Source organism: Gopherus flavomarginatus, chromosome 12 (genome assembly GCF_025201925.1).
Source record: "Gopherus flavomarginatus isolate rGopFla2 chromosome 12, rGopFla2.mat.asm, whole genome shotgun sequence".
Lineage (NCBI taxonomy): Eukaryota > Metazoa > Chordata > Testudines > Testudinidae > Gopherus > Gopherus flavomarginatus.
The window spans coordinates 19208166-19345342 of record NC_066628.1 but is presented as its reverse complement, the minus strand read 5'-3'; the positions used below and the strand labels follow the sequence as shown (position 1 = coordinate 19345342).

The window sequence follows — 137177 nt, the reverse complement described above, 5'->3', positions numbered from 1 at the left end:
CACTGAATGAAAATCTGCCTGAACCCTATCCGTACATTTGGCACACCTAGCTCATGCCAACATATGCCACGTCCTGTACTACAGCAGCTACATTACTATTTTGAGTCAGCTACCTCAAAGAGAGCTACCATAAATACGTCTTGGTGAGCTGGGAATCACACCACTAGCTGACTGTGTAGACACACACAAAATGTAAAGTATTAGGCAAGTATTGGAAAGAGCCTCTTCCCCTACAGCCCAGACAGACCTCTTTGGAGTGAAATATTCTTTCCATTATATGGTACTAAAAGCATCACAGTAGTAGAGAGAGAAAAAATATTACTGAAAAACTACTAGAGTGACCAAAGAATGGTACCACTATGTTTATAGAATTTACACCTGGGGTTGACTTACTGCATCAATCAGTGCTGTGGATACGGCTTCACCAGTGTGCTACATAGAGGAATAGTACCATGGTACATTGATTTATGTAAGGGTCAACGGTTGTATTGCAGACTGGCATTCTGTAAAATCAGAGGTGCGACAGTTATGCTTTCAGGTATGCTTTAAGGTATGCTTTAGAGTATTTAATGTTAGAATAGACTATTGGATGATGTGACGGGGTGCAACCTGAGACTGTGGAACAGCTGTGCCCCCTCAATTCACCAGCCTGGGATGTGTCTCAAAATGCTCTGCTACGAGCAGCAAACCTCTCTCCAGGGGCTGTTATCACTCAGTCCAGAAGCATGTGAAGTCCCACATCCAGCTAGATTGCAAGAATGCTCTCAGAGCCACTCATGAAATCTCAGAGAGAAAGGCACCAACCAGATCCTCCCAGCCTTGTGCCTCAGGGATATACTGTCTTGCACTGCTCAATATCATGTCTCGAACAATGCAAATGTATTAATTGATCTCACACTCCTTTAAGGAGAGTGGACATGGACAGCCTTTGCAAACTGAGTAGATTTACCAAACATTTCAGACAAACTCGCTAGTAAGAATAAACATAAAAATTAAGTTTACTGACTGCAAAAGATAGATTTTAAGTAATTACAAGTAGTAAGAGTATAGATCAAAGTTAGTTTAAGAAATACAATAAAATTGCAGTCTGGGTTCTCATAACTGAACAAGATTTGAATCAAGCAATGTCTCACCCTGATAGATCATACAAATAGTTCTTTAGTATGCAGGCTAGAAATCCTTTCAGTTTGGGACCCCCTCTCCAGTTCAGAGTCTTTGTTTTCCAGATGTTCCTTGAGGTGTTGAGTTGTGGTGGGAGAAAGAACAAGTCATGATGTCACTCTCCTTCTTTTATAGCTTCCTCCGCCAGGTGGAGTTTTACAGTTTCAAACACAGCCCCCAGCCGAGTTTGTGAAAAAATACACTTTACAAGATGGAGTCAGGGTTACATGAGCGAGTCACATTCCTTTACATACTTAGCACAATAGCAGCCATCACCCATACTTCAGCTAGAAATTTTACAGGAAGGCCCCTGAGGTGGGGACAGGTTTCTTCTATGGTCCATTGTGAGAGTTAAGTGTTCACTAATGGGCCATTAACTTGAATAGTCCATTCACAATGTGTTGGCCAGACAAGATGTAAATACTTGGTAAGTGTCACCCCTAGTAGCAAACATCTGAAATACTGGTACCTACTTAATATTCATAACTTAATATTCATAACTGTAGATACAAAGATAATACATGAATACACAAAGAATGATCATACTTGATAGATTGTTACTTTTCCATTACTACTTTACATGATCTAATTTGTACAAAATATATCATAAGTGTATGGCACTGTGACTATTCGAGGGCAGGGTCCTTCTTTAAGACACAGAGTGTCACAGACTGATTGAGGCCCAGGTAGGAGATGTATTATTTAGAGATTCATCTTGAGTAGATCTTGAATATGAAGTTGGTATTGCCTTACTTGGACTGATTTCTGACCAGCAGTTGAGAAAAATAACAAAATCTATAATGATAAAACCAAAGCCATGAATGCCTCCTATAAAATGGAAAGGAATGGCCTGGTACTGTGAGTGTACATGTCAATGGCTTTGAATGGGTGAATAGTTGTATCTATATGGGTAGTGGGTTGACAGTAGGAGGTTCTATAGCTGAAGGAGTCACACATATGATCAATCTTGCATTGGTGGCATTTCAGCATCTTCAAATGCCTCAGTGTGAGTGGCAGAATATCTATGTAACAGCTAAGAGATGAGTGTTCAATGTGGTAGCCATGGCAACTCTGTTATATGGAGCAGAAATATATCCATTAACAATAGCTGAGGAGGAAACTAGACAGTTTTCAGTGTCAAAAATACAGCAGATTTTTAAAATCTGTTCGTTTGTGGGACGGGATCTCTGGGCTGCAACCTGGGACTGTGGGACTGCAGTGCCCCCTGAATTCACTAGCCTGGGTTGTATCTTACAGTGCTCTGCTAATGAAAGGCGTCAAACACCTCTAGGTGCTGTTTTCATTCAGTCCAGCAGCATGTGGAGCCCCATGCCCAGCTAGATTGCATAAATGCTCCCATAGCCACTTACAAAACACACAGAGAAAGGCACCAGGCAAATCCTGCCTTGCTCCCAGCCTTGTACCTCAGAAATATACTGTCTTGCATTGGTCAAAAACCTTTCTTGAGAAATGCAAGTTTATTAATTAGTTTGTCACTTCTTCAGGGGAAAGTGGCCATACACCAGCCTTTGTAACCTGAGTAGATTTACCAAACATTTCACACAAACTCACTGGTAAGAATAAACGTAAAAATAAGTTTGACTGCAAAAGGTAGAATATAAGTGATAGACAAGAATTCAGAGAAGTTACCAAAAGAAAATGAAAGATAAGCACACTGTCTAAATTCTCAAGCTCATTAGACTTGGGCAAAATCTAGTTCAAGCAGATTTTCTCACCCCACTGGATATTGCAGGTTGGTTACAGTCTTTGATACACGGGCCTTCCCTATTAGGCCTGGGACCAGTCTTCTCAGCTCCAGCATTCTTGTTGCTTTCAGCACAGGTGTGGGGAGAGAAAAAGGGGGCATCGTGCTTCGTCCTATGTTCTACTTTGTACTCTTAGTCCATGCACTTGGGAAAAAAAAAAGTTCAGGCATGGCTGGGGCATTGCTGAGTCACAGGTGTGGTTTTGTGCAGATAAGTCATTGAACTGTACCTCTCTTGCTGGACAATAGTGGCTGATGGCCAATTTCACACACCCCTGGGCACTTGGTCACCTCCCTTATTGTGATTCCCAAACGCACAGCATATTTCAATGACAACCATAGAGCACAATCTCATAACTTCATATGCACTCAAGATATACCTATTTAGGTAGAACAATGGGTTTCAGCAGGTCATAACCTTTTCATGATACTTTACATGGCAAACCTTATATGAAATATCACAAGTATACACAAATGATAAACATGGGGATTACAGGGTGCTTCCTCAAAATACAGAGTGTCACACTTTGATTTTTTCACAAGTGAGGACATACTTAGATGATCCCAGCTAGTTGCAGTCTTGCATCAGTTGAGAAGAAGATGCCTGCAATGGTGGGCTCACTTTTTTACTGAAGATTATTAATCTGAGGTCAAAGGAAGAAGAGCATAAAAGCGAACATGAATAAGATTGGAATATGCAATTTTGAGGAATTTAAGAAATCGAAATTCTCCCATAATAACTCTTGTGGAAGAAAGAAAACTTGTGTAAGGGAACATAACACCCTTCCCCCTCACGTCTCATTGGATAGAGTTTTGCAACTGTTTATATGGGAACTTGTATTGCCACTATAGCCTTTTGGAGGTTGCTGTCACTGGTCGGATATTGTACCAGGGCCTTGATTGAAATAGTAAACTGTCAGTCCCTTCTGCAGAGCCCTGCCATTGATATAAGCATCTGTGATTTTAACATATAATATTGCAACAATTATATGCTTTTAGCTTTATTAGTTTACAGGCCCATGCAAGCTAAATAAATGCAAAATAAAAGCCATGGTTTTAGTTCTCAAAGAAACTTGTATTACTGTGGCACTGAGTGTGCACTGGGTGAGGAGAAAATAGATATGAGGAAAGCGGGGTATGGAACACTAACAAAAGAGGAACTAAGAGGGGACAAGGGGTCCCTTGGAGGCCAGTTCAGCTACAGGCAAACATAGTAGCTTTGCTTGCATAAGGTAGATCACAAGGAGGGGTCACAAGTTAACCAGCTCAACCCTGCCCAAGACACAGGATATCTGTTAAAATAGCTTGCTAATTTGCAATATTCTATATGGTAATGCTTTTGCAATATGTAATTGCAACCAAGGGGTCATAGAACAATCAGCATAATTAACAATAACTGGAAATACCCCAAGCTAAACTTACAGTAAATAACCTGCTGATTTGCAATATTAATTACCAGAAAAAAGGCAAATTACTTGTGTAATCAATATGATGTTTTATGGTTTTAACCTTTATAAGCTTGGTAAAAATTGTGAAGGGCAGAGCAGCCTACCCTTGCATGGGATTTCGCTCTCTCTCCCTGTATGCATACTTGTAATCTTGTAGTTTTGTTTTATCAATAAAGGTTGCCTCAGGCTGTCTGAACCAAAATCAACTGGGTGGTGGTCTTTTCCACAACAATGAGGAGCAACTCCACTGAACACCGTGAGCTTTGATTCTCCTCAACACAACAGTGTGAATTAGGAGTAACTAATGAAATCAGTGGACCCAAATTTATTGTCACTTATGCTGGTGCAAAATCAAGAGGAAATCAAGTGAAGGAACTTCAGTTACATTAAACAAGAATAAGACGTTAACCCCCTTCTGCCCCAGCCCACCTCCCCAAAAATAACTGATCTGTGAACTTCAAAGAATTTCTGCATTCTGGGATCAAAATGTTACATTTCAATTTGTTGACCCAAAACTGAATGTTTTGTGTAGATTTGGGCTGGGTTGACATTGATTGCTGTATCTGTCAGAGTGGCCACGGTATCCCGTGGAACTGCAATTCCAAGTCCCACGTTTTCTTTCTGCTTCATGGGCCTTCCTCTCTGGACAGACTACATCTCCCATGGTGCACAGTGGTCTCTCCCTGTGGCTGAGCTGCTGCAGTGGATCATGGGGCATGTGTGGAGAGGGAGGTCCATAACTTTACCCTTTGTTCAATGCTCGATAGATGTGGCTTGGTTCTCTGCTCACTCACACCTTTGTAAATCAGGAGTAACTCCCCTGAAGTCAATGGGGATGATTCTCCTCTTATTCACCGCAGGGAAAATCAGGAATAATTTCACTGGCATCACTGGGGATGATTCTCCTCTCACTCAGCTGATTGTAATTCAGGCATAACTCCTCCAGAGTCATAAGAATGACCACAGTGGGTCAGACCAATGGTTCATCTAGACCAATATCCTGTCTTCCAAAAGTAGCCAATGTCAAGTGCTCAGAGGGAATGAACAGAAGAGGACAATCATTGAGTGATCCACTCTCAGCTTCTGGCAGTCAGAGGTTTAGGGACACACAGAGCATGAGGTTGTGTCCCTGACCATCTTTGTTAATAGCCATTGGCAGACCTACCCTCTATGACCTTATCTAATTACTTTTTGAATCCAGTTATATTTTGGTCTTCACAACATCCGCTAGTAATGAGTTCCACAGGTTGACTGTGGAGTTGTGTGAAATACTTCCTTATGTTTGTTTTAAATCTGTTGTCTATTAATTTCATTGTGTGACCCTTGGTTCTTTATTATGTGAAGGAGTAAATAACACTTCACTCTTCACTTTCTCCATATCATTCATGATTTTATAGACCTCTATCATATCTCTACTTAGTCATCTCTTTTCTAAGCTAAACAATCCGAGTCTTTTTAATTGTTTCTCATATGGAAGCTGTTCCCTAATCATTTTTGTTGCTCTTCTCTGCACACTTTCCTATTATATATATTTCAGATGAGGCAACACAGACTGCACATAGTATTCAAGGTTTGGGCATACCATGGATTTATATACTGGCTTTATGATATTTTCTGTTTTATTATCTATCCCTTTCTTAATGATTCCCAACATTCTGTTAGCTTTTCTGACTGCTGCTGCACATTGAGTAGATGTTTTCAGAAATTTTTCCTCAATGACTCCAAGATCTCTTTTTGAAGTGGTAGCAGCTAATTTAGACTCCACCATGTTTTATGTACAGCTGAGATTATTTTTTTCAAAGTGTATTACTTTTCACTTATCAACATTGAATTTCATCTGCTATAGTATTGGCCATTCACCCAGTTTTTTGAGATCCCTTTGTAACTCTTCACAGTCAGCTTTCAACTTAACTATGTTGCATAATTTTGAATTGTCTGTAATCTTTGTCTCCTCACTGCTCACCACTTTTTTAAGATCTTTTATAAATATATTGAACAGTGCTGGTCCCAGTACAGATCCTCGGGTACCGCGCTATCTACCTCTCTCCACTGTGAAAATTGACCATTTATTCCTTCTCTTTATTTCCTGTCTTTTAACCAGTTACTAATCCATGAGAAGACCTTCCCTCTTATCCCATGAAAGTTTATTTTGCTTAAGAGCCTTGGCTGAGGAACATTGCCAAAGGTTTTCTGGCAGTAGAAGTACACTATGTCCAGTGGATCACCCTTGTTCACATGCTTGTTGACCCCTCAGAGAAGTCTAATCGGTTAGTGAGGCATGATTTCCCTTTACAAAAGCCGTGTTGTCTTCTCCAACATATTGTGCTCATCTATGTGTCTGATGATTCTGTAATCTGTGTGTGAGATGTTGGTCCAATAAAAGATATTACCTAATTCACCTTTTTTTCTCTAATATCCTGGGACCGACATGGCTACAACAACATTGCTTACATGTGATATTTCTGTTTTTTTCTATAATTTCAACCAATTTGCCTGGTACTGACATTAGGCTTACTGCCTGTAAATGCCAGGATCACCGCTGGAGACTTTTATAAAAGTTGGCATTACATTTGCTACTCTCCAGTCATCTGGTGCAGAGGCTAATTTAAGGGATAGGTTACATACCATAGATAGAAGTTCTGAAATTTCATATCTGAGTTCCATCAGAACTCTTGGATGAATACCATCCTGTCCGGTTAATGTATTGATTTGTTCCAAAACCTCCTCTCTTAACACCTCAATCTGGAACAGTTCCTCAGATTTGTAATTAAAATGAATGGCTCAAGTGTAGGAATCTCCCTCACATCCTCTTCAGTGAAGACAGATGTAAAGAATTCATTTAGCTTCTCTGTAATTCTCTTGTCTTCCTTGAATGCTTCTTTATCATGTTGATTGCCCCAGTCATTGTTTGGCAGGCTTCTTGTTTCTGTTGTAATTAAAAAAAAATCTGTTGGTTTTTGTGTCTTTAACTAGTTGCTCTTCATATTTTTTCTTGGCCTGCTTTATTATACTTTTGCATATGACTTGCCAGAGTTTATGCTCCTTTCTATCTTCCTCAGTAAGTTTTGACTTCCAATTTTTAAAGGATTCCTTTTTGCCTCTAATCACTTCTTTTACTCTGCTGTTTTAGCCATGGTGTTGGTTTTGTGTGTGTGTATACACTTAGTTTGAGCCTCTGTTATGTTTTTGACTAATCTCCATTCACTTTGCAGGGATTTTACCTTTGTGACTGTTCCTTTTAATTTCCATTTAACTAGCTTCCTCTTTTTTTCGTGTAGTTGCCCTTTGTGAAATTAATTCTACTGTGGTGGAATTCGTTGGCTTTTTCCCCCCTACAAGGATATGAAATTTAATTATATTATGTTCACTGTTTCCAAGGGCTGATTCTCTTCTCACTCACCCATTAACATAACAGATCTGCTATTGGTAATTGGTACTAAATTTCTCTTGTCTACCCACTTCTCTTTGACCTTGAGCTTTCTAACTCTTCCAAAACACTCCTAGACAATATTCACTTCAAACTTCCTATCTGTTCATTCGAACACATATAATCTGTTTCACAGTGGCACCCTTTGGGAGTAAGCCACTGAAATCAGCAAAAACAACGAGGAGTCCTTATGGCACTGTAGCGAGGCGGTGGGATACTCCACAGCCCTGCCTAGGGATGGACCTCCCCTAACACCCATGTGGACAGAGTCACTGGGTCCTGCGTCTACCCCTTGCACGTTACCCCAAGGAGGACTGGTCGAGACTACCCCGCTCCAGCTACCCCGAGGAGGAGCCGAGCCTACCATCCGCTACTTACCCAGAGGAACCAATGGTGTTCGAGACTTCTGGCGACGCTACCACGACTCTGGTACCCTGCGAGGGGGAGTATGGAAGTAGCCTGGGGGCAGCCGACTCCACTCTGGCTGCAACACTGCCAGAGCCTATGTCAGTGTGTTGGGGCCAGGATCCCCACTGACAGCAGTGAGTTTCTGCTGCTGCTAGGGCCCCGGGCTGGGACGCAGTGGAGAGGGAGGGCCTGCGTCCCCCTTGCCACCCACTTCTTGGGTGGCAGACTCCCCCTTTTCCCTGGCCTGGAGAGGCTAGGACCTCTTGCTATGTGAACTATTGACTCAGCCTCTGTTTAAAGGCCTGAATCCTTGACTATTTGCATGCTGCCCCGCCCTGACCTAGGGCCTGGGCTGCTATTTGAACTACTGACTCAGGTAGGCTGCTGAAAGGCCTGAGTCCCTGACTGTTTGCTTGCTGCCCTGCCCTGACCTATGGCCTGGATCAGTTTTGAACTGCTGACTCAGCCCCTGCCTAAGTGCCTGAGTTGCTGATTGATTGTTTGCTGCCCCACCCTGACCTAGGGCCTGGGAAACCATTTGACTATTGACTCAGCCCCCGCTCCAAGGGCCTGAGCCCCTAACCGAGCATACGTTACTCCCCATGACTGCAGAGATGACAGCTGGTGAACTAGAGTGATGCGGTAGGATACCCCACGGCCCAGCTGAGGGACAAACCTCGGCAAAGCCGCACTACACGTGGTACCAGAAGTGGGGACTCTGCCCAGAATGTGGGCACGAGACCTTGACCCCTGTGAGAAAGGGTCTGGGGGAGAGTGATCCCCCACAGGAGACATGGATTTCACCAAGCTCTTCACATGCCTGACGGAGAGCCAGGAGCGACAGCAGGTGGCCCAGCTGCAGCAGCAGGCTGCCCAGCTCCAACAGCAACAACAGCTTGTCAAGCGGCTGGGAGCCCAGCAGCAGCAGCTGATCCAGAACCTGATGGTACAGAACCAACAGTTCCAGAGACAATGTGTGCAGCAGCTAGCGACGGTGCTGCCGCGGCCTACAGAGCTCCAGCCGGGAGGCACGGATGGGGCTCCTCGACTAACCTCACCAGTAAGACTGACCAAGATGGGCCTTCTGGATGACCCTGAAGCCTTTTTGGTGACTTTCAAAAGGGTGGCACATGTTGCTGGGTGGGCCCCCGACCAGTGGGCCACCTTCCTGGCCCCATACTTGACAGGGACAGCCCAAACTGTGTACCAGGGGTTATCCACAGAGGATGCACAGGACTATACTTGGGTGGAGGCTGCGATCTTAGACGCCTTAGATGTCAGTCCGGAAACCTTCTAGCAGCGGTTCCTGGGACTCTCCTACAACGCAGGCTCCTGACCCCGATTGGTGGCTCAGGAGCTGAGAGACCTGTGTAAGAGGTGGCTACAGCCAGACAGGCTGAACCCTGAAGAGCTCACTGAGCAAATCATCTTGGAGCAGTTCCTCCACATCCTCCCGTCAGGGGAAGGGCGTGGGTCCTCAATCACCGGCCCCCAACGATAGCGGCCGCCATCACCCTCATGAAGAACCTCCTTGCAGCGGAAACCCTGGTTGGGCTGGTTACGTGCAGTCACCCTCCAGGGCTCAAGCGCCCCAGCCCCGAAAGACAGGTGAGCACCTGAGTCAAACCCTAGCATCTCCCACTGAGTCTGGAGCCCTGGTATAGACGTCTCGAGGGTCCCTCTCAGCAAAACCTTCGGACCGTGAGACCGGGACTGGCCGTGCCCCACGGAATCCCCTACGAGCCAGAAGGGCAGTTTGGCCTGGCCCAGACGATCCGAAATCAGGTCCAGTTTCTCCTGTGGAAAGCCGGGCACCTCCAAAAGGACTGCACTGAGATGGACTGCAGCTTTGGGCATGTCTGCATGGGAGAAAATCGTGCCTGACCGCCACAGGCTGCCAAAGTCACCATGCTCATAGTTGTCGGGGACTGCCAGACGCAGACCCTGATTGACTCTGGCTGTGGTCAGACACTAGGCCCCCAAAGCCTAGGCTTTCAGAAGACCCTCGGCTGGGAACCATCCAGTTGCAATGTATACATGGTGATGTTTGACCTTACGCCAGTGTCCGAATCCCACTTACTGTAGATAGAGTCACCTGAACCATGGTGGTCGGCCTGGCCCCCGGACGCGCCTACCCCGTGATCTTGGGGCGGGACTGGCCGGAGTTCCTGGGAGTCCTGGGGTCGCATGTGCAGGAAAGCCCCGAAGTCACCCCGGCCTTGGAAGGGGACTGCCACGAGGGCCCCGCAGAGGAGGCTGAAGAGGAGACCTGGGAGCCAGGAAGATGCTTTGGAAGTCCCCCCGCTAACGTCTACGGATGTCCCCGGAATAGACACGGACTTCTGCTGGGACCAGAGGGGGGACCCCACCCTGGGTCAGGTGTATTAGCAGCTGGCGGTGGTAGACGGCGCTCTGATTGATCCGGCCCGGGCCAAGGCATGGCTACGACGTGACCACCTCTATCGAGTGGATCGTGATTCCCGCACCAGGGAGGTCCAGACACAACTGCTGGTGCCTCAGTGCCACCGACGAGTTGTGATGAGGCTTGCTCACGATGTCTCAGGGGCCGGGCACTTGGGCCAGGAAAAGACCCTAGCAGAATTCTGTCTCAGTTTTTCTGTCCTGGGGTGCCCCAGGAGGTGCGAAGCTATTGTAGCTTCTTTCCGGAGTGCCAGCTGGCTGTTCCCTCATGGATGGCCCCGGCCTCCCTAATACCCATGCCCATTGTGGAGACACCGTTGAGCGGGTGGCGATGGATTTGGTGGGACCCCTCCTGAGAAGTCGGGCTGGGTTTCTATACATCTTGGTCATCGTGGACTATGCTACCCGCTGTCCCGTTCCGGAGCATCACTGCCAGGACCATTTCAGATGAACTGGTCAAGGTCTTTGCCAGCGTGGGCCTGCCCCGGGAGATCCTTACCGACCAGGGTACCAATTTTACCTCCCGGCTGCTGCAGCAGGTGTGCAAACTCCTTGGGATTAAGCAGCTGCACACCTCCATGTATCACCTGCAGACTGACGGCCTGGTGGAGCGGTTCAACTGCACCCTGAAAGACATGCTGCGCAAGTTCTCCCCCAAAGACCTGCGTCGATGGGACCAGTTGATCCCACCATTGCTCCTGGCTGTCCGTGAAGTGCCCAAGCCTCCACCAAATTCTCCCCCTTTGAACTATTATGTGGCCGGAGTCCGAGTGGACTCCTGGACCTTATGAGGGAGACCTGGGAGCAGACCACATCACCAACTCAGGGCCTTCTGCAGTATGTCCTCCAGATTCAGGGGCTTCTCACACAAGCCGGAATTCTAGCTAGAGAGAATTTGAAAGCGGCACAGGAAGCTCAGGCCCAGACATATAACCGGGAGGCCCGAGTTCGCAAGTTCCAACCTGACGACCGGGTGCTGCTTCTCTTGCCGTCCAAAGAATCAGAACTACTGGCCTAGTGGCAGAGGCCATATGAGGTGATTCAGAAGGTTGGGCTGGTCACCTATGAGATTAACCAGCCCGACCGCCAGAGGAAAACCCAGTGGTACCATATCAATCTCCTGAAACCCTGGCAAGAATGCGAAGGCCTCCTAATTAATCCCTGTCCACCAGAGCCCGAGTTAGGGCCCCAGGTTATCCTGACCAAAGATCCCACGACACCTCAGCTAGGAGAATCATTAATTGAGGAGCAATGAAAACAGACCGGATGCCTCCTGCAGGCATTCCATAGGATGTTCATCACCGAGCTGGGCTACATGACCCTCGAGTACCATACCATTCAGATGGAGCCAGGGGTGGTGATCCAAGAGTCAACTAGACCCTTACCATATCGGATGCGGCAGGTCGTCAAGGAGGAAGTCATTGAGATGCTAGAGCTGGGCGTTATTGAACCATCGCAAAGTGAATAGTGCAGCCCCATAGTCCTGGTTCCCAAACAGGACGGCACCCAGCACTTCTGCATCGATTTCTGCTGTGTCAGTTCTATTGCGTACCCGATGCCATGGGTAGATGAGCTGCTGGATCGTTTAGGCAAGGCCCACTTCCTCACGACCCTCAACCTAAGCAAAGGATACTGGCAAATCCCCCTCGACCCCACGTCGCAGGAAAAGACCACATTTGCCACAGCCTCGGGCCTCTACCAGTTCACTCGGATGCCCTTCAGTCTCCATGGTGCCCCTGCAACGTTCCAGCAACTCATGGATTGTCTCCTTTGTCCTCATCAAGAGTACACAGCCGCCTACTTGAACGATGTCACCATTTAAAACGACTGTTGGGAGAACCACTTGGAGTGGGTAGCGGCAGTCTTGCGGTCCCTACGAGCTGCAGGATTAACCGCCAATCCAAAGAAGTGCCGTATCGGGTGGCAGGAGACCACCTACCTGGGATAAATTATTGGAAGAGGACAAGTGAGATTGATTGTGAGAAAGGTCCAAGCCCTAGTGGCATGCCCACCCTTCCCTATGAAGCTTCAGGTACATCAATTCCTTGGATTTGCAGGCTACTACCAGAGATTCATCCTCAATTTCGCCTCCATCGCAGCCCTTTTAATGTGACTCTTGACTGAAACCAGTCCCTAACGGGTGGAGTGGACCCCAGAGTGTGACCGTGCCTTCAGGGCCCTCAAAGACTGCCTCTGCAGTGAACTCTTCCTGTACAGTCCCGACTTTTCCCGAGGGTTCGTCCTCCAAACGAATGCTTCAGAGGTGGGACTAGGAGCGGTCCTGTCCCAGGAGGTGAATGGAGAGAAACACCCAGTTATATACCTAAGTGGGAAATTATTTCCACGAGAACAGCACTACGTCATAATAGAGAAGGAGTTCTTGGCGGTAAAGTGGGCCTGTGATGCCCTGAGGTATTACGTCCTGGGGACTCCCTTCACACTAGTCACCGACCACGCCGTGCTTCGGTGCACTAGGGGGCAGCAGAGGCTGGGGGTAGAGAAGGGGCAGCTATACTGTATAATGGACACTAGGGGCAGCAGAGGGTGGGGGCAGGGAAGAGGTGTCTATACTGTATAATGGGCACTAGGGGGCAGCAGAGGGTGAGGATGGGGTGACTATACTGTACAATGGGCACTAGGGGGCAGCATAGGGACATGATTTGGGGAAATGAGATAATTTATTCTAGTTTACACCAGCTCAAGTTCTGGTGATATTTAAACCAAGTGTCGTTATTCTCCTTGGCTTGAATCAGGAGAGACTCTCTTGCTATGAATACACTAACAATGCTGTGAACTAAGCTGAATAAAGAATTAAATCCTAGTATGTGTGATTAATTCCAAGGGAGGTGTGGGAACACGTGTAATGTCACATCTTTGAGTGAAACGCTACATGGCTTGAGATCACTGTGCCTGAGAGTGACTGATTTATTTCATTATGTATGTGTTAGTGGGATTTTGCATGTATTTTCTTATGCCTAACATGGTTGCCTGTGTGTTCATTGTGTGTGGGGGGGGGTGGGTGACCTCCCATGTTTGTGTGTCTTCATATGTGGGCTATTGTTTTAGGCCTTTGAAGTTTTAAGTGGGCTTTGAGGTAAGAGCCTTAAACCCTCGTACAAGCGCCGCTTTCAGAGGGCGGTGCTAAAGGGAGAGATTCTGCTGTGGAGTGGAGTGGTTGGCTTCTCCTTGTTTAAGTGAAAAAGACTAATGCAGTCCTAGGATGCATCAGGTGAAGTATTGCCAGTAGAGAGAGGGAAGTGGTAGTACAAGGCACTTGAGTAACCTCATCAGGAATACTGTATGAAGTTCTGGTCTCCCATGTTTAAGAAAGATGAATTCAAACCGAAAGAGGTGCAGAGAAGGGCTACTAGGATGCTCCGAGGAATGGAAAACCTGCCTTATGAAAGGAGACTCGAACAGTTTGGCTTGTTTGGCCTAACCAAAAGAAGGCTGAGGGGAGACATGATTGCTCTCTACAAATACACCAGAGGGATAAACACCAGAGGGAGTTATTTACGTTAAGTGCCAATGTTGGCACCAGGACAAATGGATATATGTTTGAAATTAGAAAAAGGTTTCTAACCATCAGAGGAGTGAAATTCCGGAACAGCCTTTCAACAGGAGCAGTGGGGGCAAAAAACCTAACTGGCTTCAAGACTGAGCTTGATACTTTTATGGAGGGCAGGGTGTGATGGGACTGCTTATGATGGCATGGAGCCAATCTGCAACTGCTAGCAGCAAATATCTCCAAGAGCTGGAGATGAGGCACAAGATGAGGAGTGCTCTGAGTTACTACAGAGAATTCTTTCCCAGGTGTCTTGCTGACGGGTCTTGCCCACGTGCTCAGGGTTTAACTAATCACCATATTTGGGGCTGGGAAGGAATTTCTCCCTGGGTCAGATTGGCAGAGACCCTGGGTTTTTTTTTGCCTTCTTCTGCAGCATGGGGCTTGGGTCACTTGCAGATTTAAACTAGTGTAAATGGTGAATTCTCTGTATGTCTTTAAATCATGATTTGAGGATGTCAGTAACTCAGCCAGAGGTTAGGGGTCTGTTACAGGAGTGGCTGAGTGATGTTCTGTGGCCTGCAATGGGTAGCAGGTCAGACTAGAGGACCATGATAGTCCCTTCTGGCCTTCAAGTCTGTGAGTCTAAGTGATCTCATTGAGGGGGGAAACTGAGGCAGCGCACAGCAGAGCCACACTTCGCTGCAAGGGGGAGTTATAGGAGGCGATGATGCCCTTCTGCACAACCTGGATTGATTTCATTTGAAACATGTTCTTTCACTAACACCCTGCTTAGGACAAAAATAATCTTTCAAAAGAAAAAAAGCCTGCTTCATTATATGCTTGTTAAAACCATTCCCATTAGCAAAGCTCCTTCTAAAAAGAACTCTCTCCACTTAGCCTTGCAGCACCCGTTAGCTCAGAGACCTACAGGAGGACACACAGGTCATTACAACTTTGCATGCCTTAATGAGCGCTCTGAGAACGGCTCAGCCCAGCACAGGGCCGAGCCTGGCCTGGAGAGCTGACAACCCTCTCGAGGAATTACAGGCCAGTAGCAGAAACAAAGTTACTTGTTTTAATGGGTCCCACCGAGGGCCATTAGAATGGCAATGCTGCTGGGAAATGCCGGTCTCTGTGGCAGTCTCTTGGGGCTGATTAGAACAGAAAGTCAGAGGCATTGATTAAAGTGAGACAAAGGAAAGGACAGGTCTGTTCCTATGGCAGATAGCCCTGATGGGAAAGCCAAAGGGGTCGTGCTGTTCATTCCCAGCACCTGTGGCAGGTGATCCCTCCCTTCGTAAATTCCATTAGACCCCCCCAGGCAGTGAGGGAATGTGATGGGGTTGGGGGGTGTGGTTGCAGTGAAACAGACACATAAACAAACCTGTTTCCCATGAGGTTAGCAAAGGCAGCAAGGCCCAGGGGCAGTGAGCAAAAGGCAATTCCGGGTTTCTAGGCCTCAGTGACTGACGGTCATTGCTGTCCTGCCCATAACCCCCAGCTCTGCGAATGTGCTCGGTCCTAACCCACAGCCCCCTTCTCCCCCACCCCATCCCATCTCTGGGCTCACACACACACACAGCTGTCCTAGTGCCCCTCAGTCCTGACCCGCAGCCCCCTGCTGTCCCAGCCCTGACTCCCTTACAGCTCTGCTGACAGATCTCAGCCCTGACTTACAATACCCCCGTTGTGCCTCTGCTAACGCTGCCCATACATCAGAGACATGAGCTATCACTGCTGCCTGCCCCAAACACACAGAGCTGACAATTCCCCTCCATCCTGACCCTTTGCGATCCAAGTTCACCGTCCCCCTCTCCACAACACACACACATACAGAGCTCTGTCAATGCACCACTGTTGTGAGCTGCCGCTTTCCTCCTGCAGTGCTCCCATCACCTGGCACTGGCCCTGGCCCTGCATCCTCAGAGCTCAGCCTCTGGTATTTCTGCTGAGTTCTGAGCTGCAGCAGCCCCTGGCAAGCCAGTCCCAGGCCAGAACTGATCTGTCTCCATGCATCACAAAGCAGCTTGCACTTCTCTCCCCCCCGCCACCCCGACACACACACTCACAGAGAACAGGTGTCCTTCCTTCCAAGAGGGCGCAGAAGGAAAATACGCACACAGACCCACAAACCAAGCGAGAGAAGAGGACAGCAAGGATGCATGCACCTGCACCCACACACTGAGCAGGGGACAATAACAAAAAACACAAACGCAAATACACAGCAGATCCCAGAGCCTCCGGCAGGGGGAACAATCTCACACACATACTGTCCCAGATATATAGGATCGATGCTGCGCCCCTAGCTTTGGACCAGTCCCTTGCGGAATCTCCTTCGATGGGCCAGACCCCAAAAGAGTCTCACTTTCCCTTCTGGGAAGGTCACATAGACTCATCGCCTCCTGGACTGAACCTCTGGTGATCCAGCCCCCCTGCTTCATCCCATGTGCTCTGTCCAGATAGTTTAGAGCTTGCTGACTAGGCCACCTTTAACAATAAGTCATAGTGGTTTCAAGCACTTTACTGGTTTGCCAAAGTCTCCCCATACAACTGCACAGACCCCAACTGAGATCAGGCCCCCATTGTGCTGGGTGCTGCACAGATACACAATCTGGGATGGTCCCTGCTCTGGAGAGTTTTTCATCTTAATAAGACAAAGGAAAGATTATTTTACAGATGGGGAATCTGAGTCACAGAGAGATTAAGTCTGATAGTTTCAAAGGAGCCCAAGGGAGCTAGATATCCCAAAGCCAATGAGATCTGGAAACCTAACTCCTTTAGTCTTCTTTTAAAATCCCAGCATAATGGACTTGCCCAATGTCACACAGCAAGTCTGTGGCAGAGCTAGGACTGGAGCCCAGAGCTCCTTAGCCCAGACCACAAGTTGCTGACCCTTACACCTCAATACTGTAATAAATCTCTCCCCTGGCAGGATGCCACTCTAGCTGAGCATGCTTCATTCCAGAACCTGCCAGAAAGCTGTGGGCTAGTAGCCAAATCAGATGGATGCAAAAATAATCAGACTCAGCCACTTCAACCTGTGCACTGTAGGGCCCATGATACATGGAGTAGTACTTCTCACCCCAGCCAGTAGGGACTCTCCACTCTAGAGCAGTGTGTCTCAGCCTTTTCAGACTACTGTACACCTTTTAGGAGTCTGATCTGTCTTGCATACTCCAAGTTTCACCTCACTTAAAAACTACTTGCTTACGAAATCAGACATAAAAATACAAAAGTGTTATTGCACACTATTACTGAAAAATTGCTGACTTTCTCATTTTTACCATATATTTATAAAATAAATCAATTGGAGTATAAATATTGTACTTACATTTCAGTGTATAGTATATAGAGCAGGATAAACAACTCATTCTCTATGAAATTTTAGTTTGTACTGACTTCACCAGTACTTTTTATGTAGACTGTTGTAAAACTAGGCAAATATCTAGATGAGTTGATGTAACCCCTGGAAGACCTCTGTGTACCCCCCAGGGGTATGCGTACCCCTGCTTGAGAACCACTGCTCTAGAAGTTCTCTGACATAGGCTGATGTAATTTCAATTTCAACCAGTAGGGTGCACCACCTGCATCTCCACTGTACAGAGCCAATAGCATACAAAGAAGCCCCAGTTCCGTTCAGGAGGGTGAAAACTTGGATCAGCTCCAGTCTCAAAATCCAGCCTCTCCCCCCGTCCCTCTGGCACCTTTGTTACAATTTTGACTTTCCTTGGAGACAGATCCTGTCCCATCTACTAGGGGCAGCACTGGAACTGCTGTGGGACAAGTTGGAGACGTTCTGTTCCCTTCCTGTAGGAGCAGCACTTGGGCTCCTATTCCAAGTGTATTTCCACATGCACACAGGGGGATGGGGGAAGGTGTGATGGAAAATCCCATCCCTTTCCTGCTGTCCAAACCCAGGTGTCACAAATGTAACTTCCTGAGCTTCCTAACAGCCAGCTGCACGTCCTTGTTCCTCAGAGTATAGATGACAGGGTTCAGCACTGGGGTGACAACTGTATAAAGAACAGAAACAGCCTTATCCATGGGGAAGGAGCGGAAGGGCCGGGCATAGATGTATATGCAAGGCCCAAAGGTCAGGGTCACCACGGTGAGGTGAGAGGCGCAGGTGGAGAGTGCCTTAGCCCGCCCTTCACTGGAGCGTGTGCTCAGCTTGGCCAGGAGAACAGAGTAGGATACGAGCAGCACCAGAAAGCCCAGGAGAGTCATCAGGCCACTGTTGGACACCATCAGCAGCTCAACAGCAAAGGTGTCAACACAGGCCAGCTTGATTACCTGGGGCACGTCACAGTAGAAGTTGTCCAGTTCATGGGGGCCGCAGAAGGGCAGCTGGATGATAATGGAGACCTGGATGATGGAATGGATGAAGCCGCAGGCCCAGGACACTCCCACCAGCCCCCCCACACACAGCCTGGTTCATGATGGCCCTGTAGCGCAGTGGATGGAATATAGCCGCGTAGCGATCATAGGCCATGATGGTGAGCAGGAAGATCTTGATGCCCCCGATGAAGTGGAAGAAGAAGATCTGGGCCACGCAGCCCCCATAGGAGATGATCTGAGCTTGAAGGAAGAAGCCTGCCAGCAAATTGGGGGCAGTGATGGAGGAGTAGCAGAAATCCAGGAAGGAGAGGTTCCCCAGCAGCATATACATGGGGGTGTGCAGCTGCGGCTCACAGGCCACCAGCACCACAATGAGGAGGTTGCCCAGCACTGTTGTGCCATATACAGCCAGGAAGATAACAAAGAGGAGCAGCTGGAGCTCCGAGGACTTGGTCAGTCCCAGGAGTACGAACTCGCTCACAGTGCTGCGGTTCCCCTCTTCCATGGATGCAGCTCGTGCCTTACAGACAGACCCTGGGGATAATGACAGGGATATTAATGGGAAGGGATAAAGAAACAAGTGCTGAGACCCTGACTCACTGATTACTGAGGGCCAGAAACCCAGGTGCCTCAGTGCCTTTAAAACCTAGCCCTCAGCTCTTACTCAGGTACTCCCAGTGGAAAGAACAAGCCACCTCCAGAGGTTCCCTAGTCAACGGAGTGATACCAGTTAACCCCAGCTATGGAGCTGCTCCCTAGATTCAGGAGACTTGGGCTCAGCTTTGCTATAGCCCAGTTTTGTGACCTGAGGCATGGCACGTCGGGCCCAGTTCCCCAAGGAGCTGAGGTGTGGCCAGGCTGAGCGTCACTGCAGCTAACTCCCAGGCTCCCCGGCAATCACTGGGATTCACATGGCTGAGCTCGGCGCAAAGGCTCCCTATACAATTAATGGAGAGAGAGGCACCTTCGAATGGGATTCCCAAAAGCAGCACGCTAGGCGGGGAGGCACCTGAGCTAGCCAATGGGAGATGCCAAGGCAAGGCTGTATCCTAAGCCCTGCCCCACGCAGGCAGTTCGGTGCCTCCCTCTTCTTGGAGGTCACAGCTGCAAACCCTCCCTTGGGACTAGGCAGCAATGCCATTTCTGAAAGGAGCTAGGGTGAGGAACTCCCCCATAGCATTCAGCCCCGCAGTTACTACCAGCGGGGACACGTCCTGTTCAAGCCGCCCTTTGCCGGAGCGGGAGACAGGGTTTGAACGTGGATCTGCACATGCTGTAACCCCTGGGCTGTTAAGATACTTTCATGGGGGGATGGGGGAGTTGGGCACTCCCACAGTCTGTCGCATCAGAACTGGGCCACTCTGCCTAAAGAATGGGTGAGAGGCAGAGAGCGAGAACGCACAGCCCTGAGAATGACTCTGGAGCCTGGTGGGCAGAGCACCTGCCTCAGAGATGGCAGGCTCTGAATCGTGTCCCCCTGCTCCCAGGCCGTTTGGTGTAATCTTACCTACAGGGGCCTGATCCGATAGATGAGCTCAGAGCCCACCCACTGGACCAGGCCCCACAGGCGAGCTGGGCGCATCTGTCCTTCCCCAGGTTGGGCTTTGCTCTAGGGCTGAGGCATGTGGATGTCCAGTGTGAGGCTGCAGTGTGCATGTGCACAGCCAGAAGCACGTTCCTAAGGAACTTTTACTGCAGAAATATAGGCACCAAACCAAAGTAGGCGCTCACAGATCTTGGCAGCTGCTCAGCAGGGGTTTGGGGATCCCAATGGGGCCCAATTCTGGGATGCAGTTGCTGAAAGTGGCAGTTAGGCACCTAAGTCCTTTTGTGACTCTAGCCCTGCATTGCTCTGTGCCTCAGTTTCCCAATCTGTGAAATGGGGAATAAAATCCTTCCCTCCTTCACAGGTGTATTACAAAGGCAAACTCCTAATGCCTGTGAGGTTACTGTGATGAGAAGCAAATAAGGGCCTCGATACAGAGAAAATACCCTCAGCCACGAGGTTAAACCATCATGGTCATCCAGATAGAAGGAAGATCCAAGGATTTTTAAATGTTAATGTTCACATAGTAACACAAAGTACATTTGAAACAATTACAGTATAGTTGCCTTGCTAAATACTGACCTAATTCAGATTATTGACACTATACTGAAGACCCAATTTCATCATATTTAGGAGATATGGGTCAGAGATCTCTATCTATGATATGACCAATCTATATCTTCATCATAGATATAGACAAATATTCTTCTACGATCTCCTTTTCTTGATTTGTATCAAATAAACAGGTCATGAATAGGTTGATTTTGTCACGTAAATACTTGATATCCTGATTTTATCAGATGAAACATCTCTGTGAATAATCAAGTATTTTATGAAAAAGTTAATTTAATCAAATGTCTCCTAAATATGATGATTTTATCAAATAAATACAGCAAGATTAGATTGCTGTTATCAAATAATTATTCACAGTAATATATTGATTTTCCAAGAAAATTGTCTGGAAAATACATTTTCATTAGATCATCTTGTCTGACCTCCTGTATATCAGAGGCCAGAGAATTTCATCTGGTTACCCCGGTACTGAGGCAGATACTTTGTGTTTGAGTAATGTAGACCTTGCATTTGGCTAAAAAAAGGAAGCCAGTCTTGATTTTAAGATGTCATAATATATATCTGTATATATTATGAATGTATTGATTTTATCAGATAAATATCTCAGGAATGCATTGATTTTATCAAACAAATATTAAATAAACATTTATCAAATAAGTATCTCATAGATCAGTTGACTTTATCAGATAAAAATTCACACATTTGTGGTAATATCAAATGATTATAGCAAAATATGTTGATTGTATCAAATATCTTACAAATATGTTGATTTCTATTTAACTATCTGCATACAAATCACTCTCTCTCCCCCCATACACACCTATTTATCCATCTATCCATCCCCATACACACATATCTATCTAAATCCATAAACACCCCCTATTCTGTCTATCTATCCATAAGGCTGTCACCAGAAACACCTATCAATCCCACTATCCTTCATTCTATTCCCACACACCACTCTACTTTCTCCATCCATTCCCATAAACATCTTCCATTGGTCCATCTTTCTATCCATCCATCCCCATACACACCGTTCTCTCTCTCCATCTATCCATCCTCATGTACACCCCGTTTATCTAATCTATTTATTCCCATACACACTCTGCTATCTATTCTCATACCCACCCCATATCCATCCATCTATCCATCACCATACAGACCTTCTATCTCTTGCTCTTTCTCTATTCCTATACACACTGATCTATCTCCATGCATACCCCACTCTCTACCTTCTTTGCCTTTTGAAACTCCTATTACTGTAATCCCCTCTCACCCACCACCCACCTCCTCCTCATGCTGCACCATCTCTGAATATCTCTGAATCATCCAATGGCCCTCAGAGATTCCCAGCTCAGTTTCCTGCACTCCCATTTACCTGCACATCAGCCACCCATGGGTCAGTCCCCTCTGGCCCTTGGTGCCTCTCCTCCGATGTCCATGGAGTTCCTCCACTGATGGACTTGTCACCACACAGCCCAGCAGTTCCAGGGTCTTCTCACTCACCAGCCAACACTACTGGAGAGGGTCTGAGGAATTCAGCTCTGGTGACATTGAGCAATCTCCACCACAGAGCATCTCATACGTGCATCTCCTGCTGTCAAAGACAAGAGTGCTGATATATCAGCTCCAGAGCTGGGCCAGGGAGAGACTCAGCTGGTGATTGCAAATTGCCTTGGGAGGAGGGCTGGGACCATGGGTGCTGTGCTCAGAGGTGCAGCTGCAAAAGTCACCAGCCTCTGTGGTAATTAAAACCAACTTTTCTAAGGCTACATCTGCACTATGAGCTCAGGGTGTGGTTCCCAGCTCACACACTCGTACTTGCGTGACCTCTCACCACGCCAGCACTCTAAAAATAGCAGTGGACCATGATAGCATGGGCAGTGGCAGCACTGTGCTGGCCGCCCAATGTACAAACCCGCCAGAACCCTGTGGGTACATACATGGCACGGCTAACTCGCAATTTTTAACATGCTAACTCAGCTGAGAGCTAGCATGAGTATGTCTGTGCCAACTGGGAATCACATCTCTGGCTCGTAGCATGGACGTAGTGTAAGTGATTTAAAATCTGTGCAGTTAGATTGTCTTGACGTTTGGCATGCCTCAGCGTGCTTAGGATAGGTCTAGGGATCCAGATTTGGGGTCCTTTCAAACAAGGGGTTCCTGAGATACAGCCTTCTCCCCCATCAAAATGCCTTTCTCCTAATTGGGGGCTTCTATCTTTTTTCTTTTCCCCCCAGACTTGGGGCTCGAACCATGGCTTTGATCCGGGCACAGGACTGCAGCTGGACATGTGCCCCAGATAGTGCATGGAACCCAATGCTCCTCTGTGGGGGAGCACAACTGAAAATGAGTTTGGCACAAGAGTTACGCTCTCACATTATGCACGTGCCCGACACTCACGACTCAGACAGATTATACCGAGCATACGTGGCCAGAACAGCCAAGAGGCAGTCTCATCTGCCTTTTTCCCCCCACAGCAGCTAGCTGGTTCAAGGGGCTCTGCGGTAGCCATTGATCCTGACCAACACCCAGCCAGCATCAGCTAGGGCTCATCATAGGGCCGGGACCTGAAAACGGACTTCAGGTGTGCTGCTAAAACCCATCTCGGTTGGCAGGGCGGGGTTACTCTGGGAAACGGACCCATCCTCCGTCTGAAAATAACCTAACTCAAACCTGTGAATGTTTAGGGGTTTGGGGCTGCAGCGAGAAGAGGGGGAGACATGGAGATGGGAGGGGAGAGGGGTTTGGGGGCACAGGTATGTGAGCGGGGGTGAGGATATGGGGAGTGGTAGGGGAGGGGTGGGACACTAGATAGGCAGACATGGGAGTGGGTGGCAGGGAGAAAGGAGAAGAAATAGGGGCAGGATTTCCTGTCAACTCCATATTCTTCCCTCACATGTGTGCTAGGATCTGGGGTCCTCTGACCCTCTAGGGGGGTGATCCCCCTCCTTGTACCTCCTCATGTGAGCCACGATTGGGGGGGGCTTGCCCCTCTGGGGCTGTTTACACACCTCTCCCTGCTCCTTGTGTGTGTGCCATCTACGGGAAGGTCTGTGAAACCCTCGCTCTGGACAGCCATGTGACACAACAAGGCATGGGAACTACCTTTTCCATAGGCAAAGCCGTCTCTCCTAGCCCTCTCTGCGTCACACCGATTAGTTCTCTGACATTGATGCTTTCCCTTTGGCAGCCAGAAGAGCGTCATTACACCAAATCTGCCGTCCTCTGTTAACGCTTGGCCTCCAGGCCTTAAGGCAGAACAGAGACCAGGCCCGATGTCTCCCCTTTCTAGACAGTAGCTGAGTTTTTTCCTTAGGTAGAAATCACTGGATCATTAGCCCGTGAGACAGGTCAGGAATGCAGAAGACTCGTGAGCACCAGTTTCTTCCTAAGAGTGTGAGAACCTGGCCTCCAGTTTTTGCAAGCCAGGACAATAAAAACATTGCACAAGGTCTATGACGGGTGCTCTTGCAGACTGTATAAACCCCACAGTCGTTCCATCGCCCCTCAAGTCCATGTCCCCTCTGCTCCTCCTGCCTCTGACCCCAACCCTCTCTCGGTTCCTGCCTCTGAACCCCCTCTACTCCTCGTTCCTTTGCATTTAGGTCTGGCTGCTTCCTTCTTGTCAGCCCACCCTGCAGGAGCACTGAGAGGGGAGCTGCTGAGAAATTTTCCACAGAACCCCACAGTGGTAATTACGGGACCTGTATGTTATTGCTTTTGTAAACTGACCATCACAAAATTAGCACAATACTGTGATCCTCTGGTAATTCATTTCTATAGGCAATTGCTATAAACTGAAGTGTTCTTTCAGTTTCTCTCTTTTGACTAACAGATCTTTTATAAACTCATGGTGGGGAGTGAACTGAACTCAATGGAGAGATGCTGGTTTATCCTGCCTGAGGATCTGTTCCTAGATGAATAGGGGTGGCATATTATCGACTGACTGAGCATCAGCCACGTTGTCAGAAAGTTGATGAATTGAACAGAACAAAGGCCTAAAGAGGAAACAAACCATTTATCAGGCTCATGCTTTTACCCTTTAATGCTTTCTAAGCAATGACAAACATCACCAGGGCTGATCGGGGGGGGGGCAAGTGGGGCAATTTGCCCCAGGCTCTGGGCCCCACAGTGGCCCCCAAGAGAATGTCGGCGGCTCCTCCCCCCCCCGCCTTCCCCAATCCCCCAGCGCCTCAGCGCACCGCGTCCAGGAGTGGCCCTGGACAGCGCTGCAGCAGAGTGGCTTGGATGGGGCTTGACCTCCTCCCCCTCGGTGCCATGTGGTAAGAGGACGGGGCTGCAAACTCAGGTCCCGTCCGAGCCCCACTCCCTTACCCTGTGGTTCTGAGCGGGAAGAGCTCAGGTCCCGCCACGGCAGTGCTGTCCAGGGCCACTCTTGGAGGTAGTGCGCTGAGGCTCCAGGAGAGGTGGGAGTAAGCAGCATGGTAAGCCCCTCTGAGCTGGACACACACACCTCGACCTCATCCCCTCACAGCCCTGACTCCTAGCTCTGAGCCCAGCCCCTCTGAGCCAGGCATCCCCCAACTTCCCTCCAGCCCTGACCCCTAGCTCCAAGCCCAGCCCCTCTGAGCAGGACACCCCCCAACCCAGAGCCCAATTCCCCACCCAGCCCTGGGCAACAGCAGCACCAGCCCCAGGCAGCAACAGCCCATTGGCACCAACTATCACCATCACCCAGCGACAGCCCATTATGTAATTGAAAATGTATTAAAGCATTTAATGTTTTTAAATAATGTATTTTGTGTATTTTCAAATGATTAAAAATTGATTTTTGAATGTATTTCACTGGCTATTTTTTACATTTTCTAATACGTTACTATAGTATTGCAACTTTTTTTTATGGAACAGGCCCCTGAAATTGCTTTGCCCCAGGCCTCCTGAATCCTATGGGCCACCCCAAACATCACAGGCACAACTGCAGGACTTTCCCCAAAAGAATGCTGTCATATTAATTCAGCGTTGATCCACATTACCCACAGATCACTGTGGTTTAAAGTAGTTGATAGACATGGAAACCTTCCGCCTGGTGGAGCAACAAGGGCTGGGTTCAATATCTAAGGGGTTGAATGGGGGAAGGGGTCCCGGGGCGGCAGTCAGGAAGGAGAGGGAGGGGTTGGATGGGGCGGAAGGGAGTAATCGGGGCAGTGGTTCTGGGGGCGGTCAGGGAGAAGGGACAGTCAGAGGGAAGGGAACAGGGGGTTGAATGAGGGCAGGGGTCCAGGAGGTGGCAATCAGAAATGAGAGGGGGTTGGATGGTGCGGCGGGGGGCAGTCAGGACCGGAAGGTCCAGGGATGATCAGGGGACAGGGAGGGATGGATGGGTAGGGGTCCAGGGTGGGCCATCGGGGACAAGAAGCAGGGGGGGTCGGATGGGGGCAGGGTCCAGGCCAAGCCTGGCTGTCTGCCCGCCATACAATTTTGGAAACCCAATGTCTGTCTGCTGCCCCTGCTGGAGGGAATGAGACTTTGCCTGCCATGTGTCTGTCTGTCTGCTGCCCCTGCTGGAGGGAATGAGATATTGCCTGCCATGTGTCTGTCTGTCTGCTGCCTCTGCTGGAGGGAATGAGACTTTGCCTGCCATGTGTCTGTCTGTCTGCTGCCCCTGCTGGAGGGAATGAGATATTGCCTGCCATGTGTCTGTCTGTCTGCTGCCTCTGCTGGAGGGAATGAGACTTTGCCTGCCATGTGTCTGTCTGTCTGCTGCCCCTGCTGGAGGGAATGAGACTTTGCCTGCCATGAGTCTGTCTGTCTGCTGCCCCTGCTGGAGGGAATGAGGCATGCTCAGAGTGGGTGTATGACTTCCAGTTGCTCAGACAGGGATGGGATTTTTTATGGGGGGTGAATGTGTATGATTCTCTGTGTGCATGCTAAATCCCCACCCAGAGGTGTATACATCTTAGTGCTAGGTGAGAGATTTCTCTACAAACAGCCCCTATGCCCTACCTCACAGAGGCTGCATCTCAGCACTGGGTGAAGGACCTCAATAAAAACAGCCCCTGCACCCAGTTCCAGAAATGGGTGTATCTCAGCACCGGGCAAGACTCCTGTATAAACAGTCCCTGTGCCCGCCCCCATAAGTGGTTGTATCTCAGTGTCCAGTGAGCAATCCCTGGATAAGCAGTTACCTCACCCTAGAGGTGGCTGCATCTCAGCACGAGGTGAGGGATCCTTGTATAAGTAGCCACTATGCTCCACTCCAGGATCAGCTGCATCTTTTCTTATGACATAGCAGACTTTACCCATAATCCCTCATATTCTTTCCCATGTCCCTCTCATTCCAAATGGAGTCTTAGAATCGCTCTATAGAACAGGATTTCATCCTGGCTGCTTTCCCTGGGAGCCGGTGTGGTCACCTCCTCCTCTCTGCCTTCTTCTCGCTGCACTCTTCCTGGCTGGGAACCTCATCAGGCACCAGGACCCCATCTTGCCCAGCTCCCCGTGTACACCCTGCTGTGGAACGTCTCCTGGGCAGATCATATCCACATCATGTCCTGTCACATCATATCCATGGTGCCACAGATGCTCTCCAACCTAGTGTGCCCCATGACACTAGTAATAGATTCTAAGGCCAGAAGGGACCAGCGTGACCATCTCATCAGACGTCCTGCATAACACAGGCCATGGGATTTCCCCAAAATAATTCATAGAGCAGATCTCCCTCCATGCCTGCTTCCTCCAGTTCTACTTCTTCTTCTCACTGGGCATTGGATAGATACCTAGCCATCTTCTACCTCCCAGCATTACCCCATCCTCAGGCGCCACTGACTCTGCTGAGTCCTGGTGGCCTCCTGCTGGGTCTCTGGCTTCCTGTGGTACCTCCTGCCTGTGGCCTTGGTCTCCAGGTCATCCTGCTCGGAGTCAAAGATAATCAGTCACTTTCTGTGTGACCCAGAGCTGCTGCTCGCTTGGCCTGCTCTCTGGTGGGACATGCCCAGATCCTGGGCTTCGATCTCATTTTTGCCGTGGCCCTCGGCATCTTCCTTTTCTCTATGTCCTCCTACAGGCTGGGGGTGGCTGCTCTGCTGAGGACACATGGCCAAGAGGGGTGGCTCAAGGGGTTCTCCCTCCATGTTTCCCCGTTATCACCATCTTCACCAAAAGAGCATTGGGTGGTATTTGCTGACAACTAAGAACTCACTGGCTGTCATGGCTGCTGTGGAAAATATATTAAGAGTTGTGTAGCATGTAGAACATTGTTTTCAAAAGCTGGTGGAAGTGAAACCAGTCACCTGGGGTGGGGGAATTCTCTGAGCTAACTCAACCATGAATGAGAACAATGGACAGCTTTCCACCCAGCCCAGCCAAGTGGTTACAGTCTAGACAAGGTGAAAGATTAGGCCTTTACAAAGCACAAAAGAGTCCAAGTAAAAGACCTTGAATATGGGGACTATTGGGCCGAACTAAAGTTAACGAAGCACCCTGGTGATGAAAAGAGAGTCTGGAACTATATAGCAGAAGATGGGCAGAAGATGCGATCTGTTAGGTAGGTGACGCTCTGCCAGAGTGAGCATCTTATGGCAAATGGATCCCAGCTCTCTCAGCTGGACAAGTGCTGCACGGACCGGCCACGAAAGGAGAAATGAGACAGGAGAGGAACTCGTTAGTGAGTAGGGTCCCTAGATGGAGTTTTATATTTGTGTTTTATCTGTAACCATGATTCCAATCCTTATACTGACTTCTGTTTGAGTCTTTATCTTAAGCTTTGTCCAACAAACATCTCTTTGGTTTTACTATAGACACAACTAAGCTGTGTGCTAAGGAAAATGTTGAAGTGAAGCTAGTAAATGGGGGTCACTGCATCAGGGAGGCAGTGGATCTGTATGGACTGCGGATGTGCAGAGGTTGAGGGACTGGGCACTCGAGTATAGCCCAGTGAGGTGTGCAAAGAGATTGGATGAACCAGTGCCCCGTGGCAGAGCAGGACTCTGGGGGTAACAATCTCCAGAGATATAGACCCAGGTTCTCTCTGCCCTGCCCCACTTAGAGAGCCAAAGGAATAGAGGTGAAAATTGCCAGTCTGCAAAGGGGAAGCGCAGGGTTCCCAGAGCGGGGCCCTTGTATTGCCAGCAGCTGGTAGGGTGGGGCGAATTTCCCTGTCTGGGCACAGACAAAGCTCCCTGGTGCTGTAAGCAGTCTGTAGCTATTCACCCTGTGTCCCTTAGGTAACCCCCGACAGGGTCACAGCATCTGATTTAGGTGAAAATGGGAAATCTGGAAAATCACCATTTGGTTGCTCTGGTTATGGGGGTGAGGCAGTGAGTTCAGAATTAGGGTTAGGGTAAGGGTTGGACTTCAAGATAGTGGGCCTTCATCCCACTCTGTCTAGTCCCTCCAGCCAGCCCCCTCACTTCTCGCCTCCAACCAGCCAGGTCTCTCACCCTCACTCCATCCAGCCCACCAGCTCAGCCCTTACCCCCACTCCATCCAGCCCCCAGCCAGGCCCTCACTCACCAACTGGGTCCCTCACTCCAACTTCATCCAGCCCTCCCAGCCAGGCATCTCATCCCCCAGCCAGGCCTCTCACTCTACCTCCATCCAGCCCCCACAAAGCCAGCCCCCTCAGCCCCATTCAAGTCAAAACCCCGTTGATTTTGGCAAAAACTGGAAAAGCCTGATTTTAGTGGTGAGTTTTTCCAGTTTTCCCATTTTGACCCTGTCATGCTGGTATGGGATGCAGCTAAGAAAGCCAACCTCAGGCCAGAATACAGGGCATGTACCCTAGACTGGTGGTAAATTCTATTTGATTTCACCAAGTCAGCAATAAAAGTGTACTCTTGGTTCACTACATTAGATTTACCATAGAGTCACAAGTAATTCCCCTAGGGTCTCTAGCCTCTGTTTATCACCAAGGCAAACTGGACTTTGTGATAAAAGGTTATTAAAACCAAAAATCACATACACTAGGTTCTTCCAATCCCAAAGGATCGGCCACTTACCCACAGGTCATAAGATGCTCAGGCTCTCACCAAAAAACAACTCTGAGACCCAAACTTTAGTAAACTAACCAAAGATTTATTAATTAAGAAAAAGAAATGAGGGTTATTAAATGTTAAAGCAGATAAGATACATTACTGATGAATCAGAATACATGAGTCGAGTTGTTAGTAGAGGTATAATGTCTGCTGATCCTCTACCACTCTTTTACAGTCCTTTTATGAATCTTTCAGGACATCTCATGGCAGTTTCTTGAGAATCTCAGTCCTATGGCTAACACTCTTCCTGTTTAGAGTTTCAGCAGATCAGAGATGGCAGGATTGCACGCAAGGTCCAGTTCTCTGGCAAGCTAATAGGCCTCTTCACAGAAGCTCTCCCAGCAGGGGCTTTCCTCTGAGGCAATGCAAATAGTTTGTGAACCTCAATTGTAAAACCAAGGACCTTTGTTTTGAAGTTAACCTTCTATCCCCATGCATACGCAAATAATCCAGTTACCTTCATTTGCTTGAGGTAATTGCTGGACATTCATTATAACAGGGATAAATAATTGAAGACAATATAGTTAATATAATTAGTTTCATGCAGTATACACATCTTTGATCTTAAGGTTGACTGAGCACAGGATACATGCATAATATAAAGAGGCATGAAAAAGATTTAGCAACTACAAGCTAATTTGGTTACACTGGTACATCAAACACCTTTGATATAGAAGACAAATACAATTAGCATCTATTCTTTGATTATCAACACACATGAATGGGCCTATGTCTGTTATCCCCATTTAACATTCCTTTGTTACTTCCACACAGTAAATTTACACTCCTCGAGGTCCTGCCCATGCTGGCCAGCTGTCAGCTCCACACCCTCGTCCATTGGGTTCCGACCAGAGCTGGTGCCAGGGGCCATCCATAGTGGAGGCAGGGCCTAGCTGGGTGAACAGCTTGGACTAGAGAAGCAGGGAAGTGTGCGACCTTCTAGTTGATTAATAATAATGATTAATGAGGTGTTGGGTGAGTACAGGGCCCACACAATGGGGACTCCACACATAAGGGTTTTGCTCTTCCTATGGCTTGGAAAAGAAGAAATACATCATCCCCCCACAGAGCGAGGTCTACGCTTGGCCCATGTTCGTAAAGTATCTTTGCCCTTCAACTCCATGTATGCAGCATAGGTGAGATGCAGCCACTTCTTGGGTGGAAAAGGTCAGGAACAACCACACAGTGGCACTGCATGGGGAAAGCTCACCTGGTGCTGAGATGCAGCCAGCTCTGGGGTGGGGCTGCTGGATGATAGACTCACAGCGACAGTGCTCAGGGAAGACTCGCCCCATGCTGAGGACCTGTGTGTGTCCCTGCTGCCGTCTGATGGAGGGAATGAACCCCTCTCAGTGGTTGGATATTGTGTGAGAACCCAGCACCTGCTAGAACACAGAGCACTGCCTTAGTGCTGACAGCCCCTGCCTGGGATTTGCCACGTGTCCAACGGGCTGGTGCGGGGACTTTTAATGTGACCTCCTCTTAACACCCTTAAGCTTTGTTTGTCAGGGTTTGGGGGCTATGTGTGTGGTAGAGAGATCTGTGTGTGTGTATGTGTGTGTGTGCTGTGGGAGGGCTGCGGGATGGGCACAACTCCGTGGAAGGCTGTGTGTATGTGTGTGGGGAAATATGTGGGGTGTGTGTGTGTTGGGGCTGTGTGAAAGGCTGGGGGATGGGCTCTCCCTGGGTGTCCACAGATCATTCAGGGATCAAATCCATACCAACTGCTCCCACCCACTCCAGAGACCACGTCCCAGGTACCCAGTGGCTCAGAGAGCAGATATCAGCTCCCTCTCACCCTATCCCTTCATAGCAGAGGTGGGAGGAGGAGGCTGAGATCTCACAGCCAGGTGGGTTTTCACACATAGCTTTATTCTTGCTTTGCTTCTTCCATGTCTGCTGCACTGTTCTACTGTCCACCCCACACTGCTCCAACCACTAAACTGGCCATGCACAAACTCAGGCTGGAAATTGGTGTCTAACCAGCAGAGGAGGGAGGTTCTGCAATAGCCTCACAACAGGAGTTGTTGGTGGAGCAACTTCATTAGGTTTGAGGGAGAGACAGAGAAATGTACGAGTGTGATTGCATGATGGGGCTTCCCTTTTTTTGGTTCTGTGTCTTATCAACAGAGGGGAGAGGTTCTGCAACAGCCCACAAGAGATGTCATTGCCAGTTACTGAGTTCAGCTAAAAACCAGTTTGAAACAGTTTACCCTTATTTCCAGTCTTAATCCAGATAAGATTTCCAACCTCCTTTCTCCTCAAGGCCTTTCCTCCCTAACTCTTCCTCTCCTTCTTGCTGACCAACAATTTTTCCTTTGCACTTGGGCTCACATAGGCCCTGCTTTTTGAGATAATACTGGTACCTGGGGTGGGAAGGGTTTTTAGCTGAAGTCAGTAATTGGCAATGACATCACTTATTTATTGAAGGGTATAAAATAAATTCTTAAAAGCTTAATTCCTAATACCAGCTGACCACATTGGAGCATACCAATATGGATCTAAGTACCCTGGGTTTAGCCCATTTGTAAATATCTTGATCAAATGTTTATAAATGCTTTGCTACTGTTTGGATATAGTAAATTGCTTATTTTTAGGCTTTTTAAGCATGTTTTTGAGCACTGTAAAAATATCATTTGGCCTTTGGATGTAATACAGTAATTTATGGTTAAATTAGTGTTGTAATATTATTGTGCATAAATAATAATAATTCTAACATCCATTCAATTCCAATGACTAATTAACATGGTGGGAAAAGGCACTCTGTTTTAAAATTCAACCCCTGTCATCTCTTTGATTCAGGTGTTAGTGCTCGCAATAAACATCCTCCAGTTCTCCCAGTAATTATCCAGTAAAACCATCTCATTGCCCCAGTATAATGCAAGCTGTGAATTTAAACCAATATAGTTAAAAGTGCAAATGGCTGTGTGGATGTTCTTAATTCAGTTTAAACCAGATTACTCTGGTTTAGTTTAAATTGATTAGGAATAGGTGTATGCTGACTTGAAATCAGCTAAGGTTGCATTAAGTTATAGCAGTTGCTAAGGCCTAAATTGTTAAGCATGCCTATTAAACTTCCTTACGCTGCCCAGTAATTCTCCACTGAAGAGCAGATTTACATTTTAAACAGACAGGCAGATAGATAAATAGAAAAGTAAGTGTAAGAATAGATAGATACATATGGCTTGGTTAAAAACAAATAGAAAAAATGCTTTAAAACATTTTTGGGTGGGCTCTTTTTCTCTTTCATAAAGAAGCAAGAAAAGAAAAAAATATTTTACAGTTCCTTTATAGATGAGATTCTGATCTGTTACGTATTCTCTGCACTCAGATGATCAGAGCAGATACTTGGATTTGACTGGAACCTGGAATTTATATAGGACTATTTTAATCAAATCTGAAAATACATGGAAAATATATGTATTTGATTTAACATTTCCAATCTCTATATTTGAATTGTACCAATCTGATCTATACATTAATATCATATACAGTTACTGCTAGAGGGTTTGAATTTAACCTGGAAATTAGTGTAATATATCATTCTTAACCCAATATTTCAACTGATTCTAGAAATATATCCTATATAGAAACAATAACTCAATATTTTAGTCAGCTCTAGAGTTTAAAATAAAACTACAATATAATATTTTAACTAAATCTAAAAATATATTTATTTTTTAATTTAACATTTTAATAAAATATATAAATTTGTATACATTAGCTTAATATTTTAAGCATTTCTAGGAAATATATCACTATTAAGTTAATATTTTAATAAAATCAGGAAATTAGTACAAAATGTACTTGTGAAGATGCGGTTCTGGCGGGACCTAACTGAGTGTGCCAATTCAGGACCAATTGCTCAAACAGGGCGGTCACAGCCCAAGGCTGGGGTTTTTTCACCTCTAAGGCAAACCAAACCAGCCAGACAAAAAGGACTTCGGTTTTACCCCACTGGCTAACCACAAGTCACACAAGCAATTTCCTTAGACACTCCAGTCTCCCAGTATCACCACCAGTGCCACCCATCCTGGGGAAGAATGGTTATGAAAACCAACACCCCAGTAAAAGAAAAAGGTTCTCTCAATCCCAAAAGACCAAGCCCCAGACCCAGGTCAATATACACCTCAGATCTTACCCACAAATCACACTGTTGCCAATCCTTTAGAATCTAAAATCTAAAGGTTTATTCATAAAAGGAAAAAGATAGAGATGAGAGCTAGAATTGGTTAAATGGAATCAATTACACACAGTAATGGCAAAGTTTTTAATTCAGGCTTGTAGCAGTGATGGAGTAAACTGCAGGTTTAAGTCAAGTCTCTGGAGAACATCTCCAGCTGGGATGGGTCATCAGTCACTTCTGTAAAGTTTCAGTTTGTAGCAAAGTCCCTCCAGAGGTAGGAAGCAGGATTGAAGACAAGATGGAGATGAGGCATCAGCCTTATATAGGCACTTCCAGGTGTAAGAACACTTCTTTGTTCTTATTGTGGAAAATTACAGCAAAATGGAGTTTGGAGTCACATAGGCCAGCCCCTGCACACCCTGCTGAGTCACAAGGCGCATCTGCCTCCTCTCAATGGGTCAATTGTGTAGCTTATGGTCCTTAATGGGCCATCAAGCAGGCTAAGCAGAGCTAACACCAACTTGTCTGGGGTGTTTCCCAGAACTGCAGCACCAATTTGAAATACAGACAGTATACAACCAATACTTATAACTTCAACTACAAAATGATACAGACATACAGACAGCATAATCATAACCAGTAACTCATAACTTGGTCTTAAACACCTTATATGACCCCCTTTACATAAGATCTGGTGCCACTACAGGACCTTGGTTGCAACCCATGTTCTGTATGGTCCCAGTTTATATCAATAACGTCACAGTACTTATTAATTTAATATTTTAATACAATGTAGACAAAAGTATTATATAATTCTTAATTTATTATTTTAATGAAAAATAAGAATATATCATTATTCATTTATTTTAGTCAAAACAGGCATTCATATTGTATATAAATATTAGAGTAGCATGTTTAACAAATCTGGAAAATATCACAATATGTACTTATTAATTTAATATTTAATTAAATCTAGAAATTAACATGATATATAAATATTAATTTAATATGTAAAGTGAATCCAGGAATCAACATATTATGGATTTAATGAGTTAATATTTTAATTGAATATAGGAATCAATGATATATAATTCTTAATTAATAATTTTAATCAAAATTCAATTTAACATCATATATAATTATTTATTTATTTAAATTTAAAGTAGAAATTGATAACATACATAATTCTTAATTTATTATTTTAATCAAAAATAGGAAATGATATATAATTATTAATTTTACATGTTAATCAAATTTAAAAATTAATATATCATGTGATTATTTATTATACATTCTGAATCTTGTAATTAATATAATCTATTGCTCGTAATCCATTATTTTAATCTAATCTGGAAAATATAATGTGTAAACTGTTTAGGGCAGGGACTGCCTTTTTCCACGGTGTTTGTGCAACACCTGGCACAATGAGATCCTGGTCCGTGACTGGGGTTCCTAGGTGCTACCATAATAATAACAACTAATACAATATACAATAATCAATAAATCATATAATTAGCAATTGACTCTCAACATTTCACATGTAATGACTGATTACAAAATTTAATCATATTGATATTAATAGAGTTTTTTTTTTTAATATCAGATCTAGATTTCCCTTCTGCAGAGCTGTTAGGGCCAATCCATGATTGATGTCATCTTTGTATCTGTCCAGACTCAAGGTAAGGAATTTTAAAAAATCCTCTTGATTCAATTCTGTGTCATCATTAGTTAGAGCAAGGGAAAGATAGGGGGTAAAATTTTCCAAGGTACTTAAATTGTTTAGGAGTCTAATCCCATTTCCAAAAGGGATTTAGGGCCAGACTTTCAAAGGTATTTAGGTGCCTAAAGATGCAGCCCTAGCCCAGTCAATTTCACTTTAGCCTTGAAGCGCAGCATTAAATCATCTCACCCTGCTTCTCTGAGCATCACTTGCTGTGATCCTAGACTGGTTCATAGAAGCGTTTCCAGCTATGGAAGGATGAGCAAGAGTTTGTTGCCCAAACAAGACAGCTGGACGAATTCCTCAATGCAGGATCTTCATCCAGTCCTGAGGGTTACAAACACAGAATAAACCCAGCTTGCGTGTCAGATTCCAGAAGGAGTTTGAAATGTGATACGTTGAAATAGAGAGCAGGACTCTGAATGTGTGTGTCACTGCTGCCCTGTGTTCGAGAGAATGAGCCCTGTTCTGTGTGTGCATGAGAAAGACATAGACAAAGGTTACTGCCTGCTACTGGAAGGGAGGAGACTCGCCTTACATGTATGTGTAGGGGTGAGCGTGCACATACTATTCCATAGTACTGTAACCACTAGACCCCTCTCCCCTCACAGACCCCTGGGTAGAACCTTGGTGTCCTGTTGATTGTTTCCTTTCAGCTCCAGGGACCCCTGATAAATCCTCCCAATGGCACCACCCCGATGTCCGAGTTCATCCTGCTGGGTTTCCCCTCCCTGGGCCAGCTGAGCCACACTCTCCTCTGTGCCCTTCTCTCCATCGCCTATACCGGGACACTAGCAAGCAATCTGTGCATTTTGTGGGATGTGCTGCAGGACCCCCACCTCCAACATCTGCCTATGTACATACTGCTGGGAAACTTCTCCTGGCTGGAGATCTGCTATGTCACAGCCACGGTGCCATGGATGCTCTCAGATCTGGTGTCCCCTGGCATCCCCGTCTCCTTCCAGGCCTGCTTCATGCAGTTCTACTTCACCTTCTCCATGGGAGCCACCGAATGCTTTTTCCTTCTGGCCATGGCCTTCGATAGGTACCTGGCCATCTGCCACCCCCTGCACTATCGCGTCCTCATGTGCCCCAAACGTTGCTGGGCCCTAGTAGCCTCCTGCTGGCTCTCTGGCTTCCTGTGGTTCATAGTGCCTGTTGCCCTCATCTCCCAGCTACTAGTAACTTTCACAGTCCCCCCTCAGGGCCTGACAAGCCCAGATTGTCAGGCCCGTTACGTAATTTATGATCAATCTGAAGAGACAGGTACTGGGTTTTCTTATGGACAGCAGAGCCTTTGGTTACAGTATTACACAGACATTTTTCATATTGCATTACTACCCAAACAATACAGAGGATGAACAGGAAGAAAATAATCCATTTGACAATTGTATGGAAGAGGCCAATAAACCATGACCCAAGGTCTACGAAGAGGTCCTCAAAATTAAGGGTATGATCAAGAGATACAGTGTGGAAAACAACAGCTGCATTTTGTTTATACACATGTCATCCTGATATCTTGTTTTTCTCACTTCTGAGAGAAGCCAGTCTATCTACACATTATCTACACAAGGTCAAAACAACTTCTCACACAGCTCTTTTCTGCTCACCTCACACAATCCTCGCTTCTGCAAATCTCGCATTATTAGGACTCCCTATTCTTATCCAAAATGTCAGGTGTTATTCTAGGGGCACTGACTATAAATCAGTTAGGTATACCAGGTGGTCTAATTTCCCAGATGTCTTGGTGAATAATTCAGTCTAACATGCATCCTCCCCATGGATCCATCAGGATTCGGTATGTGGGAGTCCATACACCCCTAACCGGTCCATATGCTTGGGAGGAGCACTGTGAATGTTCACACTTCCACCCAGAAAGTGTCCAAGTATGTCTCCATGACCACAGATCAGATGGTACTCCTGATGTGTCTGTAAGGAAAGTGGGCCAAGTCTAGCACTTAAGATCATTCCGAATGGCCATCAGCTGGTCATTCAGGAAATCCTGAATTTCTAACCCACTGCAATGCCTACCCAGCCTCAGTGATATTCAATACCATCTCTCCTTGGTGTAGTACTATATCACATCTGTTATTTAACTATTCTCAGGTACTTTCAATAGGCATTAACATTAATAGCACAGGAGGGGATGTATTACAGGGGTAATAGTGTAATGGAGGACATGGCAGGGGCAACAAGGTGCCTTTGGTACTTGTCATTTAAAATCCAATTAGGGAGAGCAATACATGCTGAAGGATTTATCCAGAACACAGGGCACAGCCTGTAGAATAAACCTCAAAATCCAATCAATACCACATTCCCAACCATGGGTCCCACAAATTTCTTCCTACCAGTGTATAATTATTTGTTTCTTCACCAGGGTCAGTTCTTAATGTCCTTTCTAGTCAGGAATTCCTGAACTTTGGCAGTGTCAGTGGAGTGTTCCTTCTTCTTTCCCAAAACAGTCGTAGTTCAGCATCCTACAGGGGAGAGGTTACCAGCACATCACCCTGTAATGGTTTTGCTTCTTCTAGAAAAATTCAAAGGCACAGTAGATCTGTCAGTGGACAAGGGAGAGGTTACTAGCACTTCACCTTGTACTTTTTCCCTGCTGTCCAGAAGGCACAGCAGAGCTAGAAGGAGAAATAGGCTAATCATCAGTAGGAGAATCTTCTCGAGGTGGAGGGGTTTTTTTGCAGTGAGAATCATGGGTCCAAACAGTCAGTCTTTGGCACTTCACAGTGGTGTTGGTAGTCAACAGGACTTAATAAGGGCCTTTTCAGCATGGAGCCAAAGCAGTCTTTCATTGGTGGACCTTTACATAGTTCTCCTAGTTCCAAGGAGTGGCAGGGCTGCTAGGGTCTTTGGGTAGCGCTTCTTTACCTGTGAGAAAAGAAACCTAACACATTTCATTAGTGCCTGGCAGTGTTTTGCAGATCTCAAAGCTGTTTGGGCACATTCAAGCCCCCCCCTCCTTTTCTTGGTTGTCAGCCAAGTCTTAGCTGTGAGCAGTGTCCTTGAATGGGGCCAGTGTCTTATCTTTAGCCTGAGCTTGGTAGCTATTTTTTTTCCAGTTAATTCATTCTGTTCTTTTTCCTTCTTCCCTTCTTGGCTTCTTTTAACTTACAAAGGAAACTTCCACTCTTCACTTATACACCTTTTCCCAACAATGAACACATAAACATTGCCATTATACAGTACATTAGCCTTATTATTCAATGTATGCCACATATTCCCTTCCACTAGAATAACTTTATTACAGAGCTTTGGAGCAAAAAGCCAGGACAAGCACACCCACTTTGAGGAGTTCACTCAATACAACCTCTGGTGTCCAATAGCTTCCCACCATTCCCAGCCCTCTGGCTAGAAATCTGAGGTAGCCAGAAGGATCCCATGTACAATATGGGGAGTGGGTTAACTTTTCATGTCCTTGCTTACAAAGACTGTTGGTATGCAAATTTTAAAAACAATTTTTTTAATTAACAATCTGGCCAATGAAGTTTCTTTTTCTTACTTAAGCAAATGTGTTAGACTTTAGTATATCACATTGTCCTGATTTATCCAAACACTTTGTATTCCAAGTTGAATAAAACAAGTATCTACATTTTAATGCATCCTTTCTGTTTGATTTTAAACTAGACTATCTTATGACAATATGAAACACAACAATTCTGGCCACAAGATAAACACCACAAGACAGGACATAGAACACAAAACATAATTCCTATTGTGCCAGTAAATGCATGGTACGTTGAATGCTGTTCAGCTGGCATCAGTTTTCTCTGATTATCTGAAAGATAAAAAACAGAGGTCTGCCCTTCTTCGGCTTGATAGTAACAGTGAAGAGGGCAGCTCCAGAGTCCAGAAGACAAGAATAAATGGTTCCTCTTTGACATTCCTTTTTGAACACCGGATAGGGGCCATTTACTTAACATATAATCCAACGGGCTATCTTTAGAGGGTTTACCCAGAGACCCACCCATCTGTCTTTTGACACTCAAACAGAGAATTACGCAGAGAGCAGAGGAAATTATGGTCTAATCCAGAATTTTCTACCTCTATTACACTGACCGCTACAGGGGACGGGACAGAAGGATCTCAATTCGACCTCAGAGCTTCATCGCATGCAATGGCTTCAACCCTGCGGAATTACAAACAAGAGGCTCAGTTCCGCCCACACACCTAACGTCCAAATGAACAGAGTAGAAAAACAGTAACCAGTTAATTAAACAGAACAGAACCAGAACCAGATAGTGAACCAGAACCAGACAGCGTTTCCTTATTCTATTAGGACTCACCTTATCGGAGCACAAACCCCAGGGGCCGTGAAGTGAGGAAGAAAGGTTAAACACCCCACTGGCACCGCTCCTAGTTCTCCACAGCCGTCCGGAGTCCGATGTCCAAGCTAGGAGAGTCCTGTCTGGGGTCGCCAGAAACTGTTACCGAAATATCGGATCTGCCTAGCTGAGAGCCAATAACAGCCTGACAGGAATAAGGAAAAAATGCTTTATTCTGCAGAAGAAAGGAGAGCCTTGTACCTTGCTCCGAAAAACTCTATTCCATACAAATTTTACAAGCCTTTTATACACTTTTAGACAAAGACTCTTGCATGTTAACACTTGATTGGTAGGTGTCAAACCCCGTATTTCTGTTATCTGCTTAGTAAAAACTGGTTTGAAGCAAGTTTTCTCTGCTTTGAGGCAGAAAAGAAAAGACAGTTCAAAAGTTCAGGTTACTGTGTACATGAGGCTTCTGCTTGTAAACTGTTAAGGGGGCCACTAGTAACTTTCACACCCTGCAGCATGTGAGTGCAGGTCACTTGCCAGGATTAGCTGGGTGTATCTCACTTAATCATTTCCCTGCAATTGCGGGGGCCGCGGGCACTGGTGCCCCTCAGTCCGTCCTGTTCTCTGCCTGTGGCACATCATAGTTTAGCCTCCTGAGGGCTGTCCTACTTTGCTCTAATTTCAGTTGCTGGGTGGTGTTGGTGGCCTGTGATCTACAGAAGGTGAGATTAGAGATCTGCTGGTCCCCTCTGGTCTTAAACCCTAACCCAGGACTCCAGATTCCCAGCCCCCTGCTGTAACCCACTCAATCCCACTCCTCTCCAAGCACTAGGGATAGAAACCAGGAGTGCTGACTACCCTTTCTCCACTCTCTCTAAACCACTAGACCCAACTGTCACCCCTCCCTGAGCTGGAAAAGAATCCAAGAGTCATGGTTCCCAGTCCAACTCTCTGACCAGTAGACTGTGCACCCACTGCCTGTGCTGTGTCAATTAATGAACAGAGGCTGTCCATCACTGTGGGGTTTCCATTCAGTATCTTTCACAGGAGTTAGACCATTTAATAAATCATCCAGACCAGAGTGCAAATCCCTTGGCGGAATTAGCTTGCTCTGGGTATTGATGACTTGGGCCGCTGGGGAAGTGTGCTGCCAGTTCCTGCTTGAAAAGTTGCAGCCAGGCAATTAAAAGTAAAAGTTATCTCGTCTCTGAGAGAGCGAAGTTCAGATCTCAGTGCTAGGAGAGGGGTGTGGGCTGTGCGTAAGGATTGGGGGGCTCAGGCAGAGGGGGGAGCTGAGTCTTCCAGGTCCATTCAGCTTTGGTATCTCTGTTAACCTGAAGACTGCCAGTCTGTAGCCAGAGGACTGATGAAGGGTTCCCTTGGTTTGAAAAGGCTGCCTGGTGTTGCTGCAGATATGGCCTGAGGACACTGCGCCCCACAGGGGTGGAACAAGCCGCCTCCAGGAGTCTGGCTCAGCTGGATTCACTGAAGGGAGCCCAGAGAGAGATAGGGATCGCTGGCGCCCGAAGGCCCAGGTTCAGAGCCACAGAAGCCTGATCCCATGGAGCTGTGTGAATTCTTGGGGCCAGCCAAGTAACGGGAAACTCCCAGGAAATTGGGCATAGGCGACTCCATGACAGAGCCTCAGACAGATCAGCCCTTCTCACAGAAAATGAGTGACCCAGTAACCATTAGCCCAGGGGTCAGAGTAGGGCCAGCTCTAGTTTTTTTGCTGCCTCAAGCAAAAAAATTTTTGGTTGCCCCCCCACTCCAGCCCTGGGCTCCCCTCCGCACTCCCCTACTGCCCCATGTTGTGTATTTGGTTGTCAAGGTTTTTGTTCCCATGGCAACTGAGTTAGATTATTAGGGGATAGCCTAGCCAGCTTCAGCCAGTTAGGTGAGTTCTGTCTGTAAATAAATGATAGTTCTGTTAGCTGTCTGCTGTCTGGCCTCAAGTGATTTCTTCCTAAACCAGCTGCCCCCAAGGATATAACACCCCAACCCTGGGCTCCTAGCCCTCGGCTTCCCCCCTACACACCTGCACTCCCCTGTTGCCCCGGCCTTGGGCTCATCCCCGCAACCTGCATCTTCCTGCTGTCCCAGCCCTGGGTCACTGGTAACTTGCTCCCAGGGCAGGTCATTCAGCAGGAATTTTGGATGTGCACAGAACACAGACAGGATTGGTTCCCATAGGGTTACAGAACTGCAGTAAAGGAGAACAATTTTCAGCTTGTGTGATTGGAGGATATCTGGATGCATATTATAAGGGCTGGTCTACACTATGGGGGAAAATTGATCTTAGATACGCAACTTCAGCTACGTGAATAACGTAGCTGAAGTCGAAGTATCTAAGATCGAATTACTCACCGTCCTCACAGCGTGGGATCGATGTCCGCGGCTCCCCCTGTTGATCCTCGTCTAGATGAGACGCGATATATCGATCCCCAAGCAATCGATTGCTACCCGCCGATATGGCGGGTAGTGAAGACGTACCCTAAGACTGCCTTACATAAATGAGGAAACTTTGAGGTGCCTTTATTATTCTTTTGTTCCACTCTTTGTTTCTATGGGGTATTGACTAATGCAATATCACTGTCTTCCTTTTAAACAAATAAAACTTTTTAAAAAAAGGAGCAATAGCTGTTGAAAATAGCAATTCCAGTCCTAAAAACCACTGAGAAGCATTTCTTGCTTCTTCATTTCTTATCCTAACTTTTCTACAGCAAGTTACAGTGGATCAGTATATTTGATTTGGGAGAAATGAAGAAACAGCTGCCCAAATTGAGCCTGAGCACTCCTGAATTTTCTGGGTGTTCCAATATGGAAGGCAGGTGCTAGATTCCCTTTCTGAATATTAGCTAAATCTGGAAAGGAAAAGTTAATTTCTGCTTCCATGGCTCAGAAGTGGAAATCCTCCTATGTGCCTGGTACTGTATCTAAAGCTGCAGAAGTCCCCTAGCAGAGCCTCCCCTTCCTTACTTTTCATTGTAAATTCTAGTGGGATCCACGTACCTCCCTTGCTAGGCTTCAGATAGAGAAGTGCACTGTCCAATTAGTCCACCCAATTCCTTCTTTGTGGGCTGCAAGGTGAGGTCACACCAGTATCCCTAATGCAGTCTGGGGAAGTGGTCTGAAGGGGATATCTGGGGCAAAGCCTTCTACTCCTTGGGCACTCTTGTTCCCCATTCGCAGTGCCCCACCTTTCGACTCGCAACATGGAACTCCTACCTCACTCCTTACCCCTCCCTTTCCTGTTGATAGCTGCCAAGGAATCCTGGGAAATGTAGTTATTTCCCTGTTCCAGGGCTAGGTCTATAGGCAGGGAGCTAGGCAACGAACTACAGCTCCCAGGGTCCCGTGCGTTCTCAGCTCGCATGCTGGATCCCTAGCTGCTCTGTGGCTCTGCTTCTGCAGGGTTGTGAGAGGGGAGGAAGTGAGTTAAAAAAAAAAGCATGGCCAAAATGCTGCCCCCTGGAAATTGCTGCCCCAAGCACCTGCTTGTTTTGCTGGCTCCGAGAGCCGACCCTGGGTCAGAGCGCCTCCCCCGGTTCAAGCCTCCTGCCCCCGGTTCAAGCGCCCCTCTGTATGATGTGGGTAGAGACTTGTCTGCAGGTCTCCTGTGGTGCAGGGGAGTGCCCTGACTATGGTCGTTGGGCTGTGCACAGGGGCTGGCTCTCATTCTCTCCTGTTTCATTTTGTATGAAGCAGTAGTTGGCTCAGGGACTTGAGCTTGACTTTTCCCCACTCGGCTGGGTGCCACTGGCCCATAAAGTCAGTCCCAGCAGCTCGCTGCTGTTTGATTATTTAACACCCAGTGGAACAGCTTCCATAGGAGGCTGAGAAAGACTCAGATCAGACCTGCCCCCCCATCGCCCAGCAAGCAGGGCCCTAGCATGGGTGAGCTGGAGCCAGGTCCCTGTTCCACATCAGGCAGAGCGAGGATCCCCCATCCCAGCTGAGTGCTCCAGCCACTGAGCTCTAGAGAATGCAGGAGCACCCCCTCCTCCTCCACTGACTGTGTTTGTGAGGCCCCCGAGCTAGGAGGTGCAGTCCAGGGCACACTTTGAACACGCCCACTGGGTTGGAGCCTGCAGGTGAGCCAGGAGAGGAATGCCTCCTTTGTGAATCCTGCCAGGGCTTAGACTGAGCCAGGACTAAGGCATCTGGCACATGCCCACTGGCCTTAACTTAGGGAACTATCAGGTGAGGTGGCAGCTGAGGGGGGAGGTTGGAGGATCTAAATGCTGGACTTAGGCACCTAAATCTCACTGTGGATCTGCCTGAGCCTCCTTTTCCATCTCGGCAATTTTTCTTGCATTGGTGGGGCAGGCAGGCCGAGTGGCTCAGCCACACACTGGGCTGTCGTAGCCAAGGGCAGCTGAGCAGGTGGTCAGAGTCAGAGCTGATCAGTGACCATCTCAATTTACCTTCCTGAGAGAAATAAATGACACATCATGGACATGGAACAGTAGTTAAGGAGACAGACAAGCAGATGGTTGCGTAGGGGAATGGACAGACAGAATCAACTCACTGACCATGAATAACAGATTTTATTCATTAGAGAAGAAAAGAAAAACTTTAAACATATAAAATTATAAAACAAATCAAACCTTCCAAAATAAATATGCTGCCGCTCTGTATACATGGAGAGCCAGGCACTGGGCCAGACCTGTTCTGAAAGGCGACTAAGGAAGTCCAATCCCCAAACCCCACAGAGATTTGGTTGCTACAATGCCCATTATATGCTTTTAAATATCCGCAAGTCATAAACCAGTGAAACTACAGAAGTTAGAGACAGTGATTCCAGCCAAGGGGGAACGAAACAGAAAGGAGGAGTGTGGAAAGGGAGAGGAGAAGGAAAAAGGGCAGGGAAGAGGTGTAGATGGAGGGGGGCACTGATGGGCTTGGTTCGGGGTCTCCTAGTCCCAGTGAGATTTCTTCACACCTGGGATCACTCCATTGGGGTGGTTTATTGGGTTGCCAGGGGGCAGAGCGTGGGTATAGCTCATTGCCATGTGAGATGAGACCATGCTGAGTGGAAAGAGAATGGAAAAAGAGGGATCACTGTCCCTTTTGTAGGGGGAAGCATCCCATTCTGAGCTCCTCCGTCTATACCCTCCAACCTGGCTTCACCATTCCCTGTCTGTACAGGGAATCGCCCTGCTCAGAGCTCTCCCATCTATGCCTCACATCCCAGCTATCTCAGTCCCTCTCTATAGAGGGGATTGCCCTGTTCTCAAGCCCCATCCTTTGCCTCAATACCGAGTTGTAAATCCCCTGTATCCTGCTGGCCCCACAAGACTCTCCAAGCTTTTATGCCTCTGGGATCCACTGGGGGGGCAGCAGACAGCAGGATATGTCCGATCCCCACAGCAGCAGCCGCAGAGGACAAGAAGCTACCTTTGCACATTCTCTCCCCAACGGCCTCACTTGCTCTGTGTGTGGTAGGCCACAGTAGCTGATGGATACAGGGTCTTTGCGTCTTGCTGCTCACTACCAGCAGGAATGGGGTCTCCATGAGGATTCTAGGGAAGGAGAAGCTCTGGGGGTACTGTGGAGACAGAAAAGTCAGTCAGAAGGGTCGTTAACTCTGAATCCTACTGATGACTGTTTGCACATAATGGGTTGAAATTTCCCAACCCATTTAAGAGGCAGGGCACATTCCACCATTAGCTCTAGATTCTACTGATGATGATTTCCATTTCATGTGCTGAGGTTTTTAAACCTGCCTAAAGGATCTGGGTTCCCAAATTTCACAGGTGTTGGGAGCCCAAATCCCCTAGGCAGCTGTAAAAATCTGAAAAAACAGAATGTCATCCCCCCACCTTCCTGCAGAAGACTAAGATGTGCTCTAGTGAGGGAGGAGGTGCCCAGTCTTCCAGCAAGTGTCAAAATTAATTTTTTCCCTGCTGTGCACTCCTGTGAAACTAGTGGGCTTCTGCTTCCCTGGATGTGAGGGTGGATAACACCAGGGTAGGGAATTGTGATCCCTCTCCCTCAATTTAAAGGCACTTCCACCTCTACCCCATAACAAGGGGGCTGGGAAACACACATTGCCCCCACTGTGCAGTGGCAGTCAAAAAAACTAACAGAATGTTAGGAATCATTAGGAAAGGGATAGATAACAAGAAAATATCATAATGGCTCTATGTAAACCTATGATATGCCCACACCTTGAATACTCATGCAGATCTGGTTGCCCTATCTCAAAAAAGATATATTGGAACTGGAAAAGATACAGATAAGAGCAACAAAAATGATCAGGGGTATGGAATAGCTTCCATATGAGGAAAGATTAATAAGACTGGGACTTTTCAGGTTGGTAAAGAGACGAGTAAGGGGGGATATGGATATGATAGAAGTCTATAAAATCTTGAGTGGTGTGGAGAAAGCGAATAACGAAGTGTTATTTACTCCTTCACATAACACAAGAACTAGGGGTCACCCAATTAAATTAATAGGCAGAAGGTTTAAAACAAACAAAAGGAAGTACTTCTTCACACAACACACAATCAACCTGTGGAACGCTTTGCCAGGGGATGTTGTGAAGGCCAAAACTATAACAGAGTTAAAAAAAGAACTTGATACATTCATGGAAGATAGGTCCATCAGTGGCTATTAGCCAGGATGGGCAGGGATGCAACTCCATGCTCTGAGTGTCCCTAGCCTCTGTTTGCCAGAAGCCAGGAGTGGAGGACAGGGGATGGATCACTTGACGATTGCTTGTTCTGATCATTCCCTCTGAAGCACCTGGCATTGGCCACTGTTGGAAGACAGGATACTGGGCTAGACAGACCATTAGTCTGACCCAATATGGCCATTCTTATATTGTTATGGTGACATAGGCCCCAATTCCAGGGTCTGTGGCCCCAACATTCCGGGGACCGTGGTCCTGTAACTGAGGTCAAATGTTCCACACAGGAAGTGATGCACATAGTAGACAGGAAGTCTCGAGTTCATTCATGCTTCCCACTACTGCAGTGGGGGTGGGAAGAAACAACAGACTGAGGGAGGGGTGTGAGGAAAGGGTGGGGAATAACTCTTTAACTGATGAAGGGCTACAGTCCTGTTTCAACCTGCTATCTCTGATGACTTCCCATATCCCTCCTCCTCCACGGGGCCAGGCCTATGAATCCCTCCAGCACTAAGGACCAGTCTGAACTGGTGCTGGATGTGGTGGTGCTGCATGTGCGGCTCAGGGATGGCCACCAAGACACTGATGACCACACCCTAGCTCTGCATCATGTTATAGACAGTGACAGCAAAACAGGGGCCCTCGGAGTCAGCCAGGCTGAACGTGCTGCCAGGAAACCAGGCAAGACCATGAGCAAGATGTTGGGACAGGAGTTGAGGTGATGGATGGATGGTGCTGAGGATATATAGGTTGATGGATGGAAGGCCACACCAATGGTCATGAGGATGAATGGATGGACGGATGGAACTGAAGAAGCATGGATGGATGGATGAACGGAGCTTGGGAGTGACCGATGGATATCAGGGTGGATGTATGGACAGATGGAGATCAAGACTGACAGAGGGATAGGAGGATGGACACGGCTCTGGACTTACAGATGGATAATGGGTTGGACAGAGCTCAGGACTGAAGGATAGTAGGATGAATGGATGGACAGGGATCTGGACTGACAGATGGGTAGCAGGATGGACGTATGGACAGAACTCAGGACAGACAGATGATAATAGGATGGACAGATGGATGACGCGGAAGATGGATATATGACATCAATAGAAAGCACTAGAGATGGATGGATGGACAGGCCAGTACTCACAAGGGCACTTTCTCATCTGTGGTAAGGCTGAAGACCACCCTGCCCAGCACTATGGCCCCAATGTTCACACACAGCTGCAGGGCGCTCAGGAGCCGATGCTCCAGTGCCACCTTCTGGCCCAAGGACCCCTGGTACGGCCCATCCCCACTGGGGCCCAGCTGGATGGGTGCAGGCTTCCCAGTGTGCTTTGCAGTTTGTTACCCTTCACTTTGCCCTGCATGGGGAGGAAGGATGGCAGGGTCACTGGCTGAGATATGTCTCCAGGTAGTCCAGGCAGGAAGCAGGGTGGATGCTCTACTGTGTTCTCCAGGAGGCACTCCAGGAAATCTAGGAGCTGCTGCTGGGACTGCCAAGGTTTGGGCCAGGCTGACTCAAAGGATGCTGCATGGAAAAAACTCTCCAGGGCCTCCATGTAATTCTCCTCATATTTATGCAGCTGATCCAAGAGAAACACCGCATAATGCTATGGCTACAGGAGCAGGGCTTGGAGCCAGGACTCCAGGGTTCTGTTCCAGGCCTGAGGGGGTCTAATGGGTTAGAGTGAGGGGCTGGGAGCCAAGAGTCCTGGTTTCTATTCCTGGCTCAAGGTGGAGGTGGGGCCCACTGGGTTAGAACAGCATTGAGGGGAAACAGGATTCCTGGGTTCAGTTCCTGGCTCTGGTAGGGAAGAGGGGTCTAGTGGTTAGACCAGAAAGTAGCAGTGACATAGAGACACCCTGAGCAGAGCTCATTCCTTCCAACAGGGGGCAGCAGGCACACAGACAGACATAGACACACACTCAGAGTACATCACAGCTCTTTCTAACTAGACAGCCAAAGAGAAAGCACCTCAGCTGAGTCTTGGCCCTGCTTCCTGCAGCTCAGTGCAACTTTAGAACCACATTGGGGCACTGATGCCAGCACAGAAGAGAGCACCCCTACTGAGCCCCCATGACTTTCAATCACACTTTCCGCTCTCCACCTTCTCACTGTAGCTCTGTTGAGGTGCAGGTCTGGGTTACAGGATGCTGTGGGATCCATCTTTTCCTAGTGTGGAGAGGAAAACAATGTCAGAGTACCCCCTACAGAGCCTCGTGCCTGCTCCATGCAGCACAGCACCTCCAGCGTGGTGCTGGAGCACTGGCACCAGCATTGGCTCCTAAAGAAGAGTGCCCTTTACTAAGGCTTCTGTCCCGCTCCCTGCAGAACAGGGCTCCCTGGCAGCCAACAGAAGACAGAGCCGTACCTACCGCCTAGGCATAGGCACTTAGGGCCTGCTGGGAGATATTGGTGTTCTGGCCTGTGTTGAAGAACAGGAGAGGTAGGCATTTCCTAGGATGTCTGTGGCAGAAAGACAGAGAGGTTAACACTGAGAACAGATGGACAGAGGGCATCAAAGATGAATGGCTGGCTGGCTGGAGGGATATAGCTGAGGATGGAGGATTGAATGGATGACTACAGATAATGATGGGTGGAGGGATGGCTATAACTGAAGATGGATGGACAGAAGCATATAGCTGAGGGAGATGGATGGATACAGCTGAGGATGGATGGAAGGATGGACGGATGGATACAGCTGAGGATGGATGGATGGAGGGAGAGATGGCTATAACTGAGGAAGGAGGAATGGCAGGACATATCTGAGAATGGATATATCTGAGGATGGAGGGATGGTGGGACATAGCTGAATCTAGACTGTTCTCAGTGGTACCTGATGACAGAACAAGGAGTAATGATCTCAAGTTGTCGTGGGGGAGGTTTAGTTTGGATATTAGGAAAAAAATGTTCACTAGGAGGGTGGTGAAGCACTGGAATGGGTTCCCTAGGGAGGTGGTGGAATCTCCTTCCTTAGAGGTTTTTAAGGTCAGGCCTGACAAAGTCCTGGCTGGGATGATTTAGTTGGGAATTGGTCCTGCTTTGAGCAGGGGGTTGGACTAGATGACCTCCTGAGGTCCCTTCCAACCATGATATTCTATGATTCTATGATCAAGTATGGAGGGTTGAATGGATGGATGGATGAATATATCTAAGGATGGTGAGACATAGCTGAGAATGGATATATCTGAGAATGAAGGGATGGTGGGAATAGCTGAGAATGGATATAGCTGAAGATGGAGAGATGGTGGGACATAGCTGAGAATGGATATAGCTGAAGATAGAGAGATGGTGGGACATAGCTGCATAGCTGAGAATGGACGGCTGAATGGAGGGATATCGCTGGGATATTTTCTTCTCTCCCTAGAGCGAGGTGAAGGGCAGGAAGTTGCAGAGCATGCTGTTCAATGATCATAACAGTCAGCTGTGTGTGTGCGTGTTCCTCTGGTACAGCAGATCCCGAGAGAAACCTCAAGGACCACAGACTCTGATAAGGTACGAAGGCACCCGGCCAGGTTTATTGCCAAACAAAACAGTCTCCAGCTCCCCAGATCAGATGTCTACAGTTCTGCTAGTACATATGTGCTCCCTGACATGGACTGGCTCAGTCAGTAGTGGGAATTACCACTGCCCCCTAGGCCAGACCAAGACAACTACACAGAGGTGCAGTCTTATACACAGGTATAAACAAGTTACACATCACTTCTGATGTATTGAGGTACAACCCCTCTACACAGTATGGTGCCACCTATCACCTTGTACATGTTGGTTCAAGCAAAACAACTCTATCCATCATATTATCCTTTTGACCCTGTCTTTAGGATGGGTCAGTATGTTCTATGTGGAATGTGTTAGTATCAGAGGATTCTGGTACTATCCTGGCATATGTTTATATCTCTAGTGTCCAGTACCTTTCAAGTATGTGTTTTTTTGCAACATCAGTCTTCTTTATGCCAGCTTCTGTGAGCAGAGTCTGCCTTTAGCTTACAGCTTTGCTTTGCTTTATGTTAGCAAAGTCTTAACCATTACTTTAGCTCAGGCCTTAGGCCTCATACCGGGCCTCTGATATAAGGGTTTCTGTTTCAGGGCCTCATCTTACTACAGTTGAGTTACTAAAATCCTCAAATCATAGTTTAAAGCAGCAGTTTTCAAACTTTTTGAGCTGAGCCCCCCATTTAAGTTACAATTTTGGGTTGTACCCCCCCAATACCTGCCCCTCTCCCATGAGGCTTTCAGGGTGGGGGAAGGTGCTGCTATGGTCTCTGGAGGCAGAGCGAGAGATGGAGCCAGCACTGGGTGTGCAGGTGTTTACACGGACCACCAGGTTGGATGGCCTGCTGAGGTGAGTCAGGGATGGAGGTGGCGCTCCCATTCCAACTCTCCCCCCTGCATGGTGCTGCCCCGAACCCCACTGAATATTCCTTAGGGAGCATGCCCCCCAGTTTGAAAACCTCTGGTTTAATGACTTCATGTTACAGAGAATCCACCATTTACACTAGTTTAAACCTGCAAGTAACCCATGCCCCATGCTGCAGAGGAAGGTGAAAACCCCCCAGGGTCTCTGCCAATCTGACCTGGGGGGAAATTCCTCCCCAACTCCAAATATGGTGATCAGTTAGAATGGGGGTGGCCAACCTGAGCCTAAGAAGGAGCCAGAATTTACCAATGTACATTGCCAAAGAGTCACAGTAATATGTCAGCAACTCTACATCAGCTCCCCCCTCTCAGTGCCTCCCACCCATTGTCAGGCTAACCGATCAGCGCCTCCCCCTCACTCCCTGCACCTCCCTATCAGCTGTTTTGTGGCATGCAGGAAGCTATAGGGGGTGGGGGAAGGAGTGAGGGCATGGCTGGATCAGGGGAGAAGGTGGGAAAGGGTGGAGTGGGGGCAGGGCCTGTGGCAGAGCCAGAGGTTGAGCAGTGAGCACCGCCTGGCACATTGGAAAGTTGGCACCTGTAGTTCCAGCCCTGGAGTCGGTGCCTATACAAGGAGACGCATATTAACGTCTGAAGAGCCGCATGTGGCTCTGGAGCCACAGGTTGGCCACGCCTGAGTTAGACCCTGAGCATGTGGGCAAGACCCACCAGGCGATACCTGGGAAAGAATTCTCTGTAGTAACTCAGATCCCCACCCATCCAGTGTCCCATCACCAGCATTGGGGATTTTTGCTACCGGCAGTCACCAATGGCCCACATGCCATTGTAGGCAGTCCCATCATCCCTCTATAAACTTATCAAGCTCAGTATTGAAGCCAGTTAGGTTTTTTGCCCCCACTTTTCCCCTGGAAGGCTGTTCCAAAACTTCACTCTTCTGATGGTTAGAAACGTTTGCCTAATTTTGAGCCTAAACTTGTTGAGGGCCAGTTTATATCCATTTGTTTTTGGCGCTTAACTTAAAGAAATCCTCTTCCTCCCTATTTATCCCTCTCATTTATTTCTAGAGGACAATCCTACCCTCATCTTTCTTTTGGTTAGGCTATACAAGGCAAGCCCTTTGAATCTCCTCACATAAGGTAAGTTTTCCATTCCTCTGATAACCCTAGTAGCCCTTCTCTGCACCTGTTCCAGCTTGAATTCATCTTTCTTAAACATGGAAGACCAGAACTGCACACAGTATTCCAGATTAGGTCTCATCAGTGCCTTTTTACAATGGTATTAACACTTCCCTGTCTCTACTGGACATACCTAGCCTGATGCATATTAGGACCCTGTTTCCTGTTGCAGGCCTGTTATTTGCACCAATCTTGGGCTGGGGGCTTTAAAAAGCAAAAGAAAAATGGCTAAAGCCGCCCAGATGCTCAGAGAGAGGGCACAGAGAAAAGCACATGGAAAAATGGAGAGGCTAAATCACATACAGGGATTGCAAAAGCAGAAGGCAGTCTAAGGGGGGCTATACAGCAAGGCTCTGTGTGGGGGGGTGTCTGTGTGTGCATGGCTGTGTGTGTGCTGGGATCAGTATGTGTGTGTGCAGGAATCAGTGTGTGTGTATCGCTATGTATGTGTGCAGAGATCACTGTGTGTGTGTGTAGGGAGCAGCATCTGTGCATGTCCTGTGTGTGTCTTCAGGGATCAGTGTATGTGTGCACAGGGATCACTGTGTGTCACTATGTGTGCGCACAGGGATCACTGGGTGTGTTCATCACTGTGTGTGTGTTTGTGTTCAGGGATCAGTGTGTGTGTCACTATGCGTGTGCACAGAGATCACTGTGTGTTCTCATCGCTTTGTATGTGTCTGTGTACTGCTATGTGTGTGCGCAGTGATCAGTGTGTATGTGTACATTGCTATGTGTGCAGGATCGGTGTGCAGGGATCAGTGTGCGTGTATGTGCAGAGACCAGTATGTGCGTAGGTGTGTGCACTGCTGCGTGTGCAGGGATCAGTGTGTGTTTGTGTGCAAGATCAGAGTGTGTGTATCATTGTGTGTGTGTGTGTATGCAGGGATCAGTGTGTGCGCACAGAGATCAGAGTATGTGTTGTTCGTGCAGGGAACAGTGCATGTGTATCACTGTGTGTGTGCAGGGATCGCTGTGTGTGTATGCAGGAATCAATGTGTGTATGCGAACATTGCTGTGTGTGAAGGCACTAGTGTGTAGGGAGGGCGGGCAGGGGACTTCTTGCAGGGTTTGCAAGGTGATGGTTTCCTTCTCCCTCCTCAACCATGATTGCCCAGCTCCTCCCCTTCCTCAACCTCTGAGCTTCACCAGAGGAGGGAGGAGCTTGGACAGAGCAGGGACATCTATTAGGCTGGAGGGGGAATGCTATGCTCTGCACACACACAGCTCCTTCACTGCACCCCCACACACACACTGCTCTTGCACTGCACCCCACCTTCCACAGCCCTTGCATTGCTCTTCACACACACAGCCCAGATCGCTACCCCCCCACACTTCTGCATTGCAACCTCCCACACACTCCCTGCATTGCAGCCCCTGCATTGCACCACCCACCCACACAACACTTGCATTGGTCCAGACACCTCCCACCTCCCCCTATTTACCAGCCCTCTACAACCTGGTTTGTGCTCTCTACACTGCCCACCTCTCCCACTCCTGGGATCCCTTTTTAATTCCATGCTCTGCTAGGGTTGCCGCCTGTCCAGGTTTTCCCAGGAAAACCCTTTTCCCTTTGTTGAGATATCTGTCCTGGGAAATCTGTCTGGGTGCTTGGTTCGTGCTATCAGCTGTCCGGTGTGATGGGCTCAGGACCGTCCCCACTGTATCTAACAGGTGGCAGCCCTACAGATCTTCCAACGGTCCTGGGTTTTGTGAGACTGTCCCACTTTGACCCCAACCCCCATCGCGGTTGAAGCAGCTCCTATCCTGTGGGGATGGCTGAGCTTGACTCCCCGCTCTAGGCATTCTGCCCTGATCTCTGGCACATGGAGTTGAAGCAACGCTCATATTTGGCTCAGCCCCGCTGAGGGGGGAGCCAGGCCAAACACAAATGTTGCTGTGACTTCACACACCAGGAACCAGGGCGTAACGCCCAGAGCGGGAAGCTGAGCCCAGCCAGCCCTGCAGGACAGGAACTGCCACTATAGGGTGAGTATGGGACAGGCTAACTCTGAAACACACCCCACACCTACCCTGGGGGCAGCACCTGTCCTTCCAGGAGCCTTCCACTCCCAGGCAGCACCTAGCCTCTGCATCCACAGGCCTCTTTTCCCCTGGGGGCAGCACCCATCCCACTGTAGCCACTTGAAATATTGGGAGGTATAACCCTACCCTAGCCTGTGCTGCCCAACCCCTCCCCAGGCTGAGCACACCCTGCCATCCACCTCCCCTGATTTACGTCCACTCCCTTGCAACCTGGCTTGTGCTCCCCACACTGCCCACCTCCATCTCTGCTGGGATCCCTTTCTGATTCCACCCCCTGGCCATCTACTAGGTTCCCTCACCAATCCTGCCCCCGCATCTCCCCCAGCCTGCACTCTCCACACTGCCCACCTCCCGCAATTTACCATGCCCCTGTGTTGGTGTCACTAGGCATAAATCTAGGCCTCAGTGAACCAAAGCTCCTCCATGTTGAACTCTACTTGATCTAGAAAGCTAGCAGCTGTGAAATTAAATGTGTAACAGTAAGTTATCAGTTGCAGCACAGCTAAAACCGGTCTAAAGCAGTGGTGATAAGGCCTGTGCACCTTTAGCAGAAGGACAAGATAACTTGCAGAAGGAAAACTTACTAACAAGCTGCCACGGCCAAGATTACTTAATGCACTTGTGCTTACTTAACTGCTACAGGGGGAGGAAAGAGGAGGGCTGGGGGGAGGGGGGAAGAAAGAGAAAAAAAACCTTATGAAAAGGGAAAAGCCGCTTGTGTAGGTGTGCATGATTTGAGGCATTTGTCTCCTTGCACCGCTTTGAGATCTCAAATAAACTTTGCTTGCTTCTCCACCCTGGTGTGTTTATTGGCGCTATGCTCTCTGGGCAACGAATCACTGTTGCTTGCCTCGGGCACCCTCTGTACCTGCAACACTTGCAGCCTGGCGTGCACTCCCCACACCACCCTCCTCCCTGCTGCTGGGATCTCTCCCCAATTCCCATTCTTTGCCTGCATGTCCCACGCTGCTGTCTCCTCTATTGCTGGGATCCATTCCCCAGTTTACCACTCCCCTCCCACCTGGCCTATGCTCTCCACCTACCTCCCTCACTCCTGGGATCCTTCCCTGATCTCATACCCCAACATCCAATCTGCCTTCCCCACACTGCCTGCCTCTCCGCTGCAGACATCCTTGATCCAACAAGAACTAGAAACCAAGATACAAAAGATCTTTTTTTTCCTTTCTTTTTTCGCTAATCCTTATTTCTGAGAGGGTGAACAGCCTATTTACAAAGGTCACTTTATATAGTGCACAAATCCATCGGTTGCGAGATGCCAAAACCAACCCGGCTTCTCCCATTGTGGGGCCCAAAAATTATAAATCCTCATGAATGTGAGGGCTAAATGAATGAGTGTGAACTGAACATGGCTGAACTTTAATGGGGTGAGGGGAATAACTGCAAAGGAAAGGATGAAGTGGAGTGTACTCAGGTGAACACACTGGATAATACTGAGAAATACACACACACATATGAACACAAGCATAAATATAGAAGCAAAAATACACTTACACAGAACTATGCATGTACACACCCATGGATCTACGCACCTTCCCCCATTCAGAGATAAACACGCACACAGCAAGAGGCACCTACCCACATGTATATCTGTACGCATACACAAGAGAGAAATACACACAGATTTAAGCACACATATTGACTTACACACAGAGACAATATACAGCTATCTAGATTTATACACCCATGTGTACAGACAAACACACCCACACATAGATTGACCCCCCACACACACACAGGCAAACACACCAGGATACACACATAGATTTGCATGCACACATAGACACGCACACACACACATGCACACACAAATACATTCTCTCTCACACACAGACAACAACAATGAATTTGTAACCTATTAAGCAGAGTACATCAGAACCAGGCCCAGATCCTCAAAGGTATTTAGGTGCCTTGAGGATCTTGGTCCAAATGTGATGGGATACTACAGTCAGCGGGTGTCAATTTTACAATCTGAGAGGGGCAATCCAAGGGTGAGAAAGGTTTACAGTCTGAAGGACAGTCTGTTGGTGACAGATTATGACAACGAAATTGACACTCAGAGGTGACTGGGCATTACAGACTAGGATGAGAAGTCAAGACAATCTGTCGGTGCCAATCAGATGTTGATTACATTTCAATACCTAAAAGAAATATCCCAATACTGAGGAGAATCTCAAATCCAGACAATATGCATTTTCGCTCTTTCCCCCGCTGGCAGATGGGCTGAATTTCCAAGAGGCAAGTGTGGAAGGCACATTACGAGTTATATCCTCTTCATCTTGTAGGCCCTGCTGGCTCCAGGATGTGGCTCCAGCTCATTGCTGGGAGAGGCGAAGGTGAAGAAGCTGTTGCTGGATTCATCCGCAGGTGGGGATGTGGCAAAGAAGGGTTTGAAGTGGAAGTCTCCCTCCCCACACCTGCCCCGGACCGGCGTGGCATCCCCAGGGAACTTGGCAGCATTACCTAGGAAGGGGGTGATACATGGTCAGTTGGATGCTGGATTCTCTATCAAGATAGACATTAGTGACTACAGTAGTGTGACAATTCGGGGATTGAACATAGAATCTCCAAATCTAAGACCATGAGTGACCACAGCTTGATTTAAATAAAGGAGCTTAGGTTGGGTTTGTCATAGGACATGGTGGAATTTGAAGGCTTGATTTAGACCTAAATCCATTAGCCTGGATTCGTAAACCTTTTGATGAGGAGGTACCAGCCACGAAAGAGACAAATACAATGCTCAAGAGTCCAGCCCCCAAAATTTATGAGATTTGCTTACAAAATCATGATGTTCTTAAAATTATATTATATAAAAAATTTCCTTCTCATTCTGTAGCATTTATTGGTCAGTTTCCCTCTTTTCTCTGCAGCCATGGGGGCTAGAAACTTACCCTTTTTTAAAACACACCAAATGCCCAGAGACTCACAGTAAAGTTTGTGTGTTGGTGATACCACATGACTAGCTAAGGTTGGAGAAATTACAAGGGATGTTCAAAGCTTTCGGATTCAGGGTGTGAATTAACCCATGTTCTGGAGAAATCCCCTCTGAGGGAGGAGAAAGGAGCTTACTCTCCATGGCCCATTCAGTCCATGATCTCTCCTCTTAGGCTGCCAAGGAGGGGGGCTTTGTGGGATTTGATAGATGGACAACTATCCAAGCTGAGAACCCATCAACTTGTCTCACACAGGAGTATCTAATCAAATATTTCACAGTACTTGGAGAGTGATTGCTCTGTGTGAAGCCCTTCTTCAAACACACACACATGTGCCTCCTCCTGTCCTGTGGCATGGAGGGAGAGTTCAGTCTCTATAGCTCACTAAACCCTTGTCCCCTGCACTAACAGTGTCAGTGTAGTGACTCCTTATGCCTGCTTTTGCAACCTCTGTGAGTAGTGAAATGAGAACTCTCCACAGATCTTACCCAATGGGAAGCCAAAGACAGCAGGCTGAGGCATCATGGGTGGCTCGTGGGCAGCCTCCTGATTAGCCATGGCAATGTTGCACAGATGGAGGCTGTCACAGAGGCCCTGGAGCTTCTGGTACTGGCGATTCCACTCCATGAGCTTCTCAGAGAGCTCGCTGAACTTCTTCTTGTACTCCTCCAGCACCTTCTTCAGGGAGGAGACCTCGCTCTTCACGGAGGTCAGTTCCATGTCCCTGCTCTGCAGCTGCTGGGTGTACACCTTCTCCATCTGCTTCAGGTGTCCCTCAGCCTTGCTGTAGGTGTATTCCTGGTACAGGCGCTCCTGGTGAACCTGCAATGTGGAGATTATGACAGGTGTGACAGGCTTCTTTGACCACTAATTGTCAAAGGAAAGTGAAGTCACTGCATCTGAGATATCATAGCATGACTACAGTGTACCAAGGGAAGGATGGTCTGGAGTTAAGGCACTGGACTGGGATTTATGAGATCTGGATTCAGTTCCCACTGCTGCCACAGTGACTTTGGGTAAGTCACTTAGGTCAATATTCTCAAGAGGGATCACAGATTTAGGGTTGCCAACATGAGACATCTACGGACTGATTTTCAGATGTGCTGTGCACTCCATACTCCAGCTGAAGCTGATAAGAGCTGTGGGGTGCACAGTGTGATGTTATTGACATACACTGTAACTGTATAAATCCTTGTTGCAACCAGGGTCCTATGGTTGCACCAGGTCTTGTACAAGGAGGCCAAGTGGGGTGTCTATGGAAAGGTTGTAGTCTGCTGGTTATGATTATGCTGTCTGTATGTTTGTATCTTTTTTTGTATTCAAAGTTGTGAATATTGATTGTGTACTTGTTTGGTTCTAAGTAGCCTCAGTGAAGCATTTGGTCAGCTTCTTCGGAAAGGACTATTCTCCGTAAGTGCCCAATCAAGAAACACTTAACTAACCATGGATTTTGTGAGGTGCCAATCCACATCTGAGCTTTCCTGGGAACATTCATACTAACATGTAAAGAATGGTGTTGGCCTGAAAAAAGCTACATAATTCATAGACATGTGACTTGCCCAGGTTACTGCAAACTCCATCTTGTTGAGGGAATTTTACACAGGAGAACAAAGGGGTTTCCACCCACAAGAGAAAGACTATATAAGGCCCTGAAAACCCCTCCATTTTGTCTTCAGCTAGCTCAAAAGATAGCCTCTCCATCCCAAAGATATGCTTGAAAGAAACTGGAACAAAGGACAGTAACTATGAGGGTGGGAGGATGGGGGGTTGGGGTGAGTAATTGCTGGACCCAGACTAGAAAGGAGTCTAGTCTGTAAAAGAAGCATATTGGAACATCTCTGAGAGTGAGATTTACCTGCATTTAGTTTCCTACTGTATTAGCCTTCGATTTGCATGTTTTTGTTTTATTTTGCTTGGTAATCTACTTTGTTCTGTCTGTTATTACTTGAAAACACTTACATCCTACTTATTATACTTAATAAAATCACTTTTTGCTTATTAATTGACCCAGAGCAAGTAATTAATTCCTGGGAAAGCAAAAAACTCTGCATATCTTTCTATCAGTGTTATAGAGGGTGAATAATTTATGAGTTTACCCTGCATAAGCTTTATATAGATTAAAATGGATTTATTTGGGCTTTGGATCCCATTGGGAACTGGGTATCTGAGTGCTAGAGACAGGAGAACTTTTTAAGCTGTTTTCAGTTAAGTCTTCAGCTTGTGGGAGATGTGGTTCAGACCTGGGTCTGTGTTTGTAGCAGGCTAGAGTGTCTGTCTCAACAAGACAGGCTACTGAAATCTCAAGCTGGCAGGAGAAATGGGCTCAGAAGTAGTCTCAGCACATCAGGTGGCAGTCCCAAGGAGGTTTCTGTGACTCAACCTGTCACACACAGCATCTCTGTAAATCAGGTCATATGGGTCTCACGTTAAGCATTCAAATGCGAGGCTCTTAAAATTAGTGGACACTTAAAAATGTTGCTTTAGTGTCCGTACTTCAGTTCCCTACATGTAAAATGGAGATAGTAATAGAGACATATTTCTCCATGAGGGTACTTCATAAATGTTTGTGAGGTGCTTTGATACTGCTGTGATGTAAGAAAGAATGTATAGCAAAGATGGAGAGAACTTCCCACAGTGACAGATGAGAAAGAGAGGAATGGCTAATAGAGTGATAATGTTTTACACTGACAGTTGGACAGAGAAGGAGGGAGGGAGAAGTGCAAATGCCACACTCCGGTGATTTTGAACCAGAGAGTGAACCTTCTCTATGGTCCCAACAAAACCAAACAATGGGATTTCTTAATCCTAGTCCATTCCCTTTGGCTCCTTTCCACAGTTTTCAGGCCAAAAAGTATAGCATGCTGGCCCTCCCTTTGGAGTCACCTAGGTGTCAGCTCTGCCCTCCATGTATGAGATATAGGTAGCCATAAAGACTGAATTTTGGATTTTTCATTCCTTTAACAAACAAAATCTCTTCCCAATTATATTTTCAGAGACACTTTTGAAAGTATCTACCTATCCTAGGACATCATGCTGTTATGCCCCACCTGGGGTGGATTTACTTGGTATGTCCAGAAGGCGTGTGCACGGGAGCTGATGTCCAGCACAATCTCTGGCCAAAGTCAAGCCAACATCATGGCCTTATGTTCTTCAGAGGGACTTAGCTCAGTGCGAACAATGTCTAGCTTGCCAGAGAGGGCACTGTTGCAGGCAGGACAGACTGCTGGTGAACGGCTGAATTCCGCACTACCGTGCTGGTCACAGAAGATGTGTGAGCAAGCCGTGAGCCAGGCATAGCCTGAGAGCTTGACACGACACTTACGGTAATTGCACAGCAACATGTCCTCACACACGGACATTTCAACGGAGCCAATAGCAAGGGTGTTGACTCCAAAACAAATACCCCCTGGTGGAAAGGAATCTGCCACTCACCACACCAAACCTATAGAGCAAAACAAACATACAAGCTGGGATTCTGAAAGGGACCTAAGAGAGTTAGGTGTCCAACTTCCATTGAATTATGGGACTCAGGCATCTAACTTCCTTATGCTGCTTTATAAATTCCACCCTAAAAGCTGACGTGGAAACACTGACACTTTTATGCAGCATCAAAATAACCAGTTGGATATTTTTCTTCAGAAACCTCTTGCCTCTGTGAAGAAAAAAATGGTCCAATTTTCAAAAGTGGTGGCAACCAAAATCCCACATTTGGCAACTAAAATGGACACTGGATACTTTAAAGAGCTATTTAGGGAAACTCTAAGTGTCAATCCTCATTTTGGAGTTCTGGACAACCCATGTGTGAAATTGGCCATGTCCCTTTAGGAGGTGACATTTCTTCCAGTCTAGTTAATATTTTGAAGGGACAATGTTAATTTGTTTAATACTGTCCAAAAGCCACATTGGGAGAGTCCTGTGCATGTCAATTGTGATAGAGTAGCACGGTTGCCAGAGATGCCCAGCTTTTGGGTATGTGCTTATCCAGCTTTTTACTTCTGCCAATGCACATGGGGTCTACAGTGTGCCAATGCAAGTTTGGCCTGTATTAACACCAAGGTGTTAGAGCAGGGTGGGGCTGGGAGTTAGGACTCCTGGGTTCTGTTTCAGTTGTGGGAGAGAAGTGAAGTCTAGTGGTTAGGAGTTAGGACTTCTTGTTTCTATCTCCTCTTCTGTGCAGGCAGTAGAGTCTAGGGGGCTGGGAGGCAGGACTACTGGATTCTATTCCCAATTCTGGGAGAAGCCTGTTTTCTAGTGGTTAGAACAGGTGGGACTGAAATTAAGGCTCCTGCAGTTGCTTCCCAACTCTGCTGTAGTTTCACTTTGCAGTGTTGTAGCTATGTTGGTCCCAGGATATTAGAGGGACAAGGTGGGTGAGGTGATGTCTCTTTCACCAACAGAAGCTGGTTCAATAAAAAATAAGTTTTTGAGCTTGGTCCAGGTCTGGTCCAAAAGAAGAGCTCTCTCTATCTCAAAAGCTTGTCTCTTACACAAAAGGAAGTTGATCCAGTAAACGCTATCACTTCACCCACCCTGACTCTCTATAGCTTCATTTTGTGATCTTGGGCTAGTCAATTGTGTGTGCAAGTTTTGAGGGGGAACTATATGGCTATTAAAGCAACTACTTCCAAAGTGTATTTGTAGTTTTCTGCAAGGCTTTCAGTGCAGGTTTAGGGTGCACCAATGGCAGTTTCACAGGTGCTGGTAGAGGGATTATTTCCATCTGCCATTATAGGCTATGACATGGGCCAACACGGTTTTCTGTTGTCCCACAAATACAGGTTTAGTGAATACCAGTGGTGTCTGGTCACACATCTACATAGGATTCCTTTCTTTGGATGATTCACCTTTTGACAATGCAACTATGTCATGTTTTCCGGCCATTGAACATGTGGTGTTTGCCGACAGATTACTGCCATGTGTCCATATGGTGGATTTTTATCCCATGGCAATATTGGGACTTTCTATCTGCTAATGTGAGCCTGGCTGACACCAGTGTGTTTTTTGGTCATTAAAGGGGCTTGTTAGGGCATCCACCCACACTGGCTTGGCATGAGCCAATATCACCAACATCGCCATAGCACAAGCATGAAACGTGCCAAAATGGGTGCCTCGCAGCTTTGATATAAGGCCATGTTGGATTAGTGGGCACCTTATTGCCGTTTTTAGGAGTGTGCGTACAGGGTGTGGGGCGGGGGGTTGCCCCATTGGCTTTGACAGAGCCACTGAACCACAAACAGCCCCATTTTATAAAATGGCGGCTGTACCTTCAGGTGCCTTGCAGGGTGAATTTGACACGTTTATATTTGGCAGGAAAGACTGACACAGGGTGTGGGGAGGAGCTAGTAGCCCCCAAAATAATGTGGTGGCTACTCGCTCATTCAGCCGGAAACCACGCAGTGGTTAAAAAATATCCATTCGGGCAGGGAAAAGGCGGGAAAATAACCCCCTCTGGCGAGTAAATCCGCCTCTGCGCATGCGCCGCTGCTTCCGCCCGCTTCCCCCTCCCCTCGCCGAGGAGCGTTCCGGCCCCGCCCCCGCTCCCTCCCGCTTGCACCCGCCAACAACAGCGGCGCGGGGCAGCTTCACCCTTCAGCCTCCCCAAGCGTCTCGCGCCGCCCGCCCTGCCCAAAGCCCTGTTTGAGGGGAGGGCGGGGAAGGAGAGTGAGACGTACCATTGTAGAGAGAGGGGGAAAGGACTAGGAGGTGAGGTGGTGCAAAATCCATCTAGCTCTTGAGGCATGAAGACAAAATTCGCTACAAAATATGTTGACTAGAGGCTGATATCCCAAAATGCGCCAAAAAGGGTCTCAGCTTGTTTACACCAAACAGCCCCCTTCTGCGGAAATGGTTTGGTCCGAAAGTCCCTCCTCGGCTTCTCTGCACAGCAACTGGGTGGGGGTGGGGGAAGGGCGCTATGACGTGGCGGAGTGAGCGGCCGCAGCGCCGCCTTCCCTGCCAAACCCGGGCAGAACCGCGTGCTGCTGCTGAGCTAGCGCCGAGGCCCAACGTCAGCAGGGCTCCTGCCCCCCGCCCCCGGCTGCCCAACCTACTGCTGCCAGCCCGTCAATTGGTCACCCATGATGCACCCGCTGCCTAACTCATATCACCAGCGCACCCACGTGCCCCCCGCCTGCCCGAGCCATGTCAACAAGGCACCCATGCACCCACCCATCCGCCCGCCCGCTGCACAAACCATTTCAACAGGGGAGCCACGCATCCATTCCTGATCCACGTGAAAATGACACTGACACATCTGCTCCCTGACCTGCATCGTAATGGCATCCAGTTTCCCCATAAAGCCATGTTCAAAAACGGTAGCCACTGCAACATTTTTCGAAGTGGTACCCAAGGCTTCCCCCACAAAAAAGCCAAGTCAAACTGGCACCCACATGCCACCTCCACCCCATCTCAAAATGATACCGAGATTCCAATAAAAACTGTCAAAAAGACACCCAACATCCCACCTCTCAACCCCTATCAAAATGGCACCCACATTGCCCTCTCAACCCACATCAAAACAGCACCTCTAGAATCCCAACAATAGCCATGTCAAAATGGTGCTCATAGTCTCATAGACTCTAGGACTGGAAGGGACCTTGAGAGGTCATCGAGTCCAGTCCCCTGCCCTCATGGTAGGACCAAATACTGTCTAGACCATCCCTAATAGACATTTATCTAACCTGCTCTTTAATATCTCCAGAGATGGAGATTCCACAACTTCCCTAGGCAATCTATTCCAGTGTTTAACTACCCTGACAGTTAGGAACTTTTTCCTAATGTCCAACCTAAATCTCCCTTGCTGCAGTTTAAGCCCATTGCTTCTTGTTCTATCATTGGAGGCTAAGGTGAACAAGTTTTCTCCCTCCTCCTGATGACACCCTTTTAGATACCTGAAAACTGCTATCATGTCCCCTCTCAGTCTTCTCTTTTCCAAACTAAACAAACCCAATTCCTTCAGCCTTCCTTCATAGGTCATGTTCTCAAGACCTTTAATCATTCTTGTTGCTCTTCTCTGGACCCTCTCCAATTTCTCCACAACTTTCTTGAAATGCGGTGCCCAGAACTGGACACAATACTCCAGTTGAGGCCTAACCAGTGCAGAGTAAAGCGGAAGAATGACTTCTCGTGTCTTGTTTACAACACATCTGTTAATGCATCTCAGAATCAAGTTTGCTTTTTTTGCAACAGTATCACACTGTTGACTCATATTAAGCTTGTGGTCTACTATGACCCCTAGATCTCTTTCTGCCATACTCCTTCCTAGACAGTCTCTTCCCATTCTGTATGTGTGAAACTGATTGTTCCTTCCTAAGTGGAGCACTTTGCATTTATCTTTATTGAACTTCATCCTGTTTACCTCAGACCATTTCTCCAATTTGTCCAGATCATTTTGAATTATGACCCTGTCCTCCAAAGAAGTTGCAATCCCTCCCAGTTTGGTATCATCCGCAAACTTAATAAGCGTACTTTCTATGCCAACATCTAAATCATTGATGAAGATATTGAACAGAGTCGGTCCGAAAACAGACCCCTGCGGAACCCCACTTGTTATACCTTTCCAGCAGGATTGGGAGCCATTAATAACTACTCTCTGAGTACAGTTATCCAGCCAGTTATGCACCCACCTTATAGTAGCCCCATCTAAATTGTACTTTCCTAGTTTATCTATAAGAATATCATGCAAGACCATATCAAATGCCTTACTAAAGTCTAGGTATATCACATCCACCCCTTCTCCCTTATCCACAAGGCTCGTTATCCTATCAAAGAATGTTATCAGATTAGTTTGACATGATTTGTTCTTTACAAATCCATGCTGGCTATTCCCTATCACCTTTCCACCTTCCAAGTGTTTGCAGATGATTTCTTTAATTACCTGCCCCATTATCTTCCCTGGCACAGAAGTTAAACTAACTGGTCTGTAGTTTCCTGGGTTGTTTTTCCTGCATGTTAGGGGCAATACATCAGCAACCATCTTAATATTGACTCTACCCTGCCTCCTACACTGATGGGAGATGCTGCTGCTGGAAGAGGCCAGCTTTGAACTTGTGACACCTGGTGATTTTAGACTCCATTTCCCAGGATGCTAAAGCTATCCCTGTTTGTACTGGTCTCACCCCCCCACCCCCGCCCGAATAATCATGCCATAAAATAACTCCGCATGGATTCAACTACTCCCACTGCTAACTGCAAATCTTACCAGCTGGTTTGAGGGTTCAATACTGTTATCTTTGGATTATTTTGTTAATTTCGATTTAACTTAATGGCTTCTACATTTCATAGCTTCTGTAGGCTGAGCTTATTGTACACACCAGGGACTCCCTACATCCCTCCATTTTCCCCCTGACAGCAGCAATGGGTACATCCCCATTCCCACTTACCCCCATGCCAAGGTCCCCAAAGTTACCATATGGCAGGGGTTCTGTATGCTCTAATCTCCCTATAGCAGGGTCCCCCAATCTCCCCCTACAATTGCAGGGGCTCTCCCTGCACCTGATACCCCTCTATGCCAGGAATTGTGTGCCCCCTTCCCCCAAACTGGATTTGCCTCACTAGGTTCTGTACGCTCTCACTTCCCCTTCCTCCCCCTCCCCACATACCAGAGGTTGTGTGCATGCCCCCACTTCCCCTATTATTGGTCTATTAGAAGCTATTTAGAGTGTTAAATGTTAAATTCTGGTGGTAAGACACACAAATGAGCTAGGGGTATTGCTATGGTGGAAGGGGTTAACGGCTTCCATCAACCACTTCTTTAGTCTATAGACAATTGCAGAGTTGCTTGAAGCAGCAGCTGTGCTAAACAGCTGGCAAAGGCTCCATATATCAATCTGTCCCTCCTCCCATTTTCCCCAAAAATGAACAGGTTGCTGGCCCTCACCACCTCAAACATTCCCACAAAAGTTGGAAACGATTGCATGCAGTGTTCAAAAGTTATCACATAGCATTTGTGTATTTGTCCGTACGTAGGTAATCAGAGACCTTCACCCAGTTAAAAAGCAATCACGTTAAAAGAATTGCAACTTCTCCCATAATATGGAGTACAAATAAAAATAAAAATTGGAGAATTACAAATTTTCAGGATTCATGCTGGTTTAATGTTAATACAGGATTTTGGGGAAATGCTTGTTTCTTATGTTCAGCTGAACCCTCAAAAGCTAGTTCGCACTCTTGACGACCAAATGGCTCATGTTTTCTGAGATGGCCCTGGTTTTGAGGGTCCAGCTTGGCATCTCTGCTCGTGACACTGAAAATTTGTCCTGACTTCAACAGAACTCCCCTGGTTACCTAAACTCAAAACCACATGTTGCTGAATTTGGTTCATATAGCATTGCCTCTCAGCTCCATCTCTCTCACTGTCTCCCAATTGTTCAGCACAACAGCTGCAAGATATAGCAGGACTGCAGTGGTGGCTCCCAGGTCAATGGGAAAGGATCTACGTCTGTTTATTTGGGGTGAAGAGAAAACAGGATGATAGAGAATGCTAACATTCAAAGCATGAAATAAAGGTCTGAGTTGGTGTCAGAGGAGCGAGTGTGCACCTGTAGGATGGGGGAGACATGGTTTAAATGCATTTAGGTTAAGATTTTCAAATCTATGGGATTTGCCTGTTAAAGTCCCATTATTTTTTTAAATGGGAACCAGGTGTCCAAATCCTGAGTGCATCTGAAAATCTCAGCCTAACCTAAATGGTGTTGGTAGTAGAAAACAGACAGTGGACATGGTGGAGTCAATTCATGGAAGAATGGAAAGCAATTTTGGACACAGCAGTAAATAGATCAATGTTGGTTAACATCCTGATCCTCAATTTTGTACAATTGCATAGATACTAGTGAGCAGGAGTTTTAAAAATACCTGGACAGATATTGTATCTCAGATAGAAGATCAAGCCCTAACTTATTTCACAGAAAGGGCAACTGAAAATTGCAATGCATTAAAGATGGGATTTTCAAAGGAGCCTAATGCAGAATGGCATCTAACTCCCTTAAATCTCTTGTGAAAATCCCAACTACAGCCACTATTGACCTGGGCTGAATTCAGACCAGTGGATTAGAGTTGAGAAAGCTCCATTTCCCCCAGTTCTACCACTGCCCTTTTGTACAAAAAAACACCCAACTTTTACACATCCATTCAATCTAGTTTTATTATCTAGCCTGTTTTTAGTATACCCTTTCCTGGACATAACTTCAGAGTCTTTGTCATGCAGATCGGAGATGGGGCAAATCTTTTAATCTTCAGGCCCCAAATTCTCTCTTACAGTTGATGCTGGTGGAGAGAAAGATACATTTTCCTTTCCTTTAAGGCTCATCTCAAGTCATCCCTGCAAAGATAAAGATTCACAGATACAGAATGCAGCACACAGTTGTGTCTTGGAAACCCAGCTGGTGCACTGAAACTAAGTCCTCCCAGCTGAGGACAGCATAGCTCCTAGTGCCTCAGTGCAGGCAATCTTTCAGCTCACATTGAAAAATTATTATCTGGTTACTATAGCCCACCGCCTAAAGTTTACAGAGCAATATGTACAGAGCAGGTTGTTTTTAAACCCTATTTCTGTCCCCAGACTCCAGTCCCCTTCTGCGTCTGAGTATCTGATCCCACAAAATTCAGAAGGTGCTAACGGACAGCCAAACCCATCCAAGAGCACCCTGAGTGAAGGCCAAGTTTAATCTGTGATGACACAAAATCTCACTGCCCATGGCTCGTGGCAGCAAGAGGAACGGTCATCGTGGCCACTCTTCCTTAAATGAACAGCTCTGAGAGCAAGAGGACTCCCTAGAAAGAACACCCGTGAATTTCCCCAAATAGCAAACCTTTACTAAGCAGTTACCTCAGTAAAGTTCTACAGCAGGGAGTTCCCGTTCATATGTGCAGAAAGATATGGCTTTCTGAAAGCACCTGCAGCTTCAGGCTCTGAAAGGCAGCCTGGCAATGTTTGGAAGATCAGTTCAGACACTGTTTGTTACTGAATGAGGAATGCATGACGCACCCTATATCAGACATTTGTTAACTGCTGGAAAACTATGGGTATGGCTACATTTGGAATTTCAAAGCGCTGCCCCAGCAGCGCTGTGGGAGCGCTGCCGCGGCAGCGCTTTGAAGTGTGAATGTAGTCGGAGCGGCAGCACTGGGAGACAGCTCTCCCAGCGTTGCATGTAAACCACATCCCTTACGGGTGTAGCGTGCGGCGCTGGGAGCCGTGCTCCCAGCGCTGCTGCCCTGATTACACTGACGCTTTACAGCACTGTATCTTGCAGCGCTCAGGGGGGTGTTTTTTCACACCCTAGTTGCAGCGCTGTAAAGTGTGAGTGTAGCCAAGGCCTATGTCTACCATAGTACCCCTTTTTTGTCCCACACCTTCCTCAATGGTGACATTGGCTGGGGGTACCAATTTGGGACCACACTAAGAAACTGGATGGATACCAACTTCCTGCAGCACTTACATCTGTGATTCCTGTAAAGGATCCAGGGTGAGGAGGGAGAAGCGAAACCAGTCAATCTTGTCTTCAGAGTTCTTTCCCCTTCAGAAGCAAAGAGGAATTATTTCCAGGCCATGACCTTATTTATTAAAAGAGCATGCTACAGCTTAAGGGAAAACTCATTTCCTTGTATATCTGTTCCTTCTTCATTTGCACAGAAACCATACCCATGTTTTTGAAGCGGTCCCCTGGATCTGCTACTTATTCCCCTCACTGTCTGGGACTTTACATATGGTTGCATTGGAAACCATTAGAACATCAGTTCCCCTCATTCCCCAAATCACACTTCAGCTACAGGTGTTTATTTCATTAGTCTGCTCAGGGCATGTATGTAATCAAGGTAAAACAGGTGAAACACAGACTGAACACACAGTTCATCACAGCAGTCCCCTCCTAGTCCTAAAAGTGGCGATGTGGTTGCCCGTCCCACACACAAACCACCACGACCCTGAGACCTCAAGTGTTTGAGAATTTTAGCTGCTTCCTTACTCAACTTCCTCATATTGCAACATGGACTCCCTGGCTTCCCAGCTTCACCTGAAAGACAGATAAAATCCCTGCATGCATAAACAGGGGAGTAGCTACTAGAAGCAGGGAGGTGATTTTACCCCTGTATATGGCACTGGTGAGTCTGATACTGGAATACCACATCGAGTTCTGGTGTACAGATTTTAAAAAGGACATTGAAAAACTGGAGAGGGTTCAGAAATGAACCATAAAAGTGATTCAAGGGCTGGAGAAAATGCCTGATAGTGAGATTTAAGATCTTCCATCTGTTTAGTTTAAATCAAGAAAAGGAAGCTTGAGAGAGGTGACCTGATTACAGGGTACAAGTACCTTCATGAGGAGAAAATACAGGGTCCTATAGGTCTCTTTAATCTAGTGGAGAAAGGCAGAACAAGAACCAATGGCTGGAAGTTAAAGCCAGGCACATTCAAATTAGAAATAAAGCCCATGTTTCTAACAGTGAGGGTGAATGAACAAACTCCCAAGGGATGCTGGATGCTCCATTCCTTGCTGTCTTCCAATCCAGACTGAATTCTCTGACCAGTATTAAACTGGAGATCACACTAGGCAATCTAACGGTTCCTTCTGGCGTACGAAGATCTGGCTTTTCAATATGACCATACGAGCAGCTGCTAAGGGCACAGCAGTTACAGACAAGGAAATGGCACAGTGAAGTTACCTGGAGACGCTGTGAGGCGAGAGCTAGTGCAGGGAACTATTTTAAAGGACCATGCGGGGAGAACGGCTGAGTTTTAGAAAGGGGAAGGAGTCAGGGAGTCATAGTGGGGGTTACTAGGTTATGTTCTATGCCCTGTACAATGCAGGAAGTCAGACTAGATGGCTGTAATGGTCTTAAACCTCCTGGCCTTAAACCTTGACTCCATGTATTATGGGAAATGCCCAGATTTCACCGCAGGCCTGAAATGGAAGCCACACAGGGAGTTAATGCCTCTCTCCTTCCTTGGTGTAGTGGGGTCTGCTGAGGGCACATGTGGCATCAGGGTGGATCAGGTGAAAGATCGACTGAACATACAGTTCATCATAGCAGACCCACCCACGCCCTCAAACCCTGCTGCAACATCACCAATGGCAAAAAGAGGGGTCTCATGGGTCTGAGAAGAAACTTCTTGTAGGCTGGGTCTCCCCTCCACACCCATCCTCAAGATAGTCCCCATGCATCCAATTATGGGCTGTCTCATACAGTAGTGCACTTCCCCCAATACTGTGTCTGTCCAAGGGGCACTCATTGTGACACAAGAACGAGGACCTTATCCCCAATATTTCCGGAGTCTGAGACATAAGAACATGGTCTCGCCATGGAAACTGAAGGATTAAAAAGTACCTCAAGCACAGGGACAGTTGTGTGGTGACGGTTCTGGACTGGGACATGTGGGCTCAGTTCTCAGTTCTGCCACAGACTCCCTGGGTGACCTCAAATAAATCCTTTTAAATCTCAGATTTGGGTTCCTAACTTCAGTGGGCTCCTTTGAAAATTTGTCTTCAGCTCTCTATACCTCAGTTTCCCATCTGCAATGCTGATACTTCCTCTTTTCCATCCTTTATAACCTAAGTAGACAAAGCCAACAAAAATCTTTGGGACAGGGATGGTCTCTAATAAAGTGTCTGTACAAACCCTAGCACAGTAGGGCCTCTAGGCTACAGTGTAATACAACTAATAAAACAGTGGATGGACCCATCAAGTCAAGCATCCTGCCTCTAGCAACACATCCCTGGCTACTTCCTAAGAGACCAGAGCAAGCCCTGAAAGCACAGGAGCTGATTATCTTTATCTCAGCTCAGGTAGGCCATAAAACCACTCAGTCCCTTTTCTTCAAGGCCCTACTCAGTTGGAGGCTCCTACCCTATTGTCCTTGGGGCTCAGGTCCAGGATGTTTCATTACAGATCATTTTCAAGATTCAGTTACAGTACTTAATTTTTCCACTTCAGCCTCGATCATTTCACGGGGGTGCGGAGTCAGTCTTCATCCTCAGCATCTCCACAATCTGAAATAGGCAATGAAACATTCATAAGAGCGCGACCAACACAGCCTCTTCCTCTCTCCTACCGTAGCAGCTACACCAGAGATCAGAGTTGCCACTGGACGCATCTATACCTGATTCCCAGTACACCACAGGCCAGTTCTACGGGAGCATATCTAGGCAGAAAGAGAAAACACTATACATGGAGGGGAAAACAGCAGGAGTAAAAGGAAGTCACTTCTGGGGTGGAGGGAGGCAGTGAGCGCAAAGTGCAAGAGGAAAAGGAAGGGGAATATTTTAGCGGACAAGTGGGTAAGCTCCCTCCTGATGCTTACAGAAGATCACATGGCCCTTTTAACATCCACAGTGAGCAGGCAGGATCTCAAATTTTGTTAAGGTCTCAAGCAAAAGACCGAACAGTTTCAGACATAAAGCATTAATTTATCTGCAGTGGCAGGAGGAAGAGATGAACCAGCCCTGGACAATGAGGATTTAAAAACTGAAGGCCTCAAGACATGTGAAGCCACAAGTCACTCCTACACTCCACTGCCACAGCTGAACGTTGGATGAGTCAACACAGCAGGTAACAGATACTTTGATCAAGTCAGAGTTGAAAAACATCTGCTACATTACAAAGGCCAAAGCTGAATTTTTGACACACCTCAGCCTGCACTATTTGGGGGAAGGGAAATAGATCAGGGCAGGATTAGGCCTCCCAGACCACCTAACAGGAATACCCTGGAGTCCTCTCTCCAGGTTGGAAATTTTAGGTCTTGCTAAAGCACTTGGAGAGGTAGTCAAATAGAACCCAGGAGTCCTGACTCCCAGTTCCCCTTCTCTACAACTAGAAGTGATTCCCCTTGCTCTAACCACTAGTCCACACTCCCCCAGAGTTAGGAATAGAACCCAGGAGTCCTCACTCCTAGGCCCCTGTTCTAACCCATTATAGTTGCCCCTAGATTTTGACAGTTTTGCAGTGTTTAACCCCCTGGGCAGGGATTATTCTCCATTTCTCTGGAAAAAGCCAATCTCTTACCAGCTCACTGAGTCTCATATCTGGAGCGTGGCATTTCTCCAAAGCAACTGTTGCCTCCCAGCTCAATTCCATTTTCAGCCTAAAATGAAGAGATATCAACAGTGGTTTAGGATACACAGACCAAAACATGGCAACCAGACCAAATCCAACCCTGACATAGCTATGTCAGAAAATTGATATTTAAGAGTTACAGTAGAGACAGGATTGTAAAAGCCTCCACAGCAGGATGTTCCCACCTTTAGGAGTAAGCAGCAGCAAGTCACCAATAATGCAGAAGCCATAACCAATAAATTAATACAGTAATAAGTGTTTGTGCTTCTCTAGCTCCTTTCTTCCAAAAATCTCCAACAAAGGCTTTCAGAGGAGTCTAAGGGAATTAGGCACCTTACTTATCCCCTTAGGCTTCTCTGACAATCCCAGCCCAAATGCTTTACAAATATTAAGTCTCATCCACCCTGTGAAATCAATATCATCCCCACTGTATAGCTGGGGAAACTAAGGCACAGAGTGGCAAATCACTTGCCTAAAGTCACACAGCAAGAGGCAGAGCCATGAACAGAACCAAATAAAGGTCAATCTCAATTCGCCTGTCTCTAATAAGTAAGCCCAACCTCCTCCGAGCACCGGAAACAGAGCTCCCATTATCAACTATCTGAGCACCTCACAATTTCTTCCTGGTGATGTAGTGCATTGCTATTATCCACATTTTACAGATGAGGAATTGAGGCAGAGGGCCAGTTTTTAAAATATCTGTGGGCACCTAAAGAGGCAGATTAAAATCAGTAGGGGTTAGGCACCTAGGCACTTCTGAACATCTCACTATGCATGGGGGGAAGGATAGCTCAGTGGTTTGAGCACTGGCCTGCTAAACCCAGGGTTGTGAGTTCAATCGTTGAGGGGGCCATTTGGGGATTGGTCCTGCTTTTGAGCAGGGGGTTGGACTAGATCTGCTGAGGTCCCTTCCAATCCTAAGAATCTATGATTTGCATCTTCAGGTGCGCAAGTACCTATAGAAATCTGGCCCAGAGAGACAAACTTGCACAAGGTCACACAAGAATTTTGTGGGGGAGCAGGATATTAAGCCCATGTCTCAAATCCCAGGCTAGCACCCTAATTGCTGGTGCATCCTTCCTCTCAGCCCAAAAGGCTTTACGCTTCCAGTCCCAGCTCTTTTTGATTTACTTTGGGATTTTTAAAACTAGACTGAACAAAGTGATAGAAAGCAGACTGTAGGGAACAATCCTGCGCTAACCCCAAGACGACAGGCCTGTTAGGCCACACATTCTATCTAGCTCTAACCTTCTGTGTTAGAATAATCCTTAACTGAACTCATTACTGCCCTGAATCAGCCTCCAGACTTTATCCCACTGCCTCACTTGCAGATCCAACCCCCAGAGCAGGGCAGAGAACCTTTCTGTTAAAGCCCGGCTGCTTGCAGCCTATGGCGTTTGCATTCTGTATCTGAAATCTGTCCGTTACAGCTATTCCCCTATTCCATTTTGTTTCCCCAGACTCCATTTTGTTTTCTGTTCTCCTGTGGCCACCCTTCCCTGGCTGTTAAGTTGTTTACCAGGGCCACTGCCCTTCTCAAAGGGAGGGCCCCTTAAGTTGTTTAACAAGAGCCATTGCCCTTCTCAAAGGGATGGCCACTTGTGCTGCATGCTAAGTGGGACCACTGCCCTTTTCAAAGGGTTAGTCCTGTTATCACCTCGTTGAACCTGGGCTTGGTGTAGGGTAGGCAATGTCCAGAGCTGCAAGGCCTATTGTGGTTTTAAGATCCTGGGCATGAGTCATAGCCTCATGTGCTCTTGAGTCACCTATTGCACAGGACTATGTCCAGGCATGTCTCTGGGCTTACCTTCAGTTTTTCCCCTGTGCCCCCTCCCCTGTGACAGAGGGAGCCTATCAGGATAGCTGGTGGGAAACTGCCCAAGTTTGCCTTTAAAACCAGACATTTTTGAAACACACCTCAGAAAGGTTCCTGCATTGCTGCCTGGTCTGATCAGCCAGGGGTTCTGGGGGGTCCTTTCTCCGCTCTCGTTTTATTTTTGAGCGTACCCCCGTTTTTGAAACCCCCCCCACGAAGAACGAATTGCTACCTGAGAGATCTCCTGATTATTGAGACTGTACCGAACCCTCCTTGCCTCTTCTGATGTTGCTGCTGCTTCTGCCTTTGCTGCTGCCTTGGGGACTGGTAAGAATCCCTCTGTAAAACTTTCTATACTTTTTATTATTATTTTAGCTGCTGGCTCTGTTTCCCCAGCACACAGACTCAAGCTAAACCTTGGTCTGTGTCTTAAAACCTCTCTTAAACTACAGGGCTCTTTGCCACTGCTAAGCTCTGCTCCTGTGGGCTTTGCCTTGGGGCTCTCTGCTTTCAGCTGTATCCACCGCTGTAGCCACCATCCCTTGGCTTCCTTGGGAGCTGGGTCCTGGATCCATACCACTCTGCCCTCTGTAACCTCCCCATAGCATAAGGTGCACCATAGGTCTTGTTTTTTTTTTAATTTAATAAGTCATAGTTTGTTAAGATTGTAGAGCTTGTAAGTTTCTGTGATATTTGTTGTGTTGCCTAATTGTTGGTTAAGATAAGTTTAGAAAATCATTGCCTGGTTGTATTCTGTAGCTGCTTGTCATTTTATATAAGTTTGATTAAGTTAGGGGATAGATAAGGTTTTTACTATTTGAATTTGTCTTCCCACTGCCCCAATCCCCCCCCCGCGAGCTCCCCAGTCACTCATTGCAGTCTCTCTGCTGTTTAAACTTGCAGCCTGTCTGCTCTCTGTGTCTCCCTGAGTTTAAATCTCCCTCTGTAGCGCCTCTATCTTTGGTTTCTGCTCCACCACGTGCTCCTCTTCCCCCATCCCCTAACCTCATTCCTCTACCACTGCCTTTCTCTCTCTCTCTCTCTTTTAATCCCTTCCCCCACGTGTTCACCCCGCTCCTACTGCTGCCAAACCTCAATTGTATTACTGAAGTCTAGCATAAAACCCCATTGGTTACCCTTTTTCTCTCTCACACACCTCACATTTTATATTTACACCACTGTGACACATTGTTACCTAGAGTTGTTGGTTATTTAACACATTTTACCCATAACTGTTAGTTGGTTATATGCTGCTGTGACACACCCTTTACCTAGAAATTGTTAGCTACCTGTTACATTTATACTTCAGTGTTAGTTGGTTACCAACTGTATTGTACCCCACTGTATTGTACCCCACTATTGAAACCCCCTATACTATACTAAAAGAACTCCCTCCCCAATTGCCTACCTTAACAAACCCCATACCCCTCACTATTAAATTTTCCCTGTTTTTGCATTTTCTTAATAAAGTTTATTTTACACCCCACCTGTGTGGTAATTGCTCCCCAAGATCCCATATACCCGCAGGCAGGGACAAAATCCTTTGAGGCTTCAGATACTGGGGTCTTGGATATCTTTCTAACCTGCATAAAAGTTGTTGGCTCTCTTTATCGTGGTAGGTGCTACAGATCAGGTAAAAGTTGCAGTCTGGGATCCCTCACAGGTTGTGAAGTACCCAACCACTAGCAGCTAATAAGGAATCAAAAACAACAATATTTGATAATATGCTCTTTTTCTAGGAACACTCATCTAAAGATTTGAGTGTTTTATAATCATGAATGAATCAAGCATCACATGCTTCCTATGAAGTATTATTCACATGGTACAGATGAGGAAACTGAGCTACAGAGGGGAAAGGGCAAAGTGGCTTGCTCAAGGTCATCCCTGGGATAGCATCAGAGCCAACAGTCAGGAGTCCTGGTTCCCAGCCCACCAGGCATTAGACCTCACTACCCTCCCAGGGCTGGGGTAGAACCCAGGAGTCTTAATTCCCTGCTCACCCACCCCCATCATGAAACTGCTTTTTTAAAAGGGGGTCTGGATGGCACGTGGGGTTCGGCAAAGGAGGTGGAAGTTTTATCACTGGAGTCAGATTAGGCTCAAGATGGCCTCTGAATTTCACCCAGTGTTTCAAAGCCAACAGAGCTCGCTCAACTTTCTTCTCTGTAATTAAGCTTCCATTTACTTCACTGGTGCAGCATGCAGTTTATAAAGTGGGGAGAATAACCAGACCAAAACTGAGGCTTGGAGTCACCTTCAACTCCCACACTCTCCCCCAACACATGGGCCACACACAGCCTGGGCAATTTCACCATAACCAGCAGCAGCATTTTTGAACACCAAGTCAAACCCTCTTCCAGCTCACTGCACACCCCTGAAGAGACTCCTAGAACACACAGCTGAAGGCACCTTGCTAACCCAGCCTCCCTCCACAGCAGGAACATCCCACCACGTGGTTTTTCCTCTTAAAAACAGATCTGTACATAAAAACATCTGCTGCTGTTTATGATGGTTTGCCAATGGCAGGAGGAGTGGATCTCAGGGCTTTGCTCTCTACTCACAGCTCTGGAAGGGAATCTGCTGGAGCAAAGGGCAGAATTAAGCATCAGAACTGCTGCCTCAGCTTCCGAGCTCTGCAGCACACTCCCTGGGTGCCCTGAAACAAGCCATCAAATCATATAGGGGCAGGGAGAAGAGAAAGAGATAGATAAACTCATTCTACAGCACGTGTGACTTCATGCAGGCCTGAAGAGGAACACTGCAGACACACAGTAATTTAATAAAACACAGGAACAAATCATGCGTCTGTTTCACCCAGGGACTGCAAAGTCAATGGGGATTTCAGGGGTGTCACTGAAGCTCACACTGCACCAGTTTTAACAAATCACTTTCCCACTAATTCCCTGCCTTTGGCCCTACGGAAAGGGGTGGACTTTGGATTCTGAATTCAACAGCCCTAAGGACAAATTCAATCCACAGGAAAACCTTTCTCCAAAACACACAGTTTAACTACATTTATTCCAATCCTAAAACATGGGTGGATGGCGAGCATTCAAACCGAGGTAAAGATCTTGCAACTTACCGAGCACGCTGGTCCGGGAGCACAGTGATGATGAAAGAGAGAAAGATGAGAGGAAGTGGTAGGTAGGACAGAGAAGAGAGCAGCTTTGCAATTGGCTGAGAGAATAAATCTGTCAGTCTCTCATTTCCTTGAATCAAAAAGGCAAGATGGTGAAGCACTAATCCGTTGAGGCTTCAAACCATGAGGCTAGAGACGTTTACAGAGCTGGTTTTAGGAAAAACGTGTGACAGAAATCGGTGACTTTCTGTGAAATCTCTCAAAAAGATTTTTCAGTCTGTATTAGAGAATGCAAACTTGGGCCAACATTTTAAAAGCCAGGCTGGAGTTCTTAGAGGAACTGTCCAGAAATCCTGATTGTAGAGTCAGCATTTCTGAAAGTCACTTATTTAGGAAGCTAAATCAGGGTGTAGGAATAAAAATTTAAGCTCTAGATACTACAGCAGTAGGAACAATGGAGAGAGAAATAATGACCAAAGAAGCCTGGTACTGGAGGATCGAATGCATCACAAGCTGGGGAAAAATCCACAGTGATCAGCACAGTAAGTTCACTATATAAATATTGTTGTTGATTAATATTTAGAGAAATGTAAGACGCTAAACATAAACTACAATTTGAACCCTTTAAGGCTTTAGCTGTCAATTAAGTCAGACATCTAGACCCAGGCAGAAAAAAAATTAGTGCAAAATTTTGACTTGGTATTGAAGCTCAAAATCAGAATTTTTTTCAGGGTTTGTCAACCAAAAATTTATTTGTTTTTATCTAATTTCTAATGTTAACTGGAAATATTAAGTTAAGAGCAGAAGAAAATTGTGTTTTTCAGTTTTCCAAAAAAATTAAATAGATTTTTGCTAAGTAGAGAAGAATCTTTCCCCGGACATATTTGCTTAGTTCAAAATCCCATTTGCGGGGAAAAAATGGACGGAAAATTTCTAACCACCCCAAATTGGTAACTGAGCTTTAAAGAAACGTGGGGAATCCTTTTTTTAATTTTTAATACAGCAATTTCAAAACTGTTTGTTCTATTGCAACCATGTTTATTTCTGTTTCAAAGGAATACTTATGGCAAAGTAAAATACAAGCAAGCAGCAAAGCCCGCAGATTGTGTTTTATACATACTAGCACTTGTAAACTCAGATTCAGAGATGCACCAGCCAGGTGATGCCTCTCTAGCTCAGTCCTGCTCAAGGACAGAGAGGAGGTCAAGGAGGATAGAAGGAAGATTTCCTGCTCATGCCTCCTATCCTCTGAACCACACTGCTGCCAGCTGAACACCAATGCTGTAAACAGGTGCACAGAACACATACATAGTAAAACACAGCCCTTCTATAATTGAGATCACAGTCCTAGTAGACAAGGCAGAGAAAGCGCTGGGGGGAGGGAAGGAAACAGAGCACAGGGAGGGGAAGTGATTTGCTCATGGTCAGTGGCAGAATCAAGAACAGAACCCAAGTTTCTTGATTGCCACTGACCCGCAGGGCACAGACATGAAGGTAGAGAGGGAAACAATAAAACAGAGCAGTAACAGAGGGATTCACCTAGCCCATCATCAAACAGAGACACAAGCGCAGCTGGTATTTGCAGCCATGAATCAATCTCTAAGCAGGTAGCAGGCCGTCTCAGAACTCAGTGTGGAATCACAGGTGAGTTGGCACTCGGCATGCTGTGTGTGTCTGTGTCGTGTTCAGGGGCAGCTCTATGTTTTTTGCCTCCCCAAGTCGGGCAGCCTTCGGCAGCGTTTCTGCAGGAGGTCCACCGATCACGTTCAGCGGTGATTCTGCTGGTCCCCGCGCCTTTGGTGTACCTGCCACCGAACTACAGCCAAAACTGTGGGACCGGCGGACCTCCCGCAGAAACGCCACCACAGAAATGGCAGCCTAACTGCCGCCCTCACAGCAACCAGCAGGCCGCCCCCTGCATCTTGCCACCCAGGCACTCACTGCGCTGGTGCCTGGAGCCACTCCTGGTCACGTTTCCCTGAGAAGAAGGAATCAGGCAGTGCTGGTGGTTTAGAATTTTCCTGTCCAAGTTGTTACCTTGCTGTTTGTCTTAAGAAGAACTGACTGGAAGGGACTTGGATCATCGAGTCCAATTCCCTACTCTCACTGGAAACCCAGTCACATAATCCCCATCAAAAACTGATCCAGCCCCATGTTAACAGCAGTTAGCTTGTTTGTCCCCAACTGCTCCTATTTGGATGCTGTGGCAGAGCTTCCCTCCTCTGATGGGGACAAATCATCTTCTCATTTCCAAGCTGAATTTACTCCCAGCCAATTTATCCCCATTCCTTCTTGTGCCAACATTGCCCTTTAGCATCAATAGCTCTGCTCCCTCCCTCGTATTTACTCCTTTGATGTATTTATAAAAAGAGTGATCATTACCCCTCTCAGCTGGCATTTGCCAGGTTAAATTAGCCAAACTCTTTTAGGCTACATCTACTCAGCAAGCTAGGGCTGTATTTCACCAGCTGGCATACATGTACTCACGCTAGCTTGAGGAGTATAAATAGCAGGGTAGCTGCGGTGGCATGGTTGGCAGCATGGGTTAGCCAGGCCGAGTACAAACCCACCTGCACTCTGGGGCTATGTACTGTATTCGGCACAGTTTCCCATGCTACCATGGCTATACTACTTTTCAGACTTGTGCTAGCTGTCATCGAGCTATTGCAAGTAATGTATGCGATCTGGGAATCACTCCCCCTATTTTGTAGTGTAGATGTAGCCTTATTCTCTCCTCAAATAGCTCTCCCTTGTAGCAATAGGATGACCATCATTCCTAAGATTGTTGGGTTTGGGTTGTAACATTTTCCATATTTATACTGCATTTTATCAAGCCTCATCTTGGACCAGATCCTCAGATCATGGAACGGGCCACCATCTATTTACAGTAGCGATTCAGGATGCATCCCTGTGGCTCCTCCTGCTGGCTGTCTTGGAATTGGCTTGCTTTCCAGCTCCAGAGCGCCCTCTGCAGACTGGTGTCATCACCGCTGTCTGCCCCCCCTTGTCCCTCCCGGACCCTGGTGCCCCCTTATCTAGGGATTTTGCCCGAGCATTATCCCCTCAGTCTCTGAGTCTCCCGTCCCCAGAAATCCCCTAATCCCACCTTGGCTCAGTGCCAACTGCTAGTCATCATTTAGCCCCCGTTCCCTAGGGCAGACTGCAGACTGTAATAGCCACTCATCATTGGCAAGGAGTGGGTAGGACCTGCTTCCACTGCCTAGCCCTGGGCTGCCCCTGAGTAACCCCTGTACCTGGTGTAGGCCCCACACAAGGCCCTGCAGCCTGAGGGGTTGTCAGGCTGGAGCTCCCCAGCCCCTTTTGCCTTTCCCTCAGCATTGCCCTACCTCAGATCCCTGCTCAGCTCCCAGGCAACTAGGTCCTTCCCTCTCAAAAGCTGGGTATGGGGAAATCTGAGCTGAGCTGTTCCCAGGAGCCTGGGGAAAGAGGCACATTTAGTCCCATCAAGCTCTGCTGATTCTCAGGGTTGGATTCAGACACTCCAGGGCCATGCAAGGGACTCTGTCCCCTTGATCCAGTGTCCCGCATGGACTGTCACTGGCAGGAGGCCCTCAAAGAGAGGCTGGGACAGTGGCATTGGACCCCTGCTCTGTCCCAGAAGAGGAGCAGGTGACTGTCCCCCAAACCCTTGGGATCAGCATGGTGCCCACACACAGGCAGGGGGCAATCGTGGTACTCTGAGTCCTTACTTCCCTAGCAAGGGTGTATCTGCTTGGATGAGGGGGTCAAGACTGCTGTGCTCTTCCCCTCCTCCTGTACATCGAGCTCCCTGCTAAGGTGGGGTTGCTGGAATCCTCCAGAGCTATGGGGCTGTGAGTTCATACCCCATCGAGATGCCTGGGTCAAGTCCCTTCTCCCAGAGCCATTGTCTCAGGCCCTCTTCAGACTCAGGCAGACAATGCTGCAGAGGGGGCAGATCTCCCCATCCCATCCTTATTGTTCCAGGCTGTGGGTGATGCAGTATCTGTTGCTGGCCGTTGTCAGAGCTGGGGCACTGGACTCTGGAGATTCTTATATTCCTGTGGAACACAGGCAAATTCTGTTTGGGGAAAAAAAGACAAATATTACACCCAGATCTATGAAAATTCATTAAGAGCTCAAACAAAACTGAATCATGGATCGTCTCTAAATCAAAGTTTCATTATGAATTTTCTCATTCAGTCTCAATTATTATGCCCCAAATTTTGGTAAAGTGAGCCACAGAGAGCTGAAGTAACATAGCTGCATAGCAGGAGTTCTTGGCATCTTCTGACCTCCACTCTCTAGATGCCTGATAGTACCATTTCAGGCTGGGATTCTCAAGGGAGTCTAAGGGAGTTAGGAGCCCAAGAGGTACATGCCTTACTCCCATAGGTTCTTTTGCGAATCCCAGAATTCATTATCTGAAATTCAAGAGAAGCCTGGACTTTTTATGTGAACAAGATAGACACAGAAGCAGGATTCCAAAGGCACCTAAAGAAGGAGACAGGTGCCTATTGGAATTGACAAAAGCATCTAAGCAGGTTAAGCTCCTCACTCCCACTGAATGACCATGAGACTTAACCACCTAGCTCCTTTAGGAGCATTGATCAATCCCAGTAGGTGTCTGTAACTTTGTAAACCTGGCCCACAGATAACACAGAAGCTGGGCTGGAATCAGGGAACGCCGCGGGGAGATCATTGTCCTGTGCTATATGGGGGTCAGACTTGAGGGACTGAATGGCTCTTTTGGCTTTAACAGCTAAGCATCTATGCACTTGCCTCTGGGTCTCTGCTGCTGAGCTGTGCAGGGCTCCAGAGAGTGAATCCCAATAGGCATTAGGAAATAGACATGAATAAATCACCTTCCTGCAACATCAGTCCTTCAATCCCATTGATGCTCAACGCCAGCTACACACAGCTCATCTGCAGACAGCAACAGATTTGAGTCTAGTTCTGTCCGTTCACTCTCAGAATGAGGAGGTGGGGAAAGGATTCTCGGATACCTGTGCCTTTAATGTCTAGATTCCGGTATATAAATAGATATTGACTAAAGAATGCTGGTGCTGGATGACTGAATGTGTCATGTGTTGGGAAAAAAATCCACAAAGATCAGCACAGTAAGTTTGCTATTTCAATTAAATATGTTGGGGGATCAACATACAGGGGAAACTTAAGATGCCAAATAAGACTTATATTATGAACTCATTAAGACTTTCACTCTCAGTTTAATCAAATATCTGCTGCTGATTGGAATTTTTCCACCCTTTGGGAAAATTTTGACTTTTCACAGCAAACCTCAAATCATTTCCCACCCCCCAGTTTTTGGCAAATGAAAACTTTCTCCTGAAAACTGGAATTTTTAATCACAAAACCAAAAAAGTTTGAGTTTTGAGTTTTCAGATTCTTCACAAAAGAATCCCAAAATGTTAGAGGAAAGTAGACAGATTCTAGGATTTTGTTGGTGGTGGTGTTGTTTAGATGAAAAACCAATCTCCTTTAGAAATAACACAGCTGAAAATTTCCAACCAGCCGTAAATTTTACATGAATTTCAGAACATTAATATTGCCTGACAAGAGCTTGATTTCAAACCCATTTATTCTATTTCATCTGTGTGATTTCTCTTTCAAAGGGATCGTTGCATAGAGGTAACAATGTAATAAACAGTAAAGTTGGCCGGGCACAGAATGTTTTATTCAGACGAGTCTCTTAAAACCCCAGTTTAGAGATTAACCAAGCAGCCAAAGCCTATCTATCCTGCCACCATTCAAGGACATACAGAAACTCACTGGGAGTAGAACCTGGTCTAGCTCCACACTGCTGCTGGCTGAGTGTAAAGGATGTAAATGGGTTTGCAGACTTATACAGATTAACACATGGGGTCATGTTATCAGAGTATTTAGGTGCCTAGTGGGATTTTCAGAAGCACCTAGGAGCTTATAACTCATTGATTTCAAGGGATTTTGGGGGCCTAGATGATTCTGAAAATTCCACAAGGTGCCTCAATACCTTTAACAAGCTGCCCCACTGCCCCCTCCGAAAGCCCTTACAGTCCTAGTAGAGATGGGAGAGAAAGTGAGGGTGGGGAAACAGAGACATAAAATGGGAAAATGACTATGCCAAGGTCACACATCAGGTCACTGGCAGAGACAAGAATAAAGCCCAGATGTCCTGACAACCCCTGCACTGCACAGCACAGAGTAAATGATAAAACATAGCCCATTGTTACACAGGCAGAAGTGCAGCTAGGAATTGTTGCCATAAATCAACTTGTAAGCAGACAGCAGGCTGTGTAGGCATAGAGCTTGGGGTAGAAACATCACAGATGAGCTGCTACTTGCGATGCTGGAGAAGTCTATGTTATATTGCCCTTCAAAGTGGAAATCAGGACGTGTTGGCATTTTAATCTATTAGTTCCTTGCCCAAATTGTGAGCTTGGTGATGGTTGCAATGGAGGGACCTTCTTTGCAAGAATTGTTGGATTTGGAGTGTGCTTTGTTCCATCTTTCATACTGCATTTTATCAAGCTACAACTTGGGCCAAATCCTCAGGTTGGATAAAATGATGAAGCTCTGTTGAGTTTAAAGGCAGTTACACTAGTGTGATAATGTGATTGATTGATTCTCAGATATAAAGGGGCGCTAACAACACCTAGTCATTGTAAGTGAGGAGTTCTGTGCACCTTTGACATTCATATAATGAGATATTAGGAAAAGGAGAAACAGGGCCATTCTCTCTGTCACTCTGATACTGACTATTGTCCTTCTCATTCCATGCACAGGCATCGCACAGCGTACTGAGGAAGAAAATGTCCAACCAAACCGCCGTGACTGAATTCCTTCTCCTGGGATTCTCTGATGTTCCGGAATTGCAGATTTTATATTTTAATGTGTTTCTAGTGCTTTACCTGATCTCCTTGCTGGGGAACCTTCTCATTATCATAGCCATAGCCCTTGACCGCCACCTTCACACCCCCATGTACTTCTTCTTGATTAATCTGTCCATCCTAGACTTTGGCTCCATCTCTGTCACCATCCCCAAATTCATGGTCAATTTCCTCATGAACACCAGCTTGATTTCTTATTATGGATGTGTTGCCCAAGTCTTTTTTCACATATTCTTTGCTTCAGCAAATTTTGCGTTACTGACCATCATGGCGTATGACCGATACATCGCCATCTGCCAACCACTGCACTATGAGATGGTGATGAACAGGGAAACTTGTGTTCAAATGGCAGCCAGTGCCTGGATCAGTGGTATTCTGTGCTCTGCATTGCATACTGGGAACACATTTGCAATATCATTCTGTGGAGGCAACATAGTGGATCAGTTCTTCTGTGAAATTCCCCAGCTCCTCCATCTTGCCTGCTCTCACTCATATCTCGGTGAAGATGTTGTTATCTCTCTTTTTATGCTTTTATCTTTAATCTGCTTTGTTTTTATAATTGTGTCGTATGTTCAGATCTTCAAAACAGTGCTGAGAATCCCCTCTGAGCAAGGCCAGCATAAAGCCTTCTCCACTTGCCTCCCTCACCTCATTGAGGTCTCCTTACTCCTTTTCACTGGCACCTTTGCCTTTCTGAAACCCACCTCCAACTCAACATCAGATCTGAATCTCTTGGTGGCTGTTCTCTATTCCATAATGCCCCCAATGATGAATCCGATCATCTACAGCATGAGAAACAAGGAAATGAAAGGTGCACTGAGAAAACTGATAGGCTGGAGGTTACGCAGCAAGAATAAAATGTCTATATTTCTCCACTGATCACAGTTTCATTCTGTGTTTCTTTATAAATATAATCAGCTGATTATATTATTGCTTCATGAAACAATACTGTGCAATCTGTTAATACGGAATTGGGTATTTACACTAATAAAAATCCAGGCAAACAAATGATAAAAAAGTAGTTACTAGAGGTTTACATCAATGTAATCAAGATCAGAATCTATCTATCTATGCACTGCTAGCCATAACCATTCTATGTGATAACCTTGCACATAAAATCAGTAGCCATAGCAAAGACCCTAGTGGGTTCTCTAGCTCTTCTTATTTTTCAGGATAGCAACTCAGACTGAGGTATCAATGCATTTGTTCTTTGGTTTTTTTTGTTTGTCAGATTTTAAGTTTATTTTTGTTTAGTTGTTTGTTGTTTTATTTGTTTATTTGTTCCAGGTGGGTTTACAGGTGTGAAGGCCTGGAGAGATATTGAGTGTTTGGTTAGACAGGATTTTCAGTGTTTGCCTTCTCTTGAGAGTGCTCCTATGTCATCTCTTTGATGAGGTTTTCTGAGTGAACTGAAGGTTTGCTCCCCACAATCATAAAAGGGTGCAAAAGAAGGTTCTTCATGGCTAAGTTCATTCTGAAATGATTATGAATATGCTGTTGGGATATTATTGTGTTATTAATGATATGTTAGGAGCCTCAGGAAGCTGTCTTTTATTATCTTAACCTGAAGAAGAGCTCCTAGTAGCTCGAAAGCTTGTCCCTCTTACCAACAGAAGATGGTCCAATAAAAGATATTACCTCACCCATCTTCTCTATGTAAGTACTATGACAGTCTTGCTATGGTGCAAAGCCTGTTTTGAAGAGAAACTTTTTCCTGTGTTTTATAATGAAAATCTAACTCGGGATAATGAGGCCAAATTTTGATTCCATTGAAGTCACTAAGGTTTAGCCCCTCACTTCAAAAAAATTAGGATTTGGCCAATAACCTGTATACACCAGGATCCAGAATTGGCTGACAAACCCCTGGAGAAAGCGAGTATGACAGAAATATAAGGGTCTGATATCCCAACTCATCTAAGCCAGCACCAATCAAAGCTCAACCAATTGAAATCACCAATTTAAAACTGATGAGGTTCTGGTCCAAAGTCTCTGGGCTCCACACAGCAGTGACATAAACACTGGTGTAAGTGACTTGATTGGAGTCATTCCCTTCTTGCCTTGCTGTAAGTGGAAAAGTGCCATCGTATGCACTGATCTGGTGTTCCATACGCTAACCCATGTAGATCTACTCACTTCCAAGCTGAGAAAGGATCTCAGAAGTTATTAGTATTAGAATACCATCTTTGTGTATGTGTCTGTTCACTACATATATGACAGACAAAAACAGGTCACGGAATTGGACAGAGAGACAGACAGATAGGACCATTCCTTCTCCTAACACATAACCAAATTTAGTCAGAATGATAGATGTCTCTTTGATTGTGAATTATGTTAGCTAGCTAGCTAGATAATAAATAATCTATGAAAATTATTGTGTTTCTTTTCCTGTTAATGGTTGTCTTTGTCCACATCATGATTTTCTTATAAGTCCTTCTTATAAAGCGTTATTTCACAAAGACCTTTTATGACTATATCTTACTCCATCGCTTATTTACAAACAGCTCATCAAAAGTACTCGGTGTTTGGACTTCGAGCTGTTTTGCTGGATACATTTTAAACATGCTGTGTTTTGTTTCACTGAATAAATGGAAGTATCACACATGGGTTCCTGAAAAATCAAGGGGCTAATTCTCAGCTGGTTTAAATTGTCATAGCTCTGTTGAAGTCAATCGATTTCTGAGAATTTACACCGGCTGAGGATCTGGTCCAAAACCTCATGATTATGAAATTAAAAATCACTTTGAATATTGTGTACAATGGCCCTGATTTTGCAGGCACTTCAGCACTTTCTAAACTTTAAACATGAATGGCCCCATTGAAGGTTAAAAGAAAAACTTATACTTAAATTTCTGTTGGTTATGGGTTGGGGTTATGGATAGGGCTTAAGGCTAGCACCAAACTGGTGTCAGACCCTGACAATGTACAAGTTATTCTCCTTTCCCAGTCAAATAAAGCCCAAGAATTGGAGCTTTGGAATTATTCTCCTTCTCTAGGTTCTGGATTATTAACAAGAAAAAACAGTTTATCTCAAAGCCAGAATCTTTAGGTCTTCTTCTCCAAACTCACCTTTCCAGTTTGCCCCTTCATCACCAACCTCTCCTTCCTGGATGTCCTGCTCAGAAGTCACCTTCTATAGGACAGGCCCAACAAAGAAAGTAACAGAATGCCACTAGCTGTTACTTTCAGCCCTCAACTTAAACCTCTAGCGCATTATCAAGGATCTACAACCTATCCTGAAGGATGATCCCTCACACTCACAGACCTTGGGAGACAGGCCAATCCTCACTTACAGACAACCCTCAAACCTGAAGCAAATACTCACCAGCAACCACACAACAAAAACACTAACCGAGGAGCCTATCCTTACAACAAACCCCATTGCGAACTCTGTCCACATATCTATTCAAAGGACACCATCATAAGAGTTAACCACATCAGCCACACCATCAGGGGCTCGTTCACCTGCACATCTACCAATGTGATATATACCATCATGAGCCAGCAATGCCCCTCTGCCATGTACATTGGCCAAACTGGACAGTCTGTATGCAAAAGAATAAGTGGACACAAATCAGTCGAGAATTATAACATTCAAAAACTCCAGTTGGAGAACACTTCAACCTCCCTGGACACTCAATTACAGACCTAAAAGTGGCAATTCTTTCACAAAAAAACTTCAAAAACAGACTGCAATGAGAAACTGCCGAACTGGGATTAATTTGCAAAATGGCCACCATCAAATTGAATAAAGACTGGGAGTGGATGGGTCATTACACAAACTAAAATTTTTCCCCATGCTAATTTCCCTCATACTGTTACTCACGCCTTCTTGTCAACTATTTGAAATTGGCCATCCTGATAATCGCTACAAAAAGTTTTTTTTCTCCTGCTGATGTTATCCCACATTAATTGATTTGTCTCATTAGCGTGGGTATGGCAACCCCCATCTCTTCCTGTTCTCTGTATGTATATAAATCTTCCTACTGTATTTTCCACTCCATGCATTTGATGAAGTGGTTTTTATCCCACACAAGCTTATGCCCAAAGAAATGTGTTAGATTCTAGTTTCTTTAGGTAATCCTCCATAGTCACCTAAATGTCTTTAAAAATCTGGCCCTATTATATTTATGAGTGCCAAAGTCACTTTTGAAAATAAGACTTAGGTACCTAAATAACTTGATGGGAGTGATACTTTTACCCAATGGCAGTAAATGGAGGAGAATCTCTGTGTTTGTGTGTGTGAGTGTGTGTGTGTGAGAGTGAGAGAGTGAGATGGGTTGGATCAGAGAATCCCCCTGGGAGCTGCCAACTGATATGCCAAGACTACCTCTGCTCTTGTTTTCCCTGCCAGCTCAGGACTCCAGCACCCTGTCTTGCTGAGCCAGACACTCCTATCTGCTCCTACATAGACCCAAGGTCTGAATTACTTGCCTCAAAGCTGTAGATTTATCTGAAAATAGCTCATTGAAATATGTTTGTCTTTAGTACTCAGATGCCCAACTTCCAATGGGGTATAAACCCATATAAATCCATTTTACCCTGTATAAAGCTTATGCAGGGTAAACTCATAGATTGTTTGCCCTCTATAACACTGATAGAGAGATATGCACAGTTGTTTGTTCCCTGAGGTATTAATACATACTCTGAGTTAATTAATAAGTAAACAGTGATTTTATTAAATACAGACAATAGGATTTAAGTGGTTCCAAGCAGTAACAGACAGAACAAAATAAGTCACCAAGCAAAATAAAATAAAATGCGGAAATCTATGTCTAATCAAACTGAATACAGATAATCTCACCAGTTCCAGAATGTTCCCATTTACAGACTAATCTCCTTTTAGCCTGGGTCCAGCAGTCGCTCACACCCCTTGCAGTCTCTGTCCTTTTTTCCAGTTTCTTTCAGTATCCTGGGGGGAAGGGGGGTAGGGGCTCTCTCTTTAGCCAGCTGAAGACAACATGGAGGGGGTCTCCCAAGGGTTTAAATAGACTTTCTCTTCTGGGTGCACATTGGTCCCTCCCCCCAGGGCTGCCCAGAGGATTCAGGGGGCCTGGGGCAAAGCAATTTTGGGGGCTCCTTCCATAAAAAAAAGTTGCAATACTATAGAATACCATATTCTCGTGGGGGCCCCTGTGGGTCCTGGCGAAAATTGCCACACTTGCCCCTCCCCCCCCGGTGGCCCTGGGAAAAATAAACATTTAAAAATCTTCTGCATCTCAGCACAAACCCAGTTTTGAGAAAATTTCTTTTCAAGTCACCTTTACAAGGTATCACTGGTTCTCAGCACCAGCTAGTGCTGAAAGGCACTAAAGCTCATTAAAAAGGTTGGACAAATATTTCCCGTCAAAACATTTTTTGGATTGAAAACTAGGGGTTTTTAAAAAGCAGAAAAAATCATGAACAGTGTCTGCTTTCCTTCAAAATTTGTTGTAGTTTTTTTATTGAAAAGCTCAAATAAGTCTGCCAAAACCTGAACATGATTTGGGGTTTCAGAAGTGTGTGGCCAAATATTTGCTGCTTGCTGTGTTTGATTGTTTAAAGAAACAATAAAAAAAATTCTGCTTAAAAAAATCCAAAACTTTTGAATTTTAATAGAGTTAGATGGCTTGCCTCCTTGATCTTCTCCGGCAACAGCACACACAACAACAGACAGACAAAGACTTTCCTCCCTCCCAGATTTGAAAGTATCTTGTCTCCTTATTGGTCCTGTTGGTCAGGTGTCAGCTAGGTTATGTGAGCTTCTTAACCCTTTACAGGTAAAAGAGGAATTAACCCTTAACTGTATGTTTATAACACACTCTAAAAGCTTATCAGATGTCACCACTCCGTCTGATGGGCACCCTAGTAAGCTAAAGTCCTTTCGGCCCTTCTGGAAGGGTTGCATCTTCGGTCAGAAGGACTTGTCTGCTTGCTGAATCAAAAGAAGACCCTGAGTCAGTTTAAATGCAGCCATTTTATGCCAAACATCCTTTCTCAGTCCATTGGTCTCTGGAAAACCTAGTTTGAACCGGTTTATGCAAGTGTCCCCAGGCATGGTACCTCTCTGGAGGTCTTTATAACCTGAGTGATTCACTTTAAATCATCATCCACTGCTTTTAGTTCCTGGAGGTGCTGTGGTATCATTCCCCATTACTCTCCTCCACTGCCCCAAGTTCCATACAGTCCCTGGCCCACAGTGATACATAAACCATTCATAAGCTTAATACAATATGTATCCCCAGAGACACTGCACAAGGTTGCAACATATGTCATAACAACTTAGTATGATATTAGTCTCTTTTGTAGCTGCATCATATTGTTGACATGTTCACTTTGTGATTCACTATAATCCCCAGATCCTTTCCAGCAGTACTATTGCCTAGCTAGTTATTCCCCATTTTGTAGTGTCAAAGTTAGAATCAGGACTCACAATTTGTCAGACCACTCTGTTTATTAGCGCAGCGCTCCGCCAATAACATTCAGAATATGTGAGCGGCCATGCAAGGCCCAAACAGTCTTATTTATATAGATAAAAGAGCGGGAATTTAGACAAAGGGACAAAGAAATCAAAACAGTAAAATTCACCTGGGGCACAGCATGCATATCCTATTTCCTTACTAACTGTTATCGATCTAAGGCTAATGCTTCACCAATTGCCCTTAAACGGTGCAATTGTTCTATGTTAATGTCTGTATTCCTGACACCTGGTTGCAACATTCCAACAACTTTGCTTAAAGGTACAGACAACATTTCTTTAATCCTTTCTATTCTTACTATATAATTCATTCTACTTTCACAGTAGTTATACATTTGATTTTTCATTCCTACGTGTAGTACTTTGAACTTGTTTTTATTGAATTTCGTCTGCTGATTTCAGACCAATCCTCCAATTTATCAAGGGCATTTCAAATTCTAATCCTGTCCTCCAAAGTGCTTTCAACCCCTCCCAGCCTGGTGTCATCTGCAAATTGCATAAGTGAACTTTCGACTCCATTATCCAATTGATTTATGAAAATATTGAATAGTTCTGGACCCACGTGCGACCTACCGGACGCATTTCCCCAGTTTGAAAGTGTATCATTGAGAACCATTCCGATTACCATCCTTCAAGCAGTTTTTCACCCACTATTTCACCTACCTGCACATAACTGAGCCCTAGAAGGTAGGCCAAGCACATACTCAGCTAAAATAATGTAGAAATCACTTGTGGTTAATCTGCAGAGCAGACATACTCCATTTTTCCTCTTTGCCCAAGGAGTGACTCAGTGGTAGGTCAGAAGGAGGAACATGCTCATGCCATCCAGCAAAAGTAACAATTTCAGCCAGGTATCTAGGCACTGGGACAGAGGCTGGTGGGAGAAGCTGAGGGTTAAGGTAAGCAAGCCATATTTAGCAGGTGCCCCCTATGAGACTGAACTCAGACCAGTGGGCCATTCAGGCTAGGCATAAGGAGCATACAGAAGCTTGTGCGGTTACAACTAAAGCTTGGTGATTTTTTTGTTCAATCAAAACAACATGTAAGAAAAAATGTGCAGAGAAATGTTGTTTCATTCAGTTTTGTTTTCCACTTAAATTAAAGTCTTTAAAATGGTTTTCATTGAGCTTTTCCTCTTTTGGGCTTTCCTTCTCCTCACCTCCTTTTCTCTCTCGGGGTGGGGAGAGAAAAAGGTAATGAGGGAGGAAAGGAGGTGGGGTAGAGGGGTAACAACAAATTGAAAACCTTGGAGGCTTTTTTGGTTCTTGTTTCACCAAGAAGCAGAAAAACAAAAACAAACAAATAAAAACCATGCTAAACATTTCAAATGAAATGAGAATTTTTAGAATCCCTGACCCATCCTGCTCCTTGTCCCTTGACTATCGCCACCTCCGATACCCCCTCAATCCAGCCCCCCTTCCCTGTCCCCTGACAGCCCACCCAGAACCTCTGCCCCATCCAACCCCTCCTCCCTGTCCCCTAACCCCCTCCCCAAACCTCTGCCCCATACAACCCCCCTTCCCTGGTCCCTGACTGCCCCCTCGAACCTCTGCCCCATCCAACCCCCCCTCCCTGTCCCTTGACTGTCCCTGGGACTCCCTGCCACTTATCTACTTCCCCCGGCCCAGCCTGCTTACCCCCGCCTCCTGGCGCCTCACCGCATGCGACGAGGAGCCGCCCTGGACAGCGCTGCAGCTGCCTGGCTGGGGAAAGGGGGGTCTGAGCTTCTCCCCGCTCAGAGCCACGTGGTAAGGGGAGGAGCCACTCGACCCAGAGCTCACAGCCCTGCCCCTTTATCACGAGGCTCTGAGCGAGGCGGAGCTCAGGTCCCACCAGAGCCACGAGGCTGCAGCGCTGTCTAGGATGCGCTGAGGCACCGGTGAGATTGCAGGGCGAGCCTCAGCCATTCTCGTGGGGGCCTGGGACAAATTGCCCCACTTGCCCCCCTCCACCGGCAGCCCTGCGTGCCCCTGTGTAGAATCCAGTCACAAAATGGAGATTTGGAATCACATGGGCAAGTCACAGGCCCATGCGTGATTCAGGACTTGCAAGTAACAGCCATTATCCACATGCTACCTTCAACATCCTCAGGTAGACTTCTTATGTGGATTGGATTCTTCCAAGCTCTTTTGTCTGTTAAGTGCTTCCTGACCGAGCACTTAACTTGCACATTCCTTTCCCAAGAAGTGACCAAATGTTCTAACTAAGGGTACTCAGAAATCAAGCAACTCTACAGCCAATGTTCATAACATTCATAACATGAATACAAAAATTATACGTGTATACAAACAGGATTAATACATTCAGTAGATCATAACCTTTACGGAGATCTGTTACATGGCATATGTAGCATAAAACATATTCTAAGCATATTTCCATAAAGCCTTATGGGAGGTACCATCATGTATTGTGAGACAATGTATCGAGAGGTCTACGCTAGAAAAGTTTTGCTGATATAGCAATACAAATAAACTTTCCTAATGTAAATGTACTAGTAGTTTTGCTGGTATTGTTTACACTGGTTCTCTGAGAGAAACAAGCAACGTCACAGAAGCATTTTTAAGCTGGTTTAACCATATTTACACTAGGGCTTTTATCGGTATAGAAATGTTGCAAAAATATCACACTTCCAAGCTGACGTTGCTATGATGGTGAAAGTTTCTAGTGTAGATCTGGTTTATGTGTTTTTTTCTGTGAGATTACATTATGAATGCAATGTACTGAGACTTTGCTTTCAGTGTGTGTTTGCTAGTCAAATACACTGCTCACATGGACTGTTGTCAGTGTACACTATTGTGAGTGTATACTTGAGTTGAAATAAATGTGCATGTGAGATTTCTATTCCTGTTTGTGTCCTTGAGAACATACATGATGTGAATGCACAATATCATGTGTTTATTATTGTAAAATATTATGAAACTTTTGTGTGTGTTGTCAGTGCTCTTTGTGAATACACAATATTGTGTGTTTATTAGTGAAAAATATTGTATGACTACATGTGTGTTGTGACTGGATTATTGTGCATGTTTCTATGTGTACATGGGTATGTATTTATAGGCAAATATTATTTCGTGCATGTGTATGTTTAGAAGTGAATATTAATAATGACTTACTGATGAATCTGGTAAAAAAAAAAATCAAAAGCTACTGTCTTCCTGCAGCTCCTAAAATGGTGAGATTTTAGTCCTTTCAAAGGACATGCCTACAATGCATCATTTCCTCACATGCCAAGTCCAGCTCATTTTAGGGGTTCTTCAACATTTGTATTTGCTGTCTTGTTAATTTTAAAACAAAATTGTAATAATGATTTTCAAATGTCGCTTTTATTCTGCACCCTGAAAGGACTCCAGAATTGTGCAAAAAATTACATATTTGGGTTTTAATTGTCAAGGGAGTCTAAGTAAGTTCGTGTACTAGATAGAAATTCAGAATATGTTCCAGGCCCAGGTCCTCCAAGGTATTATGCAACCTAGCTCTCATGGGACTTGGTTTTTGGTTTTACCACTAACGTACTTGGTGGCTCTGGGCAATAGCCAATACTTGGTGCTTCACAGCAGGTGAAAAATCAACTCATCCAGTGCTGCACATGGAATGTAACTTATTCTTTATGCCCAGAGGCCAGCACAGGAGAACTCGTTTCCCATTCAGGCACCAAATTAAATGGTGCCCATAGATTAATTTTATCTGATAATGATGTCAGCCTCATGACAGCCTCTTATAGAAGGAACTGTCATAACTCAGCTCTATAGATGATCAGGAAAAGAAGTCCCATTATTCACTGCTCTATCTAAAGTGTCTATATGGCTGCCATGACTGCAGTATCTGAGCCAGAAGTGCTCAAAAACATTCCAATCCAATGTTTTCCAAAAGAAAAATCACATTATATTAGGTTCTTTCCAACTCTAAAGGATCAGTCACTTATCCCAGGTCAGTGGATACTCTAGATCTCACATCAAGGGCAACACTGGCAGCCAATTTCTCTAGTAAATTAACTAAAGGTTTATTAGCTAAGAAAAGAAATGAAAGTTATTGAGAGTTTAAAGCAGGTAAAAGACATTAACAGGTTTAGACAGTCCAAGTCTGTCAGTCCAAAGTGACAGCAAAGATGTGGTAATCTGCTAGTTTTCCATAAGTCTCTCAGGGTTACTCAAAATAACTTTGGGGATCTCTATCTTACATCTGGAATGTTTCCTGAAAGTGTCCAAACAGAGATACAGAACCATTACCTGGATCCAATCCCATAGCTGTCTTCCCTGGAAAGCAATCTGGCAAGTGTTTCCATCACAGCAGGGGTTTTTCCTCTGCTGACTGAATACAGACTGGTTCCTACATTCCTGTGAAACACAGGCAAATTCTGCTGTGGTTAGAAAGACAAATCTTGTACCCGGATCTATGAAAATTCATGAAAAGCTCCAACAAAACTTAATCATGGATCATCTCTAAATAAAAGTTTCATTATCAATTTTCTCATGCAGTCTCAATTATTATGCCCCAGATTTTGGTAAAGTGAGACACAGAGAGTTGAATTAACATAGCTGCATAGTTGGACTTAGATTACAAGCATCCTTGGCATCTAGTGACCTCCTTTCTCTAGATCCCTGGCTGTACTAGTTACCATTTCAGACTCCTTTGTGAATCCCAGCCTTCATTATGTGAAATTCAAGAGATGGCTGGGCCTTGGAAATGAGCAAGGTAGACACAGGAGCAGGATTACAAAGGCACCTAAAGAAGGAGACAGGTGCCTATTGGAATTGCCAATAGCATTTAAGCAGGTTAAGCTCCTAACTCCCCCCGAATGACCATCGCACTTAGCCACCTAATTCATTTAGGAGCATTGATCAATCCCTGTAGGAGCCTGTCTCCATTTTGTAAATCTGACCCACAGATAACACTGAAGCTGGGTTGGAATCAGGGAACGCTGGGGGAGATTGTGGGCCCCGTGTTATGTGGAGTTCAGAGCTGGGGGACAGAATGGCTCTTTTGGCTTTATCACCTATTCATCTATGCACTTGCCTGGGGGCCTCTGCTGCTGAGCTGTGCGGGGCTCCAGGGAGTGAGTCCCAGTAGCCCTTAGGAAATAGACATGAATAAATCACCTTCCCACAACATCGGTCCTTTAATCCCAGTGATGCTCAACGCCAGCTACACACAGCTCATCTGCAGACAGCAACAGGTTTGAGTCTAGTTCAGTCTCAGAATGAGGAGGTGGGGAAAGGATTCTCGGATACCTGTGCCTTTAGCTTCTAGATTGTGGTCTATAGATAAATATTGAGCAAAGAATCCTGGTGCTGAATGACTGAATGCGTCATATGTTGTGAAAAATTCAACAAAGATCAGCACAGTAAGTTTGGTATTTCAATTAAATATGTTGTGGGATCAACATATGGGGGGAAATTATGATGCTAAATAAGACTTACATTATGAATTCACTAAGATTTTACTCTTAGTTTAATACAATACCTGCTGCTAATTGGAATTTTTCCACCCTCTGGAAAAATGTCGATTTTTTCACCGAAAATCCCAAATTGATATTTTCACTAGTTTTTCTGGCAAATAGAAACTTTCTCCTGAAAACTGAATTTTTTTATCATAAAACCAAAAACAGTTGTTTTTTGAGTTTTCAGTTTTTTTACAAAAGGATCCCAAAATGTTTGAGGGAAGCAAACAGATTCTATGATTTTGGTGGTGGTGGTGTTGTTTAGATGAAAAACCAATGCGCTTTAGAAATAACAGCTGAAAATTTCCAACCAGTTGTAAATTTTACATAAATGTCAGAACATTAATATTGCCTGATAAGAGCTTGATTTCAAACCCATTTTTTCTATTGCAGCTGTGTGATTTCTCTTTCAAAGGGATAGTTGCATAGAGGTAACAATTAAATAACTAGTAAAGCTGACAGCGCACAGAAAGTTTCATACAGACGAGTCTCTTTAAACCCCAGTTTAGAGTTGAACCAGGCAGCCAAAGCCTGTCTATCCTGGCACCATTCAAGAACATATGAGAGCTCTCTGGGAGTAGAACCCCGATCTCCTGGTCTAGCTTGCTGAGTGTAAAGGATGTAAATGGGTTCACAGAACTTACACAGAGTAAGACATGGGGCCTTGTTCTCAAATGAATTTAGGTGCCTAGTGGGACTTTCAGAGGCACCTAAGAACTTACAACACATTGATTTCAAGGGGTTTTGGGGGCCTAGATGCTTTTGAAAATCCCAGTAGGTGCCTCAATACCTTTAACAATCTGCCCCACAGTCCCTCTCCGAAAGCCCTTACAATCCTAGTAGAGACGGCAGAGAAAGGGGGGCAAGGGAAACAGAAGCAGAAAGAAGGGAAATGACTGGGCTAAGGTCACACAGCATGTAACTGGCAGAGACAAGAATAGAGCTCATGTGTCCTGACAACCCCTGCACTGCACAGCGCAGAATAAACGATACAACATAGCAATGATGGAGGGATGCTGCTAGCCTATTGTTACATGCAGGCAGAAGTGCAGCTGGGAGTTGTTGATATAAATCAGTTTGGAAGCAGGCAGCCGGCCATCTAGGCACAGAGCTTGGGATAGAAACAACACAGATTAGCTGCTATTTTCAATGCTGGAGTAGTCTACGTCATATTGCCCTACAAAGTGGGAATTAGGCTGTGTTGGTATTTTAGTCTATTAGTTTCATGCCCAAGTTGTGAGCTTAGTGATGATCCTTCTTTGCAAGAATTGTTGGATTTGGAATGTGCTTTGTTCCATCCTTCATAGTGCAGCTTATCAAGCTACACTTTGGGCCAAATCCTCAGATCTGGTTAAGTGATGAAGCTCTGTTGAGTTTAAGGGATGTTACACTAATGTGATAATGTGATTGATTGATTGTCAGAGGAAAGAAGCACTTACAATACCTACTCAAGTGATGAGTTCTGTCCACCTTTGACATTCATATAAAGATATATCAGGAAAAGGAGAAACAGAGCCATTCTCTGTGTCTCTCTAATCTTGACCATTGTCCTTTTCATTCTCTCCACAGCCATCGCACAATGTACTGAGGAAGAAAATGGCCAACCAAACCACCATGACTGGATTCCTTCTCCTGGGATTCTCTGACATTAGGGAACTGCAGATTTTACACATTATTGTATTTCTAGTGCTTTACTTTATCTCCCTGCTGGGGAACCTTCTCATCATCACAGCCATAGCCCTCAACCGTCACCTTCACAAACCCATGTACTTCTTCTTGATTAATCTGTCCATCCTAGACTTTGGCTACATCTCTGTCACCAACCCAAAATCCATGGTCAATTCCCTCATGAACACCACATTGATTTCATATTATGGATGTGTTGCCAAAGTCTTTTTTTTCTTATTCTTTGCTTCAGCAAATTTTGCCATACTGACCATCATGGTGTACAACCGATACGTTGCCATCTGCCAACCACTGCACTATGAGGTGGTGATGAACAGGAGAGCTTGTGTCCAAATAGCAGCAAGTGCCTGGATCAGTGGTATTCTCTATTCTGCATTGCACACTGGGAAAACATTTGCAATATCCTTCTGTGGAGGCAACATGGTGGATCAGTTCTTCTGTGAAATTCCCCAGCTCCTCCATCTTGCCTGCTCTGACTCATATCTCGGTGAAATTGTTCTTATTTCTCTTAGCGTGCTTTTATGTTTAAGTTGCTTTGCTTTTATAACTGTGTCATATGTTCAGATCTTCAAAACAATGCTGAGAATCCCCTCTGAGCAGGGTCGGCATAAAGCCTTCTCCACCTGCCTCCTTCACCTCATTGTGGTCTCCTTATTCCTTTTCAATGGCCTCTTTTCCTTTCTGAAACCCACCTCCAACTCAGCCTCAGATCTAAATCTCTTGGTGGCTGTTTTCTATTCTATAATGCCCCCAGTGATGAATCCGTTCATCTACAGCATGAGAAACAAGGAAATGAAAAGTGCACTGAGCAAACTGATAAGTTGGAGGTTATTTAGAAAGAATAAAATGTCTATATTTCTCCACTGATCACAGTTTCATTCTGTGTTTTTTTTTATAAATATAATCGGCTGATGACATTATTGGCTTCATGAGAACATACTGTGCAATCTGTTTATGCAAAACTGGGTAGTTCCACTGATAAAAATCCAGACAAACTTAAGTCGAGAAAAATAGTTGTTACTCTACATTTTTATCAAAGTAATTTAAATTGGAATCTATCTATCTATCTATCTATCTATCTATCTATCTATCTATCAACAGAGTCAGGATGAGCTGTACCCTGACATCTGGTGGTGAATTATGGCAAATGTGGCAAAGAATTTCAGGGGCTGATCTTGTTTGCATAGGCACACCCACTCTGCTTAGCATCGCCCACGGCAGCCTAGAATGGTCTCTTTGACAGCTGTGGGATCCTCAATTTCTCTGTTATTGGGGCAGGAGGAATAAAGTGTTGTTACCCTGATTATGTGAATGAGGGACTGTGAACCTGTTTCAATGACAGAGGGTCTCTCCATCAACTTAGTAGCAGTCGCTAGACAAGGGACATGGATTCCAAAACTCAGTGAATGGAATGGGGCTGGGGAGTGGTATGTGTACCTGATGGCATGGGCCCCTTTTGAGGGCCTGGAACACCAATGCCTCTTCTCTTCTCTTCTCTTCTCTTCTCTTCTCTGTTGAATAGCAGAGCTAATTTTGATTTCATTAGGAATCTAGCTAAAAGTTGCTGAGCTGAATTCACTTTGGGCTAATGGTGCACCAACACTGGGGCTCCCCTACTGCAAGCTACAATCACTAAAAGAGTTAAACTTACTGAGCTGAGTGCTGTGTTAAATAGTGGGGGAGCCTGAAGATATATTGCTAAGCAGCTGGCAGAGCAGAGAAGTTTTCAGGATGGTTGGAGTGGCCCACAGACCAGTGAGTGGAGCTGAGCAGGTTGTGAAATGGTTGGACCAGCCCACAGAACAGTGAGCGAGTGGAGTCGTTTGTGGGAACGGCTGGAGTGGCTCATGGCTCGGCTGGTGGAGCAGAGCTGTTTGTGGTCAAGGCTGCAGCAGAACTCCATGGAGAGGCGGGGCAGTTGGCCTCGGACCACGTAAGGTGCCCCTTAACACTCTGTGTACCCCCCCCCCCCATTTCCACCCAGACTGGGGATGTAAAACTCTGCAGATAAACTTTTGAACTCTGGGGTGGCACTGACCAGGAACAGAGACTTTTTGACTGTTGGACTTTGGGGTGATTGGATTTAAGACCCTAAAGGGAAAAGGACATTGCCAAAACTTACTTGTTAAGTCTTTTGCTCATGGTTTATGTTATGAATCCTGTTTGTGGTATTTCCCCAATATGATGCCACATTGTTTCCCTCCTTTATTGAAAGGATTTTGCTACACACAGACTCTGTGCTTGCAAGAAGGGAAGTATTGCCTCCTAGAGATGCCCGGGGGGTGGTATGTAATTGTCTCAGGTCACTGGATGGGGGCTTGAGCTGGTTTTGCATTGTGTTATTGAAACTGGAACAACTGAATACTGAACCTGGCCCTTGTTGCTGCCAACTCAGAGAAGCAGAAGGATTACATATCTATCAATGTATCTATCTATCTATCTACTGCGAGCCGTCACCATTCTATGTGATAATCTTGCACATAAAATCAGTAGCCACAGCAAAGTCCCTACTGGGTTCTCTGGCTGTTTTTTTTATTCAGGATAGCAACTCAGACTGAAGTATCAATGCATTTGTTCTTTGGGTGTTTTTTGTATGTCAGATTTTTAGTTTATTTCTGTTTAGTTGTTTGTTGTTTTTATTTGTTTCTTTGTTCTAGGTGGGTTTGCAGGTGGGAAGGCCTGGAGAGATATTGAGTGTTTGGTTAGAAAGGATTTTCAGTGTTTGTCTTCTCTTGAGCCTGCTCCTATGTCATCTCTTTGATGGGGTTTTCTGAATGAGCTGAAGGTTTGCTCCCCACAATGACAAAAGAGAGCAAAAGAAGTTTCTACATGGCTAAGTTCCTCCGGAAATGATTATGTATATACTGTTGGGAAATTATTGTTTTATTAATGACATGTTAGGGGCCTCAGGAAGCTGTCTTTTTTTATTTTAACCTGAAGACGAGCTCCGTGCAGCTTGAAAGCTTGTCCCTCTCACCAACAGAAGATGGTCCAATAAAAGATATTGCTTCACCCATCTTCTCAATGTAAGAACTATGTCAGTTTTGCTATGGTGCAAAGATTGTTTTGAAGAGAAACATTTTCCAGTGTTTTCTTCAGAAAATCTAACTCGGGATAATGAGGCCAAATTTGGAGCTCATTGAAGTCACTGAGGTTTAGCCCGTCACCTCAAACAAATTAGGATTTGGCCAATAGCCTATATACACAAGGATCTAGAATTGGCAACAGAACCCTGGAGAAAGTGAATGTGACAGAAATGTAAGGGTCTGATATCCAAACTCATCTAAACCACAATCAATGTAGACTTAGACCCATTGACATCACTAATTTAATACTGATGAGGTTCTGTCCCAAAGTCTCTGGACTCCACACAGTAGTGACATAAACACTGGTGTACGTTACTTGTTTGATTGTGAATTATGTTAGCTAGCTATCTAGATAACAAATAATCTATAAAAATTATTGTGTTTCTTTTCCAGTTAATGATTGTCTTTGTCCACATCATGATTTTTAAGTCCTTCTTATGAAGTCTTATTTAGCAAATATTTTATGACTATATCTTACTTCATCACTCATTTACAAACAGCTCATCAAAAGTACTCTGTGTTTGGACTTTGAGATGTTTTGACTGGATACATTTTAAACAGGCTGTGTTTTGTTTCACTGAATAAATGGAAGTATCAGACATAGGTTCCTGAAAAATCAAGGGGCTAATTCTCAGATGGTTTAACTTGTCATAGCTCTGTTGAAGTCAATAGATCTCTGAGAATTTACACCAGCTGAGGATCTGGTCCAAAAACACATGATTGTGAAATTAAAATTCACTTTGAATATTTTGTACAAAGGCCCTGATTCTGCAGCCACTTCAGCACATTCTAAACTCTAAACATGAATGGCCCTATTGAAAGTTTAAAGAAAAACTTATACTTTAATTCCTGATGGTTATGAGCTAGGGTTTTGGATAAGGCTTAAGGCTAACACCCAAGTGGTGTTTTCCCTGCCCGCTCAGGACTCCAGCCTCCCGTCTTGCTGAGCCAGACACTCCCGTCTGCTCCAACAAAGACCCAGAATCTGAATTACTTACCCCAAAGCTGCAGATTTACCTGAAAACATCTCACTGAAGAGTGTTTGTTTTTAGTACTCCGATACCCAACTTCCAATGCGGTCTAAACCCAAATAAATCCATTTTACCCTGTATAAAGCTTATACACGGTAAACTCATAAATTGTTTGCCCGCAAGAACACTGATAGAGAGATATGCACAAGTTATTTGCTCCTCCAGGTATTAATGCATGCTCTGAGTTAATTAATAAGTAAAAACAATTTTATTAAATACAGAAAGTAGGATTTAAGTGGTTCCAAGCAGTAACAGACATAACAAAGTAAGTCACCAAGCAAAATAAAAAAAAATGCACAAATCTATGTCTAATCACACTGAATGCAGGTAATCTCAGCAGTTCCAGAATGTTCCCTTTTACAGACTAATCTCCTTTTAGTCTGGGTCCAGCAATCACTCACACCCTTTGCAGTCTCTATCCTTCGTTCCCATTTCTTTCAGTATCCTGGAGGGTTAGGGGGTTGGATAGGCTCTCTCTTTAGCCAACTGAGGACAACATAGAAGGGGTCTCCTCAGGAGCACCGCCCGCTTTTTTGGCACCCTAGGTGGAGGATGCTCCCGCCCCCCAAATGCTGCCCCCGACAGAGGAGGCAGAAGGTCTCATCCCCGAAATACCTCTGACGACCAGGATGTCTGAAGATCCAGCTGCCTAGGTTGCCTAATGGCTTGTGCCAGCCCTGAGTCTCCCAAGGGTTTAAATAGATTCACTCTTCTGGATATACACCCCTCTCTCTCCCTGTGTAGAATCCAGTCACAAAATGGAGATTCAGAATCACATGGGCAAGTCACATGCCCATGCATGACTCAGGACTTGCAAGGAGCAGCCATTACCCACATGCTACCTTGAACGTCGTCAGGTAGACTTCTTAAGTGGATTGGAGTCTTCCAAGCTCTTTTGTCTGTTAAGTGCATCCTGACTGAGCACTTAACTTGCACATTCCTTTCCCAAGAAGTGACCAAATGTTCTAACTAAGGCTACTTAGAAATCAAGCAACTCTACAGCCAATGTTCATAACATTCATAACTTCAAATGCAAAAATGATACATGCCTACAAACAGGATCAATACATTCAGTAGATCATAACATGTATGGAGATGTGTTACATGGCATATGTAGCATAAAACACATTTTAAGCATATTTCCATAAAGCCTTATGGGAGGGACCATCACAGTGTTTATATGAGAAGAAGAGAGAGAATGTATTGTGAGACAATGTATCACCAGGTCTACACTGGAAAACTTTTGCTGATATAGCAATACAAATAAACTTTCCTAATGTAAATGTACTAGTAGTTTTGATGGTATTGTTTACATTGGTTCTCTGAGAGAAACAAGAGACATCGCAGAAGCATTTTTAAGCTGGTTTAACCATATTTACCCTAGGGATTTTATCGGTATAGAAATGTTGCAAAAAAATCACTTCCAAGCTGACATTGCTATGATGGTGAAAGTTTCTAGTATAGATTTGGCTTATGTGTTTCATTTTGTGTGATTACATTATGAGTGCAACGCACTAAGATATGGCTTAAAGTGTATGTTTGCTTGTCAAGTACACCGCTCACATGTATTGTTGTCAGTGTACATTATTGTGAGTGTATACCTGAGTTGAAATCAATGTGGATGTGCCTTTTCTATTCTTGTGTGTGCCCTTGAGAACATACATGATGTGAATGCAAAATATCATGTGTGTATTACTGAAAAATATTGTGTAACTTTTGTGTGTGTTGTCAGTACTTCATCTGAAGTGCAAGTGTGCATTATTGTTGTGTTTGTGAATACACAATATTGTGTTTTTATTAGTGAAAAATATTGTCTGATTACATATGTGTTGTGACTGTGAATTAATGTGCATGTTTCTATGTGTACATGGTTGTGTATTTATAGGCAAATATTATTTTGTGCATGTGCATGTTTGGAAGTGAACATTAATAATGACCTACAGCTGAGCTTGGTATAAAAAATCAAAAGCTGCTGTCTTCCTGCAGCTCCTAAAATGGTGAGATTTAATCTGTTCAAAGGTGATGCCTACAATGCATCATTTTGTCACATGCCAAGTCCAGCTCATTTCAGGGATCCTTCAACATTTCTATTTGCTGTCTTGTTAATTTTAAAACAAAATTTGCAATAATTATCAAAAAAATTACATATTTGGGCTTTTATTTTCAAGGGAGTCTGAGCAAGTTCATGCAGTAAATAGGAATTCAGAACTTGTTCCAGGTCCAGGTCCTCCAAGGTATTACACACTTAGCTCCCATGGGACTTGGTTTTTGGTTTTGCCACTGACATATTTGGTGGCTCTGGCCAATAGCCAATACTTGGTGCTTCACAGCAGGTGATAAATCAACTCATCCAGTGCTGCATATGGAATGTAACTTGTTCTTTATGCCCAGAGGCCAGCTCAGGAGAACTCGTTTCCCATTCAGGCACCAAATTAAATGCTGCCCGTGGATGAATTTAATCTGATAATGACGTTAGCCTCATGATAGCCTCTTATAAAAAGAACTGTCATAACTCAACTCTATAGATAATGGGGAAAAAAAGCTCTATTATTCGCTGCTCTGTCTATCTAAAGTGTCTATATGCCTGCCATGACTGCAGTATCTGAGCTAGGAGTGCTCAAAAACTTTCTAGTACAATGTTTTCCAATGGAAAAATTGCAGGGTTCACCAAACAAAAATTTCACAGAAAGTCTTCAGTTTCTTTGAAAATTTTCTGTTTTTCATTGAAAATTGGAAAAGCAAATATTTTTGGCTGAAAATTGTATTTTTTAATTTAATTTAATGGTTTTTGACAGTTGTCAGACAAAAAAGTTCAGTGTTGAGAAATGTTGGGGGTTTTCTTTGACAAAAACCCCAAAATTTTCATGAAGAAAAAGTTTTCCATTCACCTCTGTTTCTAGCCATTAACTCTTTAATATATTTTTTCCTCACCCCAACCCTATAAGGCAGGCCAGTACTATTATATCCATGAAATAGATGGGAATTGTTGTCCAGACAGAATGACGTGCCCAAGTTCACAAGGAAATCCATGGCAAAACAGGTAGCTGAGCTGGGTCCCTCAGGTTCCAATTTAGCATCAAAACCACTGGACCATTATTCCTCAGTCACTGCTGTCACGCTATCTGGAATGGCTCACAACCGTGAGTGCCAATCTCAGGTCAGACTGTCAGAACACAGGGCATACACCCTAACCTGGTAGTCTATGCTATAATTAGATGTCACCAAGCCAGTAATAAATGTGAACTCCTGGCTCACTACATTAGTATTACCATGAAGTCACAGACAATCCCCTAGACTCTCCAGCCAATCTTACCACCCAGATAAACTGGACTTTGGGATAAAAAGTTCTTAAAACAAAAAAATCACATTATTTTAGGTTCCTCCTAACCCCAAAGGGTCAGTCCATTATCCCAAGTCAGTGGATACTCTAGATCTCACATCAAAGGCAATGCAGGCAGCCAATTACTCTAGTAAACTAACTAAAGGTTTATTAACTAAGAAATGAAAGTTACTGAGAGGTTAAAGCAGGTAAAAGACATTAATGGGTTTGGAGAGTCCAAGAGTGTCAGTCCAAAGTGACAGCAGAAATATGATAATCTGCTAGTTTTTCATAAGTCTCTCAGGGTTACCCAAGATAACTTTGGGGATCTCCGTCTTGCAGCTGGAATGTTCCCTGAAAGTGTCCAAACAGCTCCGAGATACAGAACCATTCCCTGGATCCATTCCCATAGCTGTCTTCCCTGGAAAGCAATCCGGCAGGTGTTAACGTCACAGTAGGGTTTTTTCCTCTGCTGAATAAACACAGACTGGTTCCTATATTCCTGTGGAACACAGGCAAATTCTGCTGGAGAAAAAGGAACAAATATTGCTCCCAGATCTATGAAAATTCATGAAAAGTGTTGTGTACTTGGTTGTCATGGCTTTTGTTCCTATGGCAACTGAGTTAGATTATTAGGGGATGGCCCAACCAGCTTCAGGGCAGCTGATCAGGTGAGCTCTGTGTTTGTAAATAAATAGTAGCTTTGTTAGCTGTCTGCTCTCTGGCCTCAAGTGATTTCTTCCTAAACCGACTGCCCCCATGTATATAACAAAAAGGTCCAACAAAACTGAGTCATGGATCATCTCTAAATAAAAGTATTTTCTCATCTCAATTATTGTGCCCCAGATTTTGGTAAAGTGAGGCACAGAGAGTTGAAGTAACCTAGCTGCATAGCTAGGCTTAAATTACAAGAATTCTTGGCATCTTGTGACCTCACTCTAGATCCCTGGCTGTACTAGTTACCATTTCAGACTGGGATTTTTAAGTTGTACACACCTTCCTCCCATAGGCTCTTTTGCGAATCCCAGCCTACATTATGTGAAATTCAAGAGACACCTGGCCCTTGGACATAAACAAAATAGACACAGAAGCAGGATTACAAAGGCATCTAAAGAAGGAGACAGGTGCCTATTGGGACTGACAATAGCATCTAAGCAGGTTAAGCTCCTAACTCCCACTGAATGACCATGAGACTTAGCCACCTAACTCATTTAGGAGCATTGATCAATCCCTGTAGGTGCCTGTCTCCATTTTGTAAATCTGGCCCACAGATAACACTGAAGCTGGGTTGGAATCAGGGAACGCTGGGGGAGATCATAGGCCTGTGCTATGAGGGGGTCAGACTTGTGGGGCAGAATGGCTCTTTTGGCTTTAACACTTATGCATGTATGCACTTGCCTCTGGGCCTCTGCTGCTGAGCTGTGCAGGACTCCAGGGAGTGAGTCCCACTAGCCCTTAGGAAATAGACATGAATAAATCACCTTCCCGCAGCATCAGTCCTTTAATGCCAGTTAGGCTGAACGCCAGCTACACACAGCTCATCTGCAGACAGCAACAGGTTTGAGTCCAGTTCAGTCTCAGAATGAGGAGGTGGGGAAAGGATTCTTGGATACCTGTGCCTTTAGCTTCTAGATTGTGGTATATAGATAGATATTGAGCAAAGAATCCTGGTGCTGGTTGACTGAATGTGTCATATGTTGAAAAAAAATTTACAAAGATCAGTAGAGTAAGTTTGCTATTTGAATTAAATATGTTGGGGGATCAACATACAGGGGAAACTTAAGATGCTAAATAAGATTTACTTTATGAACTCATTAAGACTTTTACTCGTAGTTAAATCAAATACCTGCTGCTGATTGGAATTTTTCCATCCTTTGGGAAAATTTTGATTTTTCACAGAAAACCCCAATTTATTTCCCCCCTCTCCCCTCAGTTTTTGGCAAATGAAAACTTTCTCCTGAAAACTGGATTTATTTTTTCACAAAATCAAAAAAGTTTGAGTTTTCAGTTTCTTTACAAAAGAATCCCAAAATGTTAGCGGGAAGGAGACAGATTCTAGGATTTTGTTGATGGTGGTGTTGTTTAGATGAAAAACCAATCTCCATTAGAAAAACAGAGCTGAAAATTTCCAACCAGCTGTAAATTTTACGTAAATGTCAGAACTTTAATATTGCCTGATAAAAGCTTGATTTCAGACCCATTTATTCTATTGCAGCTGTGTGATTTCTCTTTCAAAGGGATCCTTGCATAGAGGTAACAATTAAATAACTAGTAAAGCTGGCAGCTCACAGAATATTTCACACAGATGAGTCTCTTAAAATGCCAGTTTAGAGTTGAACCAGGCAGGCCAAGCCTGTCTATCCTGTCACCATTCAAGGACATATGGGAGCTCACTGGAAGTATAACCCTGATCTCTTCGTTTAGCTCCACACTGCTACCAGCTAAATATGAAGCATGTAAATGGGTTTGCAGAACTTACACAGCGTAACACAGGGCCACGTTTCCAAAGGTCTTTAGGTGCATAGTGGGACTTTCAGAATCATCTAGGAGCATACAACTCATTGATTTCAAGGGGTTTTGGGGGCCTAGGTGCTTTTGAAAATCCCACTAGGTGTCTCAATACCTTTAACAATCTGCTCCACTGCCCCTATCCAAAAGCCCTTACAGTCCTAGTAGAGATGGCAGAGAAAGTGAGCGAGGGGAAACAGAGGCAGAAAGAGGGGAAAAAACTGGGTTAAGGGCACACATCATGTCACTGGCAGAGACAAGAATAGAGCCCAAGTGTCCTTGCATTGCACAACAGAGAGTAAATGTTAAAACATAGGAATGATGGAAGGATGCTTCTAGCCCATGGTTACACACAGGCAGAAGTGCAAGTGGGGGCTGTTGCCATAAATTAATTTGGAAGCAGGCAGCATGCTGTCTAGGCACAGAGCTTCAGGTAGAAACATCACAAATGAGCTACTACTTGCGATGCTGGAGGAGTCTATGTCATATTGCCCTACAAAGTGGGAATCAGGCTGTGTTGGTATTTTAGTCTCTTAGTTTCATGCCTAAGTTGTGAGCTTGGTGATGGTCGCAGTGGAGGGACCTTCTTTGCAAGAATTGTTGGATTTGGAGTGTGCTTTGTTCCATCCTTCATAGTGCAGCTTATCAAAATACACCTTAAGCCAAATCCTCAGGTCGGGTAAAGAGATGAAGCTCTGTTGAGTTTAAAGGAGATTACACTAGTGTGATAATGTGACTGATTGATTGTGAGAGGTAAGGAGCACTAACAACACCTAGTCATTCTAAGTGATGAGTTCCGTGCACCTTTGACATTTATATAGTGAGATATTAGAAAAGGAGAAACAGGGCCAGTCTCTCTGTCACTCTGATCCTGACCATTGTCCTTCTCATTCCCTGCACAGCCATCACACAGCGTACTGAGGAAGAAAATGTCCAACCAAACCACCATGACTGGATTCCTTCTCCTGGGATTCTCTGACATTAGAGAACTGCAGATTTTACATTTTATTGTATTTCTAGTGCTTTACCTGATATCCCTGCTGGGGAACCTTCTCATCATCACAGCCATCGCCCTAGACCACCATCTTCACAACCCAATGTACTTCTTTCTGATTAATCTGTCCATCCTAGACTTCAGTTCCATCTCTGTCACCATCCCCAAATCCATGGCCAATTCCCTCATGAACACCAGATTGATTTCTTATTCTGGATGTGTTGCCCAAGTCTTTTTTTTCTTATTCTTTGCTTCAGCAAATTTTGCTATACTGACCATCATGGCATATGACCGATACATAGCCATCTGCCAACCACTGCACTATGAGATGGTGATGAACAGGAGAGCTTGTGTCCAAATGGCAGCCAGTGCCTGGATCAGTGGTATTCTCTACTCTGCATTGCACACTGGGAACACATTTGTGATATCCTTCTGTGGAGGCAATACGGTGGATCAATTCTTCTGTGAAATCCCCCAGCTCCTCCACCTCGCCTGCTCTGACTCAAACATCGGTGAAGTTGTTGTTATTTATCTTGGTGTGCTTTTAGGTTTAATCTGCTTTGCTTTTATAACTGTGTCATATGTTCAGATCTTCAAAACAGTGCTGAGAATCCCTTCTGAGCAGGGCCGTCATAAAGCCTTCTCCACCTGCCTCCCTCACCTCATTGTGGTCTCCTTATTCCTTTTCACTGGCACCTTTGCCTTTCTGAAACCCACCTCCAACTCTACCTCAGATCGGAATCTCTTGGTGACTGTTCTCTATTCCATAATGCCCCCAATGATGAATCCGATCATCTACAGCATGAGAAACAAGGAAATGAAAGGTGCACTGAGCAAACTGATAGGTTGGAGGATATTCAGCAAGAATAAAATGTCTATATTTCTCCTCTTATCACAGTTACATTCTGTGTTTCTTTAAATATATATTCAGCTGATGACATTATTGCCTTCGTGAGAACACACTGCGCAATCTGTTAATACAGTTTTGAGTATTTACACTAATAAAAGTCCAGACAAACAAATAATGAAAAAGTAGTTCCTAGAGGTTCACATCAATGTTATTAAGATCAGAATCTATCTATCTATCTATATATCTATTTACTGCTAGTCATCACCCTTCCATGTAATCATCGTGAAGGTAAAATAAGTAGCCAGAGCAAAGTCCCTAGTGGGTTCTCTGGCTCTTCTTATTTTTCAGGGTAGCAACTCAGACTGAGGTATCAATTCATTTGTTTTAGATTTTTTTGTTTGTCATATTTTTAGTTTATTTTTGTTTACTTGTTTGTTGTTTTATTTGTTTCTTTGTTCCAGGTGGGTTTACAGGTGGGAAGGCCTGGAGAGATATTGAGTGTTTGGTTAGACAGGATTTTCAATGTTTGCCTTCTCTTGAGAGCACTCCTATGTCATCTCTTTGATGGGATTTTCTGAGTGAGCTGAAGGTTTGCTCCCCACAATCATAAAAGGGTGCAAAAGAAGTTTCTGTGGCTAAGTTCTTCCTGAAATGATTATGTATATACTGTTGGAATATTATTGTATTATTAATGACATGTTAGGAGCCTTAGGAAGCTGTTTTTTATTATTTTAACCTGAAGAGGAGCTCCGTGCAGCTTGAAAGCTTGTCTCTCTCACCAACAGAAGATGGTCCAATAAAAGGTACCACCTCATCCATCTTCTCAATGTAAGAACTGTGTCATTCTTGCTATGATGCAAAGCCTGTTTTGATGAGAAAGCTTTTCCAGTGTCTTCTAAAGAAAATCTAACTTGGGATAATGAGGCCAAATTTTGATTCCATTGATGTCACTAAGGTTTAGCCCCTCACTTCAAAAAAATTAGGATTTGGCCAATAACCTATATACACAAGGATCCAGAATTGGCTGACAAACCCCTGGAGAAAGCGAGTATGACAGAAATATAAGAGTCTGATATCCCAACTCATCTAAACCAGCACCAATGAAGGCTCGTTGAAATCACCAATTTAAAACTGATAAGGTGCCGGCCCAAAGTGGCTGGGCTCCACTCAGTAGTGACATATACACTGGTGTAAGTTACTTGTTTGGAGTAATTTTGTTCTAGCCTTCGTGTAAGTCACATGCACCGGTCTGGTGTTCCATACACTATCCAATTTAGATTTACTCACTTCCAAGCTGAGAAAGAAGCTCAGATGTTATTAGTATTAGAATATCATCTTTGTGCATGGCTTTGTACACTACATAGATTACATACAAAAACAGATCATGTGATTAGATAGCGAGACAGACAGACAGGACCATTTCTTCTCCTAACACACAGTTTCACTTAGTCATGATGATAGATTTCTATTTATTTGTGAATTATGTTAACTAGCTAGATGGATAACAAGTAATCTATGAAAATTATTGTGGTTTTTTTTCCTGTTAATGATTATCATTGTCCACGTCATGATTTTTTTATAAGTCCTTTTTATTAAACATTATTTAGCAAAGATTTTTTATGACTATATCTTACTCCGTTGCTCATTTATAAACAGTTCATCAAAAGTACTCTGTGTTTGGACTTTGAGATGTTTTGACTGGATACATTTTAAACATGCTGTGTTTTATTTCACTGAATAAATGGAAGTATCACAAAGGGGTTCCTGAAAAATCAAGGGGCTAATTCTCTGCTGATTTAATTTGTCATAGGTCTGTTGAAGTCAATAGATCTCTGAGAATTTACACCAGCTGAAGATCTGGTCCAAAAACTCATGATTATGAAATTAAAACTCACTTTGAATATTCTGTACAAAGGCCCTGATTCCACGTCCACTTCAACACATCCTAAACTTTAAACATGAGAGGCCCCACTGAAGTTTTAAAGAAAAACTTATACTTAAATTCCTGTTGGTTATGGATAGGGCTTAAGGCTAACACCAAAATGATGCCAGAGCCTGACACTATACAAGTTACTCTCCTTTCCCAATTAAATAAAACCCTGCAATTGGTGCATTGGAATTATTCTCCCTTTCTGGGTTCTGCATTATTGACAAGAAATAGCAGTTTATCTCAAAGCCAGAATCTCTGGGTCTTCTTCTCCAAACTCACCAATCCAGTATGACCCTTCATCACCAACCTCTGCCTCCTGGATGTCCTCAACAGCATCATCATCCCAATGGTGAGCAATCAGGAGACAAATTCCTTCCCTAGCTACCATGCCCAGGCCTACTTCCACTTCCAGATGGACTGCGTGAAATTCTTCCTCTTTGACGTCATGTCCTTAGACTTCTATATGGCCATCTGATACCTGCTGCAATATGTCACCTTTGTGAGCAATCATATCTGCCTCTGGCTACTGGGTCTCTCATGGTGAGGGAGCATGACAAGGTTCCATTTTAAAAAAATGCCTTAGTCAATGGGTCCAAATTTTTAAAGGTATTTAGGCACATTGTGAAATTTTCTAAAACAATTTAGTATTTAATACCCATTGATTTCTATAGGAATTAAGCACATAGGTTCTTTTGGTAATCCTCCATAGGCACATACATACCTTTAAAAATCTGGCCATATTATATTTATAAGTGCCAAAGTCATTTTTGAAAATAAGACTCAGGTACCTAAGCAACTTGGAGGGGGGTGATATTTTTACCCAATGGCTGTAAATAGAGGACAATCTGTGTGCATGTAAGTGTGAGTGTGTGTGTGTGTCTGTGTATGTTTATATGAGGAGAAGAGAATGTATAGCGAGACACTGAAAAAGTTTTGCTGATATAGCAATACAAACAAACCCTCCTAATGTAAATGTACTAGTAGTCTTGCTAGTATTGCTTACAGTGGTTCTCTGAGAGAAACAAGCCACATCACAGAAGCATTTTAAAGCTGGTTTAATCATGTTTACACTAGGGGTTTTACCGGTATAGAAATGTTGCAACAAAAAATCACACTTCCAAGTTGACATTGCTATGATAGTGAAAGTTTCTAGTGTAGATCTGGCTTATGTATTTCTTTTTGTGAGATTACATTATAAGTGCAATCTACTGAGTCTTTGCTTTCACTGTGTGTTTACTAGTCAAATAAAACACTCACGTGTGTTGTTATCAGCATTGTTATCAGTGTACATTATTATGAGTGTATACCTGAGTTGAAATCAATATGGATGTGAGTTTTCTATTCCTGTGTGTGTCCTTGAAAACATACATGAAATGAATGTACAATGTCTTGTGTTTATTACTGAAAAATATTGTGTAACTTTTGTGTGTTGTCAGTGCTTCTTCTGAAGTGCAAGTGTGCATTATTGTGTTTGTGAATACACAACATTGTGTGTTTATTAGTGAAAAATATTGTGAGTACATGTTTGTTGTGACTGTGGATTATTGTGCATGTTTCTATGTGTACATGGTTGTGTATTTATGGGCAAATATTATGTTGTGCAAGTGTATCTGGCTTTAAAAGTAAGCTTGATAAGTTTATGGAAGGGATGGTATGATGGGATAACTTAATTAATGATCTTTGATTATCAGCTGGTAAGTATGCCCAGTGGTCTGTGATGGGATGTTAGATGGGATAGGATCTGAGTTTCTGCAAAGAATTCTTTCCTGAGTGCTGGCTGGTGAGTCTTACCCACATGCTCAGAATTTAGCTGATCGCCATATTTGGGGTCAGGAAGGAATTTTCCTCCGGAGCAGATTGGCAGAGGCCCTGGAGGTTTTTCACCTTCCTTTGCAACGTGGGGCATGGGTCACTTGCTGGCGGATTCTCTGCAGCTTGAGGTCTTCAAACCACAATTTGAAGACAAGACTTCAGTAACTCAGACGTAGGTAGGGGTTAGAAGTGGATGCGTAGGATTCTGTGGCCTGCTTTGTGCAGGAGGTCAGACTAGATGATCATATTGGTCCCTTCTGACCCTAAAGTCTATGAGTCTATCTTTAGAAGTGAACATTAATAATAACTTACCACTGAGGCTGCTATAAAAATCAAAAGCTTTTGACTTCTCGCAGCTCCTGAGATGGTGAGATATTAGTCCTTTCAAAGGTGATGCCTACAATGCATCATTTCCTCACATGCCAAGTCCAGCTCATTTTAGGGTCCTTCAACATTTGTATTTGCTGTCTTGTTAATTTTAAAACAAAATTTGCAATAATTATTTTCAAATATCGCTTTTATTCTGCATCCTGAAAGGACTCCAGAATAGTGCAAAAAATTACATATTTGGGCTTTAATTGTCAAGGGAGTCTAAGCAAGTTCATGCAGTAGATAGGAATTCAGAACTTGTTCCAGATCCAGGTCCTCCAAGGTATTATGGACCCAGCTCTCATGGGACTTGGTTTTTGGTTTTACCACTGACATACTTGGTGGCTCTGGGCAATAGCCAATACTTGGTGCTTCACAGCAGGTGATAAATCAACTCATCCAGTGCTGCATATGGAATATTAATTGTTCCTTATGCCTGGAGGCCAGTTCAGAAGAACTCAGTTACCAATCAGGCACCAAATTAAATGGTGCTCATAGATTAATTTAATCTGATAATGACGTCAGCCTCATGATAGCCTCTAATGGAAGGAACTGTCATAACTCAACTCTATAGATGATCAGGAAAAGAAGTTCCATTATTCACTGCTCTGTCTATAGTGTCTATATGGCTGCCATGTCTAAAGTGTCTATATGGCTGCCATGACTGCAGTATCTGAGCCAGGAGTGTTCAAAAACATTCTAGCACAATGTTTTCCAATGGAAAAATTGCAGGGTTCACCAAACAAAATTTTCACAGAAAGTCTTCACTTTCCTTGAAAATGATCTGTTTTTCATTTAAAGAAATGAAAACTGGAAAAATAAATATTTCTGGCTGAAAATTGTATTTTTTAACTTAATCTAATGGTTTTTGACAGTTTTCAGACAAAAAAGTTCAGTGTTGAGAAATACTGATTTTTTTTTGACAAAAAAGCCCCAAATTTTCATGAGGAAACAAAGTTTCCAACCACCTCTGTTTTAACTACTAACTCTTTAATATATTTATCCTCAGCCTAACCCTACAAGGCAGGACAGTACTATTATATCCATGGTGACAGATTTCAGAGCGGTAGCAGTGTTAGTCTGTATCAGCAAAAATAAGGAAGAGTACTTGTGGCACCTTAGAGACTAACAAATTGATTTGGGCATAAGCTTTCGTGGGCTAAAACTCACTTCCTCAGCTGCATGCAGTGGAAAATACAGTAGGAATATATAAATATATATAGATATATATACACAGAGAACATGAAATGATGGTGGTTGCCATGCCAACTCTAACAGGACAAATCAATGAAGGTGGGCTATTATCAGAAGGAGAAAAAAAAATGAATGTAATGGCTTGAATAAATGCTAATTTCCCCCTTACTGTTACTCACACCTCCTTCTCAACTGTTTGAAATGGGCCATCTTGATTATCACTACAAAAGCTTTTTTTTAAAATCCTGCTGAAAATACCCCTCCTTAATAGATTTGTCTTGTTAGAGTTGGTATGGCAACCCTCATCTTTTCATGTTCTCTGTGTATATATTTATATATTTTCCTCCTGCATTTTCCACTCTATGCAATCTGATGATGTGTGTTTTAGCTCACAAAAGTTTATGACCAAATCAATTTATTATGTAAGATGCCACAAGTACTCCTCCTTTTTTTTTATTATAGCCATGTTATAGATGGGCACTGTTGTCCAGGTAGAATGATGTGCCCATGATCACACAGAAAATCCATGACAAAACAGGTAGCTGAGCTGGGTCCCTCAGGTTCCACGTTAGCGTCTAAACCACTGGACCATTATTCCCCAGTCACTGCTGTCACTTGCCTGGAATGGCTCACAACTGTGAGTGCCAGTCTCAGGTCAGACTGTCAGAAAACAAGGCAGACACCTCAACATGATAGATTATTCTATAATTAGATGTCACCAAGCCACTTATAAATGTGAACTCCTGGCTCACTATATTAGTATTACCATGAAGTCACAGATAGTCCCCTAGGCTCTCCAGCCAATCTCACCACCCAGATAAACTGGACTCTGGGATGAAAGGTTCTTAAAACAAAAAAATCACATTATATTAGGTTCCTCCCAACCCCAAAGGGTCAGTCACTTATCCCAGGTCAGTGGATAATCTAGATCTCACGTCAAATGTAATGCTGGCAGCCAATTTCTCTGGTAAACTAACTAAAGGTTTATTAACTAAGAAAAGATATGAAAGTTACTGAGAGGTTAAAGCAGGTAAAAGACATTAACAGGCTTGGACAGTCCAAGTTTGTCAGTCCAAAGTGACAGCAGAGATGTGGTAATTTGCTAGTTTTCCAAAAGTCTCTCAGGAACACCCAAGATAACTTTAGGAATCTCTGTCTTGCAGCTGGAATGTTCCCTGAAAGAGTCTAAACAGCGCCGAGATACAGAACCATTCCCTGGATCCATTCCCGTAGCTGTCTTCCCCAGAAAGCAATCTTGCAAGTGTTTCCATCACAGCAGGGGTTTTTCCTCTGCTGAATAAACACAGACTGGTTCCTATATTCCTGTGGAACATAGGCAAATTCTGCTGGGGAAAAAAAGGACAAATATTGCACCCAGATCTATGAAAATTCAAGAAAAGTGTTGTGTATTTGGTTGTCATGGTTTTTGTTCCTATGGCAACTGAGTTAGATTCTTAGAGGATAGCCCAGCCAGCTTCAGGTCAGCTGGTAAGGTGAGCTCCCTGTCTGTAAATAAATGGTAGCTTTGTTAGCTGTCTGCTTTCTGGCCTCAAGTGATTTCTTCCTAAACTGGCTGCCCCTAAGGATATAACAAAAAGGTCCAACAAAACTGAATCATGGATCATCTCTAAATAAAAGTTTTTTCTCATCTCAACTGTTATGCCCCAGATTTTGGTAAAGTGAGGCATAGAGAGCTGAAGTAACCTAGCTGCATAGCTGGGCTTAGATTACAAGAATTCCTGGCATCTTGTGACCTCTCTCTAGATCCCTGGCTGTACTAGTTACCAGTTCAGGCTGGGATTCTCAAGATATATGTGCCTTACTCCCATAGGTTCCTTTATGAATCCCAGCCTTCATTATGTGAAATTCAAGAGACGGCTGGCCCTTGGAAGTGAACAAGATAGACACAGGAGCAGGATTACAAAGGCACCTAAAGAAGGAGACAGGTGCCTATTGGAATTGACAATAGCATCTAAGCAGGTTAAACTCCTCACTCCCACTGAATAACCATGGGACTTGGCCACCTAACTCATTTAGGAGCATTGATCAATCCCCATAGGTGCCTGTCTCCATCTTTGTAATCCTGGCCCACAAATAACACCGAAGCTGGGCTGGAAGCAGGGAACACTGGGGGAGATCATAGGCCTGTGCTATGTGCGGGTCAGACTTGAGGGACAGAATAGCTCTTTTGACTTTAACACCTATGTATCTATGCACTTGCCTCTGGGCCTCTGCTGCTGAGCTGTGCAGGGCTCCAGGGAGTGAGTCCCACTAGCCCTTAGGAAATAGACATGAATAAATCACCTACTTGCAGCATCAGTCCTTTAAAACCAGTGATGCTCAACGTCAGCTACACACAGCTCATCTGCAGACAGCAACAGGTTTGAGTCCAGTTCAGTCTCAGAATGAGGAGGTGGGGAAAGGATTCTGGGATACCTGTGCCTTTAGCATCTAGATTGTGGTATATAGATAGATATTGACCAAAGAATGCTGGTGCTGGATGTCTGAATGTGCCATATGTTGGAAAAAAATCCACAAAGATCAGCAGAGTAAGTTTGCTATTTGAATTAAATATGTTGGAGAATCAACATACAGGGGAAACTTAAGATGCTAAAGAAGACTTACATTATGAACTCATTAAGACTTTTATTCTCAGTTTAATCAAATAACTGCAGAAAGAGGGGAAAAAACTGGGTTAAGGGCACACATCATGTCACTGGCAGAGACAAGAATAGAGCCCAAGTGTCCTGGCATTGCACAACAGAGAGTAAATGTTAAAACATAGGAATGATGGAAGGATGCTTCTAGCCCATGGTTACACACAGGCAGAAGTGCAAGTGGGGGCTGTTGCCATAAATTAATTTGGAAACAGGCAGCATGCTGTCTAGGCACAGAGCTTCAGGTAGAAACATCACAAATGAGCTACTACTTGCGATGCTGGAGGAGTCTATGTCATATTGCCCTACAAAGTGGGAATCAGGCTGTGTTGGCATTTTAGTCTCTTAGTTTCATGCCTAAGTTGTGAGCTTGGTGATGGTCCCAGTGGCGGGACCTTCTTTGCAAGAACTGTTGGACTTGGAGTGTGCTTTGTTCCATCCTTCATAGTGCAGCTTATCAAGGTACACCTTAAGCCAAATCCTCAGGTCGGGTAAAGTGATGAAGCTCTGTTGAATTTAAAGGAGATTACACTAGTGTGATAATGTGACTGATTGATTGTGAGAGGTAAGGAGCACTAACAACACCTAGTCATTCTAAGTGATGAGTTCCGTGCACCTTTGACATTTATATTATGAGATATTAGGAAAAGGAAAAACAGGGCCATTCTCTCTGTCACTCTGATCCTGACCATTGTCCTTCTCATTCCCTGCACAGCCATCACACAGCGTACTGAGGAAGAAAATGTCCAACCAAACCACCATGACTGGATTCCTTCTCCTGGGATTCTCTGACATTAGAGAACTGCAGATTTTACATTTTATTGTATTTCTAGTGCTTTACCTGATATCCCTGCTGGGGAACCTTCTCATCATCACAGCCATCGCCCTAGACCACCATCTTCACACCCCCATGTACTTCTTCCTGATGAATCTGTCCATCCTAGACTTCAGCTCCATCTCTGTCACCATCCCCAAATCCATGGCCAATTCCCTCATGAACACCAGATCGATTTCTTATTCTGGATGTGTTGCCCAAGTCTTTTTTTTCGTATTCTTTGCTTCAGAAAATTTTGCCATACTGACCATCATGGCGTATGACCGATACATAGCCATCTGCCAGCCACTTCACTATGAGATGGTGATGAACAGGAGAGCTTGTGTCCAAATGGCAGCCAGTGCCTGGATCAGTGGTATTCTCTATTCTGCACTGCACACTGGGAACACATTTGTGATATCCTTCTGTGGAGGCAATACGGTGGATCAATTCTTCTGTGAAATCCCCCAGCTCCTCCACCTCGCCTGCTCTGACTCAAACATCGGTGAAGTTGTTGTTATTTATCTTGGTGTGCTTTTAGGTTTAATCTGCTTTGCTTTTATAACTGTGTCATATGTTCAGATCTTCAAAACAGTGCTGAGAATCCCTTCTGAGCAGGGCCGTCATAAAGCCTTCTCCACCTGCCTCCCTCACCTCATTGCGGTCTCCTTATTCCTTTTCACTGGCACCTTTGCCTTTCTGAAACCCACCTCTACCTCAGATCGGAATCTCTTGGTGACTGTTCTCTATTCCATAATGCCCCCAATGATGAATCCGATCATCTACAGCATGAGAAACAAGGAAATGAAAGGAGCACTGAGTAAACTGATAGGTTGGAGGATATTCTGCAAGAATAAAATGTCTATATTTCTCCACTGATCACAGTTACATTCTGTGTTTCTTTATAAATATAATCGGCTGATGACATTATTGCCTTCATGAAACAATACTGTGCAATCTGTTTATGCAGAATTGGGTATTTACACTAATAATAATCCAGACTAACAAATAACAAAAAAGTAGTTACTAGAGCTTTACATCAATTCAAATAACATTAGAATCTAATCTATCTATGCACTGCCAGCCATCACCATTCTGTGTGATAATCTTGCACATAAAATCAGTAGCCACAGCCAAGTCCCTGCTGGGTTCTCTGGCTCTTCTTATTTTTCAGGATAGCAACTCAAACTGATGTATCAATGCATTTGCTCTTTGGGGTTTTTTGTTTGTCAGATTTTTAGTTTATTTCTGTTTGTTGTTTTTATTTGTTTCTTTGTTCTAGGTGGGTTTGCAGATGGAAAGGCCTGGAAAGATATTGAGTGTTTGGTTAGATAGGATTTTCCATGTTTGTCTTCTCTTGAGAATGCTCTTATGCCATCTCTTCGATGGGGTTTTCTGAGTGAGCTGAAGGTTTGCTCCCCACAATCATAAAAGGTGCAAAAGAAGTTTCTGCATGGCTAAGTTCCTCCTGAACTGATTATGTATATACTGTTGGGATATTATTGTATTTTTAATGAGATGTTAGGAGCGTCAGGAAGCTTTTTTTTATTATTATTTTAACCCAAAGAAGAGCTCTGTGCAGCTTGAAAGCTTGTCCCTCTCACCAACAGAAAATGGTCCAATAAAAGATATTATCTCACCCATCTTCTCAATGTAAGAATTGTGTCATTCTTGCCAGGGTGCAAAGCCTGTTTTGAAGAAAAACTTGTTCCAGTGTTTTCTTCAGAAAATCTAACTCGGGATAATGAGGCCAAATTTTGATTCCATTGAATTCAGTAAGTTTTAGCCGCTCACTTCAAAAAAATTAGGATTTGGCCAATAACCTATATACACCAGGATCCAGACTTGGCTGACAAACCCCTGGAGAAAGTGAGAATGACAGAAATGTAAGGGTCTGATATCTCAACTCATCTAGCACCAATGAAGACTAGACCCATTGACATAATCAATTTAATACTGATGAGGTTCTGGCCCAAAGTCTCTGGGCTCCACACAGTAGTGACATAAACACTGGTGTAAGTTACTTGTTTGGAGTCATTTCCTTCTAGCCTTGGTGTAAGTGGAAAAGTGCCATCACATGCACTGGTCTGGTGTTCCATACGCTATCCCATGTAGATCTACTCACTTCCAAGCTGAGAAAGGATCTCAGAAGTTATTAGTATTAGAATATCATCTTTGTGCGTGGATCTGTACACTACATATGTGACAGATAAAATCAGATCATGGGATTAGACAGAGAGACAGACAGATAGGACCATTTCTTCTCCTAACACATAATCAAATTTAGTCAGAATGATAGATTTCTCTTTGATTGTGAATTATGTTAGCTAGCTAGTTAAATAGCAAAAAAGCTATGAAAATTATTGTGCTTCTTTTCCTGTTAATGAATGTCTTTGTCCACATCATGATTTTCTTATAAGTCCTTATTAAGCCTTATTTAGCAAAGATTTTTTATGACTATATCTTACTCCATCGCTCATTTATAAACAGCTCATCAAAAGTACTCTGTGTTTGGACTTTGAGATGTTTTGACTGGATACATTTTAAACATACTGTGTTTTATTTCACTCAATAAATGGAAGTATCACACATGGGTTCCTGAAAAGTCAAGGGGCTAATTCTCAGCTGATTTAAATTGTCATAGTTCTGTTGAAGTCAATAGATCTCTGAGAATTTACACCAGCTGAGGATCTGGTCCAAAACTTCATGATTATGAAATTAAAAATCACTTTGAATATGCCCTGATTCTGCAGCCACTTCAGCATATTCTAAACTTTAAACAGAAATGTCCCCATTAAAATTTTAAAGAAAAATGTATACTGAAATTCCTGTTGGTTATGGGTTTAGGTTATGGATAGGGCTTAAGACTAACACCAAAGTGGTGTCAGGCCCTGACACTATACAAGTTACTCTCCTTTCTTAGTCAAATAAAGCCCTGCAATTGGAGCGTTGGAATTATTCTTCTTTTCTGGGTTCCGGATTATTAACAAGAAATAACAGTTTATCACAAAGCCAGAATCTCTGGGTCTTTTACTCCAAGCTCACCAGTCCAGTATGACCCTTCGTCACCATCCTCTCCTTCCTGGATGTCCTGCTGAGAAGTCACCTACTACAGGACAGGCCCAACAAAGAAAGTAACAGAATATCACTAGCCGTCACTTTCAGCCTCCAAGTAAAACTTCAACAGCGCATCATCAAGGATCTACAACCTATCCTGACGGACGATCTCTCACTCTCACAGACCTTGGGAGACAGGCCGACAGGAAAAGCCTCACTTACAGACAGCCCCCAAACCTGAAGCAAATACTCACCAGCAACCACACACCACACAATAAAAACACTAACCCAGGAACTTATCATTGCAACAAACCTCATTGCGAACTCCGTCCTCATATCTATTCAAAGGACACCATCATAGGACCTAATTACATCAGCCACACCATCAGGGGCTCTTCCACCTGCACATCTACCAATGTAATATATTCCATCATGTGCCAGCAATGCCACTCTGCCATGTACATTGGCCAAACTGGACAGTCTCTATGCAAAAGAATAAATGGACACAAATCAGGCGTCATGAATTATAACATTCAAAAATCAGTTGGAGAATACTTCAACTTTCCTGGACACTCAATTACAGACCTAGAAGTGTCAATTCTTCAACAAAAAAACTTCAAAAACAGACTCCATTGAGAAACTGCAGAACTGGGATTAATTTGCAAACTGGACACCATCAAATTGAGTAAAGATTGGGAGTGGATGGGTCATTACATAAACTAAAAACTATTTCCCCATGCTAATTTCCCCTCTACTGTTACTTACACCTTATTGTCAACTGTTTGAAATGGGCCATCCTGATAATCACTACAAAACTTTTTTTTTCTCCTGCTGATGTTAGCCCATCTTAATTGATTTGTCTCGTTAGAGAGGATATGGTAACCCCCATCTCTTCATGTTCTCTGTAGGTATATATGTCTGTATGTATCGGTGCCACAAGTACTTCTTTTTCTTTTTATTATATCCATGTTACAGACAGGAATTGTTGTCCAGACAGAATGGCGTGCCCAAGATCACACAGGAAATCCATGGCAAAACAGGTAGCTGAACTGGGTCTCACATTATATTAGGTTCCTCTGAACCCCAAAGGGTCAGTCACTTATCCCAGGTCAGTGGATACTCTAGATCTCACATCAAAGGCAATGCTGGCAGCCAATTTCTCTAGTAAACTAACTAAAGGTTTATTAGCTAAGGAAAGAAATGAAAGTTATTGAGAGGTTAAAGCAGGTAAAAGACATTAACAGGTTTGGACAGTCCAAGTGCGTGAGTGCAAACTGACAACAGAGATGTGGTATTCTGCTAATTTTCCATAAGTCTCTCAGGGTTACCCAAGATAACTTTAGGGATCTCTGCCTTGCAGCTGGAATGTTCTCTGAAAGTGTCCAAACAGCGCCGAGATACAGAACCATTCCCTGGATCCATTCTTATAGCTGTCTTCCCCAGAAAGCAATCTGGGAAATGTTTCCATCACAGTACGGGTTTTTCCTCTGTTCACTAAAGGCAGACTGGGTCTGTGGATTTCTCTTTGTCTAACACAATGAGCCATGCTTTGAAGTTAGCATGTTCTTCATTTACATTTCCAAGGCTCCAATTGCATTTGATGGGCAAATATAATTACCAGAATACATGCGATGTAAATTGCAATGTAACAGCATACAACAATCCTTTGTTAGTTTTCATGAAGTTCACATATCAAGTAAATTTACACTTTGGATCTAGGGTTAATTAATACAGGGATATACATAATGTAAAGGGATAGCGTTCAACAGGTTACAGATAAGTGAAGACAATATCAGTCCCATTGTCTTTGACCTAAATTAACACTTGGGTGACTTAGTACATAACATTTGTTTGATAGTCACACGATAGTGATGGTAATATAGTCTGTAGGCCTGTTTATTTACCTGAGATAGAATTTTGTGTTTTGTTTGCCCAGATGAATTTTGAGGTTTTTAAAATATAATTGTTTGTGTCTTATACCTGCATCAACATATGCAAATAAGGAAAAAAACCCCAAAAAACAAAACAAAACAAAAAACGGTGTGTGTTGCTTCTGCCTATAGCCAGATGGGTTTTTTTTAGTACAAAAAAAAACAAGAAATAGAGTTTGGTTTTGCTGGATATGGTGGGAGTTTGATATACAGTGTACAAGGTCAAGTAACCAGTTGGTAAGGGCCAGGGGACTGTTGGGGAGTTATAAGGATCACTGAAAACCAATGAAAAAGGTAACCCTGACCGGTGCATAACCTCATTCCCTACCCCTCCCATGTGGTACAAAAGAGATGGTACTGAATCCCCCAGATTCAAGACCCTCCAAAATGGAATAGGACCATACATTGCAAGGGTGGTACAAGGAGCACACACTACAGGTATAATTAAGCCCACTACAAAGGAGGAGGGAGAGGCAGCTCTACTGGTGTAAAAAGCTGTGATTATGCTTGCTTGTTAACCCCAATAAACATCGCATTGCCTGCATTTTGGACTTTGACTATCTGCTCTCTTCTTACGTGACAAGAACCAAGGTTGGGTAGGAGAAGCCCTAACAACACACAAATGAATTGGCCTATTGCTCTGACTTGAGCTGGCCTGTCAGTGTCACAACTGCTACATGACCAGAGAGAGCAACATTAATAAGGTCTGTCTTCACAGGGTTAAAAAAACCATGGCTGACCTGAGTCAGCTGACTCGACCTCATGGGGCTCGGGCTCCGGGGCTGAAAAATTGCTGTGTTGACATTCAGACCCAGGCTGGAGTCTGAGCTCTGGGATCCTACACAGCAATATTTAGCCCCACTGCCCAAGCTCTGCAACCCCAAGTCAGCTGACCCAGGCCTGCTGCAGCCTTGCCACAGGGTTTTTATCCCTACGTAGCCATACCCTAAGGGACTGGGACTCATGACACCCAGGTTATATTCCTCAGAGCTGCTGTGTGACCTCTGGCCAGTCACTTCCCCTCTCTGTACAATCTGAAAAATGAGGATGATAATACAGCAAACCCTTACTAGAACATGTGCCTATATAGCGTAAATTCGCTTTGAACGTGGTCATGTCCATGTCTCCCAAATTTAATTACTCTCATTGGGAGTCATGGTAATGTGGGCCCACATTAACGCGGTACCGCACACTGTTTCCAACCCCGTGTTCAAGTGAGGGTCTGGTGTACTGACCCGGCTTGATAAATCACTCTGAGATCTAAAGATAAGTTGTATTGTTATCCAGATCTACCAGGCAACCAGGCACCGAGCAGGGAAGAATACTTGAAGAGAGCAGCTGGGTGGGAAATGGGTTTCCCATCCTGCAAGATTTTGAGAGAGATAAAGAAGGTGAGGTAACACTTTTTATTGGACCAACTTCTGTTGGTGGATGAGACAAGCTTTTGTGCTTCATAGAGCTCTTCCTCTGGTCTGGCCAAGAGAATCATGGTGTCCAAGATCGGTAGAAGGTGGGTCAGATTGTTATGCATAAGAGAATCACACATGTTGTATGAGACCACTTAAAATGAAGTGGGCAATTAACATGAAGTGAGTGATTAACACTGCAGAACAGGCAGCAGGACCCATTGACTCGAAAGGAGCTACAGCCAATTTACACCTGCTGGGTGACCAGTGTGAATTAAATATTTTTAAAAAGTCATCGAGCATTGCATCTGAAGCCCATTCACCTTTTTAGTTTAGTGCTGTCTGTAGCAAGAGAAAAATTAATGTAATGGCAAAGAAAGAAAGATAGATAGATAGATTCTGGGCTGATCATCTCAACAGAAGTTGAAGATCAGATACTTGAAAACTGTGCAAAATTCTACCCCTAGTGGGACTGAACCATTCTCCGTCACCAATAAAAGTGACACTTGTAATTAAACCCCTCAGACAGAGAGCTAAGAAAGTGTGGACTGATTCAGAACTCTTGAATCAGCTTCAGATCAGATTGGCAGGCAAAAAATATGGATTTATAACCGTGTAACAGGCTAGATCCCCAGCTGATGTAAATTGATGTCACTCGATGGAAATCAAAGGCCCAGATTCCCAGTTGGCATAAATAGTCCAAACTACCATGAACTCAATGGAAGTGTAACAATTGACACAAGCTCATGACCTGGCTCTTAATTTTTCGTCTTCACTTCTAGGTACCTCTTGGTGACTGACTTCAAGCAGACGGGGCAGCTCGAGCTGTGGGTTCCTCTAGAGGATGCATTCCAAGAGCTGCTGATACAATGCAGGAGGGAAAAAAAAAAACTCTGCTCACCTTGCAGTGATTATGTGGTGTTAATGAAGGAACAGGCTATTCCAGGCCCACTGAGATTCATAGAATATCAGGATTAGAAGGGACCTCAGGAGATCATGTAATCCAACCTCCTGCTCAAAGCATGATCAATACCCAGACAGATTTTTGCTCTACATTCCTAAATAGGCCCTTCAAGGATTGAGCTCACAACCCTGGGTTTAGGAAGGCAATGCTCAAACCATTGAGCTATCCTGTAAACCAGCTGAGCAGGGAAGAGCAGAGGCTAACAGAAGGAGTTTGCCTGGGATCTGTCCAAGAGGAGGTACGCTAAGTGCTGCATTAGGGGGTCTGTGTTGGTGAGCATCTGAGTGTCTGTTGCAGGGGACAGTTTTTTAGTTTGACCATGTGCTTGACTTTTTGATTGTTTGTTTGAAAAATGTGAATTGGCAGTGTTTTCTTCCAGGTGGGCCTTGAGTGGGCCTGACTGTTATAAAAAGGCAGTCAGCAGTGAACCAGCTGAGTGGCAAACAGCAGAGGCTAACAGAGGGAGTTTGCCTGGGAGTGAGCCTGGGGAGAGCCCACTGAGGCTTTCATCTCCTGGGCTTCTGTGAGTTGCTGCAACAGCTGAGAAAGCTCTTAGAAGGAAGAAATTATGGAAGGTGAGCATTCAGCTGTTGTAACCTGCACAGGTTGTGCCATGTTTGCCTTTCTTCCACAGGACAGAAGCGACTTTGTCTGTACAAAGTGCAAGCTGGTCTCCATATTGAAAGAGAAGGTTCAAGGTCTGGAGCAACAAGTATCAATCCCGCGTTGCATATGAGAAAATGAAAATTTCCTGGACAGACATCAGGATATGCTTCTATGGACAGAATGTTCTGAAGAATCGGAGCAGGCTGTGCAGAGGGGAGAGAGGGACAGTGAAGAAATTTAGCAGCATGTGACCTCCAGAAGAAGAACGAGGAGCATCCATGTACTAGCAATGGAGATACAGATGAGCAACTGTTTTCATGTTGTCTCCACAGGTACTAATGTGGAGAGTGGATTAGATGATACATCTGAGGGAAGGGAGCAGAAGGAGACTCCACCGATTGGAAGGCATGAGATGCACTGTCCTAGGGATGGAGGTTCCACGACTACTACTCCCAAGAGAAGGAGGAGGGTGGTGATGGTTGGGGACTCCCTCCTCAGGGGGGACTGAGTCATCTATCTGCTTCCCCGACTGAGAAAACGGAAAGGTCTGCTGTTTGCCAGGAGCTAGGATTCACAGTGTGACAGAGGGACTGCCGAGACTCATCAAGGCCTCGGATCGCTTCCCCTTCCTGCTTCTCCACGTGGGCACTAATGATACTGCCAAGAATGACCTCGAGCGGATCACTGGAGACTACGTGGCTCTGGGAAGAAGGCTAAAGGAGTTTGAGGCACAAGTGGTGTTCTTGTCCACCCTCCCTGTGCAGGGAAAAGGCCTGGATAGAGATCGTCGAATTGTGGAACTCAACGAATGGCTACGCAGGTGGTGTTGGAGAGACGGCTTTGGATTCTTCGACCATGGGATGCTATTCCAAGAAGGAGGATTGCTAGACAGAGATGGGCTCCATCTAATGAAGAGAGGGAAGAGCATCTTCGCAAGCAGGATGTCTAACCTAGTGAGGAGGGCCTTAAACTAGGTTCACCGGGGGAAGGAGACCAAAGCCCTGAGGTAAGTGGGTGTAACTCTTCTGCCCCTCTGAGTTGGCAGCAACAAGGGCCGGGTTCAGGATCCAGGGGTTCCGTTTCAATAACACAAAAGAAAACCGGCTCGAGCCCCACCCAGTGACCTGGGACAATTACATACCACCCCCCGCGTGCCTCTAGGAGGCAATACTTCCCCTCTCGCAAGCATGGAGTCTGAGTGTAGCAAAATCCTTTTAATAAAGGAGGGAAACAATGCGGCATTATGTTGTGGAAACACCACAAACAGAATTATAACACAAACCATGAGCAAAAGACCCACTTCCAAGTACATTTGGCAATGTCCTTTTCCACTCAGGGTCTTAAGTCCAAATCACCCCAAAGTCCAACAACCCCAAAAGTCTCTGTCCCTGGTCAGTGCCACCCCAAAGTTCAAAAGTTCATCTGCAGAGTTTTAACCCCCCCCCCGCCAGCCTGAGTGGAAATGGGGGGGGCACACAGGGTGTAAAGGGGCACCTTACATGGGCCGAGGCCGGCTGCCCCACCTCTCCATGGAGATCTGCTGCAGCCTTCACCACAAACAGTTCTGCTCCGCTCCTCCAGCCCTCCCCACAAACTGCTCTGCTCTGCTGTGCTCCACTCACTGTTCCGTGAGCCACTCCAACCATCCCACATGCTGCTCTGCTCCACCAGCCATCCCATGAACCACTCCAGCTGTCCCCACAAACCGCTCAGCTCCACTCTGTTGTGCTCACCGCTCCAACCATCCTGCAAACTGCTCTGCCAGCTGCTTAGCAATATATCCTCAGGCTCCCCCACTAGTTAACACAGCACTCAGTGATCTCAGCTCAGTAATTTTAGCTCTTTTAGTAATTTCAGCTTGTAGCAGGAGAGCCCCAGTGCTGGTGCACCATTGGCCCAAAGTGAATTCAGCACAGCAACCTCTAGCTAGACTCCTAATAGAATCAAAATTAGTTCTGCTATTCAACAGTGGAGAGAGAGAAGGAGGTGCAATTGGTATGCCAGGCCCTCAGAAGGGGCCCATACCATCAGGTACACACACTTGTCCCCAACCTCTCTCATTTCACTAGGTTTTGGTACCCATGTCCCTTGTCTAGCGAGTGGTACTTAATTGGTGATGAGACCCTCTGTAATAAAACAGTTTCATAGTTCCTCATTCACATAATCAGGGTGACAACACTTTATTCCTCCTGCCCCAATAACACAGAAATTGGGGATCCCACAGCTGTTAAAGTAACCATCTTAGGCTGCTGTGGGCTATGCCAGGCGGGGTGGGTATGCCTATGCAAACACGATCAGTCCCTGAAATTCTTTTCCACACTCACCATAATTCACCATCAGATGTCAGAGTAAAGCTCATCCTGACTCTGCTTACATCCTCCCCCAGCCAAGAATTTGTCATCCCGACAAATCACATTCCCTACTATACCAACTCACTAGTCCCCACCAAAGGGCCTCAGATATCCCACTTTAGCTTCCACAAACCTGTGTGCTAAATGGATTGGCTCCTCACTAGATAGGAAGTTGAAAGCAGCAAGGAAAGCCTAGAAGGGAACTTGAGAAGAGAGGTAGGATGTGCCCAGGGAAACCTGAGGCAAAGAGAAAAGTGCAGGCATATCCCACACATGATCAGAGGGCCACCACTGTCACTCAAATACTGTGGGAAAAATATTTCTCAGTTTATGGATTCCCAGCCCGGATACACTCCGACCAGGGACAAGACTTTGAAAGTTATCTTCTGAAGGAGATACTGAGGATAACGGGAATTAAAAAGTCGAGGACAACACCTTATCACCCTCAAGGTGATCCTCAACCCAAAAGGTTCAACCGAACTCTATTAGATATGTTGGGGACTTTGCGACCAGAGCAGAAGGCAACCTGGAGCCAACATGTCACATTTCTGGTGCATGCCTACAACTCCACAAAGAATGATGCTACGGGAGTGACACCATATCTCTTGATGTTTGGGTGAGAATCAAGATTATCCACAGACCTGTGCTTTGGTGTAAACTCATCAGCAATATGTATCCTGACTAAGAGAAAAGCTGTGGAATGCTTATCACTTAGCTACATCTGCAGCACAGAAGAACGCCAATCCTATCTAGTTCTCATTCCAGTTCATAGCCCAGCAGGACTTTATCACCGCTGAAGTCTGGTTCTTTCGGGGCCAATACATGGTCCATCTGAGGTAGGATTCATTCTCTAATCAGTTTGGCTTAGCCCCAGGCTCTGTAGCCTGGGGGAAAGCACTCTCCTTTCACTGTTAAACACCTGCTTTGCCCAGTCCTGCTCTTATTGGGTTGAGGTGAGTCTTGTACACATGCTCAGGGTTTAGCTGATCGCCATATTTGGGCTCGGGACAAAATTTTCCTCCAGGGCAGATTGACAGAGTTCCTGGGGGGTTTTCACCTTCCTCTGCAGTATAGGGCATGTGTGGTTCACTTGCTGGAGGCTTCTCTGCACCTTAAAGTCTTTAAAGCATTATTTGAGAACTTCAATAGTTCAGACATAGGGTTAGGAGTTTATTACAAGAGTGGATGGGTGAGATTCTGTGGCTTGTATTGTGCAGGAGGTCAGACTAGAGGATCATAATGGTCCCTTCTGACCTTAAAGTCTATGAGTCCATGAGTTCAGACCTCTCCAGTTCAGACCTGGTTTCCAGAGGGGCTAAGTTCACAAAGACTTGACTGGCTGCAGTTGGAGTTTTGCTGGTTCTCGCGACTCTGACGTTCACCATTCAGAGGCTGACAGGTTTGTTGAGGGGATGGTGAAACCCCATTGCTGGTCAGAACGAAGTCAGAGCCAGGTCTCTAGAAGCTGAAGGTTTGTTTGTCCTGCTGTGGGAAGTGGAGCTGGAGAGCGGAGATGTTATGTGAATGAGACTGCATGATGGAGTTGGAGACTGAGGGGCGGGAGCCTCCTCCCAGAAATGCTCCCGGGAGAACAGGTTTGAGGACATCACTGGGGAGCCTCTTTCTAGGAAAAAAACAAGAGTGGCACATTGATGGAGATGTCTCTGTCCCAGGGATGGGGGAAACTCCCAACCAGGCTATGCAGCAGGGATCCCATTTCTCCCCCAGGAGACCCATATGCCCACAGAAGTAAATAGCTCTTACATCCATGAGGGAGTGAGGTCTTCCCTCTCAGCCTCTTTGAGAACTAGCACTTCTTGGTTTCATAGGATAAGTTGACCTGTCCCCACTGCTCCCTGAGGTGGCTCAGCTTCTGACTGCACCCATCTGGGAGGCTGTCACACACCCCAGGGCCCAGAAGACAGGTGGAGAGGAGGTTCCTATTCATGTTACCCTCTGAGAGCCCACAGAAGGGCCAAAGGAAGAATAAAGGGCAGGAAGTGAAGCAGTCCCTGAGCCTCTGTCCCATCCTCACCTCCTCAAATGTGGAGCTTCCTGAGCTTCAGTTGGGCAGACAGTCTGTAGCCCTGACACAAAGGTCCTTCTACACCATATGGGGCAGGGAGATCTCTGCCTGGGAGCATGGGGAATGGGATGGAGGTCAAAGCAAGGAAAGACGGGAGGGGTATGGGAGTGAGGGGAAGAGCTCATGCCCCAGATGAGGGAAGTTTGGGGTCAGAAGGAAGGAGCCTGGTCCACAGAAAGAGGAGAGAGTTTTCTGTCAGTGACAGGGGGCTCCATTTCCCCTTCCACTAGCACCCCATTTACAGTGAGACAGAGCAGCACCTCAGGACCGGCGCTAGGGTTTCTTGCGCCCTAGGCGCATGGCCATTTCGCCGTCCCCCGCGCTGATCCTGTGGCTCCAGTGGAGCTGCCGCAGGCATGCCTGTGGGTGGTCCACCGAAGCCGCGCAAGCAGCCGACCGTCCGCAGGCAAGACTGCGGCAGCTCCACCAGAGCAGCGGACCAATGGACCCTCCTCAGGAATGACTGCGGCAGCTCCACCGGAGCCGCCTGCCATCCCCCCAGCAAAATGTGGCCCCCCGAATAATCCTGGCGCCCTAGGCGATTGCCTAGGCTGCCTAAATGGTAGCTCTGGCCCTGCAGTACCTGCAGCAGGGAACGGGAGTTGCTGAACTTGGGAGGGGAACCTTTAAGGGCATCAGATGAGGCGCAGCCCTTGCAGCGCCTCGAGCACCTGGTGCAAGTGCCGGATGATATGGAACTGGCACATCACCTTGGCTGTGACATCCTCCAGCTGCAGGGGAACGAGAACATGTCAGACTGAAATACTGCCCAGGAATCAGAGAGGATTAAGCGCACCTGGAACCAGCACCATTTCCACCCAGCAACTGCTCATGTCTGAGTGGTGGATTCACCCTCTTGATCCCCAGGATGGAGGCTTCTTGTCCTCTCTAGTGATCTCCAGTGCCAACCCTCCTCCTTGTAGGGTTAGTTCCTGCCATCTCTCCCTCAGTGCCCCTGACAGCCGTTCCACCTCCAACCCACCTGGGGTCACTGCTCAAGTTTGTAGAATCCTCTCCTCCACCCTGACCTCCAGCCCCACCCAGGTAGGGCAGGGAGGGGGGCAGGAGGGATTCTGGCAGTAGTGAAGTGGGACAGGGGGAGGTTGAGACCTTTCCCCAAGTCACCCCAGTGACAAATGCTGAAGCCACAGGATGGCAGCCCTGGTGAACGGAGCAAGTCAGCAGCCCCTGATGACTGAATCATCCCATTCTCTCAAGAGTGGGTCCAACCCTGCCAGCAGCAGGACAAGCTTCCTCCACCCATATGCCTCTGAACTGCCTGGCCAGTGGCCATCACCCATCAACCCTTGGCCTCCCAGGCTGCCAGTGATGGGAGCAATTCTGGGTGGTGGCTCGGGTGACCTGGACACTAGGCCATGGGAAAATGGGTGCAACTCTGTGGGGCAAGAAAGGTTCACAGAGGGCACTTAAGGGACTCTCCTGCCCTTACCAGGAGTGATAGCAGAGCATCCCATCCAAAGAACACAAGTCCATGAAATCCACAAGTCCCCACTAGGCTCCTTACTCCCAGGCCAGTGAATGGTGATAGGATGGGAATGAGGCCTGGGCCCTGCCCCAAGCTCCTGAGTCTAATGCAGCTGCTTACCTTGTCCCCCATCAGCTGCTGGGCTTCCCCTAGGATGGAGTATGTGAGTATGTGGCTGACACACAGCAGGGGGTCATGGAGTGCCAGCATTGCTGTCTGGAGGAAGTATTTTCTTTGCCCCTCAGAGAAGAATTTTCCAAAGACCTAAAACCAAGAGGACACGAGGCTTTAGCAGATTGTCCAGAGCCAGCCTCCAAGTCCTACAGATAGAATGGCCTCACTGTCTGGTGCCCCAAAGTGAGGGTAAGAGAGCTGCTGTAGCCAAGGCAGTTCATTCCCCAGGAGGCTTTCAAGGTCGCATGGCTCAGGGAAGCCCCTTTATTAAAAGATTGCAGATGCTTAGGGACCAAAGCCTCCAGCGGTTCTTTCTGGAGGGCAATTTATCGCAGGGGCCATGATGGGCTGGAAATGGATCTCTAATGTGGGTGAGCAGGGCCCACTCTGCTGTGCAGCGCACAGAGATAGTAGGGGACCCTGTATTGCTTCCAGCAGAGAGATCTCCTGCACCTCAGTGGCTAGAGGAGTGTGTGTGCAGGGTGGGGGGTGGAGGTTGGAGCTGACAAACCAAAGTTTTATTCCCCCCAAATTAGTGATTTCTCTAGTAGCGAGGTATGGCCTCTGCAGCTCCTTGGTTTCTTCCAAAGGGAATCCAATCTGCAACCTGACAAGGATAAGGAGACTCATGTCCCTGTCCCCATCACAGACACTCCTAGGAAACTTTTCTTCTGCTGCAGCAATTCAGCTTGTGGGAGGTAGGACAAGCTCACACAGTCTCTCTCACGTGGCATCTGTAGATGCTCTTGTAGATCCAGGAGCCATTCTAAGGTCTCCTCTGTGATGTAGACTCTAGTCTGGGGGCACTGAGTTATGGTGTGTTCCAAGGTTTGGATGTTCTCGCCACAGTTGTGAGATGGGGTTGGGGGGGCGTGTCTCTGATTTTCTACTTGTGCAGCAAGTAGCCACAACTTGGGTCAGTGACAATGTGCTTCTTTGGAACAGTGACTGGGGTCCAGACACTCTGCCATTCCCTGGCCGGGTCTGGAGACATGAGGTGGGCGCATGTGGTCCATATTGGCTCTGGAGCTCACTGTGTCCTCTACCCAGTTCCCAGGTTGGGGCATTCTGCTTCCTGACTGGCAATGGAATTGGGCAAACCCCACCTCATTTCTCTGCTTCTACAGGGTGCAGGGAATTAAACAAGGGTCTGATCAAGCAATAGTGACTGACTGATGCAGTGCTTTCCTCTTAGACACTTGAGGATCAGCCAAGGGGACAATGAGCAGAGAGACATCCAGAGCCATAATCCTATATTAACTCACCCACACAGGGATTCTCCTTATGCCTCGTAGCAATGGCTCCATGTAAGACACTCAAATCACGGCAACTAGCGAGGTTCCAATGTGGGACCTTTAGCATCAGCCTGTCCCACTGGGTGCTGGATGAGGAACTCTGAGCTGGAAATAAGGAGTGGGCTCTTGTCCTGTCTCCAGGAGGCATCCACTGAAGGGACCCCAGCCAGCCCCACTCCCTGAGCTGTGTCATACCCTGCCACAGTGTCCTTACCTCCCCCACCCTGGCTGTGTTCTTATAGCCCAGGAGTCTGCTGTCCTGGTGCCAGTCGTGGCACCACAGATCTTCTGCCTCATGTATAGTCAGCCCTGGAAGAGAGAGAGAGACACACACACACACTTTTATCATTCTGGTTGCAGTTTCTGTGTCCTTCCAATCCCATTGGTGGCTGCACAGTGGAGTGGAGAAGAACAGAGGCAGAGAGAGATTTGTCCTCCAGCTGGGGTCAGGCTGAGAGAAATTGTCTGGGGTCCCCATTATCCACCTGTGGTCACTCTCAGTCCCTTATTGGGTTCTGTGTCCCAGTGGGTTCCTTACCCCTCTGTTGGAGCAGCAACTGATAGAGCCAGTAAATCCCCTCCCTGGCCTGCTGGCTGATGTCCTTGTCTGGGTCACTGACAAACAGAGCCAGTTGTGCCATGTAGTGACTCATCGTAGGGAACTCTGCTGGGAGCTAATGGAAGGGAGAGGAAAGGGGACTCCACCAACATTTTCCTGTCAGCTCCCTGTCCCCGCTGGGCCAGAAGGCTCCTTCCCCTTAGCCCCTCTGCAGGAGATGCTGCTGGAGAGGATCCTGAGCTAGACCCTTCATTTGCTCTGCTGCCAAGAAAGCCAGGAGCTGCTTTGGGATGCCAAGCAGGGGCTGGAGCATGGTCTCCTTAAAGGCCCAGGAACAACACTTAATCAGGACAAGAACTTGACTCAAGCCTGTCTCATTCCCTGCTCTGACTCTGCCTCCCCAAGAAGAACACTCTGAACCCACAGCCCCTGCAGCACCAGATCCTACAGCCCATTGGGGCCAGCCCGCCTATGCCTGGAGTCAGGAAGCTGGGGTCAGAGGTCACTTACGTCAAACTCAGCGAGAGTGACTGCGTATCTGAGCAGGGCCGTGCTGCTCCTAATGGTCCTGGCTCTCTCCTGGGACATGCTGGACATGATCCAAAGGTTGACATGCTGTGGGGAAAGGAGGCAGATCAGGATCAATGGGCAGGTGGTGCTTGGCAAATGAGCCCCACCCCCCCAGCCCCAGGGGCCCGAGACATTATGCACAGGGGGGAAGAGCTGAGTCATTGATGACAGAGCTTTAGAAGGGGATTCTTTCCCCCAGGATGCAGCTTGTATCCTGCAGGTCACAACTTGTCAGAGTCTCTCTAGATTGGGACAAGGTTCGGTGTCAGGGCTGGTCCCAACCTCCCAGAACTCCTGATTCCTGAACAGTTCACCAGAAATGAGACTGAATCCTCGCCCTTCCCTGCTACTAAAATCCTTGGTGGGATGTAGGGAGTCACTGAGAGCACAATCCCCCTGGGAATTTCAGAGCATATCAGAGAGAAGGACTGATTCCCTGGGGTCCTCCTGTTTCTCTAGGAAGGAGCGTGTGCCTCTTCTCTAAGAACCATTTCCGGAATCTCATGGAGTGTGTGTCTTGGGGTGGGGGGTGGGGAAGGGTGAGTTTTCAGACTCTCACTCCCCAAGACAGCCAGGGGCCCTGTGGTTAGTGCTCAACAGAACCAGGCAGAGCTCTGGCTTGAAGTCCCAGCTCCTTCCTCTGTCCCTCACTGAGGACCCAGCTAGGAGGACAGAGTAGAAAATGGATCTTCCAGTCTCTCCTTACCAGTCCCCCAAAGAGTTAAGGTAAAATTGGTTCCCACTCCTCCTTATGGGGCTCACCTCCAGGATGGAGAGAAGCCTGCCTGAGCCTGTGGACTCTGCCAGCAGATTCTCCAGCATGGCATCCATGAGTTCTGGCACGACTTTGTACAGAGCCTGCAAAGCATGGGTCAGAGTTAGGGAAACTGGGCCTACACCTGCCACAGGATGGGAAGAGGGGTCTCTGGGAAGCACTGGTGAGACTCCCAAACACATATCCTGGCCTCTCTCATTCACATCCCACTGCAGGCAATTAGCAAGGATTGATGACACCTGGATCTTTGATCCATGAGCTTAGCAGGTCTCTGCAGAGGGCCTTGTAGGCAGAAGAGGATAAAACAGCCAAGTTGCGATGGATGGAAGCTGGGCTGCTGGGCAAAACACGGCATGTGAAAGAAATCCCCCAGGGAGGGGTAATCCTGTGGGTGGAAGGATCCAACCTGCAGCTTGTTCCATCTCTGCCTACCTAGCTGTTGAGTACAGAGCCCTGAGCTGCTACCAGTGTCAGGGTGGGACTGGGTTCCTCCACTGGACCCACTGAAGGGGGCATACACACACCCAGAGAGGGTTACCAAGCCCAGCAAGGGAGCTGCAGGCTGAGCCAGAGCCCCAGCAAGAGCAGAACTTTTTCTCTGGGAAGACCTCTTTGGACTTTCAGTGTGTGACAAGCTGAGCCCCAGAAGCGTTGACTAAAGGTGGTGAGCTGGCCAGAGGGCCGAATTACCAGGCAGAGAGACTGCCATGGTGGTGGAGTGACCATCGATGGAGGACCAGAAGGCACCTAACAATGAGCAGATTCATTGATTATTGGCATAGTCAGCAGGATTAAAATTTCCCGTATCATCCATGAAGGCTCATGGAAGTCTTGGTTACTGAATGAAGGTGTGTCCCCACAGGTGGGATTTCCCATTTGAGTTCCAGGGACTGGTTAAGCAGCCAAAGCAGGGCTCTGGTTTCTCCAGCAGCTCCTAGAAACCCAAGAGAAGCAGAAGGAAGTGCAGGTAGAGCTACAGATGCAGCTGGTAATCTTGAGGGAGCAACAGCAATACCTGTCAGAGATCCTGCAAAGGCAAATCAACCTGCTATACCTATGGACAAAAAGAGCAGACTTGGAGAGCATGCTGGGGCTGTGCTGAGAAGGTTAGCTCAGGAGAGCAGGGCATGAGAAAGTGTATAAGCATAGCCTGATGGGAACAAACGTTCTTTGGTTTGGGTGCGTAGAAGCAGGCCATATCGAAAGACTCGGCCTGAATAGGAAATTCCTGAGTGGCAAACGGAGGGGCACTTACTAGTGCAGGAAGTGAAGCCGGATATTATAGGGATTACCGAAACCTGGTGGAATAGTACTAATGACTGGAGCACGGGTATTGAAGGCTATGTGCTGTTTAGAAAAGACAGGAAGAAAGGCAAAGGTGGTGGAGTAGCCTTGTACATCAATGATGAAATTAAATGTAGCGAAATAAGAAGCGATGGAATGGATAAGACAGAGTCTGTCTGGGCAAAAATCACACTGGGTAACAAAGCAACTAGAGCATCCTCTGAGATAGTGCTTGGGGTGTGCTACAGACCGCCGGGATCGGATTGGGATATGGATAGAGACCTCTTTAATGTCTTTAATGAAGTAAACACAAAGGGGAAATGTGTGATTATGGGGGACTTCAACTTCCCGGATATAGACTGGAGGACGAGTGCTTGCAAGAATAATAGGGGTCAGATTTTTCTGGATGTGATAGCGGATGGATTTCTTCATCAAGTAGTTGAAGCACCTACCAGAGGGGATGCCATTTTAGATTTGGTGTTGGTGAGCAGTGAGGACCTCGTAGAAGAAATGATGGTAGGGGACAACCTTGGTTCGAGTGATCATGAGCTGATTCAGTTCAAACTAGATGGAAGGATAAACAAATGTAGATCTGGGATTAGGGTTTTTGACTTCTCGAGGGCTAATTTTAAAGAGTTAAGGAAATTAGTTAGGGAAGTGGATTGGATGGAGGAATTAGTGGATTTAAATGTGGAGGAGGCCTGGAATTACTTTAAGTCACAGCTGCGGAGACTGTCGGAAGCGTGCATCCCGAGAAAAGGGAAAAAAACCAT

The 137177-nt window shown here is 45.5% G+C and overlaps 6 protein-coding genes, 1 long non-coding RNA gene, 3 other non-coding genes and 2 pseudogenes across 10 annotated transcripts; 5 read left to right on the top strand and 7 right to left on the bottom strand.

Annotated features, from left to right (window-relative positions):
* Positions 1–18059: 18059 nt before the first annotated feature.
* Positions 18060–18981, bottom strand: LOC127032562 (olfactory receptor 4D5-like). Its single transcript, XM_050919860.1, is given in 2 exon segments — positions 18060–18570; positions 18572–18981. Coding segments are annotated over 2 exon segments (921 nt in total).
* A 16385-nt stretch (positions 18982–35366) lies between these two features.
* On the top strand, positions 35367–43142 carry LOC127032130 (olfactory receptor 11G2-like). Its single transcript, XM_050919155.1, has 3 exons — positions 35367–35396; positions 36094–36703; positions 43135–43142. Exons 1-3 carry the CDS (start codon positions 35367–35369, stop codon positions 43140–43142), a joined length of 648 nt encoding a protein of 215 aa, XP_050775112.1.
* A 2004-nt stretch (positions 43143–45146) lies between these two features.
* Positions 45147–53658, bottom strand: LOC127032129 (tetratricopeptide repeat protein 5-like; annotated as a pseudogene).
* Positions 53659–56240: 2582 nt separating this feature from the next.
* Positions 56241–60372, bottom strand: LOC127032584 (E3 ubiquitin-protein ligase CCNB1IP1-like; annotated as a pseudogene).
* A 6671-nt stretch (positions 60373–67043) lies between these two features.
* Positions 67044–70956, bottom strand: LOC127032624 (uncharacterized). The gene is made up of 3 exons (XR_007768843.1): positions 70753–70956; positions 68349–68426; positions 67044–67228 (listed from the first exon to the last, which is right to left on the bottom strand). It is a non-coding gene; the product is annotated as an uncharacterized LOC127032624 (long non-coding RNA).
* Positions 67491–67634, bottom strand: LOC127033431 (small nucleolar RNA SNORA79). The gene has a single exon (XR_007769111.1). It is a non-coding gene; the product is annotated as a small nucleolar RNA SNORA79 (small nucleolar RNA).
* LOC127033440 (small nucleolar RNA SNORD126) lies at positions 68696–68773 on the bottom strand. The gene has a single exon (XR_007769120.1). It is a non-coding gene; the product is annotated as a small nucleolar RNA SNORD126 (small nucleolar RNA).
* On the bottom strand, positions 69865–69942 carry LOC127033443 (small nucleolar RNA SNORD126). The gene has a single exon (XR_007769123.1). It is a non-coding gene; the product is annotated as a small nucleolar RNA SNORD126 (small nucleolar RNA).
* Positions 70957–83641: 12685 nt separating the features above from the next.
* LOC127032502 (olfactory receptor 14A16-like) lies at positions 83642–84598 on the top strand. Its single transcript, XM_050919813.1, has one exon. The coding sequence runs from the start codon at positions 83642–83644 to the stop codon at positions 84596–84598; it is 957 nt and encodes a 318-aa protein (XP_050775770.1).
* A 12608-nt stretch (positions 84599–97206) lies between these two features.
* On the top strand, positions 97207–98163 carry LOC127032501 (olfactory receptor 14A16-like). The gene has a single exon (XM_050919812.1). The coding sequence runs from the start codon at positions 97207–97209 to the stop codon at positions 98161–98163; it is 957 nt and encodes a 318-aa protein (XP_050775769.1).
* Positions 98164–108136: 9973 nt separating this feature from the next.
* Positions 108137–109153, top strand: LOC127032128 (olfactory receptor 14A16-like). The gene has a single exon (XM_050919153.1). It carries the CDS (start codon positions 108170–108172, stop codon positions 109151–109153), a length of 984 nt encoding a protein of 327 aa, XP_050775110.1. The 5' UTR covers positions 108137–108169.
* Positions 109154–117641: 8488 nt separating this feature from the next.
* On the top strand, positions 117642–118739 carry LOC127032509 (olfactory receptor 14A16-like). The gene has a single exon (XM_050919817.1). The coding sequence runs from the start codon at positions 117789–117791 to the stop codon at positions 118737–118739; it is 951 nt and encodes a 316-aa protein (XP_050775774.1). The 5' UTR covers positions 117642–117788.
* The last annotated feature ends 18438 nt before the right edge of the window (positions 118740–137177 follow it).

Coding starts and splice junctions, on each gene's coding strand:
- LOC127032509 (XM_050919817.1), top strand. CDS start 117,789: ATGTCCAACCAAACCACCATGACTGGATTCCTTCTCCTGGGATTCTCT.
- LOC127032501 (XM_050919812.1), top strand. CDS start 97,207: ATGGCCAACCAAACCACCATGACTGGATTCCTTCTCCTGGGATTCTCT.
- LOC127032130 (XM_050919155.1), top strand. CDS start 35,367: ATGTCATCTTTGTATCTGTCCAGACTCAAG. Junction 35,397..36,093: donor TGTATCTGTCCAGACTCAAG/GTAAGGAATTTT, acceptor GTTTCCTTTCAG/CTCCAGGGACCCCTGATAAA.
- LOC127032128 (XM_050919153.1), top strand. CDS start 108,170: ATGTCCAACCAAACCACCATGACTGGATTCCTTCTCCTGGGATTCTCT.
- LOC127032502 (XM_050919813.1), top strand. CDS start 83,642: ATGTCCAACCAAACCGCCGTGACTGAATTCCTTCTCCTGGGATTCTCT.